The following is a 144,179-nucleotide window of genomic DNA, read 5'->3' as shown; positions in this document are numbered from 1 at the left end:
GACTGTTTCTGACCTCATGAGAGAAGGTGATATGTTCTTGGAACAAAAGCTCAGCCACCTAGCGTACCTGTGTGGAGAGGGCAACGACTGGAATGCATCAGCTTTGGGTGTTTGTTTAAAACAAAATCCACCACATACTTTATGGTCAATGTAATCCTCTAGTCCTAATACCATAGGTCGACAATCAACAGCTAAGAATAAAACTTGAGAAGTAACTCTTCAAGGCTCACTTTGTACGTGTAAGGACTGTGCATCTCCTCCTATGGACAAATGCCAGATTATTATAATGAGACCAGAAAAAGTCAACTAGATCCACAGAGACTGGAGGTAAAAGAAAGCACTTTGGGGAACACTTTCGACCAAACAATATATACACTCCTGGATGAGTGTTATGTAATTACTGATGAATGGAGAAAGAACAGGCAAAGCTGAGGCCTTACATTTTTTTTGTACCATCGATTTTACTTTTATGGAGATGTATATTGTTCTTGTATGCATAACAATCGGATGTCCTACCACCAGAAACATCAGGTGCAGCCTGATATGATAAAGGATATCTAAATGTTTCCATGTTTACAGAAGAGATACTGCATGAAGTCTACAGAAATGCCTTATTTTTAAAATGGCAGTCTTTTGCCAAACATGGTTGCACACACCCGTAATCCTAGCAATTCTGGAGGCTAAAGCAGGAGATTCACAAGTTCAAGGCCACCTTTAGTGACTTAGCGAGACCTTGTCTCAAAACAAAAATTAAAAAGAGCTGGATATGTAGCTCAGAGGTAAAGTGCCCCAGCACTACCAAAAATAATAAAATAAAAGGGTACTCTTTTACTAATCCCAATTTTGGGAGCCTACCTCAAAAAAAATGATCAGAAAACATGATCAAAAAAATGATCAGAAACACTGGGGAAAAAAAATCATGCACAAAAAGATCAATCACAATGCTATTAGTTATTTATCTTAATGGCAGTGAGAATAAGCTAAATATATACAACACTAAGAAAATGGTTAAGCAAACTCTACTATATCATTGAATTCTTGTTTCTGAAGACTTTATAATAACGGGGCGAAATAGTCATCATGCTGCATGAACTCAGTAAGATATACAGGTCTAAGCCTGATGTAATATACATAACTACATATAAAATATACAGTAGCCAAATAAGTGAAAACCAACTAGAGAGACAAACAAATGTCATCCAGCGGGGGTTGTCTTAGAGCAGCGTGGTTTCACATGGTTTCTTCCCCTTAATTCTCCTTGTCTGTGTGTGACTGATTCCTTATAAAAGTTATAAACCCCATATTATTAAAAAGGAGGTGGAAGAAAATACCACTCTGGCTTCTGAGATGATGAGAGAAAATAAATGGAGGACACACCTGAGCCATCACTGAAATCAGTCCAGGCCACGAAAGTGGACAGCAGAAAACCAGCCATATAAGAAGTGCACCTAAGAGTACTGACCTGTTCAAATCAGGATGCAGGGGTCGGCACAGGGAGAACCTGAATTAAGATCGTATTTTGAAATGTTAATCAGTGTGACGTCCTCGTATCTCTTGCCATCAGAACTTTTCTTCCTTTCAATCAGCGGTGTTTTCTAGGACACTTGTTCAGAAGATAGGGAAAATCATGAGACTGTTCTTGGCCTGGGTTCTAAAGCCCAAGACCACAGAAGGTTGGGAGAATTGAGGAGATGAAGTGAGAGCTTGACTTGTTCACTCTCAAAGAGGTGAAAACATTGCCCAGACGGAGAAAGGGAAGAGCTGGAAAGAAAGCTGAGAGAGGATGGACATGTGTGGGTCCCTGGCCATGGGTCCTGCAGCCTGGTCCCACCCTTGACCATGCAGGGATGGGAAGAAAAAAGCCACAAACCCCCAGGCCCTGAGAAGTATCCTTGTCCCAGGTAGAGTCACAGAAGCTACAGATGCCACAGTGGAAAAGATGGCATGAAGGATTCAAGCACCTCAAAGCAGCCGGCTGGATTTTCCCATTCCAAAATGATGCAGAAGAGAAGTTGGATCCTGAATGCCCCAGAGTAGCTCAGGAGGAGTGAATACTGCCAGCACCCAACACCCAGCACCATGTAGAAGCAAACAGATTTTCATGTTAGCAAGAGCCCACTGAGTGACCCAGGGGTTTAGAAGTCTCAAAGAATTCTTGTGCACTGGAAGATGCCTCCAAGAAGGACACAGAATAACAGAAAGAGCCATCCAGCTCTGAAAGGGACTCTATCATGAGAACAAAAAAATACCAGCAATGCATTAGCCTATGTGTCCTGATGACCAGGATCAGATAGAATAGTGGCCTTTTCAGGGATGACCTGTACAGAGGGAAGATGACCCCCAACAGATACACTGTCTCCAGTCCAAATGGTGGCCATATGTAAGCCCCAGAAAACACCGTGTAATCACAGGGAAGCAGGTAGCTGAGCTGACTGAAACTTAATTTCCAATACCCAAAGGAATGGGAGCTCAAGCTATTTCATTGATTCCAAGATGCCATTGATTGTAAAATGCATCATTAATTTTTGTACCACTAGGAAAGAAAGATGTCTGCAATTAATCTATGAAACAATGCTTTCTCATCACTCCAAATTTTTATTTTGTATTTGCTGAAATATCTCTTTTAGACTTGTTGGGACATAGATTTTTATTACTTGTCATTCCTGTGCACATATAAAAAGGAAAATAAATTAAGAAATTCCTGAAATGTCTTCTCATTTAGAGTCTAACTCTTCTGAATCAATTTTTCTCCACACTATGATTCTGTGTTGGTAATGAAATGTTTCTTACAATGTCTCCACTATTGGGTCTGGGTTTTCTTCCAAGATGTTCCCCATTCCAAGGGGTTTAATGTGGGTACATTCTTGCTTGGCATGTACTAAACAAGCAATACTTTTTTACATAACTCAGTAACAAAATATGTCATCGTTTCATATATTTAGACCAATCTATTTCGAATCTAACCCTGTATGACAGTTTTGCTTTGAAATGATTCCTTGAAACAAAAAGTTTGCTTTAATGCAAGTAATTTGAATAAAAATTATTAGATTATGCTCTTCAACCTAAAAAAAATTGCTTTAATAAATATCGCGTGGACAGCTCACCACTCGGCTTTTGAACTTTCCTGTTCAGAAACTATAACTTTTCATTTTGCTACTGAAACTTAGGCCTGGAAAGTCATTTCAAACAGCAACTATACTCAACCTAGGTAATAGCAACAATGTTCATAGTTCCACTGAAGGGACAACAATATAAATACCTATGGCCCAGTTTACAAATGGGCAGGCAGAGCCAGATATGTGCACTGCCACTCAACCAATAGCAATTCAAAAATGCCATCAATATGATCCTGATTTCAGAGAGGATAACATACCAAAAGAGTGTATGTTAGAATTAACAAAATATGGCAATTTGAGTGAGAGAAAACTTTAAAGCGTATTTCTTGCACACTTGAACCTGTAGAATAAAGTTGTGCCCATTACACAAGTAGAAGGCCCTCTCCATAAGGGCAGTGGAAAGGTGTCACTCACCTTTTAAAGGCGGTGAACTAAGAATTTCATGAGCAGGCTGGCCACGGGGTAAAGTCTTAGAGTCCTTCGTGCAATGTGGTCTCATGATTTCTAACAGAAATTGGTTAAATAGAAACAAAGACCCCTGAGCTGCTGATGTGACTAGAGGTTCTATGGCTTCACACAGGAAATGTCACAGAATTCTTTTTTCTTGTTCCTTCAAAGGAGCAGTAAATGTCTCATTGTTCTCTACTCAGGTAGTGAGTCCTCCTGACAGATTATGGACCACCTTCATGGTGTGGCAGCAACCCCGTACTTAAAAATAAATAAATAAATAAATAAACGGCTGGGGAAGAAGTATAGGTGCGCAGTTGAGAGCTTGGCCTTGGCCTTGGCCGTGGAGTCCACCTGCCATGGGTTTGAGTCCCAGATCTGCACTTACTTATTGTGCAAAAGGCATTTAATCTCTGTGGCAGAGACTATCTAGATATTCACCAGTATTTCCTCCCTTTCTAGGATAATGAGACCAGATTTCCTAATCACCCTTGGATTTAGGTGGAGCAATGTAACTGATTTCTGGCCAATAGAATTTGGTCAGAGGGATATAGCACCTCTGGGCCTGGACTCTACATCCTTCCGTGTGACACACACACCCCATCCTCCCTCCTTTCTTTTTCCAGCTGCCACCAGAGCAGGAATCTGAGTCCCTAGACATGGCAACACAGTCATATGGAAGGAGCCTGAATCCCTGAATAACTCTGTGGAGTACACACCCTTGACCATTCAACTACTTGGACTTGGCATGTTACAGTACTTATCACGTCCTGCTTAATGCATTCTGTATGCCTCAGATTCAATTGGCTCCTTAAAGGAGCCACCACAATAACTTCCACACAATAAAACACAATAGTGGCTATGCCGTTATTGTGGTTGATATTATCATTATTATTACTGAGGCAGATAACTCAGATGTAGATTTCAAATAGGCAGGCAGCTTTTTGCAGCATATTAGAGGGAAACCAACTTTTATAAATATCAACTGATTCAGATGATACATAAAGTGAAATTTGAGCAATCACATTTTCAGACACTGAAAACAGTCTGCAAATAAGAACTAATAAAGACTGTGAAGCAAGGAAGTCACTGATTCCTGAGCAGGCAGAGGAGGTTAAGGTCCAGATGTGGACTCAAAGGGAGGTCAGCAGAAGCTTGAAGAAGAGGAATTCAGATCTGGCCAGAACAGAAACCCGCGCCCCTGAGCCACACTGGGCAATGGTTATCAGCAGTTCCTCCGGGAAGAGGAAGTGGTTGTCGTCATCAGAATTGTATCCCCTGAAGACATAATGATTACTCTAAAATTAAACTATGCAGTTCCTTCTTAGTAGCATGGTTCAGTCGTCACTGAATTCCTTTATCATTTACATAAGTTAGGGTCTCAGTTAGTAATGCCCTTCAGAGACTATGAGAGTCAGTCCCATCTGTCATTTGGAGTTGATTCTGGTAAGGAAAATGGCTTCTCCTTATTCCTAGCTGTGCATGCAATGAAGTCTACTGGCATTTGAGACTTCCCCCAGTCAATCTTGTCATATGTCTACTCACTTATTCAAAAGAAGGTAGCCCTCCTCTGTGCCAAGCCCTGAGTTAGCTACAGGTAATACAACAGCTGCAGAACAAATGCAACTCCTGCCCTCCGCATTCTTAGAGCTTAATGAGTGGCTGAGGACACACACCAGAAATAGACAAATAAACCAATAATGGCATGTACTGAAAAGGTGCTCTGAAAGCAAAAATTAAAAAAGAAGAAAGAGGAGCGGAACCTGGGCAAAGTGCTACAAAGCCTAGAGAAAGATCGAGGGCAGGGGAGAAGGCATTTCAAAAAGTGCAAAAAGTCTGCTGTAATTGGAGTCCTTTTCCAGGCTCAGGATGAGATGGAAAGGTGCAGTGTCACAGATATAGCTCGAGTCTAAGCCAAAGACATAGCTGGGGTCCTTTCCAAGTGCAATAAAAACCACTGGAGAGCTCAAGAGGGTGCCTTGATGTGATCTGATTTATAATGTTTAAACTTCTTCAACTGAAGAACCGATTAGAGGAGACAAAAAAGAAAAAGAAAGGAAGAAGGGAAGAGAAGGGAAGGGAAGAGGCAAGGAAAACCCTCTAAGAGGCTATTTCAATTTCCAGGCAAGAGATGGTGGCTGGCTGGATTGGATTAGCAATGCTAGAAAGTGCACATGAGAGAGATTTTGTGGGTGAACTCTTCAGGGCCTGCTGGTGAGGGAGTAAGGGCAAGAAAGGGATAAATGTTGACCCTCAGAGTTCCTGCTTAAACAACTGGGCATATGAATGAGTTTCTTACTGAGATGGGAAAAGGGGTTTAGGAAATGGGAAAATCAGAAATTCCACTTTGAATTTGTTCATTTGGAGACATGACATAATCCTGGAATCCCAGCTTTTTTTTTCTGAACTTAACCTCACATTCTCTTCAACCACAACTCTCTGATAATAGATTAAAACTTTTTTTCTTGTGCTGAGTAGCTGCTAGTAATTTTTCTGTTACCCATTCCCTTATCATTTAAATCATTTTACCATATATGTGCCTTGTTTCCTCAAGAGATTTTAGGTGCCCTCAAGACATAAATTCCTGCAGCCTTTGGCAATCTGTCCCCATGCATAATAGATGCTCAATACTCTCATTGCTGGGGTGGCTGCCTTTTCCTCTTCTAGACAGCATCGGTTCAAATCTAAGTTCTTATTTCATCTTCATTCCTCCCTCCCTCACACCCTATCTATTGCCTTCAGTTTCATCAGCATTGCCAGTTTCAAGAAGGGTTTTTTTTAATGGTCTTCAAGAAGTTTTTTTTGTGGGGGGGGGGACACATAGTGGTAACCAGGGATTGAACTCAGGGGCACTGGATCACTGAGCCACATCCCCAGCCCTATTTTATATTTTATTTAGAGACAGGGTCTCACTGAGTTGCTCAGCACAGCACTTTTGCTGAGGTTGACTTTGAACTTTCAATCCTCCTTTCTCAGTCTCCGGAGCCGCTGGGATTTCGGGCGTGTGCCACTGCCCTCAGCTTATGGTCTTTTAAAATATAAAATAAATTGTGTATATATAAGATATAGAACCTGATATGATAAGATGCATACAGAAGTAAGAAGATTACTACAGTGAAGCAAATTCACATATCCACCTTACATAATTGCCTTTGTTTGCTTGTTTTGGTTTTGGTGGCAAGAACAACTAAAATCTACTCATTTTAATTTTGAATCATTAGTACAGAACAATTTTTTTTTACCAACTCATGCTGTAAGTTAGATCTCTAGAGTGTCCATTCTCTGACCTTCAACTCCCCATTTTCTCCCTTGCTCCACTTCAATATCTCAACCACTATTTGTTCTCTATCTCTGTATATTTGATTTTTTTTAATTCTGTATGTAGGTAAGATTATGCAATGAATTTTGGAGGGGTGTCTATCTTATTTCACTTAGTATAATGTCGTCCAGGCTCATCTATGTTGGAGCAAAAGGCAAGATCTCATCATTTCTCTTAGGGCTGAATAATATGCCACAGTGAATATGTGCCACAGTTTCTTTATCCATTCTTCCACTGACAGATACTTAGGTTGTTTCCTTACCTTGGCTTTTGGAAACAATGCTATAACAAACATGTGAGTGCCGATATCTTTATGAGGTAGAGATTTCATTTCTTTTGGGTATGTGCCCAGAAGAGGGATTGCTGGGTCATACGGTAGTTGTATTTTTTCCTATGGTCTTCTTCTTTGGTAGTATTTGCCCCAGTGGCCTTCAGACTAGCTTGATCTTTGTGGTTTCCAAAAATCTAGAAGATATTTGGATATAATCTCAAGAACTGCTATTTCTCACACTCCAGCCTTTGAGAGTAGCTCAGACATCCCAGGAGTAGCAGTTAGGATTTTCACCTCTTTTGAAGAGCTATCTATGGTTTATTTTTTTTCCCTAAACACTCTGTTGAATGGAGAAACACAAGACTTGGAGTCATTGCTAAAGGGAAAAGTCAAATAGTAATAATACTCCAGGGACATCCAAAGTATTATGAAAAGGAAATGTTTAAGTGGAAAATACCCACCTATGGAAATAAAACTGCCAATACCTGAACCTAAGTATGAAACCCAGTTAATGAATGTGAGAAACGGTAGAAGCTCTTCTGCCATTGACTCCACTCTCTGGCAAATGGTCCTTGATGAATCCAAATTTGCACTGGGATTTGAAACTTTCCATGCTCTTGTATTTCATCAGCTGCTTTGAGTTACTTTTAAAGAAACACATTTTTAATGACAAATTTCTGACAGAGAATGCAGTGCAGATGTAATTCTTTGAACAATTATTTCTTTTGTTGATGGCTTTTTTTTTCCTTCCATAGTATCCACTTGCAATTAAATAAAACAGTAATTAAAACTCTAAATTCACTCAAAATTACTGTCCCAATGGTCACCTCCACAGAACCTTCAAATGTCATTGTGGAAAGAATGTCTTATCAGAGAGCCAACGTACTAACACAGAAAATCTTAGCTTTTTCTGTTTTGGAGTTATATATTAATAATGTGCAGAAAACTTGTGATTAGAAAACCATCACAATGAAATAAAAATCCAAGGCTATAGGCCATAGGATAGCTTAATTTTCTTAAAATAAAAGAAAGGGTTTTTTAAAAAAAATCATACAAATTACAAACACATTGAAGAATTTAGTAACAAATATGTAGAAAGACACAGACTAACACATTTTCCAGTGTAGACATAATTGTTCAGTCTCATTTAGTCATGACAATAGAGAACCTTTCTGGGTCTTTCCCTAACCAAGACAGGATATGTTTAAATCTAATGTTAACTCATCCCAGTTGAATCTCTGGAGCTTCTTACAGTGATTTCAGAATGACCTCCTCTCCCTATTGCATCCTCCTCTTTCCCTCCCCTCCTCTGGTATTCCTGACTTTCCTAAAAGGCACCATGGTCTTGCCACAGAAGCAGTCAGCTTCCTGAGTTACCAGACTGCTTCTTCTCATGGCCCATGTGAGCCTTTCATCTAAAGTTCTTTCTCATCTTCTCCCTTCTTTTTTTTTTTCCTTTTATTCAAACTACACTATTTTCTTATTATCTTGCACCAGGTCTCTTGACTTCCATTTCCCTCTCGCTCTAATTCACATGGCAAAGCACTTCCAAGGTGATATTCCTATGGGTCCCTGATAAACCACTCTCAAGCTCCTGAAACTCAGTGGATCACTTTGCCCACCCAGGGCTCAATGCAGTCTTTAGTCCTGGATTATCGTTCTCCTTCAACATGCATCATCCCCCATCCAAGTACTCTCAGAACCCCAACCAAACTGAATCGACCTTAGTTTTCCATATATATTGTGTCCACAGTCCTCCACACCTTCAGTGACACTGTTTGCTATTCCTCTCATGCTTGTAGGTCCACATCCCATCCATCCTCCATGTCCTAATTCAAGAAAAGCTAGTATTACAGATTGAATCTTGAAGGACAGCTTCAGGTCCAGAAGAATTCTAGAGTGTTAGAAGAGCTCCTGGAGCTGATTTCTATCACTTAGAGTGTTCTCTTTCTCCACACGATTGACTCCAGAATATGCCCACTCCCTACCATAAAATCATACCTTTGGTTCTTTGTTCACCAAACAATTGAACGGAGAAGTGAGTGACACTGTCACCATGGACTGTTTGAAAGAGGAAGTGGACATGTAGGAGACAGTCTACTCAACCTCATTTGTAAATAGTTAATTGCTCATGACTTGGGAAGCACGAGAGGAAACCTGCCTGTGGTGATGGAAGATAACCCTGCCTCTAGGAGACTGAAAGTGAAGAGATCTCACCTTAAGTTCTCCAGCTCTGACATTCCTGTCCTGTACCAAGAAATTCACACGCCCGTTCTACCAGGTTTCCTAGAAAGAAGAAGGCAGATGAGAACCACTGACCAGTGATGAAGACAGTTTTAACGTCTTATTGCCTGCCTGAAGGTGGATTTCCCTGCCAATAGTTTAAGCGAGGTCTTTTGATTTCAAGAACGCCCAAGCTAACACATATAAAGAGTGGTGTAGAGACTAAGAGGGATCTCACAGAGGCCCAAAAGCAAGAAACTATAGCACACCCGGGTGCCTCATGAGATCTGGAGCTGGGAGACCACCAGGAACCAAGGTCACTTTATCTCTTAGGACTTAACTGTCTTTTCTCAGCACATCTGTTCTTCTCTTTGTCCTATTTCCTCATAGTTTTTCTTTCATCCCTTTAACTTGTACTTAGCCTCTTAAGATCTCTCTTTCCCTGACTTTACCTGTGATCTTCATGTCCATTCTCTTACTGGCTCAGTTTCATCAGTTCTCCTTTGCTGTGAGAGCACTGTGAATCAACCAGAAACACATTTTGAGCAAGGTCATTGATTAGCCTTTTGCTGAATCATCCTTTAGAAACCTGTTATATACATGTGTGTTGGGGCAGTAACAATGGGGACAAAAAACATAATAGGTAACTAGCTGTGAGAAGTTTTTCCTCTTAGAAGGGCCTTGTGCTTGGGACAGACTATGAGACTTCACTGGTCCAAATAATAAACATGCTGTAGGCTTTGAGTGTGGCAGCATAGAGGCCATATCAGAGCTCCTGAGATCTCCCTTCAGGGAGCATATTTTTGGGTAACAAGAAAACCTGATTCCTTTCACAGTTTGGGAAACTATCCTACTAGGCTCATCCCTAGGGTTAACTTTTTAAATTATTCTCCTAAACACTGTTAAGTACTGTTCTGGCTTGGATCTGGAATGTCCCCAAAGGCTCATGTGTTGAAAGCTTGGTCCCTAATACAACAATATTCAGAGGAGAGGTTTTGGAAAAGTGATTGGATCATGAGGGTTTTGAGCTCGTCAATGGGTTAATCCGTTGATGCCCTCATGGATAATGGACTATTGGGAGGTGGTGGAAGTTGTATGAGATGGGACCTAGTTAAAGGAAGTAGGTTCTTGGGGACATGTCCTTAAAGATTATACCTTCTCTCTGTCTCTTTCTCTCTCTTTCTCTCTGTGTGTGTGTGTGTGTACCATTAGCCAAATATTACTTCATTTAAGTTGACTTTCTTGAGTATTTTGTCACAACAACAAAAAGCTGACTGTTCATCCTGCTCTACAATGACAACAGAATGACAGTGACCTACCTCAACTAAGAAATGCATTTATTTCTTATTTCTTTCTTTCTTTAATTCAAAGGGACCGGCCTTTTGATTAAAGCTCAAAAAAAATCTGATAAACATTCAACATGATACCTAATTTTAAAAAAATGCTTATTAATCTAGAAATAAGGGTAACAAAGATAAAACCCCAACAAAAGAATGTAAAAAAAATCAACAAATATTATGGACATGGTGATAAGGATATACGAGATAAGGATATCTTCTCTCGCCATGAATATTAACATTGTCTTAAATTTCTTTTTCTTTCTTTCTTTTTTTTTTTTTTTTGTCTTTGTGTGTGTGTGCTGGGGATTGAACCCAGGGCCTTGTGCATGCAAGCCAAGCACTCTATCAACTGAGCTATATCCCCAGCCCATTGTTTTTTAATTTCTAGCCAGTGAAATAAAAAATGAAAAGAAAAAGGAAGATACAGCTTCATTGAAAAGAAACAAAATTGTTGTTTGCATATAATATAATTGCTTATCTAAAAACTCCAAAACAATTAATGAAAAAACGATTAATCTGAAAAGTAAAATTTAACACAACAAAAAGATATAAAACCAGAAGATTTTTTCCCCTAAATAAAACAGAAACTAGGGGGCCGGGATTTCGTGGCTCAGCGATAGAGCGCACCCCTAGCAAGGGCGGGACCCAGGTTCGATCCTCAGCACCTCATAAAAATAAAGGCATTGTGTTATGTCCATCTACACCTAAAAAAATAAATATTAAAAAAAAAAAATAAACTATATTGAAATTGGATCAAGATACTAGACTAAATGTAGATGACCTCTGATTCTCACACCCAAATTTTCTTAATATTACAAAGATAAACCAAATGAGCATTGGAAAACAGAAGAAAGTCTGCTAGGCAACAAGAAATCATGAGTAATTCTTTGAAAATAGAAATACACACAAATGAAAAACACTATGAAGAATAGAGCAGAACACAGGAAACTCACCTGAGATTGAACAAACACAAGAATAGGAGTCTTACATCAATCAATATGCGACCAGAACCTCATAAGCAAATTTCATTTATGAATTGATACACGGCATTTGAAAATTAAATCCCACAGAATATTAAGACAATAATATGTTACGAGCAAATATCATTCATTCTATGTATTCTATTTAGAGTACATTAATGTAATTCAACATAATGGATCAAAGTAAAATATATACAAATTTTAATAGAACTTAAACTGTCTTTGATGAATTTCAATAGTCATTCCAATTTTAAAAAGAAAAAGGAAAGCTTACAAAGAGATGTAAGTATATATGACAGAAACCTACAGTCAGCATCGTATCAATGCAGAAATATATTTTTAAAATATTTTTTAGTAGTAGATGGACACAATATCTTTATTTTATCTATTTATTTTATGTGGTCCCAAGGATGGAACCCAATGCCTCACACTTTCTAGGCAAGTGCTTACCACTGAGCCACAACTCCAGTCCCTCAGTGCAGAAATATTGTTTTTTAAAAATTTTCAATAAAAAAATCAGAAAACCTGCTATCTCTGAAAATATTTTACTATCAATAATAACAAACTAAATACAGAAAAACTTATAATGACATATACATATAAGAAAGAAAAAGACATATAATTATTATTTGTAGACAGTATTATTGTCAACTAATACTAATACTAATAAAATAAGGAATAAATTAGGAAATTTCTAGAACTGATGAGAATAAATATGGCTAGTACCAGATCAACACAAAATTCAACAGAATTTCTAATTATCTGTGTAAATCAGTTTGAAAGTTAAAAGAAAGAAAGATACTATTCGTAACAGCAACAAACTTTGAAAAAAATCCAATAAGAAACATTCAAGAATTACATGAACTACATAATAGAAAACCTAAATAATTGGAGATACACTATCATTTTAACTGAGAATATAGAATATTTTTTAAAGCTAATCAAACTTCTAAAAAAATTTTCTAGAATTTAAAAAACGGATTCTAAATTTCATATAAATGAAAATAAATGGGAGAATTGAAGATTTTTATTTAAATAACAGTAAGGAGGCTGGGTATGGTGGCACATGCCTATAATTTCAGTGACTTGGGAAGCTGAGACAGAGGATCTTAAGTTCAAGGCCAGTCTCAGCTACCCAGAAAGGCCCTAAGCAATTTAGTGAGACCCTGTCTCAAAATAAAAAATAAAGAGGGCTGGGGATGTGGCTCAGTGGTAAAGTGCCTGTAGGTTCAACCCCCAATACCAGGAATAAAAAATAATGGGGAACTTGATAAATACAAAAAAGTTAAAGATGCATCAAATTTAATAATGAATAGAAAGGTAGCTTACTGAAGCAAAATAAAGTGCTACAAGTACATGAGAATATGAAATATTACAAAGGCAGCATTTCAAACGAGTGAAGAAAGGATAGTCATGATAGTATGAAAATAGATATTCATTAGATCACGTCCTCATGCCCTGATAAAAATAAGTTCCAGATAGATGAAAAAATAATATATTTAAAAATAAAATGTAAGTTTAAAAGATAGAAGGTCTCTATTTATACTCTCATGAATGTTTAGTGTGGAAGAGAAAACCTAGAATAAAAGTGAAAATAATGGCCTTGACTACACAAAAATACTAAACATATATGAACTAACAAACACCATGAAAATATTAAAAGATAATTAACGTACAATCAGCAATGAATACTTATAATTCAGAAAAACTACAAATAAGTAGGAAAAAAGACAATTCGATCAAAAATACACAAAAACATGAAAACAAGCAAATCACATAAGAAAATACAAATGGATGATAAACAAAGATTTCCTCATCCAATGAGGAGTCAGAAAAATGTAACTTAAGAAAATAAAAATATGACTTCCCCTAAAATAAAAAGAATTTAAGAGATTAATAACACCCAATATCAGCAAAACTACCAAGGAAAATTTATTACCAGAAGTAAGATTTTAAAACCGTAGAAAAACCCATCTGCATAATCATTTAAAAGCAATACAACTAGCATTTCCACAATTTGTGAATATACAAAAGACTGTGTAAAGATATTAATTGAAAGCCAGGCGCAGTGGCATATGCCTATAATCCCAGCCACTTTGGAGGCTGAGGCAGGAAAATTACAAGTTCAAGGCCAGCTGCAGCAACTTGGTGAGGCCCTAAGCAACGGAGCAAGACCCTGTCTCAGAATTTTAAAAATTAAAAAGGGCTGGGGATTGGCTCACGCCTCTAGGTTCAAACCCTAGTACCAAATAAATAAATAAATATGTATGTGTGTGTGTGTGTGTGTGTGTGTGTGTGTGTGTGTGTGTATAAGTGTACCACAATTATGTGTATATATAATAAGTGTATAATAATTCATACATATATGTATGAATTGAAGTATTTTTTAAATTGTAGTACACCTATTCCATAGATTCAAGTCTACTGACATCACAACTGCTTCACTTTTCCTCCCTCACAGCTGCAAATGGATGAGGCCTATCCCAGGCCATGGATTAGTTTTACAGCCTCCATTGCTAAGAGTCAGAGTCTAAAAGGCAGAGATAATAAGAGCAAAACTCACCACACTCTCCAACACACAGACTCAGCAGCAGTTGACAACTCCAAGGGTCAGTACAGAGGGACTGTACCAACCAACAGAGCTTCAACACCAACACTACAGTTCCCAGGTGGTTAGGTAACACCTACATCCAGCATATCACCAAAACATGGAAAGTAAAATGAGGTGAACAGACCTCTGCCATGTTTGTTGAAATTCCTGACTATGAACACAACTCTGTTCCGCAAGCATGTTGACTCTACCTGGCGTTGGGTGCCCGGAGGGGTGGGGGGAGGGGGGGGAGGGGGGGGTCATGGATGAGGGAGACACGATTTACAATTTCAGGAAATTTATGTCTTTGTGTTTGTTTTTATTCCAGATGCAGTGACAATTGTTAGTTCCTGAGGAAAAGCTAGTTACTCTAAACTAGCCTTGTTTGTCAGCCTTCCCATTCGTGTGACAAGATACAGATGAAAGATATTTATTTTAGATCACAATTTGGGAAGTTTCAATCCATGGTTGCTTGGCCCTGTTGCTTTGAGCCTACAGAGACACAGTCCCTCTTGGCAGGAACACATGGCAGAGGTCTGTGCACTTCGTGACCTTTGGCACAGGGCCTTTGTGAGACATTTACAATCCAAACCATTATACTAGTGGTTTTCAAAATGAGGTCCTGGTCAGCATCTCCTAGAAATGTAATAGAAATGCTGATTCTGAGGTCCCATCCAACCTCCTGAATCAGATTCTTCGGGTGCAGGGAGTCTTCCAGGTGATTCCAAGGTACATTTGAGTTTGAGAGTCATTACCCACTACTCTGTATTAAGTAGAAGAGTAGTGCTTAAATTATTTTCCTTGTAAAAAGTTTGCCCATCCCCCAAACCCAAAGGCCAAATATTCTCTCTGATACGAGGATGCTAACATACAATAAGGTGGGGGAAGGAAGAATAGAAGTTTATTGGATCAGACAAAGGGAAATGAAGGGAGGAGGGATGGAAATGGGAAAGAGAAGAAAAATGAATCAGACATAACTTTCCTATGTTCACACAGAAATACACGACCAGGGTAACTCCCCAGCATGTACAACGACAAGAATATTTATACTTCATGTATGTATAATATGTCAAAATACATTCTACTGTCGTGTATATCTAAAAAGAACAAAAAAATTTTTTAAAAATCACATGAGAAACCGCTGTATGATTTGTATGTGCTATTTGATTATAAAATAGCAGAACACATTTTGCACATCTGACTCCTGGAAATATCCCATTACCATAGATCTACCCTATATAGAAGGTTTCTGTAGCTAAAACTTAATTCATTTACTGCTAGATCAATGCACGATTATTTCTTGATCCCCTACTATTACTGTGGATAATCCTGCAGTGAACAACTCCATACATAAAGCTTTTGTTTTCCTCAATTAATTTAATGGGATAAATTTCCAGACATGGGATAACTATGTGGGGAAAAAAAGAATAGGAACATCTTTAGAGTACTTGTTGCACATTGTCATGCTGCTTTGTTAATGATTTTGTCCTCAAATGATGCCAGCTGTCCTGTGAACGTCACAGCATCATCATCAAGTTCCCCACACAGGGCACAATCATTCAACTTTGATGTGTATAAAATGTCGCCCCCCCCCCGGACTTTTCCATTCTACTTCCTTTGTTCTCTAATAAGGTTGTAGATTTTTCCCATGTGTGTCTTTAATATTCACATCACCTGTTGTGTAACTCATGGGGTGACCCCTTGGTTAACAAAGATAGCACTTTAAAAAATACCCACTCAAGCAGCCCCTGCTTGACTCTGGATACAGAAGTGTCTTCCAGGTACGTAAAATTGTGGAATGAAGCTCCTAAAGATAAGGAATCATTTCCTCATTTGAGCCAGCAGATAGAATTCCTATAGTAGTATCTTTTTAAGTTTTTCCAGGGCTACCGCTAGCCCATGTGGAGTCTGTGAGAATTAGGAAGAAAAATCTGTCTTCCAGGTATGCAGTTCCAAGTCCTCGACATGACACTTGATGAACAAAGGGGACTGGTCCCCACTTGCTTCCTAGTCAAGATGTCCTTGAACAGCAAGCAATCTCCTTGACCTTACCTTACCACACCAAGTCTGTCACTCTGAGTTTCTATGCAGAACTCCTGATTTTCTGAAAAACAAGCCAAAGCGGGAGAAATTCTGACATGTCCCTGTTTCCATGGCTTAAACTTCCTGCACAATGACTTCAGGTTTGGATGTCAGGATTGAGGGTGAGGACACCACTTCTGGTTGTCTTTTCTGTGGTTTGGAAGAAAGCCCTGTGCTTAGACGGTTGGGTTCTAACAAGGACCCAGGCGTTGGAGGTTGGAGCTCTTGAAAGTTAGTGCTGTGTGATTCGCTGCCTCCCAGGAGTGAGAATGAAGAGGCTGCTACAAAGGTCGCTTCAGTAAGGCTGAGGAGATGCCTGCAGCTCTCCTGATCCCATCAGCTTTGGCTCCTGCCTCGCCCCTGACCAATGACCGCTGGCTATTCTCTTTATTCTAGACATAGACACACTCAAGACTTTCCCAGCTTAAAACAAATATCCTTTCAGCCCCTCTTCTAACTTCTGCCCTTTCTTCTTCTTCTGACAGCTAAACTTCTAAATGAATTCTATACAATAATCTCGGAGCATCTGTGTCCCCACCCCCACTCCAAAACTCATAAATTGAAAATTAACACCCGGTGTGATGGTCTTAAGAGATGGAGCCTTTAGGAAGTGATGAAGTTACGAGGGCTCCACCCTTTGAACGGAATTAGTGCAGGTTGAAAGGAAGTCAACTTTAACTTCCTACCGTCTGAGAACAGAGGAGACACCCTCTTTCAGACATTGAAAGGGCTGGTGCCTTGATCTTGGAATTCACAGCCTCTAGAACTGTGAGAAATAGATTTCTGTTGTTTGTAAGCTACACAGTCTAAGGCATTTTGTTACAGCAACAAAAACAGACTAAGAACTCTACTTCAATCTCCTACTCAGTGCAAGGTAATCTGACCTCCAGCACAATTCCTCTCCAACTAGTCTCACCAAGACTGTGAGCTTAACTCCTTAATTGCCAAACCCAGTAGACATTTTCCACTCCTTGTTTTAAGTGACCTACTTAAAACCGTTGATCTTCTTTCCCTCCCTGAAATTCTTTCCTCTGCAGAGTCCTTGATTCCATCACATGAGAATGTATATGCTCCATGAAGACATGAATCTGTGCGCTGTTCACTAATGCATCTCAAGTTCCTGGAACAGTGCTTGGCCCATTACAGGCTCTGAATAAATACATGTTGAACTAATTAGTTACTATTCCCTGTTTCCTCTGCTTTTCTGGACCTTCTCAGTATCCTTCTAAAAAAGTTTCAACTTTGAAAGATCAAGTAACCAAAGACTATCATTCTTACTTTTAGCATCCCTGAACTTGTGCACAACCAAAGATCATGGGATAGCATACATTTCCTTCATCTCCAACTATACCACAGTAATATAGGAAGTAATATTGTCAGCATGCAGGTCCTTGACCACCATTCAGATTTATTGTATATAAATATAAACATTCCAGACAGAGTAAAACCTTCAATGCTGCATGTACAGAAAATATCCATTAAAAAATAAATACCACTATAAAAGTAAAATTATAAAAACTACAATTGGGAAAGGGGCCAATTTCATGTAAAAAAAATTAAAGGATTTCAAACAATTAAATAAGAAAATATGTTTCAGTCCATATAAATATTAACTGATATAGCTTATAGATGTAAAGGGAATGTTATATATTTTTAGCATGAGTATTACATCCTTTAAAGGACAAATGTTTATAAAATTATATATAATAATCATATAAGTTAAAATAGTAAAAATAAGATATAAGCTTAGTCTTGTGGGGTTTCTTGGTATACTGGCATTCATAACAATAAATCAAATCATTTTAATGGCTATGTTAATTATCCATTATTTAATTGCATCAAGCCACAAATTTTTCAAGAAATAGTCCTATCTGGGATCTTTTAATGTCTTGTGAGGATAAACTGAAAGGAACATGTAAGCTTTGCTTCCTCAGTGTCAAAAGCAGGAAGCTCTCCAAAATCTAGACACAACAAGTTATCTTTAGTGTAAACATAAGAAAGAACCTCATGGATACAGAAAAGCAAATGGAAAGCAATGGGGTACCCCAAATACCTTGATCCCTCACGGACCTCAACTGAAAGCAAATAATTCAATACTGTCAGCATGCAGATCCTTGACCACACAAGACAACTGGGAAGACAGAATACCAAGGAAGGATTGATTCTATGCTGCAACAACAAAGTTCTCAAACCGACTACTTGGTTTTAATAGTAATCATAAAATAATAGTAACAATTACATTTGAAAATAAGAATTCAAATGTGTTCTTTTGTGTCAGAACTTCATTCTGTGATAATGTATTCATTCTAGACCAAATACAGATCCTAATACCAGAACATCCAGCAGAATTATCTATTTATAAATCCTTCCTTCTTGGATGACATCTTAATATTGAGAAATTAGAGAAATGATAACACCACAGTGATCCAAATGCAGACTATGGAAGAAGACAACCTAGTATCTTCAGCAAATTAATAGAATTCTGAAAAGAAAGGAAATAAAGGATGAACCCACCGACTGAGCCACAGCAAAGAGAAACAAATGTCTCTTCCTTCGGGACCTTCATGACCACTCGCTCCCCAAACAGTCTTGCCTTATGTCTCTCATCTCCCCTCGTGGGGTATGCACACAGCACCAAATGCAACACATTCCACCACCTTGGTATTCTAGATTCCCCTTCCCTCTCTATGCTTTCCCAGGGCAACCCTTTCCCCGCTTCCTGCCTCCTAACTGCCCTCCATCTACACCATATTTCCATACTGTGGTAGATCTCGGTAGAAACTTTCATTAATCCTCTTGCCAGTTCCGATGCCGATTGCTCATCCTAAGCACAAGGCTGGCCCTGATTAAGTCCCAAATTTTCTAGCCTCATCCCCGGTGCTATTCCCATTCATTGGTGCTTCAAACCCACAGAGGTGTTTAGAATTCCTTGACTATAACGTAAGCTTTTTTTCCCCTCCAAGTCTTTTACCATCTCTTTCAAAGTGATGTTCCTCCACCCTACTTTTTCCTGCCATAAATCTCCTATTCCTCATTAAGGAGCTTTTCCTGAAGTCATCTCTGACTCCCAGACGGGGGTTTGTGCACCTTGCCCACCTGACCTTGTCATGAAGAGCTACTTCATCCCTGACCACATGGCACTCACTGGTGAGGCGTTCCTCTCCCAGTGCCCTTCACCTCTCACTCATTTCTTCATCTGTTCTGTATTACAGAGGTCTGCCTTTCCCAGGTTCCCTCTCCTCTAGTTCTAGATAGGTTTGGACAATAAAAGACACTGGTGAAAGACTGAAAACTCTAGGACTCGGGTAGCCAGAGTGGCCTCCCACCCCCTCAGCTTTCTGTGATGTTCAAGAAATAGAACACGTTCCCTCTGCAGGACCAACTGCACCGGTCAGGCCCCACGGTGGTTCCTGGGCTCTGGTAATACCATCTCCTCCCGATTTAGCCCTGCCCTAGGGAAGTGGAAATTTCTTCTCTTACTAATCCCTAGATTGCCTCACCATCCTCTCTGACATCTCATAGAATCAATTCCCTATATTAAATATCTTCTGATTTAAAATGCAAAGGTAGTTTCTCTTTTACTGACCAGATCCTAACTCACATACACATGAATACATTTCTCTCTATAGTATACATGAGATATAATCTTGCCACTACATCAAAATCCTCAAAGGCAGAAACCACGTATGCAACCAGTGCTTATAATATTCATTTAATATTCATTAAGCTCTGTCTGAAGCAAAATCCATACACCTGTAATTTATATATTAGGGAAAAAAGAAAAGGGCTATGTGTCCTTTAAGAAGCAAGTGGCTCCCACTCGTATGAAATATTATAATCAGGCCAAGAAAGAAGAAAACCAAAGTCAGGGCCTTATACAGGGGCTTCTACAGGAACTGATGGATAATTTATCCAAACCAACCATGATCCCTGATCTTCTTTATTAAAATCAACCAGTAATCCATTAAAAAGTTTCAGCCACAGAACAGGATATTCTTTCCTTGTGATTCACTTTACCCAGAAGCCTCTAGCTTCCCGGAATTTGTGTTAAATAGTAGCTTTCAAAGATGATAATATTTGCCAATAATCCCTGGGACACTACTACTTTACATTTCCCTAAAACAATAAGGGGATTATTTTGCCATATTTATCTCTTCTACAGTCTTTTCCCTATATAAGTGCTTCTTCTGGAATTCAGTAGCAATATGTGCCCATTAAATTATGAGAATAACTCTATTGCCTTTTAAACATCAGTTGTCAATTAAGGTTGACAAACAGACTTCCTGACATTCTCATGAACATCTTACTCAGCATGTGGGTACTCATTTCCCACTGGTTTTGAGAAATACTGGTCACAGACAGACAGGCTGACTGATTTAAGAATCTGATTTTTAGCAATTTCTCAGAATTCCCTACTCAATTCCATATGTTTGCATCATCGTCCCAAGCAACAAGTTTAACATTATGAAGAAAGAAAAAGTGATGCTGTGACTATTATTGATCTAATCAAATCCAATGACTCTGTTGATATCTGGTTACTTTTCTTCTCTGGCCTTTTTTTTTAAAAAAAAAAAAAAAATCCTGAGTATGCTCTGTTATACTTCCTTCCTACTGCCCACAACTTGGTATGTCCAGATTCAGGCTTTCCTGCAAGATCAGTGAGAATGTCAACATCTCAACTCTTTGCAATTTCCATGATGTCTAATTTCTCTCTGTCTTTAATGTAATCCCTTCTCTATTATTTTTACACTGTACTGTAGACATAACTGTATACATGTTAACTTTCCTACTGTACTGCAGATTACTTTCTCCTTTTCTTATTTATTCTTTTTAAATACACATGACAGTAGAGTGTATTTTGACATACTATTCATTGCAGATTCCTTTTAAAAATCATATACATATATTTTTTCTTATTTTGTTATCCTTAAAAGGCCTTTCAGAGTCTTGAAGATTACCATAAAGTGTTCATTGAATAAATACATTTTTTCTTGATATAAATTGCAGTACTAGGTAAATGAGTACTTTAAAGGGACAAGGTTTTATACTTGTTCATACAGTATTTGATACATATTGACAACTTCCGTTATTTTCTAGCTCAGGAAAAAGCCTACAAAATTCCTATCACAGAATTGTAAGCTTCTCTATCGTTTCTTTCTATGTCCCCTCTGCCTGGTCCACAGTAAGTTCTCAATACATATGGACTAAATAAATCAAGCCAGGTATAGTGGTGCATGCCTGTAACTCCAGTGGCTCAAGAGGCTGACACAGGAGGATCAAAAGTTCAAGGCCAGTCTCTGCATTTAGTGAGACCCTATCTCAAAATAAAAATACAGAAGGGTTGGAGGAGTAGCTCCATGGTAGAGTGCCCCTGGGTTAAACCCCTAGTACCGCAAAAAAAAAGAGAAAAGATCCAGCTCAATTTCTTTGAAATTTTTTTCCTAATGTCCTCAAAATTCTTTTACGCTAATGTTAGATGTATGTGTGTATGGATACATATATTCATACATATATGTGTATATATGATTAATAATGATTATTAATCATCCAAAGAAACAATTTAGTTTCCATTTTATAGATGAGGAAAGTGAGGATCAGAAGATTTTCATTAATTGGGTTATAAGCTGGTTAAGTGGCAAAACTTGAATTCTGACTCAAGTAGGCCAATTCCGGCCAGGCCCTGTGGCGCATGCCTGTAATCCCAGTGACTCGGGAGGCTGAGGCAGGAGGATTGCAAGTTCAAAGCCAGCCTCAGCAATCTAGTGAGGCCCTGAGCAAATCAGTAAGACCCTGCATCTAAATAAAATACAAAAAGGGCTGAGGATGTGGCTTAGTTGTTAAGTACCCCTAGGTTCAATCCCAGGTACCAAAAAAAAAAAAAAGTATGCCAATTCCACAGGGTTCTTAATACACCACTGTCTTTTATCATTTCCAGAAGCTTCAAATTTTGCTCGCTTTCCAATATCAACAGCAGAATAAAATATTCCTTCCAGGGTTAGCATTAATTTTAATACCTACATTCCGGTTCTCGTTCTATTCTTTACTGGGTGATATGCTCTGCTTGGAAACACATTCTGCCAATAATGAGAGTTTTCATTCTAGTTTTGGAGTGCTTTGGCTTCCTTTTCCATATATGAACTCATAATGTATTAGTCTTGGAGTTCTCTCAATTCTCATAGTTTACTAAATTCTCCCAGAACACACTGAAGTTGTTCTCTGTTCACACTTCCTGCTTCTTACTGATCGCCTCTCTCTTATGATGGACCATCTCTTTTCTAGTAATGTTGCATTTAGCATAGATTAACTAGCTCTCCTTAACTTTTAAAAATTATGCAAGTACGCATGTATGAAGAAGTAACAACAAATCCCATCAATATATACAACCATAATTCACCAATTTAAAAATGTGGAAAAAGATTTTAAAAAATAAAAATTATGCTAGCAATATATCTTCATTGCAGGAATATTAGAAAGCACTTATAAATAAAAGAAAGTATTAAAAACTAGAAATATCAACAGCCAGAAAAAAAAACTATTTATACTGTAGTTTTCATTTTGCTCTATTTTTATCTATAAAGATATATCTGTATACCGTATATGAGTACAATTTTTAGATAAAATTATATTTTTCATACAAGCAATTTTTGTTAATAGTTTGTCATTCAAATAATTAATTTCATTATTAACTTCATGGACATTAAAAATAAGGGCTTTTTGCAAATAATAAGACTTGTCATATGTTCTAATAAACCTCATTAATTATATTATTCAATTACCTTTACAGTAGCCCCCCATTATCCATGGAGAATATGTTCCAAGACCTCCAATTGATGCTGAAAACTGTGATAGTTCCAACTATCTATCTATCTATCTATCTATCTATATGTATATATATATATATATAGAGAGAGAGAGAGAGAGAGAGAGAGAAAGAGATGAGTACACTTTTTTTCTACATATATGTTAAAGTTTAATTTATAAATTAAGCAAACTAAGAGATAATAGTAATAACTAATAATAAAATTGAACAATAACAATATACTGTAATAAAATTGCTAGCATCGTTATTCTTGCACTTTGGGTTCCTAATTAAATAAAATTGATCATAAGCACTATAATACTGTGGTAACTGAGATGATAATCAAAATGTTTACTAAATTACGAATGGGAGGGTAACATATACAGCATGGCTAAACTGGCCAATATGGTGATCCTAGACAGATTGGAGTGGTAGCAGTATGGTGGGAGATTTTATTACAGTATTCAGAACAGCATGCCATTCAAAACTTGTGAATTGTTCATTTCTGGAATTTCCCAATTAATTGTCTCAGACTAGAGTTGACTGTGGATAACTGAAACAGTGAAAGAGAAAATTACATATAAGGAAGGCCTACTGCAATCATACATACTTTTGTCTCTTTGGTTGGTTAATGACTCAAGGGAATATTCTAACATCCTCCATCACTATGGTTTGGGTCTTTTCCTTCACACATCACTAATGATATTTCATTATTTTATAGTTATACTGTTTGGTCCATATAATGTCATTAGGTGTTTATTGAGGTTTGTATATGTTACTAACAACAACAAAAAAAAAAAACACTAATCTTCTTTGTTCTATTTGTTGATTCTTTAGGATGTTTTTGTTTTTCTTTTTTTGTTGTTGTTTGTTTGTTTGCTTAATACTAGGAATTGAACCCAAGAACATGAATTACCACGGGGCTACATCTGCAGACCTTTTTATTTTATATTTTGAGACAGGGTCTCGCCAAGTTGCTGAGAGTCTCCCCAATGTGCTGAGACTGGCCTTGAACTTGTGATCCTCCCACCTCAGCCTGCCAAGTACCTGGATTATAGGTATGTGCTATTGCATTTATTGATTCTCATAAAAAACATAAAACATTCTTCTGTTAAAATTGAGACTCCCATTTTATTTTTGCTTATATTTGTATGTGTGTTTCTGCTAATTCTTACATTTTTAACCCAGGGTCTAGAACAGTGCCTGACACATTGGGGATCCTCAATAATTTGATCATCAGTCTCTGATATTTTTTTCTTCTAGAGAAATTTGAAATGTTTTAGTTCTACTACTGCTTATATTTGAAAAAGAAAATAAAACTACTTAAATCTATGCTTCTCTTTAATATTTCCACCCTCTATCTCAAATGAGCAGTATCTTTTGTCATCTCCTATACATTGTATTCCCTATTATTGCCTCCTTTTTACCTGCTAGCTAGCCAATTTGTGGGTAGTAAGATTTCAATTTTTTTTTTCCAATACCAGGGATCGAACCCAGGGGGCTTAACCACTGAGCAACATCCCCAGCCCATTTTTGTTTGTCTATTTTTGAGACAGAGTCTCTCTAAGTTGCCTAGGGCCTTGCTAAATTGTTGAGGTTGGCTTTGAACTTTCAAACCTCCTGCCTCAGCCTCCAAGTTGCTGGGATTACAAGCATGTGCCACCACATCTGACGAAGATTTAGGATTTTTATCCCAGTTGCATTATTGTTATATGTTTATAGTATGTTTTATTATTTACACATTTAGACATTTTTTTCAGTAATGTGGTTTTTGTAATCTTTTTTGTGACCATATTTATCATACTCTTATGTGCCCTATTCTAAATTAATTGATTTGATGGATCATTATCATCACCAACCCTTCCATACCCTGATTTGCTCTTTCAAGAGGCTTTATGTATTTATATTTAAAATTTTGGTTGACTGTAGTTACTTTTTTCAGAATGGATGTATGGTGTAGCATATATTTTGAATCTTTGAGTGTCCAAAACTAACATACCATTGTTTTGTGAATGACAAATTAACTGAATGTAGAATTATTTGGTCATAAATATTTGCAGATTCTTCCCTACTAACTTTCTGCAGTCAGGTATAGGGAGTATAAGTTTGAAGGCAACCAAACATAATAATCAACAAAAAAAAGTATGTGTGTGTGTATGTGTGTGTGTGTATGTGTGTGTGTGTGCGCGCGCATGTGAAAGAGAGAGAGATCAGGCACAAGTGAATCCTAAGAAAGTTAGAGAAAGCTTTTGAGAGAAGTTGCTCTAGATCTTGAGATATTAAGTTGAAATGTAGGTATTGAGTACTTACCATGTGCCAGGTACAAAAGGCATATTTGAAAATGATAGAGACACAACCCCTACCCTCCTGAAGCTTACATTCTAGTGATGAATTCGAATTTTCCAACTCAAGTATAGGTAATTAATTCCACAAAACTTTAAATTTAAGAAAGTCACCAAGATATTTCTGCATGTTGTTAACATTGTCTTTGATGTTACATCATGAGCAGCATAATCTGGATCATTCTTTTATTCATTTTTGCTCTCTTTTATTGTCACCAATTACCCACAGATTTTGCCATTCATATTTATCTTCTGAGTCTCTTTTATTCCTTCTAATTCTCTAATCTCTTTGTCTTCTGTTGTACTTAAAGAGCTTATTATACTCATCTTTCACTGAACCGATTTGATTCTCTGCTGTGTTAATTCTGCTCTTGATTGATTCTATGTCATTGTTATGTCTGTTATGGTCTTACTTGTTCTCTTACATTTCAGACTTACATTTTCCTTTTATTCTGAATCTACTGTCTTACCACAGTATCTTTTATCTCTTATTGAAAGAATTCACAATTTAAGTGCCCTGAAAATGCTAAGCAAAGACACCCTAAAATATCATTGTCCTTCCAGAAGTATGCTCATCTTTGGTTCTGAGACGCTAAAATACTTCATTGTATGCGGCAGAATTTTGTCATCTATCTCATTTGGGTTTGGCTTTATTTTGTTGTTGTTTGCTTATTTTTGACCTCATTCATTTGATTTAAAAAACATGTTTATTGAGGATCTTCACAGGGCAGGCACTGGAAGGATAATGGTGAATAGAAAGTATCTTGGCACTAGCTTGCATTTTAGTCTTCTAATATGAAAGAACTTTAAGCAAGTAAGCTAACAAATATCCAATATGAACTGGGGAAAGTTAATGAAGAAAAAGATGAAGTCATCCGAGAAAATACTTTGGTAACCAGCTTTAGATTGGTGGATTCAGTAGACCACTTGAGAAGTAGCATTTAAGGTGAGATTTAAAGGATGAAACTGAGTGCTCATTGTGAAGACAGTGTGAAGGATTGGAAAAGGTTAAAAAAAATATCACAAAGGGGCTGGGGCTATAGCTCAGTTGGTAGTATGCTTGCCTCACATGTACAAGGCCCTGGGTTCAATCCCCAGCACCACATACAGACTAAAGGTATTGTGTCCACCTAAAAAAAATGTTTAAAAACATCACAGGAGGGGGGAAAAAATCCCTGAGGCCAGAAACACTATTGTTTCTCTCTACTCTAACCACTCTGAGGGAGACAAAGTTAAATAAACCCAGCACATCCCCAGTCTTATGTGAGCTTGGATGTTCTTGGCAAGGCAATACTAAGTTATTAGGAGAATACGTTATACTCCATGTATGTATAATATGTCAAAATACACTCTATTGTCATGTATATCAAAAAAGTAAAAAGAAAATTGTAAAACTCTTAAACAACCACAAAAAAAGAAGTTACTAGGGTTATCAGAAAAAAAAATCAACACATGGTTTGAGTGATGCTTCAAGTTCATTTAGGACTGCTGTGTGAAGAACAGGATGGAAAGATAAAAGCAGATGTAGAGGGCTAGTCAAAAATTCAAAAGAAAAATTATAATAGTTTGCATTAAGGCAGAAAGACTTGGGTAATACTTTGACATTAGAATGTTAAATTAAATTGACTGGGTTAAATTAGGGGGGTCATTAAACAAGAGAAAGAAATTACCAGACTTTTGGCTTGGACAGCTGGATAGGTAGTGGTTGCTATTTGCCAAAATGTGAAAAACTAGATCGAGAACAGGTTTAGGGCAGGAAATCAAGAGTTCAGTTTTGACATGTTGATTTTGAAACACATGGGGAAAAACAAATGAGATTGAGACTCTAGGGAGAAATAGGGATGGAAATATGAATTAGGGATTCATCAGGATACAGAAGGTATTCGGTATCCTATGGTTGGACTGAAGCACCTTGTGTAAAAGCACAGAGGGAGATGGGAAGGCACACAAACACCACAGCCAGAGGGACCCCCAGGTGTAGAGATATTACTGAGGACAAGGAGATGAGAGGAGAACCCAAAGACTGGAGTCCCAGAAGCCAAACAGGGCTGGGGGAGCCTTCTGCAAGGCATGGATGATGACCATTTTCAAGGGCAAAATCAAGATACTTCTTCACATATTTCCTCCCCAAATCTCCTCCAAATAACAAGCAGAATGACAACCAAAACACACTTCCCAGTTTTAATGAATTGAACACATCTGTAAAGCACAAAAACATGAAGATTGAAAGGGATGGTAGAATATTTATGACTAATCAGAACAGTAGGATGTGAGATTTAAGTGCATGCAGGAAGAGGTACTGATGAAAAAGTCCATTTATGCTGCCAAACCTTGGAAATGCTCAGAAAGTGAAGTTGTCTGCTTTTCAAAGGGGGCAGAAAACCAAAAACAGAGCTTTGGGAGTTTAGATCTCTTACTTCATAACATGAGTGGACAATGAAGCATCTCCAAACATTTCTACTGAGGTGAAAAAAGAGATCCAAACAAACTCAGAAAAGAAAATTGAAGAGGAAAAAAAAAGTGAAAAAGCAGAAGAAATTGTGAAATTAAAACAAAAAACTGAAATTTCCTCTCAAAATGATGCTGTCTATAAATTAACAATAGTAATAACATAAAAAGGAAAATTCAGAGAACAAGAATAAGACCCTAGAAATGCAAATATAACAAAAAGGGCTTTTTTAAAAAAAAAAAATCAGTAGAAGGATTGGAAGATAAAATCAAGAAAATCCCTCCAGAAAGTAAAACAAAGGGAGAAACTTGTTTTTTTTTTTGTTTTTGTTATTTTTTTTCTTAATTTTTTTTGTAGTTGTAGATGTAAACAGCATGCCTTTATTTTATATGTTTACTTTTATGTGGTGCTGAGGATCGAACCTAGTGCCTCACACATGCGAGGCAAGCACTGTACCACTAAACTACAGACCCAGCCCCAACTTTCTTTGTTTTTAATTAAAGTAGCGATCCGATGAGGCTGCTCTAATAATAATAATAATAAATAATAATAATAAAAAATAAAGTACTGATCCAGAAAAGGATATCTACAAAGGAAGAACAGATGAAATAAATGGGGAGGAAATTATTTCATACACACACACACACATACTTGATTCCAAGAATTAAAGAATACCTAAGACATGAGCCTAAAAACTCCCATAGAAAACAAATCCCATAAAAGGAAGAGACATCCAAATGTCACTTTACTTTACACCAGCCATTTCAAAGGCAGTGCACAGAGCAAAGGTGGGGGACTGGCTGCCTGGGTTTGAATCCTGACTCTACTTGCAACCTGCCCTTGCTCAGTTAATTCCTCATGTGAAAACATCCATTATGATAACCATCTCAAGAGTGTTGTTATGAGTAATAGATGAGTTCATATTTTTGAAGTGCTCAGAATAGTATCTGGCACCTAATATTTGCTATTTAACTCTTTTCCAAATGAATTTAAAGAAGATAAATTGAACAAGTGTTTTCAAGTTATGAAGGTCAATGAGTTACCACTCAAAGTCAACAGGTAGTTAAAATTCTTCAACAGGTACGTGATCAGGAAAAAAAAAAAAAAAGGAAGTCTTTTCAGGCATGCAGAATTTAGTTTTAAAATTCACTTTCTCTATGCCTTTCCTTGGGGAGCTCCAGAATCATGAGCATCACTAAAATAGGAGTCAACCTAAGAGGAAGATACAGTAACCAGGAAATGAAATATAATACAGAAGAAAAGCCAAGAAATGGACCAGGGTGAAAGCAGGATGGCAGGCATAAAGAGGAACCTATGAAAATCAAAGGAATGCTTTCAAGGAAATAAATGAAGTGGGCGATTTCATGCCAAATTTGACCATGAGGAATATTATACTGAGAGGAGAGAGAAAAGATAGCAAAGGTTACAAGGAAATGAAATAAACATAAATCAGGCAATGACTATAGGAAAAAAACAAAAATGTGATATAAGAAAGGAAACAATCATTATGCTACTTGGCAAAGAAGGGGAATATTGATTTAGTCCAGTGATGCAAATCCTTAACTAAAAATGGTGACTGTAGAGAGGAAAGCTGCATTTCCAGTTGCTCCGTGGCTAAGGATTCAAGCAGCGGGAGATCACTGCTTCTCAGCAAAGTGGGCAACACTCTTTTTTTTCCATATCAGGTAAGCCAGTGGTGGCAGCTGCGCTGGTTCACCCCAAAAGGGAGGGATACCCCAGAGAGAATGGTGATGGACAATTGTCATGGAAAAATCTGTAGATCAGAAAAGCAGACTGAACACAGCTGATCCAGAGGCTACACAGCAAACTGGTATTTGAAAAGTGCTGTTTCTCAACTGGTCACAGAGAGCAGAGGTGAGAGCCATCCTGAGGTGGCCTTGCAGCAGCTGCTGCTAAAAAAGCCAGAAGATCACAGCAAACATTGACATGGTGCCCCAACCAGTGCCTAACAAGTGGCTTAGCGTATACCTAGAAGAATGTGAGTGGAACAGGCTCAGAGAAAAATTATACCCAGGGTGATTCAAGTCAGAAATAGAGAGGGGAGTCCGACTTGCTTTCTTTTTGAGTATAGTGCTTATGTGACCCGTGGAAGCAGGTTGGGAATCTGGACAGACGAGTGTGAATACAGTCAGGACCCAAGCCTAGGAAGTCGGTATTGATGGACAGCGAAGAGTGAGAGACCTGGGGAGGGTCAGCTCCCCTGCCTGTGAGTCGAAATCTCAGGATCCAGACTCTGAGATCCAGACTCTCAGCAAAGATCCGCATCTGCCAGCCCTAGATGTTATGTTGATCTAATCTCTCCAGAGCAGATACCACCCAACAAAGTCCCTAAGGCCTGATTAGACTAAAGCCCTACCAGCCAGAACTCCCCTCTTAGAACACTGCAAGCGCCTCAGCCTGGGAGTTATTTGATCTAATCTGTGCAGATAAAACTCCAACAACAGTACTTCCCATTCCGTCATACCTTATGCTGGTGAAGAAGGAAAGCTGAGACCATTTCAACCAGCTTCACTATTAGAACATTCCAACTGGCAGCTTGGTGAGCAACACAAAAAAGAGGAAGGGGCTTGCTCTCTCAGGACATAGCCCAAGAAGAAATGAAAAGAAGGACGGTTGGGCATAGGCAGTCACCACTCATCCTAGCCAACAGTTTCGATGACCTCGTGGAGAAAATTCTTTAATTTTTCATTAAGATTCTTTTTATCCATGTGTGTGTGTGTGTGTGTGTGTGTGTGTGTGTGTGTGTGTTTTCTTGCTGTGATGCTTGGTTTGTGGACATATATATACATATAGATACTTGTTTCTTTCTTCTCATTTTTAGCATTTTTTATGATAGTTACTTTTCTTTGTCTTCTGAGGGTTAGGAAATATTTGCTCATTTATTTTTGTTTTGTTTAGTTTTGATTTTCTTTTTCCTTTCTTATCCTACCAAAGTCTCTAATCCTCTCTTTCTTTTTCCCTTTACTTTTTCTATTTTGTGTCTTCCTTCTTTATAGTCATCATTTGCTGTATCTCATCTACTTTTTCTCTTTTCACATCTTGAACATTCTAAACTGTCTTTTAATTTCCTATCAAATTTTCTTTTCCTTTAATGAGATCATTTTCTTTTCTCTTGTTTTCTGTATTTTTACCATCTTTAAGAATTATTAAGTTTATATAACTCCTGCCCCCACCATTCATGTTGTGGCAGTTATTAGTACCGTGCATGGCATGGTTTATACCACTTGTTTACTTTAATGCCAGATCTAGTTCACACTATTTATTGTTTTTTGGGTTTGGCAACTGCTAATTCCACCACTTCTGTTTTTGTGGTAATTAGTGTTATAGAGGCCATAATAGGCACTGGGTATTGATTTTAATGCTGTATATTGTTGGCTTCAGTTGTTGCTATCATTTGCTTCCTCCTTTTCTGGGAGGTACTAGGAATCTACAGGAACACTGCAAATTCATACGATAGAGACTAATCTGATGACCTAAACCGAGCCAAGAGACAGTATACCTTGCTCACACACAAAATAACTACACTCGAACATCAGCAATAGTTTAATACAAAGAACAGAAGGGATAAAATCTCCAAACTAGTGGATTCTAAGTAGAAATGGCTGTGTTGGGGTTCGTTTCCTCTCATGTGACAGCTACTCCCATGGCAAAAAAATAGAAAATTAACACAAAGGCTGTGGATACCACACCTATGAGGGGTCTTGATCTAGATCACTCTAGGACACTATGGCAAGAGGAGGCTCTATCTTTAAAAGGCCCATGCATAAGAGTGAAGAAAAATCCCTCATAACACATGCATAAAATCCAACACAGCAAATACAATATGAAAACACTAAGTAACATAACGTATCTTAAAGTTTATAATTCACCAGCAATTGACTCCAAAGATATCAAAGTGAGTAAAGTATCAGATAAATAATTCAAACGAATGATAATAAAAATGATCCAGGAATTCTCGGAGAACATAGGGAAAAAACTGATTGAATAATGGAAGTCAGTACAGAATATGAATGAGGAATTCACTAAGGAGAGATATGGAAAAAGAACAGAAATCTTGGAAAAGGAAGTCAACAACTCAAATAAAAATTTCAGTTGAAGGTCTCTGCTGCAGTATATTAGACCATGCTGTAGGCAGCATCTCAGAGCTGGAAGAAAATGTGATCAACTTTCGATATTCAGACAGTACTAAAGAAAAGAAAGTAATCATGACCATAACATACAAGAATTCTGGGACAACATTAAGACAACTTAAGAATCATTGGAATTCAGGAGGATTGTGAGATGTATGCTAATGGCATGGAAAAATCTCTTCAAGGAAATAATAACAGAAATTTTTCCACAGGAGAACAACATCATGTTACATTTAGAGTCAATCAGAATCACTTCTAATTTCTCAGCACATACTCTAAAAATCAGGACACCTGGGAATAATGTGTTCCAAGCCCCAAGAGAAACTGTCAACCAAGATTTCTATGTCCAGCAAAACTATCTCTCAAAACTGAGATAGAAATAAAAATCTTCCAAGATAAGCAGAAAATAAAAGAATTCATGACTACTAAGTCAGCACTACAGAAAACAGTTAAAGAAATACTTTACACATAAGAAATCGAAAACAAACCCCAGAACTCAAAAATAAACAAATCTTATTTGAAGAGTAGCTAAACAAATCTAAATTAAGCATTAGAAATAAATCAAAATGGCAGGAATTAATAATCATCTTTTTATGATAACGTTCAATGTAAATGGTGTCAACTGTCCAATTAAATGACATAGGCTGGAAGAATGGATTAAAAAACAAGAACCAAGTATATGTTGTTTGCAAAAGACTCATCTCACAGGCAAAGAAAGCCACAGGTTAAAAGTGAAATTATGGGAATTAATATACCTTGCAAGTGGAGTCTGAAAACAAGCAGGGATAGCTATTCTGATATTCAGCTAAGTAAATTCCAAGCCAAAATTAATCAGAAGATAAAAAGAAAATCAATTCCTACTGATGAAGGGAAAAATCAAGCAAAAAGATATAATGATAGTAAATATTTATACCACAATCATTGGTGTAACTAATTACATAAAACACACTCCAGTGCCATCTTCCCAAGATTTGTCATACCATGAACACTTGAATATAAGAGTCCAGAAAGTTATACCTAAAGTTTGAAGACCTAAAGTATACTTAATCTAGACATTTATGTACCAATGATGGAACCAAAAATTATTAAATTATTAAATAAATTTCCAAAATGTATGTAGTGTGCTATTATTTGTACAAAAAGAAAAAGAAAAAGAAGAATTTATATAAATGTCTTTAAGTGATGCATACGAATTGGTGTCAGCAACAGAGTTGCCTCTTGAATGTGTTATAAGATGATCTTTCTGATTTTAAACAATGTGAAGATAATGCTCATTCAAAATATATTGAAATTAAATTTATTTTGTCTAATTATGTCTTGTTTCATGTTTACAAAGGGGGATTTGTCTGCTTTTCCTCTAAGTTCCATTAGCTTTAACTCCATAGATTTGAAGCTCTGTTAATAAATACATGTACATTTAAAGAAGCTTTGGCCTAGAGTGGTTTCTCACCCCTGTAATCACAACAACTTTGTGGCTGAGGTAGGAATATCACAAGTTCAAGGCCAGCCTCAGCAACTGAGTGAGATCCTGTCTCAAAATAAAATAAAAAGATCTGGGATACAGCCCAGTGGTAGAGCACCCCTAGGTTCAATCCCCAGTGCTACAATAAATAAATAAAATAGCTATGGTTTCATATTATTTATTTACTCTTTATTACTAGAATATATCACTCTTTTACTTTTGTAATATGTCTTCTTCTTGTTTCATTGATACCAATGTAACCACTCCAGCTTTCTTTTAATTAGTAGTTGCATCATATTTATTTTCTTATTCTTTCACCTAAAATCTGTGTTTTTATATAAAAAAATGAGTAGCAGCACGGAGTTTAGTATGGTTTTTCTTTTTATCCCAGCAAACAATCTGTCTCTTAATTGAAGTACTTAGATCATTTATGTTTAATGAATTATTGATATGGTTGAATTTTAAATTATCTTATTGTTATTTGTTTCATCTGGTTTTTGTTCTCTTTTCCACTTTCCCTGTTTTCTTTTAGATTGTTTGGATATATTTTTATGATTGCATTTATCTTCATGAATGGCTTAATTAACTAGATCTTTTTGTGTTTGTTGCAGTGTGATTATTCTAGGATTTACAACATACTTTTTTTTTTACAAATTAGTCTAATTAAAGACATACCACTTCAAGTGTAGTGTAAGAACTTTATAATATATATTTACATTTCCTCCCTACCGTTTTTATATTGTCACTTTAATTCAAAATATGCTAGAAATACTATAGTACTTTGATATTATTATTATTAAATAGTGAATAATAGCCATGGTTCATTTTATGTGTCAACATAGCTATGCCATAGTGCCCAGATATTTGGATCCTTTGACAAAGATGTGTTTTAGATGAGAGTAACATTTAAGTAATTGAAATTTAAATAAGCAGATTACCCACCACAAAGTGAGTGTGTCTCATCTGAAAATTATTTGCATGTCAGAATAGAGCCAGGATTGACATCCCTTAAATGAGAAGGAATTCTGTCAGCAAACTGCCTGTGATGGTAATTTTATGTGTCAACTTGACTGGGCCATGGGATGCTAGATGTTTCGTTAAGCACTATTCTGAGTGTGTCTGTGAAAGTACTTCTAAATGAGATTGACATCTGATTGGTGAACTGATGTAGCAGATGGCCCTCCCCAATGTGTTGGAGGCCTAAATAGAATAAAAGAAAGAATTCTCTAATAATGGAGAATTTACTCTGTTTCCAAGCTGGGACAATGGCCTTCTGCATTTGGACTGAAATTTATGCCATTGGCTGTCTTGCTTCTTAGATCATCAGACTGAAAACAGCACCACAGCTCTCCTGAGACTCCAGCTCCCAGCTTGGATTGAAATTGCAACTTTTCCTTGGGTCCCTACCTGCTGGCATATCCTGAGACTTACCACACATGTACAAATGCATGAACCAATTCTTTACAATACATCCCAAACTGTCTGTCTGTCTCTCTTTCTATCTGTCTCAACACAGACACAGACACACAGATAAAGACATACAGATGAATCCCACTGGGTCTTTTTCTTTGGAAAACTTTTGATGTTACATGGAAAACTCAATCATGTTTTAAGGAAGCTAAAAAATTGAAAAGATTATTCATATTCCTTTAATTTCTTTCTTTTGTCTAATTGCACTGGCTAGGGGTTTCAGGGACTATGTTGAATAGAAGTGGTGAAAGAGGGTATCCCTGCCTTTTTCCAGTTTTTAAAGGGAACGCTTCCAATTTTTCTCTATTTAGAACAATGTTGGCCTTGGGTTTAGCATATATAGCTTTTACAATGTTGAAGTATGTTCCTACTATTCCTAGTTTTTCTAGTGTCTTGAACATGAATGGATGCTGAATTTTGTCAAATTTTTTTCTGCATCTATTGAGATAATCATGTGGTTCTTGTCTTTAAGTCTGTTGATGTGATGAATTACATTTACTGGTTTCTATATATGAAACCAAACTTTCATCCCTGGGATGAACTCCACTTGTATTTACATATATTCTTTTATTTCTAATGTTCTTTATTTCTTTGTATAGAGAGGAAGAAGGTATAAAAGTTATCTTCAAGAATAGGAATGTAAAAATATTAAGAAAACATAGAAGAACAGTTAGGTGTTGGTAAAGTATATTTTTCATTTATGAGACCAGGAAGCACAGTTGTATTTTACCTTGCAATGTTTAGCTGTTATGGTACAGGCACCTTGGATGAGCATAAGTAATTAAATTAATATAATAAATATTAGAAATAGAAAAATGAGTGAATGAGATGTGAAGAAGTAGGGACAAGAGTAGATTTTCCTTTTCAATTTGATTTTTAAAAGAGAAGGGAGAGTGATAACCAAATGGAATAGAAAATAGAGAAGATTCTTTTTTATTTTTCCTCCTTTTATTTTAAAAAAGAAAAGTTTTTGTTGTTATTGTTTTGTTTTGTTTTTGTACCAGGGATTGAACTCAAGGGCACTCAACCACTGAGCCACATCCCCAGCCCTATTTTATTACTGTTGTTGTTGTTTTGATAGACAGGGTCTCACTGAGTTGCTTAGCACCTCACTGTTGCTGAGGCTGGCTTTGAACTCGTGTTCCTTCTGCCTCAGCCTCTCAAGCCACTGGGATTACAGGCATGTGCCACAGCACCTGGCAGAAAGGAATTTCAGAATATTTATATACCCCAAAAATTATCCTAAAGAGAGTTGAATGTTGAAAATAATACAAGAAAGTCAGAATCCAATTAAATATTATCTTTGTTCTGGGCAAGAGAGGAATAAGAGTACTGGAGAAAATTTCTTAAGAAAGAGATTTTTTTTTTTTCTCTAAAATTAGAGGGAGACAGGCTGAGGGAGACTGAAAGTTGTCAATGGCAGAGATAAGAAGGATAGGAAAGCAGTACGATTGCCTTAACTTTCTCAATTGGTAGAAGGAAGGGGGAGGGGAGAGAGAGAGAGAGAGAGAGAGAGAGAGATGAGGAAGAGGGTGGTATGAACTGAGAATAACAATGAACGTCAGGGGGATGGAAGAGAGGTGGCCAGAGGAATATGATAGGATGCCCAGCAGTGCTGTTTATAAAAGGAATTGCTACTCACCCCCCATGCCTAAGTTCTAAAATCCTAAGTGTGAGAAGGCAAGTGTACCGGATAAACACCTTCCCTGCCCATGCTGTCAGATGGTCAAGGTCATGTTGGATGAGAAAGGCAGAAATAGAGACAGCACCCTGGGTCACTTTGCACATTACAGGTCCTCACTGAATATGAAGTTTCCATTTCTCCACAAATGACTCTCCCGCCACAGGATCAAGTTGCTAAGAGTGTCCAAGCAGTGTACAAATCTGCTTTAATCACAAGCAATATGGAATTGCTTTGAAAAAAAAAATGCTGCATAGGTGGTGTCAGAAGGTAAGGAAGTGAGAATATGTTTAATAACCTGTTTAAAGGTAAAATTTTTATAAAGGGTTTTTTTGTTGTTGTGTGTAGTCTGTCTCACAATACGCGATGTTCACAGTCACATTGCTAAACATGCCTAGTAGCAAGCCATGTTTTACTATACTGTTTTACTCAGTTTTTTCGCTACTGTGACTAAAAGATCTGACCAGAACAATTTTAGAGGAAGAAAGGTTTATCTGGGGGCTCATGGTTTCCGAGATCTCAATCCTTAGATAACAGAGTCCAATTCTGAGGGCTCAGGTGAGGCTGAACAGCATGGCAGAAGAGTGTGGCAGAGGGAAGCAGCTCACATGATGATCAGGAAGCAAAGAAAGGGACTCCACTCACCAGATACCAAATATATACCCCAAAGCCACAGACCCAAAGAACCACTTCCACCAGCCACACCCTACCAGCATTCAGTTACCACTTAGTTATTCCCTATGGGTTAAGGCTCTCACAACTCAATCATTTCTTCTCTGAACCTGCTTCATTGTCCCACATGCAAGATTTTGAGGGATACCTCAAATGCAAAGCATAACACTATACTGTATTCAAAATTATACACACATACATCATATTTTACAGATGAAGAAACTAAGGTATTAAGTGTGTAAGACCACAGAGTTAGTAAGTAGTGGCACTGAGAATCAACTGAGTGGCTTGATCCATTGTCCAAATCTTGAGCCTCAGACCATTTACTTGAAATACATACATACATTTTTGTACACTTATTCATTCATTCATTTTATTAACGCATATTGATCAGTTTTCCACTGGAATAGAGAAAGAAGGAAGAGTGAATTCTTCACACTAGCAACCTTCTTAATCCTCCCCCACCTGTTCACCCTGTGCTGGTGGACCTCTAGCCAGCATCTGAGGGTAGATTGAGAACACAAATGTAGAACAATGCCTATCACATGGAGTCTTTGGTGAGGTTCTCTTATCCGAATAATAATACATCTTCTGCTTTCTTACCTCAAAAGGTTAAAATCAAGTTCCTCTTCTAGTTGTTTTTTTTTTTTTTTTTTGGAAACAATTAGATAGAATATATCTAATAGAAATATAATGCAAACCATATGTGTCATTTTAAATTTTTCAGTAGGCACACATTTTAAAAGAATCTGGTGAAAATAATCTTAAAATGTATTAATTTAACCAAATAAATCATAAATATTATCATTTAAATATGTAATCAATATAAAATTATTGATGAGCTATTTTACATTCTGTTTTTCATACCAAGTCTTCAAAACTTGGTGTAAAATTTATAGTTGCAAAAATCCTCCCTTTGGACTGGTCACATTTCAAGTGCTCCATAGTGACACATGGCTATCGGCTATAGAATCAGATAGACTGCAGTTAGAAAAGTATTCATTATGAAACAAACCCAATATAAATTTTGGGCCTCTCCAAAAATTCCATTCATAAGTTCTAGTAATGTTCCTTGGAGTGAAAGCGCACAAGGGGCACTTAACCATTGAGCCACATCCCAACCTTTTTATTGTTTTGACACTGGGTCTTGCTAAGTTGCTGAAGCTGGCTTTCAACTTGTGATCCTCCTGTCTCAGCCTCCAAAGCTGCTGGAATTACAGGAGTGTGCCACTGGGCCCAGCTATATTTGAGATGATTTTAAGACACCTACCATCCCTCAGTGACATCTAGTAATCATACTAATTATTTTCTAATGTTGTTTAAACTGCCTGCTACCAAATATATTTAAGTCTTTTCTGGGAATCATCGTTAAACACTATGGCCTTTGATTCCCAGAATCCTTCCCTCTGGAGAGTGAAGGTAGTCAATCCTTACTCACTTCTGTGGGTCTGGAGTCTCTTCTATTTCCCTTAAATCATCAGAGATTACTAATAGTGATTTTGAAACTTTATTTACAAATCTTTGGCACCCTGAAGATTAATTTGTTTGGCCATGTGATTTCAAGATTTGTTCAGTAAACATCTAACTATATTGGTTGTCAGTAATAAAATTCACTTTTTTTTCCTTTTTTTTTTTGGTACCAAGCATTGAACTCAGGGGGCACTTAACCACTAAGCCACATCCCAGCTCTTTTTATACTTTATTTAAAGACAGAGTCTCACTGAGTTGCTCGCAGCCTCACTAAATTGCTGAGGCTGGGTTGATACTAACAATCCTCCTGCCTCAGCCTCCAGAGAAACTGGAAGTACAGGCATGTAACTTGGTGCCTGGCTTAAAATTCACTGTTAATATTTTACAAATCTTGTACCCACCACCATAAACTTGATAGCTTCCCAATATTTAAATGCTTTTCTGGTACGCTTAATAGTAATGTTAACAAATGTGATTTTTATGTTGTATAATAAAATGTACCCATATTGGGAAGATCTGGAAAACTCAACGGAACTTTTTCCAAATAACCACTGGATAATATTATAAAATCAACCATGGGTAAAGGTCAGAGACAAGATAATGGAACACTACAAAAAATTCATTGTGGGTTTTAAATTCTACATTGCAACTAATCTTTAAGAAATCACAACTTGGGGTTGGGGATGTAGCTCAGCTGGTAGAGTGCATGCCTACCACACACAAGACCCTGGTTCAATCCCCAGCACCAAAAAAATAAATAAATAAATAAATAAATCACAACTTGACAAGTTTAGTAGTATCAAATAAGTATATCTACAATTACCTGAAAAGGCTTTTAAAATAGCTTTCTTTTCTAACTACATGCTTGTTTGAGGTCATATTTTCTTCATATATTGCAAATAAAACTGTACCATATCAAATATAGAAGCCTATGAAAACTCAGTGGTTTTCAAGCATTCAAAAGACATGAATGTTTTTTAAATGCTTATCACTAAAATTTTTGGTTTGAAAAATATAGCTATTTTTATTAAAATACATTACATGCCAAAATGTAATAGGTTTATTGTTATTTTTAAATTAACAAATATTTATCAGATAATGTCTGTTTCCATATCAAATATGGTAAATATAACAAAAGCTATTTGAGGTTTTCAATAAAATTCAAGAGTATAAAGGAGTCCTGAGACCTAATAGCTTGAGATCTTCTTTTTATACCACGGTTCTACCTATATCAGTTCAAAGATGATATCTTCAAAAGAAAAAAATGAAAGGTCTCAATTTTTATGGAAAGTAACACATATAACATAGTACTTAATGGCCCAGGCTTGGCAATCAAATTGACCTGGCATAATTGTTAGCTTTCCGTCACTGTGACAAAACACCTGAGATACTAAATTTAAAAGGACAGGTTTACTTTAGTTCACAGTGTTGGAAGTTTCAGCCCATGGTCAGTTGACACTGTTGTTTTGGGCCTTTGAGGACACAGCATATCATGACAGGAGCACATGATAGAAGAGGCCTTTTCATCTCATTGCAGCAGGGGAGCCGAGAGAGATACAAACAGAAAGGGGTCTGGGGTTCTACTATCCCCTTTGAAGGAACACCCCTAATGTGTTTTTTTCCTCTATGCCCTACCTTTCAAAGTCCACCACCTCCCAGTAGCACCTGAGGCTGGGGATCAGATGATCAGCACTCAACATACTGGTCTTTGGGATATTCAAGTCCAAACTATAACACTTGCATTTAAGTCCTGGATCTGCCATTTAGGATCTTCTATGTTCAACAAGGGCTTGAGTTTTCCATTCCTCAGCTCCTCATGTGTAAGATGTATAGAATTAGATTTCCTACTTTATGAGAATTAAATGCAACAGTTGTTAAACTTTTAAACCAAGAATTGTCATTGCCATTACAAGAATTTTTACTACCTTTCAAGGGTAATATGGTTCTAATATAATAGTGGGAGGTATCCAAATCCTTGGAGTTCTCCTCCTTTATCAGGAAGCTGTTTCTGCAAATGCAAAACAGCTACATTTTTCTCCAAACTCAATGTTTTTTTTTAAATTGATTTCTCAGTACAAGCAGCATTAAACATTGCATTTTTTTTTTCTATTACAGTCTTTTTCTGCTGGAAAAAAAAATGTATGACATCTGTATAAAAACTATCGCGAGAGAGGATCCAAGATGGCGGGCTAGAGGGAGGCTGCATTCTATGTCACTCTGTGACCTGGGAGTCAAGTAGTGAGAATACTGTTTCTCCTTGAGTCATTAGAGGACTCACGACAGCTGTTTCCATGAAGGAGTCATGGCCACGGTCCCCACACAAGTCTCCAGGCCTCAGCGTCAGCACAGGACTCCCAACCACTTGCCCACACAGGACCTCTTGGTGCCTGAGCAGGAACACTAGCAACAGCACCAGCACTGGACTCTTGGCCACCTAACCTCCCAGGAATCCTGGCTTCTGCTCATATGCAGGACACCCAGCCACTGCACATGGGAAGCACAGGAACTCCAGCTGCCACTCCTGTGTGGACCCCCATTTACCAACGTGAGGCCCCCCCTGGTTGCCTCCATCTTGGGACACTGTAACCATTGCCATAGTCCCCTACATGCAGTAGCCTGCACCCGGGGACACTGCACAGGGTGTGGAGACAGCCGCCAGCCACAACACTATATTCCACAGAACTGCATCTCAGAACATGCTGCACACCGCCACTACCCAGCCCCACCCAGTGCCACACCCATCACTGAAAATAACTGTCTTCATCTAGGGACACCTTTATCGCCATCTTTAGTTGGGGCAACTCCCAGGTTGGGACACAGGCTGGGGCTTGGAAGCAATATCAAGGTACCGAATGTCCCCAACTCCCCCCTCTCCCCAGAAGCCACTAATCTGGCACAGTGCTTATGGCTATGCCTGGGTCTATAGCTTGCAAAACCTGGTCCTGAACTGCCCAATACAAAACAGCTCTCTGCAACAGGTGCAGAGCACCCAGAGCACAGCCCACAAGACATCGGGAGAGAAAGGTTCCTGAATGGGAAGTAGAAAGGGAGGGGGTGAGTGATATACAGCTTAGAGACTAAATTAGAGGCCAGGAATTATAAGGTTTACAGTGATATAAAGAGATAAGACCAGGTGCCCACATCACAGGAGCAGGCCCCAAAGGAGATCCTTGGGATGCTATGTCCCAATGGGGACCAGCAAGTGTTATACCCCACCTCCAGAAGCAAACACTCCCCCAGACAAAACTTCCCACCCTAATAACCTTCATCGTCATGAGGGTAGAGATAGCAGCAAACAACAGACAACCCCACCTATTGGATGAGAAGGGACGCAGGAAAGATACTGATCTTAAACAAAAACAATCCTTGTATCATCCTTCGAGATTCTCTCTCTCTCTCTCTCTCTCTCCTCCCACCCTCACATCCCCAACATTTTCATTAATTAGGCTACTGAAGACTGGGATGTCTGAATAGTTTATTATGGTTGTGTTGTATATTCTTTTTTATATTCTTCTATTTTTACATTTTTTTCTTTTTCTTAATGTTTATGTTTGTTTTTTGTAATCTATTATCTTCCCACTTACTTGTCTTCCCAAAATCACTTTCTCTGTCTTCTCCTGCTACTAACAAACTTCTTTAGATTCCTCTTTTATGCTTTCTAAGATCAAATAACTGTATATCCCTACCTCCTACTCCCTCAACATCTCAACCTACACCTCACCCCAAGTTCTTTGTTCACCATCAGAAAACGCAGATCCTTTTGCAAACTTACTGTTTATATTATAGATAATAATTGAACTTACCATTTCTAAATATTGTGACAAAACTGTAAACATCTTAATAGCAACTATTTGTTTTTAGGTTGTATATTGTTTGTATTGAGATGGGTTAATATTGATCTCCCCCTTAAAGGAGAGGTATTGGAACCCTCTAAGGACACTATAAGCCTATAGGATAAAAACTGTAATGCCTTGGATCCACACTACTAGAAGGGAAGACATATGAACAGCATGAATAAACAAGGGAAGAAAATGCCCCAAACCAACCAAGATACTATATTATTGGAATCCATAGCCAGCACAACAGAAGAAAATACGGAGAAGTGTGGGAGACCAAGCTTATACGTGACTGAGTCACACTCCCCGGCTGGGTGCTGAGGCACTCAGTCGCAGAAATGTGGCAGAGCTTTCCTCACCTTCTTGGGTTTGAGGGTCGGTGTCTTGTGCATGGGTGTGTCTTACTACAGCTCCATGGGTGGAGCTATGCTCACCTGTTCCTTTGTAATATAACCCCTTGCCCTGTTTATGATAGAATCTTCCATGATAGTGGCTTGTGCATGTCCCCATCTCTTACTGTGCCCTTGGGTGTGGCCTACCCAGGTGTCAATCAACCTGCTGACAGTGAACACATCATGAAAATAGACTCAGCCCCCTGAAACCTGACCCCTTGCCTCATTTAAATAACTTCTCAATAAAAGGGGTCAGCACGTGCTCTTGCTCTCTCTCTTTCTGTGGACCCTTAAGATCAGAGGAACTGTCACAGCGACCCCAAAGAAAAAGGTATTTGTGTCTCTTGTGTGGTTATTTTGCCCAGCCCAGTTAGCCCAGTTCAACTAGAGTGACCCCTGAACTTTTAGTAGAGAAAACAGAAACCCCGCAGAGAAGGAGTTCAGGATGTACATAATTAAAGTGTTCTGCGAATTAAAGGATGATATAAGAGAGCAAATACAAGCAGCAAAAGATCGTTTCAATAAAGAGCTACATAAGCAAATATAGGAAGCAAAAAATTACTTCAATAAGAAGACACAGGTTCTGAAAAAAAAATACAGAAATTCTTGAAATGAAAGAAATAATAAACCAAACTAAAAATTCAATAGAAAGCACCACCAATAGATTAGGTCACTTGGAAGACAGGACCTCAGGCAATGAAGACAAAATATATAATCTTGAAAAGAATGTTGATCTCACAGTAAAGATGGTAAGAAACCATGAGCAGAATATTCAAGAATTATGGGATAACATAAAAAGAACAAATTTAAGAATTATTGGAATAGAGGAAGGCATAGAGATCCAAACCAAAGGAATGAACAATCTATTCAATGAAATAATATCAGAAAATTTTCCAAACATGAAGAATGAATTGGAAAATCAAATACAAGAGGCTTACAGATGCCAAATGTACAAAGTCACAAAAGATCCACACCAAGGCATATTATAATGAAAATGCATAGCATATAGAATAAGGAAAGAATTTTAAAAGCCTTAAGAGAAAGGAATCAGATTACATATAGGGGGAAACCAATTAGGATAGCTGCAGATTTTTCAACCTAGACCCTGAAAGCTAGATGATCCTGGAACAACATATATCAAACTCTGAAAAAAAAAAAAATGGATGCCAATCAAGAATTTTATATCCAGAAAAATTAAGCTTTAGATTTAATGATGAAATTAAAACCTTCCATGATAAGCAAAAGTTAAAAGAATTTATAGCTAGAAAGCCTACACTGCAGAACATCCTTGGAAAAATATTCTATGAGGAGGAAATGAAAAACAACAATGAAAATCAGCAAAAGGAGGTATTACACTAAAGGAAAAACTAATCAAAGGAGAAACCAAGTCAAGTTAAATACCAAAAATAAACAAAAATGACCAGGAAAACAAATCATGTCTCAGTAATAACCCTGAATGTTAATGGCCTAAACTCACCAATCAAAAGACATAGACTGGTAGATTGTGTTTTTAAAAAAAGACCCAACAATATGATGCCTTCAACAGATTAATAGGAAAAGATATCCACAGACTGAAGGTAAAGGTTGGGAAAAAAACATACCACTCACATGGACTGTGGAAACAAGCAAGGGTTTCCATCCTCATATCAAATAAAGTAGACTTCAAGCCAAAGTTAATCAAAAGGAATAAAGAAAGACACTTCATACTGCTCAAAGGAATCATTCATCAACAAGACATAACAATTATAAATACATATGCCCCAAGCAATGGAGCATCTACATTCATCAACCAAACTGTTGTCAAGTTCAAGAGTCAAACAGACAACACAACACAATAATTCTGGGAGACTTTAATACATCTCTTTCACCACTGGATAGATCTTCCAAAAAAAAGCTGAACAACGAAAATATAGAACTCAATAATACAATCAATAACTTAGACTTAACAGATATATATAGAATATTTCATCCATCAACAGTGAATACACTTTCTTCTCAGCATTACACGGATCCTTCTCTAAAACAGACCATATATTATGCCATAAAGCAACTCTTAGCAAATATAAAAAAGTAGAGATACTACCCTGCACTCTATCAGATCATAATGGATTGAAATTAGAAATCAATGATAAAATAAAAAATAGAAGCTACTCCCATACTTGGAAACTAAATAATATGCTATTGAATGAATGAACAATGGGTGCAAAAGACATCAAAGAGGAGATTTAAAAATTCTTAGAAGTAAATGAGAATGCTTATACAACATTTCAAAATCTCTGGGACACTATTATGGCGGTACTAAGAGGAAAGTTCATTGCATGGAATTCATTCCTTCAAAGAAGAAAAAGTCAACAAATAAATGACCTAACATTGTATCTCAAAGCCCTAGAAAAAGAACAAATCAACACCAAAAGCAGAGACAGAAAATGATTAAAATCAGAGCTTAAATCAATGAAATTGAAGCAAAAGAAACAACTGAAAAAAACAAAATGTTGGTTCTTCAAAAAAGTAAGTAAAATCGATAAACCCTTAGCTAATGAAGAGAAAGAGAGAGAAGACCCAAATTACTAACATCCGTGATAAAAAAAGGAAATATCACGATGGACACTACAGAAATACAGAAGATAATTAGAAATTATTTTGAAAATTTGTACTCCAGTAAAATAGAAAATATCAAAGGTACTAACAAATTTTTAGAGTCATTTGGTTTGCCCAAATCAGGATAATATACACAAGTTAAACAGCTCAATTTCAAGCAATGAAATAGAAGACACCATCAGAAGCCTACCAACCAAGAAAAGCCCAGGACCAGATGGATACACAATTGAGTTCTACAAGACCTTTAAGGAACTAACACAATACTCCTCAAATTATTTCATGAAACAGAAAAAGAGGGAACGATTCCAAACTCATTCTATGTGGCCAATATTATCTGATTCCAAAACCAGACAAAGACACATCAAAGAAAGGAAACTTCAGACCAATATCTTTAATGAACATAGATGCAAAAATTCTTAATAAAAGTCTGGCAAATTGAATACAAAAACATATAAAAATTATAGTGCACTATGATCAAGTGGGGTCATCCCCAAGGATACAAGGTTGGTTCAACATACAGAAATCAATAAATGTAATTCATCACATCAACAGACTTAAGGAATCCTTTGATCATCTCAATAGATGTAGAAAAAGCATTTGACAAAATATAGCACACCTTCATGTTCAAAACACTACAAAAACTAGGGACAACAGGTACATATCTCAATATTGTAAAAACTATCTATGCTAAGCCTCAGGCCAACATCATTCTAAATGAAGAAAAATTGAAAGCATTCCCTCTAAAAACTGGAACAAGACAGGGATGCTCTTTTTCACCACTTCTATTTAACATAGTTCTTGAAACACTGGCCAGAGCAATTAGACAGAGGAAAGATACTAAAGGGATATGTATAGGAAAAGAAGAACGCAAACTATCACTATTTGCCAATGACATGATTCTATACCTATAGGATCCAAAAAAATTCCACCAGATAATTTCTAGAACTAATGAATGAATTCAGCAAAGTAGCAGGATATAAAATCAACACTCATAAATCAAAGACATTCTGTACATCAGTGACAAATCCTCTGAAAAAGAAACTAGGAAAACTACCCCATTTACAATCATCTCAAAAAATCAAATATTTGGAAATCAACTTAATGAAAGATGTGAAAGACCTCTACAATGAAAACTACAGAATGCTAAAGAAAAAAATTAAAGAAGACCTTAGAAGATGGAAAGATCTCCCTTGCTCTTGTATAGGCAGAATTAATATTGTCACAATGACCATAGTACAAAAGCACTACACAGATTTAATGCAATTCCAATCAAAATCCCAATGACATTCCTCATAGAACTAGGAAAAGCAGTCATGAAATTCATCTGGAAAAATAAGAGATCCAAAATAACTAAAGCAATCCTTAACAAGAAGAGTGAAGCAGGTGGCATCACTATACCAGACCTTAAACTATACTACAGAGCAATAGTAACAAAAACAGCATGGTATTGGAACCAAAATAGACTTGTAGACCAATGTTACAAAATAGAGGACACAGACACAAACCCACATAAATACAGTTATCTCATATTAGACAAAGTTGCCAAAAACATACATTGGAGAAAAGAGAGCCTCTTCAACAAATGGTGCTGGGAAAACTGGAAATCCATATGTAGCAAAATGAAATTAAACCTCTATCTCTCACCATGCACAAATCCAAACTCAAAGTGGATCAAGGACCTAAGAATTAGACCAGAGACCCTATGCCTAATAGAAGAAGAAAAAGTAGGCCCAAATCTTCATCATGTCAGATTAGGCCATGAATTCCTCAACAAGACTCCTATAGCACAAGAAATAAAATTAAGAATCAATAAATGGGATGGACTCAAACTAAAAAGCTTCTCAGCAAAAGAAACAATCAGTGAGATGAATAGAGAGCATAGCAAATTGGAGTAAATTTTTACCACATCCACATCAGATAGAGCACTAATTCTTTAGGATATAAAACAATTCAAAAATCTTAACACTAAAAAAATAAAAATAAAAAAATAACCCAATCAATAAATGGGCCAAGGACATGAACAGACACTTCTCAGAAGTAGCAATCACTTCTCAATCAACAAATATATGAAAAAATGTTCATCATCTCTAGAAATTAGAGAAATGAATCAAAACTAAGATATCATCTCACTCCAGTCAGAATAGCAGCTATTATGAAGATAAACAACAATAAGTGTTGGCAAGGATATGGGGGAAAAGGCACATTGCTGGTGGGACTACAAATTGGTGCAGCCAATATGGAAAGCAGTATGGAGATTCCTTGGACTTAAAAACAGCATACTGCAGAGATGCAACCACATTAATGTTCATAGCAGCACAATTCATAATAGCTAAATTGTGGAACCAACCTAGATACCGTTCAATAGATGAATGGATAAAGAAAATGTGGTATATGTACACACCATGGACTATTACTCATCATTAAAATAGAATAAAATCAGGGCATTTGCAGGTAAATTGATGGAATTGTAGAATATTATGCTAAGTGAAGTTAACCAAAAAACCAAATGCCAAATGTTTTCTTTGATATGTGGATGCTGATCCATTATGGGGATTGGGGAGAGCATGTAAGAAATGGAGGAACTTTAGATAGGGCAAAGGGGAGGGAGGGGGCATGGGGGTAAGAAAGATGGTGGAATGAGATGGACATCATTACCCTAGGTACATGTATGAAGACACAAATGGTGTGACTCTACTTCATGTACAGAGACATGAAAAATTGTACTCTGTATGTGTAATAAGAATTGAAACGCATTCTGCTGTCACAAATTATAATAAATAAATTTTTAAAAAATCACAAGTGGAAAAACATCCTATTGCAAACACTGCATCAAAGAGTTAATATAAGCAGACAAACAATTACCAAGTGCCAACTCTGGAGATGAACTTGACAGTTAGCTAATGATGACTGTACTATGTTTCCAAATTACTTTTACTGCAGATATACAACTTAATGGACTCAATCAGAAAACTTTTCTATGTCAATGCATATAGTATCTTGGACCTTTGTAATCCACAGATAGAACTTTCAAAACATGTTTTAATCCTATTTAACACTGTAACAGAAAATTCTCATAATTATTACAGTTGGACCTGCAATAATGGTGATTCCTTGATATAATTGACAAACAGCAGGAACTTCATATTTATCTGTGAAAGCCTTAAAAAAGCACTTGAATTAATATTTTAGTAAGGCTTCCTGTAGCTAATTACAGTCAAATACATTTTCTTTTCAAAGCTTCATCTACCTTTAAGACTCTAAAGCCATAATTAAAATTGAATATTTATCCAGTTATCTTCAAATGTACTGTCCCTTCTTTTTGTCATTTCCATTCTTCAAGTGCCCATTACGTGTGTTCTTTTTATTTTAGATAATGAAAATTTTAGTCGTAAAATTTCCATGTGATTCTTTTTGTAAGTTTATTTCTCTGCTGAGACCATCTATCTTTCCATTCGAGTGCTTATTTTTATCTCAGTGTATAATTATAATAGTTGTTTTTACATCTGATAATTCCAACATCTGGGTTATCCTGCAGTTGGCATCTTCTTGATTACCTTTCTCCTTGGGAATTTGTCACATTTTCCTGGTTCTTCCTATTTAAGTAATATTGGATACTGAGTCATACAGACTCTGGGTTCTGTTAGAATTTTCTGGAAAAGGTTGATTTTTTTTTTTTTTTTAAGAGAGTGAGAGAGAGAGAGAGAATTTTTTTAATATTTATTTTTTAGTTTTCGGCAGACACAACATCTTTGTTTGTATGTGGTGCTGAGGATCGAACCCTGGCCACACGCATGCCAGGCGAGCACGCAACCACTTGAGCCACATCCCCAGCCCAAGGTTGATTGATTGATACAGTCAATCAACCATTAGGCTCAAGATTGTAATTTCTACTCACACGTGTGAGTAGAAATTCCAATCTCAGTTTCATCTCTGAAAGCTTTGTTATGCTCCTTTTGGTCTGTTCTGTACATGCCAGCTCAGGGGTGAACCTAGAACTTGTGTAACAAAGAGTTAGAGGATCCCTTTTTCCAAACTCACTTCTCACCAAGATTTTCCCAATCCCTCACCCATATCTCCCATGCCCTCTGGACCCTAACTCTTTGGGCCAGAAAACTGTATTTCTCTGTTTTAGCTACTCATGGCACTGTGTAGCTCCCCAAGTGGGGCTCATCTTAAAAGAGAAAAAAAGTAAAAAACAAAACAAAACAAACAAAAAACAACAACAAAAGTAAGGAAACGACAAAACTCCAGCAAATATCCCTATATAGATTGCTTTTCTGTTTTGATCCTTCAGTTTACCTATTTTTGTTTATTTTCAAATTCTCAGATAGTTACTTTTTGTCTTTGGTACATTTTTGTCTTTAGCTGTCATTAGCAGGAGAGATAAATTTTAGTTGTTTTATTCTGCCTTAGGGGAAACCACTAGTTCCTCTTCCTACTTCCCCAAAATTTATCTTTCACCCGTCTCACGACAGTACTCTGCTGTAGCCTTTCTCTTCCCAGTTTCGTAAATGGCCAAGTTGGTTTTTACATCAAGCCATTGTATCTGCTCCTCTCCCTGTTTAAAATGTATGACATTTTCTGACTTCTGCACTATTATAATCTCAATGGACTTGTTGGATGGCTGATAAGCCTGCTAAACTGAGAATTGATCACTTTTTTTAAACAGTCTGGGTATTCCAATTCAAGCAAAAATAAGCTTCTTAGGTGGACTCAACACCAAACTGGCAAATCAAGAAGTTCTCATTCAGAGTCTTGAGAGCAAAATGTGTGTCAATATCTTCCCATCTTACCTTTTAAGAACTTCACAAGTTGGATACTTTCTTTTTTATAGCTTGAACAATTTTAAAATGATTATTATCTTTGATGTTCATTTTTCAAAATTTGTACCTTTCATTGAAGTTTGCTTTTTTTTTCTGTCAGTAATAAAGAGTATTGGCATGACTCCACAGCCTGTAAGTTCCAGGTTTCTCTTTTCTGTGTGCTTTGTAAATTTGGTTCTGCTTAAGAAATAGCATGTATAGTATTGTTGGAATAATACACTGTCCTGGGTTCACTTCCACTTCCCAACTTCCTGGTTGTAAAACTTGAGTAACTTAAGCACCTTGACTTCAAGTTTTTCTTTATGGGATAAAATCATAAAGGGTGAAGCTGTGTATGTACTGCAGGTTCAAAATCATGAAACAGTTATTTATTATTTTCCTAATACTCTAGCAGCATTCCATGGATAAAAAGGTAGTTTGAGCTCTGCAGAAGCTTCTTTTCCTCCTGCTTCTGCTTTTTTGCTCTCTCTGCCCCTTTATTTTAGCTGATACATAGTGAGCTGAACTCACAGAATTTCTATGAATTTTAAATAGGAGTCTTCAGGTTTTCTGATGTAGAACTGTGTTTAACTTTCTGGAGAAAGATTCCATTGCTTGTCACTTTAACATACCCCCTAGCCAAGAGTTTGCCTAATTAATGTTCATAGTGATATTTTTATTTTATCTTTATTGGATTTTTATAGAAACGTTATTTTCCTGTTTGAAAGTTCATTTAAAATACAATACTACTAATCATAAGAAGCCTATGCATTATTCATTATTAATGATGACTACACACAGTAAACAAGCTATTAGATAATTACGTAAAGAGCCACTCGTGGTTCCCTTGTTAAAGATAACCAAATAAAAATTTTGGCCTTTCCTGCCAATAACGCATTTGTGGAAATATTAAACTAAAAATTTAAGTGATTTTCATATGCCTTTTGGGAAAATTAAATATACTTGTCTTCCTTAAAGATAATAGCGATTTATAAATGGGGAGATCTCATTTCAAAAACTTGATCATAATTGAAAAAAGTATTAATATGACTCTAATTTGCTGATAATTTAACCTCATCTTACTTTAGCTTTCTAAGTATTGGCACACTTAGTACTTTTTATAGATTATAATTTTGCTAAATTTCATGCTATCTATGAATCACGTTGAAGTTATTGTCATTGTTTTTATTGTTATTATTTTGGCACTAGGGATTGAACCGAGGGATGTTCTACCATTGGGCTACATCCCCAGTCCTTTTCTGAGACAGGGTCTCACTAAACTGCTGAGTCTGACCTTGAATTTGGAATCCTCTTGCCTCAGTCTCCAGTCATTGGGATTACAGGTGTGTGCCACTGTGCCCAGCTGAACTGTGTATATTACTTAATAGAAATAGATTACTAAATTTGTTCCACCTTCAGGTTTTTCAAAAAGAATATTACAGTATTCTTCCTTAAAAATTAGGTGTTGGGCCTATTTATGGATATTTAAAAGAGCAACTGAAATTACCAAGAATATGAGTTCAGGAGACATCCTAAGTAAATTTTAACCTTCCAACCAAAACCAAAGGATATATACAATTTTTTTTCCCTAAATTTATATGATGATTTTTCTCACACAAGGTTAAATCCATTTCTCACACTAGGGAAATCCATTCAGCTACCTTAATTTTTTTTTAAAAAAAATGAAATGTCAAAAAAAAATTGTCCAAGAACATGTCTTCTAAATTGCTTAAAATCTATTTTTAAATTAGAATTGAAAGAGGAAAAGCTAATAGTCAACAATTTTCTTTAGAGGGTTTATGCCCAATTGTATATATCTGACTTCATTAGAAACTGATGATTAGCAAAAAGTAAATAATTTTCTGATGAATAAATAGTTGCAAATTTCCATAAAGTTAAAGTTCTTGGGTCCTTGAGGTTGGGTGAACCCTTTTTGTGAAACAAACAAACAAAAACACTCTTTTGCAAATTGGTTATTTTTCCAGATTTTTGGTTATGGGTTAAGAATTAAAACATATAACATTGGGTTATAAATCTCATCTGTTTTCTTAACTCAAAATTTATAACATTTCCTATAAGTAAATCATAAATGACATTTCCTTTCAGCCTTACAGAAATATTTAAGTCATAACAGAGCTTAAACTTCTTAAAGTAGTGTTTTCAAAATGCACACACATACACACACAAAACTAAAAAACTAAATTCTGAGAATCAAGAGGAAGAGTGTTTGCACAGGTTTTAGCAAACCAATTTAGAAAACAAAATGGTTTAGAACATTGTGGCTATTTGGGTGTATTCTTAAAAATTCTCCCTTGGCATACCATTAATAATTTTGAAACCCAGAAATTAATAAACAGAGTTGTACAACATTAGAATAAAATTTTATAGAGGACTCTGGGTGCATCTTGTTGATTGAAAGGGTGAAAGAAAATTCTAATGTCACTGTTTCAGTAGTCTATCCAAATGTCACTCTCCCAGTGAGGCCTATCCTGGATTGCCCTATTCAATAATGCAATCTCTCTACTCTGCAATCCTGATCTCCCTTAACTGATCACATTTCCCCAATTGCACTTATTACCTGACATATGGCATGCTTCCTCTATTTTCTCTTGCTAGAATGGAAGCTCCACAAGGGAAAGGATCTTCTGTTCATGCAACTGTACACCAAAGTTATGTAGAACAATGCTTCAGTAACCTATTTCAGGAACTATCATTCAATAACTTCTGGCAGTCTTGCAATTTAGTTTATAGCATCAAGTTGTTTAAAAGATATTTCACTTTGCTTCATTCTTAACTCCCTCTTTGTTGTTGAAGAAAACCGTCCCTGATTTTCTCAAAACACTACTTTAGTCAGAATGCTATATATGCTGTAGTAACAAGTTGTCCCAAAGTATGTATAAACTAATTGTGAGTTTCTTGCTTGTGCTAATGTCATACAAGTTTAGTGTGGGTGGGGAAAATTTGAAGGAATTCTGCTCCATATATTAACTCAAGACTCAGGCTGACAGCTGTACCACCTTGAACATGTCAAATCCTTGGTCACGCAGTAGGCAAAGAGAAAAACTGGATGGTACAGGGGATTTTTTTTTTCATGCCTTTATTTAACTTGTATTTCATTGGAATGAACTAGTTTCATGCACCCCATTTAACTCCAAGTGGGGTGGAAATTTAGGGATGTGTTGAATGTTTGGCGATCATCACTGTATCATATGCATCTCATATCTCATGGCATGTATCACAGCATATCATTATTTCAGAAAAGTCTGTTTCTTCTACTGGAGTATAAACTCTTCCAGGGCAAGGACCGGGTATGTTTCTTTTGCTTACTAATATGTTCCAAATACCTGTTATATATAGCAGGCACTTGATAAATATTTGTTGAAAGAATAAAAAGCTAAAAAACAAATAGTCAAAATAATTAACCTTTTTAATTTTTAAAGGAAAAATACTCTCCATAGGAAGGCATTTCTATTCTTATGTCCATCAGTAGCCAAATGGAACTTAATATAAACATTTTCAAAACACCAACTTTGGTTTAATGCACAACTTTTAAAATAACTCATTAATGCATATATCAAGATGCTACTAACAATTCATTTATATTCAAGATTCGTTACCGTATGTCAAAGGTCATCTATGGTTAACATTTTCATTACAATGAACTGTGAAATTCCAGTGAGAAATGTTCGCCTGAACCAAACTATTTAAAGTTGGAGTTTAGCATTCTTGAAAATCTAATTCACTCATACACACACCACAAACATACACATGCACACACTTACAAACTGCTCATTAGGGCACGAGGGCAATTTAATGGACACAGAAATTAGATGTTGAAAGGACATTTGTAAATGTGGGATACTGTTTGGACAATTCTATAGAATACGCAGAAAATCCTAAAGGCGCATATAAATAATAGCCAGTGATAGCTACAGAAAACCACACCTAAACATTAAGAATTTCACTAAACAAATTTGGCAAACTGAATCACTAGAGCCATGACTACAAGCCTTGCTCCATTCCACACAAACAAATCTCTACATTATAAGAATCCACATGCAACAGAGAAAATATAAATTATTTTTAATCTTAAAAAATGAGAAATATAAATCCTTGTTAAACACTTCATTTAAAAATAGGCAGCTTTATTTTAAAATGTGGTAATGCTCAAAGATGGCAGTTAACTTCACTCATATATGTAAAAAGTTTTTTAAAGTATCAATACATTGGTTTATAAGTTATATACTGCCCTCAGTTAAAATGTTTTTTCCACCAAAATTCTCAAATAATTGTCAAAAAGAATTGTATGTTCTAAACCCACCTTAGTACTAAACATGGTTTCAGAGGAAAAAGGGGTAAGTATTCATGAAACTTCAAGTTTTTGATATAAGTCACATGAGCACAGATTTGAAGACAACTGAGTGATAAACCAGTGATAAAAGCAGTTTTACTTTTGTGTGTGTGTATAGGAGTGTGTGTGTGATTAAACTAATTTGCTCGAAATTGAGCAACTATTTGGGAACTATAAAAACCAAAGTTATTTTTTCCAATCTAAAAGAGGAATACTCTGTAAGTATAATATGAATTGTAATGCATTCTGCTGTCATATATATATATAACAAATTAGAATTTAAAAAATTAAAAAAAAGAGGAATAGAAAGGTGATGAAATTAACAGTGTTTCACGCATTCTGCTTTGTTTAAAATGGCTCTTGAAGTTAAGCTTGAATATGCTAAATAAATGTAACTTTTACTTAGACATGTATTTAATGCCAACAATATTTAAACATTCATGATTAACCGACTGAATTGGAAAGGACTCTCAGTGACCACACAAAATCTGCTTCTGTAGCATTAGAAAGTGAACAACTTACTGTTCACTTTCTGAGGCAATGGAACATTCTACAAATTCATGATGGAAACACTAAGTTAAAAGGCTTTGAGAATATGCAGTATAAATTCCATTTTTAAAGAAAATATATACATGAATATACAGAAAAAACGATTGTATAGTCACTAAAATATTAATAATGGCTATGTCTCCAGGTGGTGGGATTATAATTATTTTGTTGTTATGCTGGGAAAGTGTTCTAAAAATAGACAATTTAAGAACCAGAGTACTACCAGTGAAAACTATTTTGTCCTTTCCTTTCTTCACATTACAAACATTTAAAGCTACCAACCAACATCAAATTTGTCACAGTGGCTACCTACATTCTAACACACTTAACAGATCTTGAAAGATGGAAGAACAGGCTGGGTGCAGTGGCACATGCCTGTAATCCCAGTGACTCAGGTAACTGAAGCTAAAGGATCACCTGAAGCTAGAGGATTGCAAATTTGAGGCCAGTCTCAGAAAATTGGTGAGGCTCTGTCTCAAAAATAATAAATAAAATGGGCTGGGAATGTAGCTCAGTGGTAATGTACCTCTGGGATCAATCCCCAGTACTGGAAAGAAAGAAAAAAAAAGTTAGATTAAAGTAACTTTATCTGACCACCAATCTACCTATCGTTACAAAATTCTATAGGAAAATCAGTGTCTACTTCTCATCTTAAAATTTTTTCTCCATTATCTTATTTACTAGTTTTTAGGTTCTGTCCCTATATCAGTTTGGACTATTACTGTTCTCTTCAAAAATATTTCTCTCTACACTAGCAGCTGCTAATTAAAAATTACATGTTAAGCCATTTTTAAGAGTAAATTTTGGATGTATTGCTAATTATCTGGCAAAAATAAAAGAACCAAGAGAGTTTCATGTTAACAGCAAATTAAACATTAAGGGTCTTGATTTTTTGGAAGCCTGCATGTTAAACACTGGTGATTTTTAAGTTCTCAATGGAAATGGTGATGGCATTCACTTGAACCAAGCTAGCTCAGATTACAGCATATTGAGGACATGATATAAAACAAAATGCCAGTAAACTCCTATTTTTCAAACATCACCAAAATATCTTCTTATAAATCAAAATACTTTGACTCCAGTATTATCTCCAACCATAGTAATTAGTACTCCTATAAGAAGTGTGTAAATACACACATGCCTTCATACTTCTTTACATTATTACACATCATTCACATTACTTTTAAAAAGTCACACAGAGAACATGTAAAACTTGAAATAACATTAAATTCCACTGTTACATTAGTGGTCTGTCTACTTTTGTAGAACATTTGTACAAGCTATACTTTTACTTATTACCTTATAATGTTTTGTTGAAAGGATATGCCTTAGTCTTTAATCTTTCAAGAATATTAACAAATAACAAGATTAAATTCAAGTACACAAGTCCTTTATAGACTATTCTGGAATATCAATTTTTATATGGCACAAGTCACACTGAGTAGATGACGCTTCCCATATGTTGATGGCAGAATACAGAATTATAAAGAAAAGCCACATGAGTAGACATATACTCTACTCCGAAACTGACAAAGGCTATTCTTTTAAAATAAATAGTAGGTTTTAAAGGACAGCAGAGGGGAAAAAAAAGATACAGAAAACTTCTTAATCATATTTGGCTGCCCATTATTTAAAATTTCAATGGATTTAAACAATTGAAATTATACTCTCATTTAATAAAACACCCACACAATGACAAGAATGAGACTTTAATCAGTTTTAAGTGGAGTTTATAACACTAAGAGATAAAGGGTTGTTAACAAACACAATAACAAATGGACATCTGATTGGTATGAGGCATTATCCTGTACACATTTTTTTTTTTTTTTTTTTGTGTATCCTCAGTGCATAGCATTTACACACAGAGCCACTGCTGCACAGCACAAGAGTATCTGAAGAGGCTGAATCAGAGTAAGGCTGTTTAACAGACTGAAATTTTTTAGTATATATATTCTATATGAAAACAGATTGAACTTTTGAACTGGCAGGTAGAAGGCAACTCTGCCAAGTACTACAGTTAAAGCCCCCACTTTAGTGCACAGTTCCACCCCTTCCATCTGCATGCATGACACATTAACAGTATTTAAAGGTAAACGAGGCACTTTGTGGCAACCACAGCCATCGTTATGAACATATTGCACAAATTTTCTATAACTAAACATGTAACTTGTACCCTACTCATATTTTTAAAGCTGAAACATTTGATGCTGCCGGTAAACTCCACTTACGTGTTTATAACCTGTGCCACAGCAAAGAATGGTGATGCTGTTTATTCAACTACCCTTTCATAATTATGGCAAAAATGTTCAAGAGGAGTTACAGAGGACTTGGTATGGTACAGGGCCCAAATGTAAGCTTTCTTAAGTGATGTCTTCAAGTAACTTCAGACATGTAAGCTGCTGCACATCCAAAAAGTCTAAGAAAACATTCCAGAAACTTGGGAGAGATTACCTACAGAATGTATTTCAGGCTAATTATGAATACTGACATAAATAAAGTTTAGGACTTGAAAACCTTTCAGTCATAACAATTCTTGTCAAATTCTAGGGGTATGGTAACTGAAATAAAGGAAGGAGAGTATGTATAATATATATTTTTATATATATATATAATATATATAATGCCATTTTTCCATTTCCAATGACTACACCATAAAATGTAAGCAAGGCTTCTCAAAAACACTGAAACATTCAAAATCAAAACCCTCATTCAGACCTTCACATTCCAAAGGAAAAATAATAACAGTGCAAAAGCCCATTATAATATCATTATTTATGACCTGGCCCTCCATGTTACATATTGGAACAATACAAGTTATGTTTTAATATGCTGTGCCCAAAACTATAATAAAAAACAATATTAATAACTAATTTCAAAACAGGAAAATAGATATCTCATTTTAGTCAATTATTTTCAGCATTTATGAAACATAAGGTGTCATAAATTTCAATGATGAGATTTTAGGAATAGATGTCTCTGGCTTTACCAATTTAACTTATGAGCCATCAATACTCTATATATCAGTGTTTAATTATAAATGTGTAAATCCTAGGAGCTTTGTTAAAAATTTAAAAACTTTGTTGAGTGAAATTGATGAGGTATGGAAAACATCATTATTTACCAAGAAAACTTTAGATGAAGTTCTGCCTAATCTATTTACCATTAAAGTCAATAAATGCTGCTGTAGTAGGTCCTATGCAATCTGTATTTGTAAATTATAACTAGTTAGACCACAGCTAGTGGACAATTTCAGCACCAATAAGTTATTGAAAATGGGATTCTACACCATTAAGAAATATAATGGCTAGGTATTCAAATGTCAAGGTCAAGGTAATTTGAAAGATACCAAGTTTCTGGGGGGAAATCCTTTTTAATAGTATCTTCACATTAGCTTTACAATAGTCATTGTACTCTGCTAAAAATCATATGCAGTCTGGGCATATCAAATATATGATGTTTAAGAAGTGAAATTGAAGCCCTAGTCCCAATTCTAACACTATGAAATGACTTAACACTGCACGTTAAAAAAAAAAAAAAAAACTATTCAATAGCAAATCAATAAAGCCTATGTAGAACAATTTCTACTGAAAAATTAAATGCCTTATTTGTGCAGTGTTGAAAATTTACTGCAACTCTAATTTCCTTTTTAACACAATTTTAATATACACATATATGTATTCAGTATTCAAGTAAAATTCCCTAACAGTTAATGACATTTAAAAAATGTGCAAAACTGCAAAACTCATTGTAATAGAATGTGTAAGGTCAAAAGGGTGGAACAGTTGACAGCTACTAGATTGAATAAGTGCATCATAAATCTTTGAAGAAAAGAAAAAACACTTACTGTAGAATCTGAAATTGAAATTTCCTGTGCAGCATTACAAAATATTTTATATTTAATGAGAAAAAGGAAGTTTGCAGGCAGCACATAGAAGCATCCACAGCAGGTATATGATTGAAAACTAATAAAGTAAGTGTAAGTTGTTGACTGATGTAGGTACTAATAGCTTCCGACTTTTAGCACTGGCCTTGATTACACAGGAGATGGAGCAGTCATTATAATTGAGAAAACATATTTAATAAATCATTGTCAATTTTTATAATGTTTCAAGCCCATTCTTTGTTGATAGCCTCCACATTTATATGGTTAAGTCATTGTTGCTGTGTTTCTTATCTATGCCCACATTGTTTTTATATCCCTTCATTTGTGGATTCTTAAGATGTTTCGAAAGGTTCATTCCTGTACCCCAATACAAATTCATCCTTCTAGCTGCCTTTTCTAGCACCAATATGCTTTAAAAAAAAAAAAATGCACAAACAACAAGCAGTGACAGCGGCCAATTCCTCAAATGTCCAGATTAATAATGATAGCATGCTAAAGAAAGGTGCGTGTAAATAGCTGGAGATGGTATATGGTCCAGAGTCCAGCATAAAATATATTCCTTTCTGAGCATTCCCTCCATTCCCCCAACCCAAATACATGCATTAGAAGGTAGCAAAACCCTTTAGAAACTTCTCTTAGCCAACTGTGAACTTATCTGTTGCCACAAGTGCAAAGGGGTAGGATGTGAACCTGTAATTCACAAAGCTCTTTAGACCACTTAGGTTGGTGACAGAACACAAAAGGAAAAATTCCTACGTATACACATCAGTCTGCCTCCACTTTTTATAAAACTGAAATAAAATGGGAAAGTGCCATCTTTATTTATCCTAATTGAATTTTAAATGTCCTTTTGACACAAAAAGGTATATACATGACACAGCTACACAACCTCTTTTTTCAACTGGACAACAAGTGTCAAAACCCTGTGGATGTATAGGGTAAAACAAGATTGGTCAGGAAAAGAGAATTGTTCCTATAACTGGTAATCTGACACAATGTCCTATTGCCATTTAAAAAAAAAAAAAAAAGGTCCATTTTCAGTTTATTCAAGTTTGTTTTCATGGTATTTTTATCCCTCTTGATAAAAAAAAAATCAGACTTTTGTAATTTGTGTATGCTGATCTTCATCAAAAGGTTCATTCTCTGGATCAGAGTCAGTGGTGTCAGAATATCTATAATGATCAGGTTCATTGTCACTAACATCCGGTGTTACAGAAGTTGAACTGCTAGCCTCTGGATTTGATGGCTCTTCTACTGTTTTTGTAAAATACAGTTTCACCTAGAAAAAGAAAATTAAAAATGAAAATCCATTATTATGACTAATTTTAAGTTACTTATAAAGACATATATTTTAATAGATTCATTTTAAAATACTGTAACAAACATATCTTTAAAGAGCAATTGCCTTTCAAATAACCCTCTTCTTATTTAGAGTTCCTACATATTCTTTCCTGCTAAATACTGAAAAGACAAACTTGGATGTTAATAAAATATTTTTTAAGATACATAAGCTATAAGCACTAACTAAATAATCCTACAAAGAAATGCAGATTGAAGATCATCCAGTATTCACATAATGTAATTTTTCAGTCAAAGTTCAATTCACAAATGGCTCAATTCTGAAAGAATGTTTCTCTCATTACCTGTCTAAAACTCAATATATTTTCTGATACTAACCATACTATACAAACATATATAGTGATTCAATGATGCATACAGCCCTAAAAACTTCGCCTAAATTGAGAAGGAAGTTAACATAGATCATATAGTGGCCTCAACAGTGGGTCAATGGCCTTTATATGCGTAGTTAAAATAATTGTTCAAAAACCGCTGATATATTAGGTATTTCCATTTTAATGGGAAACATATCTGGTAGACAATAGATGTGGGATCTTAATCCCCTGCTTATTCTGTGGTATCTATAGCCTCTCCTCTATTATTCAAGAGTCATTATCAATTCTTCTTTTTTTAACAACCAACATCCATTTCATCAGTAAATCCTTTAAGTTCTATCTTTAAAATACCACATATACCCAATCTGACAGTTTCATTACCCCTCCCTGCCACTATTCTCATCCAAGCAACCATCTTTCACCTGAATGTTTTAAACCACTGCCAACAGCCTCTTAACTGATTTCTTAGCTTCCACTCAAAGACAAAATTCAGATTATATCTTTCTTATGCTGAAAACAATGTCTCCACACTAGGACTACTTCCTTTGGTCAAAATGACTAATGTTACTCAAATATACTAAACTTATTCCTATCTCAGGGCTTTTGCATTGATCTATACTTCCCTTTTTTCCCAGATATTTGTATAACTCACTCATCTCATTTCCGCCTCTACTTAAATGTCATTCACTTGATCAGGCATTCTCTAGCTATCATAGGTTTAAAAAAAAATGACAAGATTACTCCTGTCTCTATTTTTCATAGCACTTACCATGTATAACATTGTTAACTATGCAGTGACAACTAAAATAGTTTTTATTTGCAATCGCAAATATAAAACTTTTGGTAATGTTAAAAGAGAAAACAATAAAAGCAGAAAGATATTTTAAAGTCTAATTGTTGAGGAAAATTCAGATTTAGAGAAAAGAAAGAAGATGGAAACCTGTGAATTCTAAAGGAAACTTTTAAACACAAATTTAAGACCCAAAGGTGTTTAATGTTAGATCTCTTTTCACTTATGAACATGTAGATCTCCCTCTCCATTTTAAGTATTACTAGTAATGTGTTTATAAGCTATTGTTAGATTTGTTACAATGAAAAATACATAAAAGAAAACAAGATATGCTAAAAGATAAAAAAAATAGAATAAGAAATGGAAGAAAATGGCAAACAACCATTCAATGTTCACAAATCAATTTTCTTAATCTGAAGAATTCTTGTCTATAAATAGAAATACATGCACACCCAACCACATACACCCCTATCTCATATAGACAAAAAATAAAATGAAGCCAAACAATTGCAAGACACATGTGGAAATAGAAATAATTTTAAAAAGGGAATAACAAGGGAGGACAAATCAGAAAGGGCTTTACAGAGCAGATGAGACTGAAATTAAAGCTGGAAACATGAGAAGTCAGGAGACATATAAGGGCCGGGGGAAAGGGTAGGGAAGAGAGGTAGAGGAAGAAAGAATAAAACTGTAAATAGTAGAGGCAGAAGTGTTGCATTCTGCAGAACTGAAGCAAGACAAGTATGGCTAAATTTGGGGGAACAAACAGAGAACGTAGCTAGAACTGAGATGGGAGGTAGGTCTGTGCTAAATCATATGGGTCTTTATAGTACCTACAAGGTCTTTAAAAAACGTTAATAATAGTGAAACAAATCTATTCTGAAGACTTGAAAATAAATTGAAGGGGAGACAAGAGTGGAAGTGGTGAAAACATTCCACACAATTTATTTTCTAAATTGACCAAATTATGTGCATGTATGAATATGTCACAATGAATCCCACTATTATATATAATTACGATGCACCAATAAAAATTATCTAAAAATCATTCCCAAATGCCTGAGCTTCTATTCATTTCTTTATTCCTCAATTCTTACTTCATATCCCACTCACCTAACTCTTCTTCTACACGTCTACCTCAGATTTCATCAAATAACAATGAAAAAGAATATGCTAAGGAAAAACGCAGCTTTTTTTAGTCTGTGTGCATAATAGTATTTCATTATAAACTTGTAGGTTATTGCTACGTAAACACTACTTCTTTTTTTTAATTTGTTTTAATTAGTTACACATGACAGTACAATGACCTTGACATATCATACATTTGAATCAGATGGGATATACTTCTAAGTAATGAATAATTTAGTTTAAAAATGAGTCAAGATAAATTCTTCAGTTCTTTACCCTAGAGGACAAACACACACACACACACACACACACACACACACACACACACACACACACGGATGCATGCATGTCTTCACCAATACATCCCAATGCTTTTAACTGACCTTAAAATTTGGAGAAAAATATCGGTTGGCCTTGTCTTTATTTGCTTTGTCAAGATCATTTTTTGTTAAAGTAAGTACTAGATATTCCTTGTCATTATCTGCACGTTCTATACTGCAAATACTATCGATTTCTTGATCACATAGACTTCCATTTTCTACTCTTTCTGAGGTTTCCTCTGGTCCTGGTATGAAGAACGTATTTACCCAAAAATGAAACATTTTATCCTATGAAAATAAAAGAAAGAAATTACTAATTTTTTTAAATGTCACCTGTAAATACTTGTCCCAAGAAGTCAACAAATTAAACTATATACATTCGATATTTCAAATAAAGGTAAATACAATCTGTGGGTTATCTGCCGCATTTACATTTATGAGAATTCTTCTTTCAAAATTTTAGTTCAAAAATACAATCTCATAAGATCAGAGATAACTTACTTTTGTCTTAAAATTATAAGTAAAATATTCCTTTTTAGTCCAATACTAGCTTTAACCCATTAAATCACAAATTTTCAATTCTGCATCGACACAGGTACATTAAAATAAGTTGGAAATCAGGGGCTGGGGATATAGCTCAGTTGGTAGAGTGCATGCCTCACTAGGCCCTGGGTTCAATCCCCAGCACCGCCCCCAAAATAAATAAATAAATAAGTTTGAAATCACAATCTAGAAATTATATATGTGTTAACTAATATCAGTTAATATAATTATAATTCTATTATAATTACCTAAGTCTGCTATACATTATATAATTCTATTATATATTACATATAATACAGAATATATATGCAAGTTTTATAGGTATTCTGCATCTGGGATGATGGGACAAAATGGGTTAAAAATGTTCTTGAGTTTATGCATTTGTAGGTATAAACAAAACTCAGATATTTTTCATAAAAGTTCTTGTGAGGTACTTCCCTCATGAAGCATGGCAAATACATTTTTACTTCTAAATCAATATTTAAATCTAACTGACTCCATTTTCTTCTATGAAAATGTATGCCTGAAAACTTTCATAATAAAATGGGAGTGGGGGAGGTTACCAACATAAAAGTTAAGCTTGTATGGTCATTTGACAGTTAATGATGTAAAAGCCTTGTGGCATCTTATCTGGTGCCTCACACTGCCATATAAACTTTCTATTTTAATTTACCTTGAAATTTTTGTTTTTCCTCAAGAAGATGCTAAGACTCTTTAAGGATCTTAAATTTCTTTCTAACTCATAATATACCTACCTAGCAAGATAATCTTATACATGACAAGTCCTTTTAAAAATTGTTAATTACAGGGCTGGGATTGTGGCTTAGCGGTAGAGCACTCGGCTCACACATATGGGACCCTGGGTTCAATCCTCAGCACCACATAAAAACAAATAAGTTAAATAAAGGTATTGTGTCCAACTACAACTAAAAAATAAATATTTAAAAAAACTTGTTAATTACAATTATTTTAGCAAAGTCACAAGTTAGGAATTATATTTTACTTAGAAGAAAATAAGCTAATTAATAATATTTAAATTTCCAAAAATGTGGATTTCTAATATGTACTGATTATACTAAAACTGTTTTTTGTTTAAATCAGAGCAGACAGTTAAATAAGACGGGGAAAATCATGTAGAATTTGAAACTAATGTAAAGTAATCCAAGACATACAAAAATATAAATATTTAATCTTCGATTTTATGTGCTAAGTGTGAAGTACAGAAGAACTAAAATTAAAATTAACATCTTCCTACAAGTTCAAAGAAATGGTGAAGCAGGTGTGTGTTTTTAAGAGCAAAATATAAAATTTTATGTGTATTATGTATGTCAGAGTCTTATAAAGTACAAGAGAGGGAAAAAAAAAAAACCACAAAAACCCATAGCTTACTAATTATCTTGATTTTGAAGCATTTGCTAACACTTTCTGGATTCCCAAAAATTATTATTTCAAAGCTACTGAGATATATTTAATTTTTATTTAAACACAGGAGTAAAAAATGTATTTCTGGTGAAAAATATCACTTTAATATTCAGTGATTTTTTTTCTAACTACTTGAATTCTGAATAAAGGAAATAACACTTCTGATAAGTCAGAACAGTGTTAAAATTTTTAGTAATAAATGAAACTTCCTCTTATTTTCTTTCAAAAGAAAAACTAAAAATTGAGAAAACTAAATCAATCTGACATGTCTAAAAAATAGTACTGTTTATATATCTAGTATGATTAATGAGGCAGCAACACCACACAAAATCAGTGCTTTTTTCCCATTACTACCTAAAAATTTTGCACTTTAAGCTCACTTTTAATGTCCACACTTAATATTTTAAACCAAGATAGTTTATTTTATAATCGAACTCTTGCCTTCTCTGCCTTCTCTAAATACAGCTTAGTAAAACACAAACCTCACTTTCTAAACCTGCATATTTAAATACCACATTTTTTTCATTCCTTATTATTTCCTCTCCATAACTATTTCTCTCCTAGTTAAAAGGCTAAATATTTAGTGAATCTGGGAAAACTGAAAATAAAGCAACCAATTCTCAAGAAACATAAAATGGGGAAAAGTGGCTTGTGTCAGTACACAAGACCACAGAAAAGATCTTATTTGCTGTCTATAAGTCTAGCATTTTTTAAACCTATGGTCCCATGCTAATTTCTTTTCAGTTAATTCACCATCTTTTAAAAGGGGATTATAAGTGACTGAATGGGAGTATGTATACAGTCTAACACTTTTACAAAACTTCTTTGCATAAACCAAGTTAAGAAAAATTAATTTCATGTTACAATGTCATATAGTTTTCCTTTTAACAAGATTATTTACCATTGTGATGGTCCATTGACACCAAAAGAAAGTAAAGCATCTGCATATTTAACTATGTTTAAGAAAGCTAACCACAGTTAATTAAATGTTCATCATAAAATAAAATACAGCTTTTAATCAATCTCTCTTTATAGAATGACTTCTGCCTAACTAAAGGCTTTAAATAAAAGATCCAGGGCTACTCTTACAGGTATGGCTATTTTGATAATTTCCCCCAAAAAAGTAAAGTGCAAACCTTTTTTAGCATCTTGTTCTGTTTGTGGAAGAACTCTACTTTGATGTCACCACACACAGGCAATGGCTGAGGGAACTCAAAGTACATGAACTTGTCTTCCCGTCGTGTGGGTCCTGAATTGGAGGAATATATCTTCACCTTTAGCTGGCAGACCACAAACTGAGGATCTGCATGGTTAAATACATACTATTTTACTTCACAGGAAATGCCTTCAACTGCCAAAAGCTATTTTAATGATCAATTATCAGCAATATAATCAAAATGGTAACTATGCATCTGTAATCCTGACTAAAACGAAATAGTGGAAATAAATGAAGTCAATGACATAATCAAGGTATGGTTTTCTACGATTTGAATATATAAAATAAGGTTCCACTGGTAGGACAGTCAATTCCTGTCTCATGAACCAGTCCCAAAAATAGATATCTAGCAATATATTAACATCAAGACTTGACTTTTAAATTATGCTAAAAATCTTAATATAAAGTAGAAAATTAATTTTAATAGTTTTCTGGAATATTTGTGAATTACATAAATGGTAACTTTTAAAACATTTCCTTTGGTGTTGTGAAGGCTCTAGCCTGTGCCAAAAATCACAAAATAAAAATTATTACATGTTCGCAAGAGGAAAGAATATATAACCTATAACAAAGTCATAATAAATTCCTCAAGCATAAGACCTAGTATTTATGAAAATATTACCCATCATTCTTTTTTTAATTTAACCTCTAGCCCACATTTCATTTTAAAAGTATATAAAGTCACCACCATGAGAAAGAGGAAATGATTTGAGATGTCTGCTAAGAAATGATCTCAAGTGTAAATTGCAGCATAAACCTCCTTTCCCTCCAAAACACAATTAATAACCATTTTGACTTTGGGCTGTATCTGTTTTTAAATAGTTGGTAAAGTATAACTTCTCAAAATTCATCCTACTTTTATGTTAGTAATTTAACTAAAAAGGTGATACAGTGTGGAAGAGATTTTTGTTTTATTTTAAAATTCTACTCAAAAGTTCATTTATATCTAATAACTTCAGTGACAGAAATGAAAGATTCATTAATGTTAAGATTCTACAACTTTAAAAATTTCAAATTAAATAACTTGCCAATTCATTTGAGGCATAATTTATTTGTAGTATACTGAATAATTTTTTTTAAAGTCCGTTGATTAATCTTAGGAGATAATAAAGTCTCAAAGGAAATATGACAAGACAATAAACAGAAAAAAGAGCTTGCATTTAGCATATGAGAAATATATAAATGTTGTATATGTGTATGTATGTGTATATGTGTACATATATACGTATATATCAGTTAAAATCCTCAGCACCTCAAAAGGCACTATTATCCTTCAAGGAAAAAAAAAGTTTCAGATTTATCAATGTGACCCAAGACTGCAAATGAGGCAAAAAGTCAAACGAAGCTGAATGAAATTTCCATTTAATTTATACTCACAAATGTTTGCTAAAAGTGTATGGGGTTATTCTAACATGGATTTGTTAAGACACAAATCATGAGGAAAGGTCACCCCAAAAAGGGGAAATGCTACACCAATAACCTGTCAATAAATTCCACTCCCTTGACTAAGGTTCAAAGTACAGGGAACCATTTTACAAGTCTTTATGTGATACTGAAATTTTCATAGGAAATCTAGCTTGAATAAAGCAAAAGACCAAGTTATGACTTCAAAGCTGTGATAAATTAGTCAAGATGAAAATATTTTATAATCTTATTAATTTAAATCCTACTAATTCAGAATCTGGTAATACTGATTTTAGGATTTGAAAAAGAAAACTGACAGTATAAGCCAGATTTCAAAGAAACTACATCTGAAATGCACATTTTCAAGAACTTGAGAATTGTTACAAACAATTTACAAGCTAGTTACAAATTGGCATTATGCAGAATTTCTTCTAAAAGCTAGGCTTAAAATGTTTCACTAAAAATTAATAAATTGGTGTTGGAGGCAGTGGTGCACTCCTATAATCCCAGCAGCTCAGGAGGCTGAGGTAGGAGGATCATGAAAAAAAGCAAGGTGCTAAGCAACTCAGTGAGACCCTGTCTCTAAATAATATACAAAATAGGGCTGGCTATGTGGCTCAGTGGTTGAGTGACCCTGTGTTCAATCTCAGATATCAAAACAAAACAAAAATTAATAAGTTTGCCAGGTACGGTGGTACATGCTTAAAGAGCTGGAGATGTAGCTCAGAGGTGAAGTACCCTAGGTTCAATTTCAGTACCAAAAATTAGTAAGTTTCCTCAAATCATTAAGGAAAATACAATATGAATTTCACATTTTAGATAAAGCCTAATTTATCATTAGTCTAACATTAGTGTGGTCTTTTAAGACACCATTTTGATACATATTCTTTGATATGATTGACTGTTCTAAGGAAATGATAAGAGCCATACCTAGAGTAAATAAAAATCAAACTTAAAATTTCCTAGATTTATAGGTATAGATATGTGTATGTGCAGAGACAGAAACCCACATCGGCCAACTTTATTAACATACTTAACCCTTTTAGAAAATAAAACAGTAACTTTCCCTTCATTTCAAAATATTAAAATAAGTAAGAAAATGGTTGCTAACCCCTGACAACTTTGCAGATTACTTTTCACCACCAGCTTTCTTCACTGATTCCCTTCTTCTTCCTGCACCCAAGCTGCCATTCATCATCTCAGTCCTCATCCTTTGCTTTACTCCAAGTCTTCCTATTCCTAACTCCACAACATATTTACATGAAAACGTTTCAGAAGTCTTATCTTTATGCATCCCAAAATACCAGATATCTCTCGCCTCCATTTGAACCTAAATCCCAGTAGTCACTGAATATCTCCATGTGAAAAATTCACTTTCATCAGATTTAAAACATGTTTGAAACCAAAAATTAATATCAGACTCACTTTTCTTTCTTCTCCTTCCTGTGAATCATCTACCTGAGCAGGACTGAAACTTTGATGAAAATCTTTGTATATCAATAGCAAAGAAAAAAATAAACACCCATTTGCTTACTCTAGCACATCTGGCATAAGACTTTTGCCTTCTTCAATCACAACTTTCTATACAACTGTCCGAAAAACATGGTTTAAATCTCTCATACTATTGTAATACTATATCAAACCAAGCCTGAAATCCCCTTCAAGACTCTCTAACTCAGACATTCCATTCCTATTCTATGCTCTTTACACTTCTCATCCAGTTCACTTCCTTCTGATGTGCTTTAGTTTCAAGGCTATTTCCTATTACCTGCAATACTTTCTTCAGATTTAATGCCAACCTAAACTACATGCTTTCCCCAATATTCAATAAAGCTGGTGAACTGCCAGGCACAGTAGCACACACCTATATAATCCCAGCAACTCTGGAGGCTAAAACAGGAGGATATCAAGTTTGAGGTTAGTCTCAGTAACTTATACAGGCCTGTTCAAAATTAAAAAAAATAAAAGACTGGGGATGTAGCTCATTGGTAAAGTGCTCCTGAGTTTAAGCACCAGTAACTAAAAAAAATAAAAGAGACCAAAAAAAAAAAAGTTTGCCCACACGCAGGCTGAAGGACTGCTTTCATGAAAATGTGTTGACAGTTTCCAAACTTTCTTTTTGTGAGAAATACATTAATAATTTATAAATAAAGCCTCCAATTTAACACTATATTAACTGTATTTTAATACACAGAATTAAATCAGTATATAAATAAGAAACCAGAGTATCACAAAAAAATTTAGAAATATTTCAGTAGTTAATAATTTTAAGTCCAGAAATGTAATGCTGTGAGAGGGTTTAAATATGGGCAGGCAAAGTAGAAATGAAAAAAAAATTTGCTAGAGAGGTCAATGTAAAAAAATTATACTAATGATTACTGAACTGAATGTTCTCTCTTTTTCTCATTATCTCCATAAAACCTTTCATTTGGCTCTTAAAATCTACCCTATAGGAAGTTTATTTTCTTCCTTTTCCTTTCCTCTGATTCTGCTAAGTCCCTACATTAATCACCTCAAACACCCCAGTGCCTTGCACTCAACAGTTTTAAAAATTGTACTGAGACTTAAAAAAAAAAAAAAAATCAATGCAGTTCTTAAGAAGCCTATCTGTGATCTTTGATAAAGTTGCCTTGCTCTTAAAGAGGAAAGATCTGGTAGATAATCCCATCTATTTGTCAAACATTAAAAAAGAAAAAAAATTAAGGAAGTAATTTTCTAAGTACAAATTAATTTAGGGACAAAATATGTTTAATTTAAACAAATATTTTCAAGAAACAAAGCTTAAAGCTAGAAACCTAGCCAGGCGTAGTAGCGTACACCTGTAGTTCCAGTAGCTCAGAAGACTGTGGTAAGGGATCTCAAGTTGAAAGCCAGACTCAGCAACTTAGAGACAGCAAGACCCTGTCTCTGAATAAAATATTTTAAAAAGACTGTGGATACAGCTCAGTGGTTAAATGCCCCTGGGTTCAATCCCAGGTACCAAAAAAAAAAAAAAAGCTAAAACCACTAACATTGCAAAATATCACTGAAATAATATGAGTTGTTAAAAAAAATAATAAAGTGGTATATTATCTAGAAACCACATAATTGTCCTCTAAATACTAATAAAATATATTTTTGAACATGAAAACATGACTGACCACTTCCAGGTTGTATTTAAGTTCCAGGATTAAAAACCGTTATGAGTCTCTTGATCCAGGTAGTAAGCTTCCCATCAGTCTAGCTAAGAACTCTAGCCAAGAGTAGCAGAGAAGCAGAATAGGATAGGGATGGATGAGGTAGGCTTACAAAGGTTAAGATAAAAGGTAAATAAACTAGAAGCAGACATCAGGACATTATTTATACTTAGTATTTATTTAGGAGTTCCAGATTTTAAAATCTCTGTATTTTATTTGATGAGAAAACTCAAAGAAGGGTAGATGGTATGACCAGGGTTGTATAGTACATTAATGACTGAGCTACAATTAGAACTCACATCTGAATCCAGGTATTCTTCCTCACTTTACATACTCTGACTTAGTCTTCCCCACTCCACCCCTACTCATTATACTTGAGCTTGTTGCCAAGTCCTATCACTTTCCTTTCCTTTTCATTGTTCTGTCACCATAAATGTAAATATCTAAAATTCTTAAGATGAAAGAATTAGTCCCTGCCCCAAGACCATAAACTGATGAATCTCATTGTCACCCTTATGTTGAACCTCTATGAGATAGGTTTTTCAGTCATCTGCTCAGAATTTAAGCTCCATTTGGTGGTTGTAACACAAAATACTTCCTTAATAAAATACAATTTGACTTCAAAAACATTAAAACCCACTGTTCTTGGCTACTCAGTCCAAGGAGATGAACAACAGAGCCAATTAATTAATTTGGATACTTCAGAAATAAACTCATTTGCATAAAATGTTCAATGTGGTAAATTTCTTTCTAGATTTTTATATACACTTCTGCATGTGTTAAGAAAAGTATTCCAAAACATAAAAGGATGAGAGAATTTAGAGCACTTACTGCAAGTTCCGCCACTGAACATTGGAATAGTTTCAAACATCATCTTGTGAAACAACAGTGCCACTGGTCTATAATCCAGATGATTCTTTAACAGGTAGCTATAATAATACACATAGCGCCTCTGACTGGGAATAGTTACTCCCTGGTGGATAGAAAAAAAAAAATAGAGAAACAGAGAAAAAAGAAAGAGAAAAGCCAAATTCAAATGGAAAGTTCCATTATAGTTATTCTACTAAGTTGCTATGGTAACTGGGTTGTACCCATTAGAAAACATATACATATAAAAAATTGACCTTAAATAATTAATACTTAAATCCAGTTCAATAACAGAGTAAATCAGAACAACATCAATACAAAGAAAAATATCTGAATAACTTTACTTCCTTCAAATACAATAACACCTCATTTATTCAAAACTCACAAATATGCTCTGACCCTGATCCAATTAGCAAAGGTCACTGCATATCCAAAAATAATTGTCAAAGCCCTCTCAGCATTATAGCTATGTTCTTTATACCAATATATCCCACAAGGATTTATGGAGTCTTATTAAACACACAATTCCTCCCAAATTTTTCCAAGCAAAAGTATATCAGAATCAGCAGATTAGATAATGCAAACTGCCTTTTAAGAGGCAGACAAAGCAGTAGGAAAAAGAAACATTGGCTTTAGAGCAGGAAAAAAAATAGGAGTATTCAGTTTACATAAACGAATCCAATAGTCCACTAACAAAGTTACTTAAAGATGTCTCTGTCCCATACATCTCTTTGTTGGAGAAGCAAGGAGAGTATAAAATGTTTTAGAAAATACCAAGTATTAAAGATGCTTTAAATATAATTAACATATTTAAAAGGAGAACCTGAATTTCTAAAATAATTGATATATACAATAATATGTTCACTAATGAAGCTGAATAAATGAGGTATTAAAGTGCTTATCTAAGGTTTTTTTTACTACAAATGTGACTTAAGAAAAATTCAACTTAGAAATATAAGGAAAATAATAAACAACATTAAGTATAATAGTTAGAAGAAACTTATTGAAAAATCATTCTTTAAAGTATATTCAAGAAGAAAAATTCTTACAGTATTTCTCTTTTAAGCTATCATTAGCACCTAAACTTCCCCAATGTGTTAAAAATTCTGTACACAAATTTCCCTTTTTCAATGAAAAATATAAAGCACATTTTTATGAATTTAAAAACACACATGCTGAATGTCACACTAGTATAATACAATCAGTATTTTTTAAGAAGATACTTACTATAATAGAATCAGTGTTTTTTTTAAAGGTTAGTATGATTTTATTATAAACACACATACACACAGTTGAAAAATGGATATAAACCATTTGAAATCAGAACAAGTGATTTAAGATTTTGGTCACAGTAAAGAACAAACATTTTATAGTCAGAAGACTTCTATTTGAATGCTCATAGTCAAAACACAAACCCCAATTTGTTTCCTCAGGAAACTGAGGACAATATCGTGTACCCTTCCTTCGTAACAGGATTTTTGTGAAGAATAAACACCAAAGCAGTTAAACAAAAGCAAGCTAAAAACTACAAATGATATATAGTTAACAGTCTTAAAGTTTAATAAAGTCTACCTGTGTTAAGATATAATTCTGGGATAGCTGGAATTTTATTTGTATGTATTCTTACAGGAACAGTAGTAAAGTAGCACTATTTTGAAAAAGTGTTAAAAAAAATTAACAGTAAAAAAGTGTCCTTAGCACTTAAAAATGTTTAGGCTCCAGATGGTTTATCAATACATTATTTTATGCAACTTCATTAGACAACCTGTCATTCATTTTTTAAAATATCTTTTTAGTTATAGATGAACACAATATCTTAATTTTTATGTAGTGCTGAGGATTGAACCCAGTGCCTCACACCACTGAGCTATAATCCCAGCCCCTGTCATTCATGTTTATCAAAATAAACAAGAGAAAATAACAGATGGAATATAGATGGGAATGATAGTTTTAACTATCTAGCCAAAAAATTAAATAAATGTAAAAAAAAGTCAGTACAAGTCTATAAGAAACCAAGTTGTAAAGTTATCATTTGTTGGGACTTAATGGATGGTAGATATTTTTTTTCTTTATCTCCATCTTTGGCACAGGTTTGCATGCGATAATAAAAGGTTTTCAGAGCTTTAAAGTTTTCTCAAGTAGCAAGTGACTGTACATCTATAATGTAGGTGTTTCAAGATTCAGTTAATCCTTAACAAAAGGAGGTAGGCAAACGTGAAGAATATATGAATTTACTAGTTGTCATCACTGATCGAATAATTTATGTGTGAATACCAGCTGAATCTAAATTACAAACTTCATAACATCCATTTAATCCCTATAGTTCTTCCTGCTATGGAAGGAAACAAAGCTCAGAGTCAGTAGTGATATACACAGAGTTATAGAGAAGTTAAGGAACCTCGGCAATATGGCAAAGGTCTAGGCAGAAGAAAGGAGGTCAATTTATCTTTCATACCACTATTGAACTAATTTTATAAAATTATAAGATAAACACATTGCTGATTAATTCAAATTAAATTAATTCACATTAAATGGTATCTTGGTGTCCACCCAAACAAGGACTTATCACATAGTATAATTCAATCACATAAATATAGAGCCCCAACCTCTTTTTCCACTTTCACCTCTCACAATTCTCTTGTGCCAACAATTGCTCCTACTTTTGGTCAAACTATTTGATTTCTCCTAAATTGTACTTTCTGGTTTGCTCTTTCTTTAAAAAAAAAAAAAAAATCTTTTATCAGATTAAGATGTAACAGTAAGGAGGCAGTCACCTATTGAGTTTTACGTATTTCCTAACATCAGAAACCTTTCTAATGTCACCTCCACACTATAATTCTACCTCCTTTTTAATACTTAAAAAGCTTATGTTTCTTTTCTGTCTTCCCTTGATTGGCTTTAAGAGAGATACAATGATTTTATTGGCATTTTCATATTGTCAGTGTTTAGATTTATTAGTTCAAATAGTTTACTGTTTCCCAATTCATTATATTATCTTTGTTAATTCTTGTTATTAATCTTAAAAACTCTAAAATGAATCTGGGTTTCCTCACTGACTCAAAAATTGTTTAAGAACATGGTTTTAAATTTCCATATAAACTTCAACTAAACTTAAAAAAAACTAAATTATAATCAAGAAATGGGGCTTGTATTATTTCTATTTGGGAATTTTGTTTTTTGTTTCTTGCAGAGGGACTAATGAATTATTAATCTTGGTAACTATTTAGTGAATGACAGAAAAATAAATACATTCTTTGGGCTAATTTTATCACATTATTCAAACCACCCACATATCTTATTGTGTGCCTTCTTGAAGTATATTAAAGGCTTCTGCTGTCATTAATTTTTTAATAATTTTTCCATTTCATTCACCTTTTGCTTGATACATTTTAATGTTAGTATAGCACCCATTAAGTTCATAACTGCTAATATGTGGAGTATATCCTGTGTTAATATAAAATAACATGATTGATCCAATTATACACTTTTTGCTTTAAAGTCTACTCAGATACTGAGATATCATCATCCTCCTTTGAGACTTACATTTTCTGATTTATCTTTAATCAACCATTTATTTTTAAGCCTTATTTTATGTAAATCTCTTTTATGTGATTACTCTTAGGAAAGAGACTTTAAAGCATAGATTACACACCTTTTAAATCTATAAATACTGCCACAATACTGTCAGACTAAACTATCACCTTAATACCACAACACACGATGTGTAATATTTGTTCATATTCTATGTGTCAATACTCTCAGATCACCTTCCCTAAGATAAATTCACAATCTGACTCAAGTTTAAAGAGTGATTTTCTAGCCAATCATGGTGGTACACGCCTGTAATCCCAGCAACTCAGGAAGTGGAGGCAGAAGGATCACAAGTTCAATGCCAATCTCAGCAACTTAACAATGCCCTAAACAACTAAGCAAGAGTTGTCTCAAGATAAAAACTAAATCAGTGATAAAGCACCCCGGGATTTAATTCTAGTGTCCGTCCCTCAAAGTGAGTTTCTACTTCAGTACTTTTCTGTCACTTAGAAATAATGTAGATGTTTCAACATATCAGTGTTTGCTTGAAGCCTACAAAGCTGTATTTCAGAATGATCACAATAAAATTATTATATGGATTTAGAAATGGCTGTTATTGTAATGACAACATGTAACAGTACTGTTATTATTTGCCAATATTCTACGTATTCTCCTAACTCTAACTCAACAAGATGTTATCACCTCTATTTTAAGGATAAGAAAACAGTCTAACTGCATGTAATTACCTCACTCAAAACCAGGATTTGAATCTAAATGTGAATGAGTTTGAATCTCTTACTCAGGAGTCCTTACTTACAGCAGGTGTATTAACTATGTGATTTGAATGAGGTCATACCCTCGTTAAGCTCTTATTTTTCACATCTATGAAGAATCTTCAAAGTTTAGAGCATTATTATGCTCAGTTCTATGAAAGTAATTATGAGTTCCATATTAAAATAGTGCTGCATTATCCACAGAATCCTTCACAATTAATTGTGAAGCAGACATCTCTGCCCAGCATCTTTTCTTCCTGCTTTTTGGGAAGTTATCATTCTCCCTGTAGTTTAGGGATGCTGAATTTTTTCGTAACCTTCAGATACTTGTCCTAATCAGAGAATTGCATTTTCTGGTCAGAATATTTGGTTCAGAAATGGGTACATGCAAAGTCCAGGAAAATCATAACTTAACTGAGAAATTTTCGCTCAAGTTGTAGTCTCTTCCTGTTGCAGTTGACGAAGTAGTTAGAATGAAAGCCTAAAGCTGCAAGGAACAATACCTTGCCATTACTTACAGAGAGAGCCTATATGAAAATATGAAGTATATACAGAAGAGAGAAGAGGAGGGAGCAAGGAAGGGAAAGAAACTCCTGATAACTGTTTAGCATATAGATCTAGGCCAAAGCTTTTAAGTTATATAAATTAATAAATGTCTTCTTTTGTTTAAGCTTACTTGGAGAGTTGGGTTTCTTCAAGTTGAAACTGAAAAAGTCCTCATACATTGTAAGGTAACTACTTTATTTTTTTCTTTTTTAAGTTTCAGTTTCTACTTTTGCAATAGAAATAACTAAGAAAAAAATTAGACAACAGAAAGAACACTGGGTTTGAGGTTAACTAAAAGATATAGTTTTGAGTTATTTGATAAAAAGATTATGACTAAGGGCAGACTACTCTGCAGATCTGTTTATTATTTATATTAGAATAGTTTTGAATTAAATAATCAGATCCTTCAAGGTATAAAAATTCTATGGTTCCCTGAATCTACAGAATGGATAACAGATTTAAATAGCATGTATCACAGGAACACAGTTTAGCCCAGCAGAATTAATGTTAGGAAAAATAAGAATGTTACATTAGGGGGTGGTGCTGTGGCTCAGAGGTACATGACTCACCTTACACATACAGGGCCCTGGATTCAATCCTCGGCATCACATAAAAATAAATAAATAAAATAAATATATAGTGTCCAACTACAACTAAAAAATAAATATCTTTTAAAAAATAATGTCACATTAGGAGTTTTTAAAAAACAATATACCTTATGTGTTTCAAATGAAGAAATATAAAAAGTTCATTAGGTTACAATATAGGAAAATTTAGTAAACCAATTAGAAAAAAGTAACTTGATTATGATATTAAGTCATAAAAATTCATCCCCCAGGAAAACTAAAAAATTTCTTCTTTAAATTTTCATTAAAGGTAGGATCGATGAACTCATGTACAGAGTTCATGATATATAGGAACTTTTTCTCTAATAACTGATTTGGAAACAAAGAAAATGAAAGCTGCCCGATTCCCTCCCAAAAAAAGTTTAATGAAAGAAAACAAATATTAATGCTTACTTGCCACTATTCTGGAAGTGGGAGAGGGTGGTAAGGGAAAAGAGGAAAATAGCAGTGATTCTATGTAGGTTTGTCATAAAATGGAAATTAACCTCTTTGAAGTTGGAAATTTTAGGAATCATTCCAAACTATATACTTACCAGCATTCTTAACATGCTTTAACTCTTTTTTCATAGTTGACAATAAATGAGACTTATCTTTTATAATACTATAAATTAAGTGTAGATGCACACAGTGTTGGGCACAGGAGAGATGGGAACCCTGAAACATGCTTTCTTAGAGGGGGAGGGGAAAAAACATAAATGGCTTGTTTTTGGATAATTTAGCATACTCATAAAGTCAAATATCAAATATACAAATGAATAACCCCAAAGGAAGCCTAACATTCTTCATTCTTAAAAGGTATTGAATAAAAGGGGTCGCCCTTCCCTTGAGCAGTTACCTCAAGCTCAGAAATTTTTTCTTTATAGAAGGTATCAATTGCTTGACTTCCCTGCAACAAGTCACAGCCTCAAGTACTAATTAGACACTCCTAACATAATGCTACATTTTGTGGTCAGCTTGCACCCAAGACCCTGCCATGTAATTTACATCACTGCATGCTGCAGATATGTCATAACTGGGTTAGATTGTAATAGGTCAGAATATTTTGAGAGTCTCTGCAAAGTCTACAAATTTTCATGAAAACTACCTCCTTTCTCTTCAAAACAAATTGAAAAAAGATTCTGCTCCCATACGAATGTCACAAGAACACAACTTTCTTCAGCTTCTTATGTTTCTCTATAATTAAGGATATAAGTAAAATAACATTTAAGACAGTTTTAATGAAATTAATTCTATACAAACTGTAAAATAGATAACATGTATTCATCTCCTGTAATAGTGGTTCACAGTTTTAAAAAGATGTGAATGCACAAGCTCAACTTAAAAGGAAATATTATCAGATGTTTTAAGAAAATTACTTTAGATAATCATATTTATGATTATCTGTGTATTGTGACACACTCCTATAATTCCAGAGATTCAGGAGGCTGAAGCAGGAGGATGTCAAGTTCAAAGCTAACTTCAGCAATTTAAAAGGTTCTAAGCAATTTAGGGAGATCCAGCCTCAAAGAATAAACCAGGCATGGTGGTACATGCCTGTAATCCAGCCTCTAATCCCAGTGGCTCAGGAGGCTGAGGCAGGAGGATAGAGAATTCAAAATCAGTCTCAGCAACTTAGCAAGGCCCTAAGCAACTCAGCAAGACCCTGACTCTAAATAAAAGATATTTAAAAAGAGTTGGGGTTATGGCTTAGTGGTTAAGGACACTGGGTTCAATCCCTGGTACAAAAAAAAAAAAAAAAAGAGGAGGAAGAAGAAAAAGGAGAAGGAGAAAGAGGGAGGAAGAGAGGAAGAAAAAGGGCTGGGGATTTAGCTTAGTGGTAAAGCATCCTGGGTTCAATTCCCAGCAATCCCCCATATACGTGTGTGTATATAAAATATAAATATATATAAACAAACTACACACATATACTTATGTATATATATATAATATACATATATGTTGTTATGTACGTTAAATATGTATACATACATATATAATTTCACTAGAACTCTAACCATCAAACAAGTGATATCACTGAAAGCTTTAAGACAACTAAATTGAAGAGATTTTGAGAAAGTGTACAGCCTTAAGTTTATAAGACCAATACCCTCAACTTGTTCTCTTTCTCCTTAAATCAGGAGTCTTTAAATGTTCTAGCATCTGTAAAGAATATAAACCAAGGGGGATAAGGTTGTGGCTCAGTGATAGAGCGCTCACCTAGCTGGGTTCAATCCTCAGCACCACATAATAATAAATAAATTAAATAAAAAGGTATTGTATCCACCTACAACTAAAAAATATTTTTTTAAAAATAAACATTTAATCCAGGCATGGTGGTGTACACCTGTAATCCCAGCAGCTCGGGAGGCTGAGACAGGAGAATCAAGAGTTTAAAGCCAGCCTCAGCACTTGTGAGGCGCTAAGCAACTCTATTAGACCCTGTCTCTAAATAAAATACAAAATAGGACTGGAGATGTAGTTCAGTGGCCGAGTGCCCCTGAGTTCTGTCCCCAGTATGCTCCCCTAAATAAATAAATAGATATAGATAAACAAACAAATAAATAACATTTAAAAAATAAGAATATAAAACGAGGAACCTTCAAAATAGACTTATTTCATCAGTATTATCTAAACTTTCAGGAGTCTATATAAATTATTCTGAAGAATCTCAAAATTCTTTTTCAGTTCAAATATTTGTGAACTTGATAATGTAGAAAGAAATTTAACAATGCAGCAAGGGACTCAACTTTTACTCTCAATGGAGTCATTGACATATAGATAATACTGATGACAATACTTTACCTTTCTGGACCCATTTTATCATCTATAAAATAAGAAACTTTAGAGGGGGTAGGGAACCCAATAATCTTAAGGGTTTTATCCATTATTCCTAGTTTTCTAATGCTGTTTCAAACTAAAATGTAAATGCAAACATTAAGTAAAACACAATTTAGTCAACATCATCTGCTCACAAATTTATTTTTTGCCTTTTAATATATACACAGGGATAAAAGGTAGGAATACATTTCTTCAGGACCTGTGAATAATTCATCCAAAACATGGTCTAGGTATATGAACTAAGCATGAGCTAAGAACAGTAAATCTCAATGATTCATTTTATTCTGACACTAAAAGTAATCAACTTAGCTAAAGTGATCAACTTAGCTAAAACCATTTAACTGTGCTTTAATACCTTGTAACAAATAAACTTGACAATTTTATCAAATACATTCCTGGCAGTCCACACAGATCTACATTTTCTACTTCCTACTAGCCCATCACATTCACTTGGGGGAGATGCCAACAGAGAGTAGTTCTACTAATGAAGTATTACTACTTTTTATCACATGACACTGTAGGATTTATGTTTTATTTTCATAAATACTTCTCTAGCAATCTTTTTACTCTGGCCCTATCTCACAATATTCCATGGGGCTTCTTGCCATTTCATTAAACACCCCTTCCTCACCTCTAGAGAGAAACAGAACTGACAATGTTACCAGATTGTGATGACTAAATATGATCTGACAAATTAAATATGTCTTCACTTTTTGATTATGAAAACTTCTCTTGGATTTAACTTGAACTGGATAGACACAGAGAAAGTTTGAGCATCCTTAGATTTTACCTTTATCTTGAACATGATGAGACAGATTATCCCAAATGCTTCTTACATGGCAAATTATCACCATCAGCAGCCTATAGCCAACTATTCAGAAGAAGCACTTATTATCAGACAGAGTATATATGCACATATGGAAGGGAAGGTGTGCTTAAGAGGAAGGGAACAGGGAGAAGACGACAGTACGTTTGAGAGCACAACTTAGAAAAGCCCAGACCATTACAAAACTCTTGTTTGACCCAACTCAAAATTTTGAATAAAGCAACCTACCAGGCTACTGGTTAATATCAAACTAACAAAAAGCTACACAGTTGAACATGATGAAAGCAAACATCTCAGAAAGAGTCAAGCACGTCTGTAGCTTGCAGCAGAAAAATATTTCAAAACCTCTATAATTTTTTTCCAGGTGGATACATTTTTATTTCATGAAGGGAGACACAATTCAATCTACTACAGGCTGACTGATTCACCCAATAAAATGCATAGGACATGATATTCATTTGTATCACAATGAGATGTCAAAACCTCTATCACTGACATTTTTTTTTCTTTCTGAGACTATAAAACAGGTCATGAAATGACTGGAAATTCCACCTCCCTTCAGCATATGACTTCTTAGTGCACCCAGCTAGTAGTTTTCATCAAATACATACATGGTCACACAATGAATGATGCCTATCTTTGAAAATTTTGGGAAACATTGATAACATTTTCAAAATGGCGAAGTTTCTTTGCCAAGAAGAAACCTCAGTATTCCATAAAAAACAGTACACCTCAATGTCGGGCAGCACATCTGCTTTTGCTGCACTAGCGAAGACAGAAGCTCTCCATGCCATCATCACTCACTGCTTTATTCATCCATGTGCTTCAGAGTGGCAAAACTCACATTAATCCTGAAAGAAACCTTATCTGTTGTTGTGAAAGTATTCTACTGCTTTGTAAGTGCCAAGCTTTGAATCATAGCCTGTGCAAGAACTGTCATGAAAAAATCTGTTGTAAACAGGGATGAGAGGTGGGAGGGAAAGGGAGTGGGAAGGGAAATCGCATGGAAATGGAAGGCGATCCTCAGGGTTATACAAAATGATATATAAGAGGAAAGGAGGGGTAAGACAAGATAATACAAATGGAAGAAATGATTTACAGTAGAAGGGGTAGAGAGAGAAAAGGGGAGGGGAGGGGAAGGGAGGGAGGATAGTAGAGAATAGGACAGACAGCAGAATACATCAGACACTAGAAAGGCAATATGTCAATCAATGGAAGGGTAACTGATGTGATACAGCAATCTGTATACGGGGTAAAGTTGGGAGTTCATAACCCGCTTGAATCAAACTGTGAAATATGATGTATTAAGAACTATGTAATGTTTTGAACGACCAACAATAAAAAAAAAAATCTGTTGTAAAAGTTGCCAAATTCATAAAAGCCAAGACTTTAAATCAAACTCTTTTAAGGAGTTTAACTCTTCAACTTTAAAACTGAAATGTGAAATCATAATGCTTTCCTTCATAACACAGGACTAATGATGCAGATACTGCCAAAAAATTATTTCATTAACTTGAAGGCAAGGAAAATGATGCAACATGAATTTATCTAAGAGTCTTGACATACTCTTATTTCTTGACACAAGCTTACTTTCATTGGGCAAAGGAATCTACATTTTCCATTTGGTTCTTTTATTTGTGAGATAGGCAAAGTCGAAATTGAATAGATATCAAAGATGGCAGGTAAGTTGCAAAGTCAAACAAAATGGCACAATTTTTACTTTTTACTTTAAAAAGTTAAATAACATTAGCCTATTCCTTAAAATTTACTACTAAGAAAACTGAAGTTTAATTTTGGTTAACTTATACCACTTGTGACTTTCTGAGTTATATGTAAGGACGTCAAAGTACCATTTATTGGAAATAGTTCACAAAATTGGGTATTAAAAGTCGGGTTTATTCATCATTCTCATATACTGTGGCCATTGATATTTGTATGGAAAAAAACTCACAAATAAATTGAAGGTTTCTTTTATGATCTGTTGTTAAATAAGTTTCAGTGCAATTAAAAACCATAAGTAAATTTTTTTTATGTATCCATGCCTATGTTTAATGGGAAAACACTTAAAATTTTTCATCAGATTTGGTACCAGGGATTAAATTCAGGGGCACTTAACAACTGAGTTACATCCCCAGCATTTTTTGTATTTTATTGAGAGAGTGTGTCTCATTGAGTTGCTAAAATGAGGCTGGCTATGAATTCAAGATCATCCTTCCTCAGCCTCCCAAGCCGCTGGGATTACAGGTGTTCGTCATGTCTGGTTTTCATCAGACTTTTTAAAGCTATATAACATGAACAGGTTTTTTTTAAGCTCCTAGCTTACTAAATCTAGCGTTCTGCTCATCACACAACTTTTATACTTTACCAAAACAAAATTTTTTTACCCGACTTTTAATACCCAATTTTGTGAACTATTTCCAATAAATGGTACTTTGACGTCCTTACATATAACTCAGAAAGTCACAAAGACAAACAAATGGTTAAAAAACAAGAGGTGAAAAAGAAACTGATACAACTACTCAGCTTAAAATGATGAATATGATAACCTCTATTTGTTTTGAAGATGAATGAAGAAGAAATTGACTTATCCTGGAGAAGAATCTGCCTAGTTATAAAATTATTAAAACTACAACAAATTTTTGATTAATGTCTCTCTCCCTAAATGAGTTTTCTCCATCTGGAGAGGTTTGGGTTTTGTTCTACTTAAAGAAATGTACAAAAACTCTTTTTAATACAAAGGTAATATGTTTTATTATACTTACCATCCAAATAAATTGACCCTTTGAAAAATCATTGTAAAAACCTTTCAAGAGTTTGCTTTTTGCCCTCAAATGCAGTTAAATTTGTTGCTGATTTTTAAGGTCTTTAGCTTTCTAAAAGACTGAAGAATCTGATTAATTGTAACTCCATTTTACAATTATTCACATGAAAGAATGAATTTTATTATAAATGATCACACTTTATTAGGTAATAATCATATTCAGGTAATTATCCCAAAACATTTTATTCTCAAGCAAGCTTCAGCAACAGTAAACTTACTTTTGATTGATATGCAGGGGTGTTTTTGATTGGTTTGTGTGTTTTTTGTACACTGGGGATTTAACCCAGGGATGCTTCACCACTGAGCTACACTTCCAGCCTATTTTATTTTTTCTTGTGAGATAAGGAAAGTTCCTTAGGGCCTTGCTAAATTGCTAAGGCTGGACTCAAATTTGTGATGCCCCTGCCACAGCCTCCCAAGTTTGTGATTGTAGGCATGTACCACCATGGCCAGCAATATGTTGTTTTTAAAATGCTATTTTATAAGGATTTTTGTAAGATCCAATATGTAATAAGGTTAATGGGTAAGATTTGCTATCATGATATAAAAACAGCAGCATGATCTGAATAATTAAATGAATTAGATACCTATTCATACAGAAGTTGGGGCAGTACTTGATTAAAATTTTTGAAAGAAATTAGGCATTAACAACTATCTTTTTAAAATCTCTTTTCTAGAGGATGGGAGTAGATGGGAATAGGGGGATATTACTCAAACTATACAAAGTTTCGGTTAGGCTAGATAAATAAGATCTGGAGACTAAAAAAACAGCATGATGACTACAGTTAATAATAATGTACTACAAACTTGAGAATTGCTAGTTAATAATAATGTACTACAAACTTGAAAATTGCTTAGAGAAATCCTAGCAGCTCGGGAGGCTGAAGTAAAGAGGATCATGAGTTCAAGCAACTCAGCAAGACCCTGTCTCAAAATAAAATATATGTGGGTGGTGGGGTCACATGGCTAGAGATATGGCTCAGTGGTTAGGCGCCCCTGGGTTCAATCCCCAGTACCAAAAAAAAGAAAGAAAGAAAGAAAAGAAATCGATACAAAAGTATATCTCAAATGCTCTCCCCACAATAGGGAGAAAACAATAATTATATGAGGTGATATGATGAGTAGACTAATTGTAGTAATCATTTCACAATACATACATGTATCAAAATATCACATTATATCTCAAGAAAGGTGAAGGGGAAAAAAAAGAAAAAGAAAAAAGTCTGTCTTGCAATAAATTCTTGGATCTAGAAGAAGAAAGGGAGAAGAGAATATAAAACTTACCTTTTTGTCTCTGGTCCTTACTTCCCCATAGAAATCTAGGGCCTCTTGTGCCTTTAAAAATTTGCCCCGATGTAATAAATATGCACAAATCATTACACCAGTCCGTCCCTTTCCAGCTTTACAGTGAATTGCTGCAACATGATTGTCATCTTCACTTAGCCATTGGTCAAGATCTTCACAAAAGGGTTTGATAAGTTCTAGCTGTGGTGGATTATGGTCTTCAAAAGGATACTGTGCAACTGTGGTAAAAAGATAACCTCAGAGTAAGAAAAAACTCTCTCCTGAATTTTTAATTAAAAGTAGGTAAACTTTAGAAATGTTGTATTATAAACTTAAGTGTTTGAAAGAAAAACTAAATACAAATTCCTTATTGCTCATTAACTTTCTAATTTTTGAAGAGAGAATACTCTATTGCTAACTTCTAAAAGTACCCAAGAATTATGTTTCTCGATTCATGAAGGAGGAAATTGCTGTAACACTGGGAGCAGAGGTCACAATACACCAGAGGTATACCTGAATCCAAAATGAAATGTCACCTGGGTCTCTCAATGCATTTTCTAACAAAAAAAATGAATAACAATATTTATAATACTGCATCATAACAAAAAATATTTCAAAGAAAGTATAGATTACTAATAGAATCAACTGTGGAAAGGACTGTATTTTAACTTCATAAAAGAAAAATGCTGTGGGAAAAAAATGTGCTCTATATGTGTAATAAGAATTATAATGCATTCCACTGTCATATATAAATATAAATAAATAAATAAATGAAACCGAAGCAGGAGGATGGCAAGTTCGAAGCCCACCTCAGCAACTTAGCAAGGCCCTAAGCTATTTAGTGAGACTCTGTCTCAAAAAATAAAAAATAAAAAGGCTAGGGATGTGCCTCAGTAGTAATGTAATTCTGGGTTCAATCCCCAGTGCCAAAGGAAAAGAAAAAGAGAGAGAGATGGTTTTACAAATCTTAGTGTTATTATACATGACTTGAAAAGCATTTACAAAAGAAACTGAAAAAAAAATTACTTACAAAAGATTACAATTGTAGTAAAGTTATAAAATGAAGTTTCAGGTTTTTTCACATAAATTATTAAAAATCCAAGACTTCTCTGATCCCTAAGTTAGAGTTGAGGTTTTTTAAAATTTGCCTAGAAACAGGACTTTAGATATATCACTATTAAATTTTTATCATTTAGTATATGCATTGGTTTCAATCTATTAAGAAGATCCTTAAACATCCTGACACCAATGTACTAATTATTCTATGTCATCTAAATATGTGAACACTATGTCTTGAATCTTCAAGTCATCATAACATAGTAGAGACTACAATCAATTAAATCCTTTGGTATGACAGGAAAGCTCTTCTGATAGATAATGACTACTGTTACATTCAGTTAATGGGACAGTTTTCACGTAGTCATTTGCATAACTAGACCATTATTTCATCTTCATTTCCTAAATGGCACACAAAAACATTCAGGAAAATCTGTTAAATATCTCTTTAGAGATAAACCTTGCCAGACATGGTAGTACACTCCTGTAATCCAATGACTCAGGAAGCTAAGCCAGGAGGATCGTAAGTTCAAAGCCAGCCTCAGCACCTTAGTAAGGCCCTGAACAACTTAGGAAGAAGACCCTGTCTCAAACTGAAGAATAAAAGGGCCTGAGGATGTGGCTCAGAGATCAAGTGCCCATGGGTTCAATCCCTGGTACAGAGAGAGAGAGAGAGAGAGAGAGAGAGAGAAAACAAGAAACCGCAACCAATGGCATGCTTTGTCTAGTAAGCAAAAACCTAACTCTACCTACCTACCTTCCTATACACACACATACAAAACCATTTTTAGTGAAATTAAACTGACTCTTGGTAATTAATGCTTCAGAATTCTCAGACCATCTATTTAAAAATCCACTCTAGATTTTCAGGAGGGATCAATAGCAAATATGCCTATCTGAGGCTTACATCTGCAAGCTTCTCAAACTCTCTAGTTCTCTCATGGTTTAAGAGATTCTACAAATAAAGTGGAAATTTCTGTGGGCTCTGAGACAGAATTTACCTATGCCTGGAATAAAATTCAGTTAAAAAACAGTTCCCGAAGCAGTATGGAGATTCCTTAGAAAATTTGGCATGGGACCACCATTTGACCCAGATATCTTACTCCTTGGTCTGTCTATACCCAAAGGACTTAAAATCAACACACTAGGGGCTGTGATCGTGGCTCATTGGTAAAGCACTTGCTTAGCACATGTAAGGCACTGGGTTCAATCCTCAGAACCACATTATAAAAATAAATAAAATTAAATGTTCATAACAGCTGAATTCACAACAGCTAAATTGTGGAACCAACCTAGATACCCTTCAATAGATTAGTGGATAAAAAAACTGTGGTATACACATATAATGGAATATTACTCAGCACTAAAAGAGAATAAAATTATGGCATTTGCAGGTAAATGGAGTTGGAGAATATCATGCTAAGTGAAGTAAACCAATCCCCAAAAAACCAAAGTCCAAATGTTCTCTCTGATATGTGGATGCTAATGTAAAATGGGGGGTGGGGGAGTGGAGGAACTTTGGATTGCGCAGAGGGTAGGGAGGGGAAAAGAAGGGAGAGAAGGGAAGAGGAGGGGAGAGGAGAGAAAGGGAGGAGAGGGGAGGGGACGGGCAGGGAGGGGAGGAAAGAGGAAGAAAGGGGAGGAGAGGCAGGAGAGGGGCAGGGACAGAAGGAGAGGGAAGGAAAGGAGAAGGGAGGAAAGGGAAGGAAAGGGGAGGGGAGGGAGATTGGGGGGTAGGAAAGATGGTGGAATAAGACAGACATCATTACTCTAGGTACATGTATGATTGCATGAACGGTGTGCTTCTATATTGTGCATAATCAGAGAAATTAGCAAGAAGACCCTGTCTCAAACTAAATAATAAAAAGGCCTGAGGATGCGGCTCAGAGATCAAGTGCCCATTCATGTACAATGAATTCGGCTGTCATGTATAACTAATTGAAACAAATAAAAAATAGTTCCATGCTTTCACCTAAATGGCTCCTCTTTATCCATGTAATTTTATCCTTCCTATCTTTAAGTCATTCCCCAAAGCAGAAAAGTAGTTCTGCTGTCTCTCTGAAACTGCATACTGACATCAAATGCTTTAAACAGTAGGGAAACCCCCTCCTTATGATACAAACACAGTCTAGTATTTCTCCTGTCTATTCTACACTTTATAGTCTTCCAGGCAATAGAGAGGTTTATATGATACTTTTTTTCTAAAGTACAACAGCAAAATTAGTTTTTCCAAGTTGTCTAAGATTATCCTTAAGATAAATATTTATATCCAATCATGATAACTCATTATTGTTATGACAGTACAATATAGTCTATTGGTTTTAAGTTATACAACATACTACAGTACATTTATACATACCTCTGCAGTTAAATTTGGCGGTGTCATAATGTCTTTCAGCACATCTAAAAGAAAAATTTAAAGTGGCATAAATTACCTTTTGTACTTGGGCATAACAACAAAAAGTTTCTTGAATCGGGCATTGTGCTGAGTATTTTATATTCACTCTTTCATTTAATCCCAAGAATTCTGTGAGGTAGGTACTAAAACTATCCCCATTTTATGATTAAGGAGGTGAAGGTTTAAGATGTGAAATATATGCAAACAGAGCTTATACATTTGCTTATCAAATTTGTGATGCCCTCATCATACAACCCTACAAATTAAATTGCATCTATAATTTTCAAATTTACAGAAATTCTACATGTTATTAGAATGTACTTTTTTATTTCACAAGTACCTGTAAACAAGTAAATAATTTCATTGTTGTCTTTATCTCACCAGATGAGCACATACAATTCTTAAACTATTATTTAAAAACATGTTAAAAATATTAAAAGCAAAAGAACAAAAGAAAACTGAATGATGCTAATCTATTTGGACACGATGCTTACTAATTTTTTTTAAACCAGACCTTTCTCCCTTTAGATAAACCAAAGTCATTTTTAGTAAATCCACTCTAGATTTTCAGGAGGGATCAATGGCAAATATGCCTATCTGAGAATACATCTGCAAACTTCTCAAACTCTCCAGTTCTCTCATGGTTTAAAGGGTTCTACAAATAAACTGGAAATTTCTGTGGGCTCTGAGACAGAATTTACCTATGCCTGGAATAAAATTCAGTTAAATAATCTCTCAGATTATAAATTTTAATATCTGAAAGCAATGAAAGAATAAGTAAAATCAATACAGGATAGTAAAATTCTAACATTGCATTCATAGAGCATACAAATATTTGTCTTTTTAATGGTAGTGATGTCTTTGTTATTATGTACTGGTTTATTCATAATTGACAGTGTGGTCAGCAGCATCATAGTAAATCCAACTACCACCAAACCAGATTTTTAAAACTATTTAAAATAAAAATCAATATTTTAGAACAAATTAAGATCTACTGTTCCTTAACCTACAATTCCAAAATCCTAAACTTACAAAACAGCTAAAATTTTCTTTTAATTTATGGCAATCTCAATTGTAGAATCTGATTTGAGGTTTTAAGATTGTATGTAGTCCTTAATTAATATACTTAAAGAGTATATGCTTCTGTATTGCCTTTCTGAAAACCAAAAAATTCAGAATATTAAAACATAACTAGCTCCAAAATTTTTAAATAAGCTATTGTGAACCTGTATTATACATTTAGAAATATGGAAAACATTTATAATTCCTTTAAAGTTTCAAATTCACAAGAAAATTGAACTCATTATAAATTAAAACTGTTAAAAAACTGGTCATACCTATAATAAATCAACTTTCACATTACCACTCAAAACAAAGTTTTTTTTCTTTTTAGTATATTGTAATTTAGAATACTGAGTTTTGCTAAAAAGAAAATGTATTTAGTAATGTCATATGTATCCCTGTTAAATAATTCCATACAAATGTGAAAAACATGATAAACAGAAGAGAAATGACCAATAAAATAGTTAAATTTTATACTTTCTTTAGCAGACTGATCAGTAGTGGACAATCCATGGTGCAGTATTTTAAAAGGAATTCTGTAAAGTCTTAGGAAGTGGGATATAAGGCTATAAAATAATTCTAAGAAGCTAGTTTCATAACAGCTCAAAAGAAAATAAATGTCAGGGGCTGGGGTGGTAGCTCAGTGGTACAGTGCTTGCCTAGCATGTGTGAGGCACTGGGTTTGATTCTCAGCACTGTGGAGGGAGGAAAGGAGGGAAGGAAGGGTCCATTGACACTAAAAAATAATAAGAAAAAAAGAAAATAAGTGTCAGTTTCATGTAGATTCAGTTCTCTAAACTTCCCATACTTTTTTCAGGATATCAAATGTTTGGTTTGGGAACTGAAGGTTGTAGCTCAATGGTGCAGCACTTTCCTAGCACACATGAAGCCCTAGGTTTGATCCCCAGCATAGTACTCTAAGATGAATATATGGAGGGAAAGAGAAATAACAAGTACTAAATGCTATGAGATGTGCAAACCTTCTAAGAATTTTTATGTTTTTTTTCATCCTCACAAACATGTAATAATGACTAATATTAGCCTCATATTTTTATGAGAAAGCAGAACCTTGCCCCAAATCACAATATATAAATGAAAAATCAGAACAAGCTTAGTATCACTGATTACAAAACATTTTCTATTACTGCATCATACTTCTACTTAGAATAAAAAATATTAAAAGTTTTAAATATGAAAGCAATTACAAAGTTTATTTAAATTTTAATCAAAGCCACCTTCCTACTCAAGCAATATTTGTCACAAAATACAAAGCCAACCAACAGTGATGATAAAAAACAAAAACATTATGATGATCTTTACAGGTAAGTATGGGGGTCTGAAAAGTATAAGCTAGGGCTGGTGGTGGTGCAAATGCTCAGGGAAAGGGCTAGAAGGGTAAAGACAAAGACTCTGCTCTTCCTAAACACATGTATGTACACACACAACACCCTGCCCCAACAAAATTTATTTTATATTTTTTGTGATATATTAGTGATAAATCTCAACATATTAAAATCAAAGATACTTAGAAAACAATTGGGATTTAATCATTTCAATATCTTTATAATTAAAACTCAAAAGATATAATTTTTTATTATTACCCTTTATACTACTTATATGAGACAAGAAAAATGAAGAAGTACTGAGGGGTTTGTTTTTTGTTTTGTTGTAGTAGGCAGAGTGAAGAAAGGGATAAGAATAGGAAAAATTTCCAAAGAAGTGATACTTGTCATATAGTTAGCTAAGCAGGTGAGTCTCTTCTTTACTCTCTACAACATAGCTACGTTTATCTTACATAGGAGGAGGGCCAGGGTTGTGGCTCAGTGGTAGAGCACTTGCCCAGCAAGTGTGAGGCACTGGGTTCGATCCCTGGCACCACATAAAAATAAAACAAAAGTATTATGTCCATCTACAATTTAAAAAATATTTTTTTAAAAAAAATCAATACGAGGGGCTAGAGATATAGCTCAGTTGGTAGGGTATTTGCCTCACATGTACAATGCCCCGGGTTCAATCCCCAGCACCTCCACCAAAAAAAAAAAAAAAAAAAAAAAATCAATACTAGCTAAAGTTTTACTACAAAAGGATTAAGTACATCAGCAAAATATGCAATGAAATATATAAATCTTTTGAAAATTAGCATTTGGTGAATACTAAGGTTAACTATATATGACTTTATTCCTATCTCCCTTCCTTTCCTATCATTACCAGTGTATAGATTATAAAGAGGGAAAAACAAAAATAAAAAGTACTTGTACCCTAAAATATACTGATTAATTTAACAAGCATCAGTATACTTAAATTTTGATAATTCTATAAGGCTAATTTTACCTAATTATTAAAAATAATTTAGTGAAAGCCTGAAGAAACTATAGAGACATAAATATTTAATTATTACAAAGTTCACATTAAGAATTCTTCTTCACCCATGTATGCCATAATTGCAATTGCTATAAAAGACTTAATATATTATTAAATGTGGGTATACCTAGTGTAAATATTTTAAGATCTTCCTATCTGTATGTTTCCAAAGAAAAAGATATCACATGTAATAACTATTCTAAAAATTAAAGAAATAAAAGAGAAACAACTGTTAATGATGCTAGACTCACTTACCCAGAACCAGATATATAATAAGCAGGGGTGGAAAGAAGGTAAAGGTTGGAAAGAAACATCAGAAACATATTACAGACTGATAGCTCTAGAAACATTTCAAGAGAACAAAATTGGGGGAGGTTAAAACAAAAAATAAAGGGAACACTGGCATCAACAGTGGATGGATTGCTACTATGACTGTTAACTCTCTTAACTTCTGTAGGCTTCATATTCCCCATTTGTAAAATGAGAATGTTATACTAAAAGATTTCTTTCAGTACTTTCCAGCTCTGAAAGTCCACAATTCCATGCGAGGAGGGGGAGTTAATATGCATTAAAAGCTATTCTAGACTAATAAAGAGTTATTTCATTATCTTGGGATTCCAATGTTTGGAAATACAAATCAGGCATTCCCATTCCCAGGCTATCCCCAAAAGCCAATTTTAACCATAATAATGTAGTAAGTGTCCCACAATATCAATAGTACAAGCCTAAATCCTAAGTTCCAGAAAGCAGGAAGCCACTACATACAGGAATGAAAACAATTTCCTTCCCTTTAGATATGCTAAACTAGAATAAAATTATGACAATTGCAGAATTTGTCTTTTTGACCTCCCTTTTAAGATTCCAAATCCCCAATTCTGAGAGTCTAAGACTGACAAGATCTATTTAATGGATTTCAGCTTTTGACAATTATTTTTTGTTGTTGTTAATTCAACTTCTGAATAGAGATGTTCAAAAAGCACAAAGCTATGTGGTTTTTATTTTTCTACAAAAGAACAACAAGGCAGTATAAGAAAGGTTAATCTAGAATAGATGACCCCTAAATGCACAGATCATTTATAAACTGGGCTCACCTAAACTTAAGCATGTTTTATCACTGAAACTCCCCAGGCACACATACACACATCACAATCTGACAAAAATAAATGATCTGCCACATTCCAAACACTATTATGCCAACAATCTTCTTACTTGCCATTCACTCTGCTATGCCATTTTCCTTCTTCCTTGGCCTGAGAGTCAGTCCCTACTGATTCTGTTCACTATAACTCAAATATCCTTCCTTTATGAAAACTGTCATATGGAACACAATTACTATTTCTACTGTTCTCTTCAATGCCTTCTTGTATTCAAGAATTACATCTTCTATAATACTTTCTCTAATTTTCACATTAGACTACAAGCTACCTCAGGACTGAACTGGTATCTTATCCTTTCTGTACCCACGTCCCAATGTTTTATAATGTCTAATATGTGGCAAGCACTAAATGTTTGCACCTTTGTGAATCTGAAGAAGTCACTGAAAACTCATTAGACAACAACATTGGTGTCTACTCCACACCCAGTACCTATGAAGGTTTTATTATTATAAAAGAACAAGGCATAAAAAATCTTTCTTTCTTTTTGGTAAAAGATTTAAATGTCCACCAGAGGCACAAGAGAATCTTGTTATAACATTTGATAAATAACTCTACAAAAACAATTGTGACCAAGTATATAACTTTATATATTTTTTCTATTGTAATCATTTATAAATAGAAAAAAAATAAAGGCCAGGTACCAGTCTTTAAAATGTAATGGTTTTCCAATTTTTCAAAAATTAGAAAATGGTTAGTACTTTGAGAAGAAAAAATAGTCTTCAAGGGCAAAATCATTTAAGAATTTTTTTCCCTTCCTTCCCTTCTTTTTTTCCTTTCACGTCTCTATTCCCAGAGTCAAAAGAAAAAGCAGAAAATTAAAGATAAGGTCAACTAGCTCTATCAGGTAGGCAACCCTTAAAACCCTGCCCAAGACAATAGAAACTATCTAATTCAACAATTTTAGATAACATATCTTATGTTACAAACCAAATACTCTAATACCTTCTTCAATCAATTGATCAAGAGACTGAATAAACAAAATCATATCCACTCTGGAGAATGCCTCCATGGAAGACATCTTAACAGAAGCTCTCCTACGGATTACACTTCAAATAACCACATGGTTAGGGGCTCAAAAGTGGGCTAGATGCCAAGTCATTTAAAGCAGATCAAGTAACGTGAATCTGTGCCAACATTGTTTTATCTCATCACTACACTTTCTAAATGATCTAACAGTGTTCTCAGTCTTCTTCAACTAATTGTTTTAGGAATACAATTCTAGTAAAATATATATCTTTAACTCTACCTTACTCTAACAAAAAAATAACTTTCACTTATTAGTTATGTAGAAGATATTTGCAAGCGTACAAATAAGAAAACATACTTACAGATTGTATATCTTGTAATGGTTTTTATGCTTTGAATCCAAAAACCTTAAAACAAAACAAACAAACAAAAAGCCACCATTAACAAAAATGAGCTAACATTTGAAATTACATTAAAAACTATTGAGAAGAACCAAAAGACAGATTCTATTTTTCCTAATCTCGAATACCTTTAAGTAAAAATAAATAAATAACCCAAATAAATAATCATGTCATTCTTAAATAATTACTACATTACATAGAGTTATACAATCTGAAGTAAAGCCAGAGCTTTTCACAGAATATTTTCCTTATCTTCTCTTTTTGGAATAACAAAACAAGATTGAGCAGTAAGAAATAATTTATTGAAAAAGGCATCATTAGTATTTAACTCAAGTTCACCTAGCTCACACAAATTTGCAAGGTACAAGAAATCTAGTACTCTTAAAATTCAGCCATAGTTTTCTTTCAAACAAAGAGCTTGACATTAAGATTCAAGTAGCAACTATTAACTCTGTAAAAGTTATTGTTAGCATTTTCACATATATACTCTTATTAACCTCTCACAAACTTCTGAGAGGATAGCTTATTCACATTTTACAGAGGAAAGAGAGAGATCTCAAAACTAGTAAGTAAAAGAATCAAAACCAAAGACTATGCCCTCAAGACAATTATGAAACTAAACAGTAACAATTAGAGGTACCACAAGTCTTTACTACATGTCAGACACTTATTTAAAGTATTCTATGTATGTAAATTTGTTAATCCTCAACCTTATGAGGTAGGTAATTGAAGAGTTATAAGAATATATACTGAAGAACTATCAGAAAAAAATATAGAAGACAAATGATAAACAGAAAGCTTTATTTAAAAAGTGAGTTTTCAAACAAAAAGAGACATGAATACCCAGTAAAATTTTGAAATTTTTGAATGCTGAAGAGACAAAAAGAAGACCCTATAACACTGCCGGAAACATCTGCATAAGAAGAATGTGGAATCAAAATGACAGTGCCCCTTTTTCCTGCCAACAGTAGAGATTCAACACAGAGGCACTTTACCATATCCATGGCCTTTCTTTTTTTTTTTTTTTTTTTTTTTTTTGAAACAGGGTCTCACGAAGTAGCTGAAGCTGGCCTCAAACTTAAGATCCTCTTGCCTCAGCCTCCTGAGTCACTGGGATTAGACACATACCACTGTATCTAATATCTTTAAAAAAAAAATTAGGCAAAATATTCTGATTTTCATGAAAAATATTTTCGGCCTAGAATTCTAGGCCAAGACAGAGTCTATAAATCAAATGAGTATAAAATAAAAGTTTCTTAAAATAAGCAAACTCTAAAATAATTTTACTTTCCTATAGTTTCCCAGGAAGTTACAAAGATATGCCAAAACCAGAGATGAAAACTGATGACAGGTTCCAGGAACTGAAGAATCCAACTCACAGAAGAGGACAGGTGAATCCCCAGAATGATGGTGAAGAGGCATCAAAGACTTCCATATAACAAGTCTAGAGAGCAATTAATCCAGTTTAGGGCTGATAAGAAAGATCCTTGAGACGATAAAACTGACAGGACACCAACTGTGCTCAGAATTGGGGTGAATTTGTGAATTAATTAAAATTAAGAACATAGAAAACTAAACAAGTAAAAGAAAAAAAATGAGACCTTTGTAATTCCAGGGAAAACTAAATATGTAGGAAAAAATATTAGTCACAATATACTATATTGCTAGCCAGCAATGCCATTTATCTAGTAATAACCACATAAAAAGCTCAATATAACCAAAACTACAATATAACTATTAGAAGGAGGGAAAATGGAGAGGAAGTCTAAAAATATGTGTGTGATGGGGAGGAGAAAAAGAGTCCATGAACTTGAATGTGGAAAAAAAACATGTTATGGTAGTACAAGCAGTACTTCAAACTATCACTAATAAAAGTTACATATTTCATTCACATTACAATTCTTACAGATAAGTTATAAAAGGTTTAGCTGAGGTGAAAAGGCAGAGATTAGAGAATTAGAAATCTGAGTTGGTAAAACAGCTAGCTAGAGTCTGTAAAGCAGGGTGCCAAAGATGTGGTAGGTAATGTATAGGAAAAAGGAAAAACAAGTTTGCATAGATTTCACCTCTGGTTTTTGGCAAAGCGCTGGGCTGCATATATGCAGAATCTGAAATTATAATGAGAAGACACCAGAGGCAGTGCAATACTAAAAGAAGCTGGAATTCTGGCCCAACCAGAGAGGAAAGACCTAAGTACCCCTGATATTCAGCTGAGACCACAGAAGTCCCACTTTAGAAGAAGGGACCATAAGACTGTACAAAAGATAAATCTGAAATAGGCCTACCTTAACAAAGAAAACCAAGCCTAACAATATCAAATCAACCATTAATTTAAATGCCTGTTAAAATGAATCTCAGTACCCTCAGAGAAAATAACAATCTGAATCCCTTCACATTCAAGAACCAATTAAAATTTACTAGACAGGCAGAGCAGAAAAATATGACCCATAACCAAGGAGGGAAAAAAAAAAAAGTCAACAGAACCAGTTCCAAAATACGTACAAGAATGTAAAGGAAAATGATTAAAATGAGTGAAAAGATGAAAAGTTTAAAAAAAAAAGATATAGACAATCTAAAAGAAGATGCAGTCTTCAAAAGTCTAATACCTAAGAAGAAAAGTCTATTGGACAGCCTCAACTGAAGACAGCAGAAGAAAGGTGTGGCAGATTGTATTTCCCAAAATTTCACTGAACAAATATTTGTCAAGCACTTGCCAGAACTACTACAGAAACAATAGTAACGTAACTTCAAGTACTGACAATTGCAATTATGAAGGCTCCTTGAGAAACCCAGTGGAGAACCTTTTTAAGATATCCCATTCAAAAAAACAGCCTAAGGACATTGGATATCTCCCAATAATCCTAAATAGATGAATCAGAAAAAATAGCATCTGGAAAAGCAAAATTATTTGCTACATCCTTCTGTAGTTATTTGGGAACCATATATATTTCCCCTGCTATATTCACATTTAATCTACACTTGCTTAGAATCTGAGTATAATTACAATTGTTATAGCTATTACTAATACATGGAACCATTTTTAAAACACATAAATAATTCCTGCTTTAACCCCATTTAAATAGGTTAGCTCCAAACATCCTAGACCTTAACTACTATCTCCCATATATCCAATGACAAAGTAAAATGATGGTGAAACTTAACTCTTACCTTCACAGTAGTTTTCTCATACATAACAAAAGAACCAAAATAACAGCTTCATATAATCCCACTGAAAAAATAGTGATTCCCAGTACTCAAGAAAATCTACTCTCTCTAAAGAGGTATAAAACTAAAGGGTGAAGAAATAAGCCATAGCAGAAGTGACCTATAACTCGACAAAGAAATTCTGGCCATCAAAAGTAATATAAGAGGGCTGGGGCTGGGGCTCAGGCTCAGTGGTAGAGCACTTGCCTGGAATGTGTGAGGCACTGGATTTGATTCTCAGCACCACATTTAAATAAATAAAATAAAGGTCTATCAACAACTAAAAAAAATTTTTAATTAATATAAGAAATGTCGCCAGGCATGGTAGCACACATCTGTGATCCCAGCAGCTCAGGAAGCTGAGGCAGGCGGATCAAGAGTTCAGAGCCAGCCTCAGAAAAAAAGGGAGGTGCCAAGTCAAACACTGTTCCAAAGAAGTTGAATCATTTTGTGCTTTTACCAATAGGCCTGAGCTTTCCAATTGATCTACATCCCTGCCAACCCTTGTTAATCCTGTGAAATTTTAGCCATTCCAGTAAACATCAAACAGCATTTCATGTTTTAATTTTCATTTCCCTCAAGACTGATTTGAAACATCTTTTCAAATGTTTATTGACCATATATTTATCTCTTTTGTAAACTTTGTATCTTTTCCTCTTTTTGTCCATGGCCCTTTCATTTCCTTAATTGTGCTCTTCAAAGAGCATAAATTTTTAATGCTGATGAAGTCAAATTTGTCCACTTTTTCTTATAAAGTAATTTTCTATGTCTAAGAAATAGAAATATAAGATTTCTATTTCTAAGAGATCTTCAACTAAAGATTTTCTTCCATATTGCTATCTGTAAGTTTTATACTTTAAAACTTCACTTTTATGTTTTGATGAGAGTTATACATCAAGGTTTATTTCGTTTTCTGTGTTGTTTGTTAAAAGACTCTCCTTCCCTTAGCAAGACCCTGTCTCTAAATAAAATGTATAAAAAAGGCTGGGGATGTGGCTCAGTGGTTAAGTGCCTCTGGATACACTCCCTGGTACCAAAAAAAAAAAAATCCCTTCTTACCACTCTGAATTCTGCTGACCATACCTCTCAAACATACTTATGATAATCTGCACATTATGGGAAAAGGTGAATTTTATATAAGTTTATGCTCTGCTACTTACAGATATTTATTACTCTATGAGTCATCTATTTTTATAACCACCTGTGGTCCGTCATTTATTTTAATTCACACTTCTTACTAATGATGGTGATAGGGAGGGAGACACTGAGATTAGGAAGTTCATTTGTACTATTTCAGCCAATCTGTGAATGTAAAAACTACCCTGTGGCCTTGCTGTGGTCCACCCTGCCTGGTATGGAACAGATGCCTGTCTTTTGACACCTACCCTCAGGATGGAGTGGAGCTCACTCTCTGGTTCTTTCATCTCACCCTTAACTCCAGCACAGCCCTGTGCTGTTGGCCTGCGGAGGGTGTTCTGGTGAGGTGCCAGTGTGCAAAGGGAACTTTAGTTTTTCCACTGGTTCTAATTTGCTGCCCATTTACTTACATGTGTACTGTATTTGTTTACAGACTGTAAGTGGATGTATAATTTAAAGCTTGGTTTAATAAACATTTAACCCATCCAAAAAAAACCTTAATCTCCGCATCTTTGTCAAAAATTTTTTTGTGGAATCTCTATTCTATGCCATTAAGTATTTAACCAACAGAAACAAAAATATGTTCCTGAAGTCTTGTACATGAATGCTCATACCAACTTTGCTCATGATAAACTCTGAGAACAATACAAGTGTTCACCACAGGTGAATGGATAAATAAATTATGCCATGTCCATACAATATAAATTAGCAATAAAAACAAATCACAGAAGCCTGGACTGGTGGCCCACACCTGTAATCCCAGCAGTTTGGGAGGCTAAGGAAGAATGGCCAGTTCAAAGCTAGCTTCTGTTTAAACAGAGACATGAGATGGGAGGGAAAGGGAGAGAAAAGGGAAATTGCATGGAAATGGAAGGAGACCCTCATTGTTATACAAAATTACATATAAGAGGTTGTGAGGGGAATGGGATAATAAATAAGGAGGGAAATGAATTACAGTAGATGGGGTAGAGAGAAGATGGGAGGGGAGGGAGGATAGTAGAGGATAGGAAAGGTAGCAGAATATAACACTTACTAATATGGCATTATGTAAAAATGTGGATGTGTAACCGATGTGATTCTGCAATCTGTATTTGGGGTAAATGTGGGAGTTCATAACCCACTTGAATCTAATGTATGAAATATGATATGTCAAGAGCTTTGTAATGTTTTGAACAACCAATTTAAAAAAAAAAGCTAGCTTCTGGCAACTTAGCAAGGCCCTAAGTAACCCAGCAAGACCTTGTTTCTAAATAAAAATTTAAAAGAGGGCTGGGGTGGGCTGGGGTTGTAGCTCAGTGATAGAGTCCTTGCTAGCATGTGTGAGTACCACACATAAATAAATAAAGGTCCATTTACAACTAAAATAAATATATATTTTTAAAAAGGGCTGGGGATGCAGCTCGGTGGATAAGTGCCCCAGGGCTCAATCCCAGATACAAAAAAAAAAAATGACAGTCAACAACTTTCCATGTCTTGGGTTTCACATCAGTAGATTCAACCAATGGCAGATGAAGAGGGAGGGTTACATGTATTTCATTTTCCTTGTCATTATTTCCTAAACAATACAGTATCACAACTATTTATATAGCACTTACATTGTGTTGTAAATATCTAGAGATGATTTAAAATATACAAAAGAGCTGGGTGAGGAGGCACATGCCTGTAATCCCAGCTACTTGGGAAGCTGAGGCAGGAGGACTGCAGGTTCGAGACCAGCCATAGCAACTTAATGAGACCCTGTCTCAAAAGAAAACAGCTGGAGATGTAGCTCAGTACTAGAGTGCTCCTGAGTTCCATTCCTAGTACTGTTTAAAATATATGTGTGTGTGTGTGTGTGTGTGTGTGTGTGTGTGTGTGTGTGTGTGTAGGGAGAGAGAGAACATATATGCATATACTACACTATTTTATATAAGGGACTTGAGAATTTTGGTATAAGCAGGAGGGTCCTGGAACCAATGCTATGGAAACCAAAGGAAGACTATACTGTTAACAAGCAACAAAGAAAAAAAATTGTTTTAATATTTTTTTAGTTGTAGATGGACACAATGCCTTTATTTTGTTTATTTATTTTTATGTGGTGCTGAGGATCGAACCCAGTGCCTCGTACTTTCCAGACAAGCGCTCTGCCACTGAGCCACAATCGCAGCCCAAAGAAAATTTTTAAAATACTACTCTAAGAGAAAGAAACCAGCTAAAAAATGAGTGCAAACCATATGACAATATTTATAAAAAATTCTAGAATAGGCAAAATTTATCTACAATGATAGAAAGCAGGTGACACAGATGGGTACAAGGAAACTTCTTGTAATAGAAATGTGCTAAATCTTGATAGTGGTGATATTTACATGGGTGGATGGGTAGGTACGGTTACATGACAATTCATTGAACAGTATACTTTTTAGGGTACATTTTACTCCTCAATAAAACTGAGCAATAAAAAAGTAAGACGAATAGCCTGATTTATAAATATGTTGGTAAAATGCAACCTACTTTTTAAAAAATTCTCAAATTTATTTTAATACTAGGGACAGCAATAGAAGGAATTCATCATCTTAAGAACTTTTAAGAATAAGCAGCAGAACAGCACTGATTATCTAGAAATATATATCCAATATGACTTTCCACAATGATGAAAATGTTGTAGAACTGTGCTATCCAATACATATGTAGCCCCATGTAGCTACTGCACACTTGAAATGTAGCTAGTGCAAATGAATGAGTCACTTAATTCTTGTAAGTTCAAACATAAATAGCTACATGTGTCTACTGGGTTCAGAGATCTTTAAAAATTCACTGAACACCATACCCATGCCTCCTACTCATGTATAGAAATGGTATATTCTTGAAATAAAGCATAAAATTGGAAAACAGGAATACACTAATAATTAGGGACTTCACAATTTTTAACAAAATGCAGTTTTCTGTCAAGTTGTCTTGATATGCTTGGTTAATTTTATCATTTGATTAATGAAAATAAAGAAGGAAACTACAACTTTGAATATATTTTCAACAAAGAATGAGGAACAAGTTTGAGTGGAAATGCCAGGAAACAGAGAGAAAGTGTTCATATAATTTTAGAGTTCACGTCAGACAAGGAAGGAAATACTGGCATAGTTAGATATGATACAGATCAGTAAAACAGATTTCAAAAGCTTCATTTAAGTAACAGGCTATGAATTCATAAGCAACATAAAAGGAAAGGCTATGAAGAGGATTTAACAACTAAAATTTTGTACAAACAACTACAAATAATTCTAGTTTTTAAAAAGACAAACTTTTTAGAAGACCAACCAATTTAGCTATGAAGACTTACTTACAGAGCTTAGATTTAAAAGATAACATTTATAATGGCCAAAAATAGGAGAAAATAATCATAGATGAATACAAAATAGTAGTATTTATAAAGAACATAGAAATGGTATTAAAATAAAAGGCTGAGGAAGGGGAAAGTAAACCCAACAGAACCATAAAGAAATTAAAATAAATTAGAATTCCAAAAGTTGACAGCTATATACTACTAGAAATCTCTCACTACTTGAAGGGGGGGTGGGAGGCGCGGTTTACAGGGGATTGAACTCGGGGGCACTCAACCACTGAGCCACATCCCCATCCCTATTTTGTATTTTATTTACTGACAGGGTCTCATTGAGTTACTTAGCACCTAACTTTTGCTGGGACTGGCTTTGAACTCACAATCCTCCTGCCTCAGCCTCCCGAACTGCTAAGATTATAGGTGTGCTGGGATTACAGGCATGCACCACTGCATCCAACTCACTGCTTATTTTTGTAGTCACAGAATTCAAATGGACAAGAGACGCAAGACATTATAAGACTGCTTGCACAAAGATTTTTCCTTATTTTTAAGAGAATTCGTTTAAAAAAATCATTAAGAAAAAAATATCTGGAAAAAAAAAAGTTGAAGACAGGGTCAGTATACACATAAACATACCCCAACAAAAATATATAATATATACTGCCAATAAAACAGCAAAAAGTCACTTAACCTCACAAGAAATTTAATCAAATCACACTTTTTGCCAACAAACTACAAAAAGTTAAATGTCTATAGAGGTTGTAAAGAAGGGAGGAAGCACTCAAACATTTTGGCACTAATATACAATGCCATTTTTAAGGCAAAAGTTTAAACCATGGACTCAATTGACCTAGCAACTCCACAGCTTTTCCTTTAAGAATACATTTGCAAAATAACACCAAGATACTCATGTGAAGATATTTATTAGAGCACTGTTTTCATGGCAAAAAAAAAAGGAAACAAATATTTTATGGCAATGTTAATTATGGTATAATAATAAAATGAAATTAAAGGTAGTCAAAAAAAAAAATAACAGCTGATGTCCACGCCAATATAAAAGATATATTGATTAAATGTAAAAAGGAGGTGTAGAATTGTGTGCAATATTTTTGCATTTGCTCTTTAAAAAGTTTATGAACAATAAAATCATTTTTTAAAAAAATTTTAATAAATGTTTGGGAATAGGGTCTGAAAGTCAAGAATATAAAGTAGGAGAAATTTGTAGGAGACACTTATCATCTCTTTAGGCACCGCTGCAATCTGGAGAGAAGTTCAAGAGATCAGAAGAAGGTATTTCTTTCTTCATCTTTCATCACATGTACAGGCCTGAGGCCAATTAGGCCCTTCTGCTTTGGACACTGAATTTTAGTGCGTGAGGGCAACAGGCAGGCGTTAGGGATTCTTCATAGACATGACTGGTATTGCTGAGAGTTCTTGAGCACAGTCACCAATATATAGTCATGGCAGCAGTACCTGCGCTTTAGCAAGTATCCAAGCAGCAACAGTCTAAGCAGACTGATCTTGTTACAACCTCCTGGACATATTTTGCTTCCCTGACCTTCTGTCCAACTTCTAAACCAGGTTCTCAAGCTATAAGCTGCCTAGTACTTTTCAAAAAAATTCCTTTCTAATTAAGTTTAATTAGTCCCTTTCTATCCTTTTCAACCAAGAACTCAAACTACCTTTTTTGCCCCCATTACTTTCCTATAGCTTGAGTGAGCATTATAGAAATCATATGCCTCTCTAAAAACTGAACTTCATGATTTCTTAGCTAATACTGTGAGCAACAGTCAGGCTGATAGCAGAATAAACAATCTGGGTAAAAGAAAATAGTACAACATTTTAAAAAGTGGGGGGGGTGGTGGTGAGGGTTTACATTCTTTCAAGGAACTTGAATATTACTTAGGGAAACATTCATCATGGCTGTCCCTCCCACTTCCTCCTCTCTCCTCCCAAAGATTTCACACCCACAGTTGGCTCATTGTCTTGAAGGTCTGACACAATAGAAAGGCTAAAAAGGCAAAAAAACAGCACTTTCCAAAGGGAAATGGGAAATTTTGCCTATAGATACTTGGAAAGTAGAGACTAAAAACAGAAAGGCAATATTCCCAAAACCTGGGTTATCTAAAATACATCTTTCTAATGAAACTATATTTTATTTCAAATAATTTCCATATACAAAAATCTTTTTACTTACACATGAGAACAAACACTGTCTTCATTTTTAAACATACATACATATCTATGTGAAGTTTAATTTATAAGTTAGGCACAGTAAAATATTAATAAAATACAATTATAAAATATACTATAATAAAAGTTATATAAATATGGTCCCTCTCCTGAAAAAGTAAAGATGAATATTGATTATTTCCAGACCATGGTTGACCCAATTAACTAAAACCTCTGAAAGCAAAACCACAAATAAGAAGAGTAACTTGCAGCCACATTAAAAAATAAAGAGCCAGGCATGCTAGTGCATGCTTGTAATCCCAGTAATTCCAGTGAAGGCAAGAAGATGACAAGTTAGAGGCCAGTCTCAGCAAACTTGGCAAAACCCAGAGCAACTTAGACCCTATCTCAAAATTAAAAATAAAAAATAAGACTAGGGATGCATGTAGCTCAGTGATTAAGGAAAGTATCCCTGGGTTCAATTCCCAGTACAGGAGGAAAAAAAAAAAGAAAGAAAGAAAGATCTCTGCTAAATGGTTAAGTATATGAACAATTATCAAAGCTAGTATTATTATAACTAGTTTTGTAACTCCATTGTTTGTTTTCTATATGACTTAAGACACTAATGCACTAAAAATTATTAATCTTGATACATAATGTATAAGGATGTAATTCTGTGATATCAAAGGCTGAAAGAAAAGGAGAAATGGAGCTGAATAGGAAATAAATTTTTATATGCTACAGAAAGCAATCTAATACTAATTGAAATTAGTATTGTAACTTTTGGATGCTAAATGTAATCCACCAAGAAAATAGCTATACAACATATACAAAAAGGAAACGATAAAAAATGTAAAACATTTCATTACAAACTATTAAAAGAACACAAAAGACAGGCAGAAAATGAGGGATAGAAAAGTCATAAAACATACAGGAGAAAAATGCTAAAATAGCAAAAGTTAATCCCTCTATATCAGTAATAAAATTACGTCTAAACATAAGTGTACCCTGAACAGCCAAAAACAACCAACCAACCAAAAATCTCTTTAAATATCACAACAGAGATGGAGGAAGGAAACTCTGATTTCAAAAATTTACAACAGTAATGGAAATAAAAATTTACAATGGTAATGGAAATAATGTAATCTTGGCAAAAAGACAAAGAGACCAATGAAATACAACAGAGAGTAGGTCCTTCATTAATTGACAAAGACGTCAAACCCATTCAATGAGAAGAATGGCAACATATAGTGCTGGGAAAACTAGATATCCATATGCAAAACTATGAAACTGGACCATACACAATATTTAATTAAATGTAAGAGCTAAAACTATAGAACTCTTAAGACAAAAACAGGAGTATTCATGGTTCATGATATGAATTTGGAAATGATTTCGTGGATATGACACTTGAAAGCGCATCCAAGAAAACAAATTATACTTTAACAAACTGAAAAGTTTCTGCACAGCAAAGGATATAATAAACAAAGCAAAAAAGCAACTCAGAGAATGGAAGAATCTAATAAGGGATTCATATCCAGAACATATACAGAGCTCCTAAAATTAAAAACAAAAAAACCCAAACCTCCCAATTTATAAATAGGTTAAGGACTTGAACAGACATTTCTCCAAAGATGATATACAACAGTTAAGTACATAAAAATGTTCAACATCACCAATTATTAAGGAAATGCAAATCAAAACCGTAGTGATGCCACTTCACATCTGCTAGGATGGCTATTACTTTTAAAATAAAATAAGAGTTAGTGAGGATATTAAGAAATTGGAATCATTGTAAACCACAGGTGGAAGTGTAAAATGGTGGGTTGGGGATGTAGCTCAGTGGTAAAGCGCTTGCCCTGTCATATGCAAGGCCTAGGATTCTATCACCAGAAAAAAGAAAGAAGCATAAAACGGTGCAGTCACTATAAGAAACAATATGGCAGTTTCTCAAAAATTTTATCAAATTACTGTATTATCTAGCAATTTCATTTTGGGGGGTATATACCCAAAAGAACTCAAAGCAACACATTCAGAATTACTCACAACAACCAAAAGGAACCCAAGTGTCCATCAATGGATGAATGGACAAACAAAATGTGGCATACACATACAATGAAATATTTATTGTTCAGCTTTTAAAAGTTAATTCTAATACATGCTACAAAACGGATGAACCTTGGACACATGTTAAGTAAAATAAGTCAGTCACAAAAAGACAAATATTGCATGATTCCATTTGTAGAAAAGTCAAAAAACACATAGAGTCAGAAAGTAGAACAATGGTTACTAGTAACTGAGTGGAGAGGAGATAGTTACTATTTAATAAACTTGGTGTTTCAGTATGGGATGATGAAAATATTCTAGAAATGGATAGTGGTAACAGTTACAAAACAATGTGAATGTGCTTAATGTCACATGTACACTCAAAAACATCTAAATGGCAAATTTTATCTTTATATATATATATGAAAATATATATTACTATAATAAAAAAATTATTCTCCTCTGTCCCTATTCATAATCATATTCTTATTTCTGCTTCTCCCCAGAGATACTTAATTCAGTATTTCTAAATATTATTCATTATATTGTTTGCTATGGATTTATTACCTACGTCTTTCCTATCATGGTAGGGCTGGCTTGCACAATTAGTTGTACCCTCGTACCTTCCTTTTTTAAAATCCGACTAATAGTAATATCACAATTTGGGGTTAAATCAAGGAACGCTAATTGGTTTGGGAGTTTTGGTTTTGTTTGGTGCTAAATTGCTGAGGGTGCCTTTGAACTGCAATGCTCCTGCTTCAGCCTCCAAGCTGCTAGGATTACAGGTGTACACCACCACCCCCAGCTAACTAGTACATTTTTCTAAATTTGTTCAGTTTTCTAAGAATCTACTTCATTTTCCCCCCAAATATTTCAACATTCACCTATCAGTTCAATTTTCTTTCCTGAAGTCTTCTGGCCCCCTGTTCCAAATAGAGCTGGTAGCTCTTTAGCTTGTAGCTCAGTTGTCGTGTATGGGCTTACCTTTATTGCTTCTGACCCTTCTCCTTTCCTCAGTTTATTCCTTTGTTTCCTGAAAGCATGTCTTCTAAAACACTCCTAAGAAATGTTTGTTATGGTTTGGAAATGAGGATGTCCCCAAAAGTTCAGGTGTGAGACAATGCAGAAATGTTCAGAGGTAAAGTGAGTGAATTATCAAAGCTGCACTTGATCAATAAATTAATGTCATATGGATTGATAGACTCTAGGCAAGTAGGGTGTGACTGGAGGAGGGGGGTCACTGGTGGAATGCCTTTGGGATTTAGATTTTGTGCTTTGCAAGCATTACTCACTGCTTTCTGTCTTGCTGCCATGTCCTAAGCTGCTTTCCTCTGCCACACCCCTCTGCCATGAAGTTCTGTCTCACAGCTATGGAATCAGTTATGGACTTAGACCTCTCAAACCAGGAGCCCTCACAATGTTGTTCTTGTCAGATTTCTTGATCCCATCGTTTTGAATTCAAGAGCATTTCCTCCCATTCTGGAAGGTTTTGCCTAGAGAATTCTAGGCTACAAACAGAAGTTCTGAGGTAGTGTGCCACCATCTTCATCCTTTAATTCTCCTACCAGGAAGATAGATGTCAGTCATGTTCCTAATCTCTCCTATAAAAAATCCTAAAAAACTTTTAAGATAGTCTCTTTATTTCTAGTGTTTTAAAGCAAATTTCATAATAACTTGCCTAGCATGGGTCCTTTTTCCATTTATTCTGCTTGATACTATACAGGTAGCTTCTATCTAGAAACTTGAATCCTAAAAATTTTTTCCAGTATTAATTCTTTCATGATCTCCCCTCCTAGATTGTTGTTGTTCTGGTTTTTTGTTTGTTTTGTATTGGAGATTGAACCCAGGGGCATTTTGCCACTGAAGTATATCCCTAGTCCTTCTTTGTTTGAGACAGGGTCTCACTAAGTTGTTGAGAGCCTCACTAATAATCTACTGAGGCTATCCTCCAATTTGTGATCCTCCTGTCTCAACCTCTCAAATTGTTGGGATTACTGTGTGTGCCATCCTGTCTGGCTCTCCTTTTTTTCTCTTTATGAAGCCTGTTGACTAAAAGTAGACCTCTACACAATGATTCTACAGTACATTCTTAAATAATACAATTCACAAATACTATTCTACAATACTGAGTATCTAAAGGAGGCTATATGGGTATTAACAAAGCAAAAGCTCATACACATAGACTTAATTTTGATTTTATGAATTTATACAGAATCAACATTACAATCTCAAATGCCAAGTGAACAGAGTTTTGGCAGATCCTTCAACTTTTTAAAAGAAATTAGAAATACAGCCTGATTATTTTTAAGTATAGACAATAAATCCCAATTTTAAACACTATGTGTAGACCAACACTGTATTAAGCCAAGGGAAATGAACAGGCTAGACTAGCCCAGGAGTTTATAGGTTTTGTCCTCAGGTATATGAAATAATATAATTATTTTAAAAATCAGCTTTAGAATCTAATAGACCCAGACTCAAACTTTCAACCTCACTATTTACCAGCTGTGGTTATTAAAAGGAAATACTTGGGGGCTGGGGATGTGGCTCAAGGGGTAGCGCGCTTGCCTGGCATGCGTGCGGCCCGGGTTCGATCCTCAGCACCACATACAAACAAAGATGTTGCGTCCGCCGATAACTAAAAAATAAATATTAAAAATTCTCTCTCTCTCTCCCCTCTCTCAAAAAAAATAAAAGAAAAGAAAAGAAAAGAAAATACTTGGAGCTCAGTCTTGCAATAATTAAAAAAAGACTTATCCATTGTTTTATATGCTGAGCTTCTTTACCCATTGTAAGTATTTGTGTTACAGGTTTAAGAATCTATGTTCTTCCTTAATGGCCTTTTATATACATTTTTATTTCTAAAGAAACTTTTCAAATGTTTTATTAATTCTATGTTCATCTCTCAGAAATGAACACATTATCAGCTTTGGAATCTAACAGACCCAGTTAAACTTCCTTTAATAGGGATAAATTTATTGTAGAGATTTAATATAACAGCACATGTAAACAACTTATACAAGTTATACATGTAATTAGTATGTAAATAAATCCATGAAAAATGTTATCTACTATTAAAATACCAAAAGTAAATTGGTTCCCAAAATAAATATAAACATTGTTATAAACACTGTCTAATCCATTGAGGGTCCTTATTGAGAGCAGGGGGCGGTGGAGGAGAGAGTAGAGAAGGGTTAGGGGAGGAGAAAACCAAGGCAGACAATGGAAAAAAGAATTTTCTTTTGGAGTGACCAAAAAATGTTCTGCCATTTGACAAAGGTGGTAGTTGTATTGTGAAGGTACTAAATGTCACAGAAATCATACACTGTAAAATAAGTATTTCGTTATGTGAATTTCACTGCAATGAAGGAAAAAAGTGGGAAACAGGGAGACAATATAAGGGGGGGGGAGTAAGAAACTGTTAAAAAGGTTAAATGGACCTGATATTCCTTTCTCTAAATTATTTTTAAGTCTGCTTCTAATCTCTTTTCAAATTCTCTTTTTAACAGAATAATGATAATGGTTAGGGCAAAACATTTCCTTGTTAATGAAAATCCACTTATGGGCTACAAGTATAGCTCAGTAGTATAGAACTTGCCTGCACAAACCCCTGGGTTTGATCCCCACCAAATAAATTGAGAGAGAGAGAGAGAGAGAGAGAGAGAGAGAGAGATAGAGATACACACACACACACACACACACACACACACACACACACACACACACAGAGGAAGAGAAGGAAGAAAGAAGAGAAAACCAACATAAGATTCGGTGTGACTGAGAGATGAACATAGAATTAATAAAACATTTGAAAAGTTTCTTTAGAAAGAAAATGTATATAACAGGCCATTAAGGAAGAACACAGATTCTTAAACCTGTAATACAAATACTTAGAATGGGTAAAGAAGCTCAGCATATAAAACAATGGTAAGTCTTTTTCTTTTTAATTATTACATGTCACAAGACTGAGCTCCAAGTATTTCCTTTTAATAACTTTAAGAATCTTCCCACAAAAAAACTTTCCAATAAAAAAGGAAGTGAATAATTTCCTATAGATCCAGAAAAGAGGAAAGCATTTTTTTCATTTTCAACATTTCCCAAGTTATGCTCCAGGATACACTGTTTTGAAAAAATATTTAATATACCACAAAAAAAGAAAAGGGATGTGGAAGGAAAAGAAATGAAAAGGAAAAAAGAAAAGTTACATACTACAATCTTACTCTTGGAAGATTCACAATGCATTGCAAAAGTTCTACAGTAGGAAAGCCAGTTCATCATTATTAAACTTATATTTTGATTTATTAGGGACTGAACAGTTCTCAAACTACGCCTCTTAAACACATGAAGCACCAATTTATTAAACTCTTTAGATTTATACCAGATCACATATAAATTAGATAATTAAAATATTAGCCCAAGGAACAACATTAAGATACATATAAAAAATAATCAATTATCTGAAGAAAACTTTCATATTACCACCAAGCAAATGCAAGAACTTAGTGGCAAGAAATAAGGAGGAGAAAAGATAGTAGTTAAGAGGAAAAGGGAACTTTGGAAGAGTTAGCTCTTTAATTCCCCTTCTATGAGATGTCTCTGTCCTACTCTTTCAGTTCTGATTGCTTATGAAGCAAAACATTTGCAGTTAAGATGTTTAAAAAAAAAATTCAGTTTGGTTCACTTTCCCCCTTTCCTTTGACTTTTTTTTACATTAATTCCTGATTCTTGATGGTTATCTCAAATGGAAAAGTTAAATATCGGTAAATATTTGCCTCAAAAATACTTTGAGTATCTCAAATGTAAATTCTCACATTGCCATAACAAAATATGCACCCTTATCAATAATAATACTGGATCATTACAAATATATAATTAAATAATAATGGATAGTTTAAGCATGAATATATTTGAAATTTAAGTTTATTTTACTCAAGGAAATGATGTAATGATGACCACAAAGACCAGACTCTGCACAACATTTCCTGTTGGGTGGGAAAATCACAGGGAAAATATGGAATTAGAGAAAAGGGAATAATTTTAAATGCCCTTTGGATATCCTGACACAAAGGGAAGGCAAAGAAAAAATCTAACTGAAAATGATTTTAACACAAAAACAAAGGTATGTGAAAATGAAACATTTCCACTGAGACGTTATCAACTTTGAACCAAAAATAAAGTCACTAGTGATTATTACAAATGTGGCTGATACAGTGTGAAGCAACCAAAAACAGCTATTTAGGCACTGAATACATCAACTGATCCCTTGGAGAACTCAATCCTAATAAGAATATTACTAGAAATTATGCTTTCATTTTAGTTTATAGAAAACACTACATCTTCCTTCCTGGTTACTGTTCATCCTTTTGGTTATAAAAGGGGAGGAGACTGAGTAACAGAAACTATCAATGTCTTACTGGCCATTTACTCACCAATCAAAAAAACAAAACAAAGGCTGGGTGTAATCCCAGTGACTTGAGAGGCTGAGACAGGAGGATCAGAAATTCAAAGACAGCCTCAGCAACTTAGCCAGCAACTTAGCCTAAGCAAACTTAGCCAGACCCTAAGCAACTTGGCAAGACCCTGTCTCAAAATAAAAAATTAAAAAGGGCAAGGAATATGGCTCCATGGTTAAGTGTGTTCCTGGGTTCAATCCCTGGTATAAAAAAATAAAAAACAAAAACAAAGACAGCATATGCTTTATTATTCAGCTGTTAATTCTTTATTGTTGTTATACTAATACCAGTATTATAATGGGTGACAAGATCAGGTGGCTAAAGGAACCACTGGCTAAGTAATAATCCAGATACAAAACATTTTTTAGGAAAAACAGTTCAGGAAAAAAAAAAACATAAGCCTAAATAAAACAACTACACAGACTAAAGATACACAGAATAAATTTCAACTTTGGTTACTTTACTTTGTAAAGTAAATATGTGAATCTTTTAATTCAAAGGCATAAAGATAGGAGTTATGAAATTAGAACATGAGGGACAAAAATAGTTTCCAACATTATTTTTTGAAGTTATTATAATCTAAAGGTGTAAGCTCTAAAAACTAGACTTCATCGGTAACCTAAAAGATTATCAGTCACCCTTGGTGACTTAATCACACTAAATATAATATAAAAATTATCGTGCCAGATTAATTTATCATGAGAACCTTATACACATTAGAAAACTTGCCCTCTATTCAGAATACTCATACTTTTTCAGTGTGACTACAGGAATAATCTGGTTTGACTGACTTAATACTCGATTGAGTATAGGATTATAGTAATGTCAAGTAAATCATCTTTTTTTTTAAACTGGGAATTGAACCCAGGGGCACTGAGCTACATTCCCAGACCTTTTTACTTTCAAACAGGGTATCACTAAGTTGTTGAGAGCCTTACTAAGTTGCTGAGGCTAACCTGAAACTTTCCACCCTCCTGTCTCAGCCTCTAGAATCACTGGCACTTGAGGGTTGCACCACAAAGCCAATGAATTAAGTCATCATGAGATATCTCATTCAGACCATAAAGAGTCTGATAAACATTTCCACATCACAACTGAAAATACATGTCTAGTGAATCAATGGTACTATTCATGTCCCAGACTTGCCACCTCTCATGATTCAAAATTTACCTTCCTCATTTTTTTTTCTTATGGCCTACTCCATTTTCTTTAGGTGTGTTAGTATCACTGACAGCTATATCCCTGCACTGTATCTTACCTAACTATGAGAAGGCAAATTCATTTTCCTATTTTCAAGTGCTTAACAGTACCTCTGACATTCCCATGTACCACCTAGAAATTTAATAGAAGGTACAAAGAGATGATAATGATATCTAATTCTGAACACAATAAATGCCAAAAAAATTGAACAGAACGCAACTCAGTACTGCAAAAATGTAAATAGACTATAGTTCCAATCAAGTTGCTAAAAATTAACCACTTAAAAAAGCAACTTATACGCAGCTCATAAAAGGGCTTAATAGTCATATACTTATGCAAATATTATAAAAGGATTCTACATCTGTATGATGTTTTATAAATTACAAAGTACTTTCCCACCGTTCCAAAACTTAATTCCCACAATCACCAACTATTTAAATTAAAAGGCTACACAAAGACATTTATGAGAGTATATGAAATCCAGAATTTAAACTTTTAAAGTCATTAAAGTTTGTATTGACAATTTAGTGTTAATTTAGTCATGAATATATATTTTTGTTCTGAAATCAGAAAAAAAATTAAGATTATGCACAGCAAACAAATTCCCATGTAGTCTTGGGTCATAAATGTTTTAAAAAGTAATATTTAAGGGGCTGGGGATGTGGCTCAAGTGGTAGCGCACTCTCCTGGCATACGTGAAATCTAGGTTTGATCCTCAGCACCACATAAAAATGAAATAAAGATACCGTGTCCACCTAAAACTAAAAAATAAATATTAAAAAAAGTAATATTTAAGTGGGTCTTGAGAAAGACACTGTTATGAAATGAATAATAATTATACTTAGAAAATTATGCAAAAGTATTCAATGATTAATCTAGGCTTCGAATGCCAAGCAATTCCTTTCTTTAACCATTGTGCCAAACACTTTTCAGATTCTTGGTACAGGTGTGCCCCATTAAAAGCTATTCTACAAAAAACTACATAGTATTTAATCTACCCAAGGATTTTCAGCCTAATCCCCAACTGTGGAAAAACAAAAAGACAAAAATCATATTGTAATGGAATCCAGGCACTAACCTAGTGAGAGGCATTTTACAGAATCTAAAAAATCACATCATCTAAGTACTTAATTAGGTTCTCATCAATAAGCTGTATTCCACTGAGTTAACATTAAGTTAAAAATAGTAAGTTAAAAAAAGGAGTTACAGAACATAATAAAGCCTACACCACAATGTTTTTCTTTTTTGTGTTTTGGAAATTTTTTCTAAGTGATAATATAAATATAATACATCAATATTTGAAATAAAAAAAATCAAGAGAGTTCTTACCTTACTACATCATCAATATTGTTCCTGTATACGCCTTCAAGTCTTTCTGCAGGAAATCCCATAGCAATAATGTTTGGATAAATATCTGAGTACTTAAATTAAGGAAATATCTGAAATATGCAAAATGCAAATATGCACAATTTTAAAACATTGGCTAATAAATAAAAAGGGTGTCCCCACTACAGCAAGTTATAAAACTATGTGAAATATATCTGTAACCTCTGATGCATAATTAAGAAATATTGGTAAATACATTATTTACAAAAAGATCCTCAAAACAATTTTATAGCAAAATAATGTTTAAACCCCTCTACTTAGTACACTGAAAATGCACCTAAAGTAAAAGGTAATTTCCACATTTTTTTAAATTTTTTTTTTTTTTTTTTTTTTTTAGTTTTCGGCAGACACAACATCTTTGTATGTGGTGCTGAGGGTCGAACCTGGGCCGCACGCATGTCAGGTGAGCGTGCTACCGCTTGAGCCAAATCCCCAGCCCAATTTCCACATTTATAGTATCTATGTATTAAAAAAAGAGCAAAACCCTAAGATTTTGTAAATTATAAAACTAATATATGGGGGAATAAAAACAAAAAAATCTGCACTTGCCTGAAAAGACTTAACTGTAAGCTTCTAATTTTTCATGTTAAAAAAGGCACTGTGGTATAAAAAGTGGATGAGTCTCAGGAGGTTATATTTAAGAACTGGCTATACCTCTAACTAGTTATATAATTTGAAGAAGTCATTTAAACTTTCTAAACTTCAATTTCCCATTTACATAATGATTATGTTCGAAGAGATAAACTCTTAAAAGTCCCTTCTAGTCCTGGCTATGACTCGATACATCAAACTGAGGTTGAAATTTTATTATTGTCACTTCTAACCAATGTAGTCAATATTTAGCATGCCCATTATATTCAATTATGCTATACATTACATGAAAACAAACTTCTATACTCAAAGTATTCCCAACTACCTACAAAAATCACCAACAATCTAGATTCCTGATTCTTGTCCAGCACACCTGCTTTCATTTGCTCTTATTCTATCAACCTTCTCTAATCTCATGATTTTCCAATACAGATCTTTCATACCAACCAAGTTAATTTGTGTAAAGACTCCCATCACTAAAGATTTCTGCCTACCTACTTTTGAATCCATTTACCTTCCAAATACAATTCAAAATTCACCTTATCCAGTGCCCTTCTCTATATCTTTTGAATTTAGTCCTGGAAGACCTTATATTATCAATTTCAATGTTATTATGTTCTCCTCTTCTTCTTCTTTGTTTTGTATTGTTTTTCTTCCATGTTGGGAATAAAGCTAGGGCCTCAAAAATGCTAGGCAAGCATTCCACCGAGTCATGTCCCCAAGCCACATCCCTGGTTCTCAACATTATTTTCAATCCAAAAATAATTTACCAAACTACCAAGAGGTTTCATTTTAATGTCATAAGAAAAGGTTATCTGAGAATTATATGTTCTATAAGATAACTACTAGAGAAATTTATAAATACTTTAAGCAAAAAATACACAAGTCAAACTATACCATCTTTGGTATACATCTTTTGGTTACATATTTTCTTGAACACCATTCACACACACATTTACTTAAATCTGAATTTACACACACAAATAAATGAAAACTAATAAAAATGGTTGCTTAAAAGAAAATGGAAAGGGAAGAGAGAAGCCTAGAAGAACAGATAGAAGCAAGACCGCTGTCTATATCTTTGAATAATTTTGAACTTTTTGTTTTATTGTGTGTGTGAGAGCAGTGCTAGGATGAACTCGGGGTCTTGCACATACTAAGCATGTGTTCCACCACTGAGTTAAAAACCCAGTCCAAATTTTGATCTTTAAACCATTAACAATTTTTTAAAACATCCCACAGGGGTTGGGGGCATAGCTCTGTGGCACAGTAGTACTTGCCTAGCACATGAGATTGTGAGTTCAATCCACAGTACTGTTTAAAAAAAAAAAAAAAAAAAGATTTGTGTTTATAAAAGCCTGTATTTTCTAGGTCTTTTCACTGAAATGGCTTAGAAGCAATGTCACACAAACACTCCCAGAGCTCAGATTTTGCCTCTACTAATAGATTAAAAGGTACTAACTTCTTGGGAAGAGATGATGCCAGATCTGGGGCACGAAAGTTCATGTGAGCATACTCTTCTGTGGCTGAGAGCAAGGAAGGAAAATAGAAATGAATAGTAAATATTAAATGGCATATGAGTTGACATAAAGGAGGTCTCAATGGCTATAATAATCTGAGCATCACAGAAAAAATTTAAATGAGTAAATTAAAACAACCTGAGAGCTGGGAATATAGCTCAGATGGTAGAGTGCTTTCCTAGCATGACAAAGCCCTGGGTTCAATCCCCAGCACCACCATTAAAAAAAAAAAAAAAGAAAGAATAAAATGAAAATTCCTAAACCTATAAAGATACTCAAAACAATTAAAAAGTTAAAACAACAACAAAAACCCTTTCATCTGTCACCTTTTGAGATGGTGAAGTGAAGAATACTTCTTTACTTTGAAAACTGGCAACAGTAGGGGATTCAAGTATTTAACTTGCTTTTTCTATAGGAAATACCTAGGACAACAAAACAATCCACTTCATAAATTCTGCTTGAGGGAAAACCAGAAACTAGTAGATGTGAAAAGGACAGAAACAGAAGTCATTATTTTATTGGGTGTAGTGGCGCAGCAACTCCAAAGACTGAGTTAGGAGGATTGCAAATTCAAGACCAGCCTTAGCAACTTAGTGAGGCCCTAAGCAACTAAGCAAGACCCTGTCTTAAAAAATAAAAAGAGCTAGGAATGTGGCTCAGTGGTTAAGCACCCCTGGGTTCTAGCCACAGTACTAAAAAATAAAATAAAAATAAAAATACCAAAAAAGGACTGGGGGTGTGGTTCAGTGGTAGAGCAACTTGCCTAGAATGTGAAGAGCCCAGGATTTGGTCTCCAGTACCACCCCCCCAACACACACACACAAAACAGTCACATTTTGCAAGCCTTATTGATATAGGTAAAGATAAATAATAATCAACCCAAGCAAGAGGCTGAGGGGGAAATAGGTTTTCTTAAGAGTCAAAATGATACTACAGAAAATACTTTCTAAAGTAAGGAGACAAACATAGATGAACAATGGAAGAAAAAATTGTCATTGCCCAATCTCAGTGGCCAATCTCAGCATTACCAAGAATCAGAGATCAAATAACTTGATATAATACAATATAAAGGACTGAGAATCATCTCTGATTACCAAGTATCTTGTACTTAAATTCACTTTTTAGATAAAAAGTTTAATTTACAGAAAAACACAGAACAAGCTAAAAAACATTGAGAAAGTAAATCATACATATTAAAAGGTCTATAGGGCATGACCCAGTCTCTCAACAAGTCAGTACCATTTTTTTTTTTTTTAAGAAACAGGTGGCTGCCCTTGATTTATAAAATCTTTAGGTTCCTAACGGCCAATATCACCAGTGCAATGGTAGCCCACATTTTATTTTAGACAAACCAATCATAAAAAAAAAAACCCAAACATTTTAAAGCCAAGTAGAGAAACCTTTAATATAATCTGGGAATTAGATGAAATGAAAATTTATTGAAGTGAAAAAGTAGACATTAAGACCATGAAGGGCAGGTTTCAAAATAGAATGTAGTGTGATACCACTTTGATAAAAGAATATGTATACATAGCCATGCAGATAGATATAGACAAAAAGACTACAAACTAAGGTACTAAAAGTAATTATCTCTAGGTAGTAGGAATTTTTATGATGTAGTATCAGTTCTGTATATTATTTTTTTAAAAAGCTTAATTTCTAGGGGCTGGGATTGTGGCTCAGAGATAGAGTGCTTGCCTACCATGCTTGGGGCCCTGAATTCGATCCTCAGTACTGCATAAAAATAAATGAATGAAATAAAGGTACTGGGTCCAACTACAACTAAAAATAAATAAACAAAGCTTAATTTCTATTTAAAAAGTTTTGGCCAGGCTTGGTGGTGCATGCCTGTAATCCCAGCAGCTCGGGAGGCTGAGGCAGGAGGATCATGAGTTTAAAGAGCCTCAGCAAAAGCGAGAACTGCTGAGCAACTCAGTAAGACCTTGTCTCTTAAATAAAATACAAAATAGGTCTGGGGATGTGGCTCAGTAGTTGAGTGCCCCTGAGTTCAATCCTGGTACCCCCCCAAAAAAGGTTTTAACAAAAATATCAGAAACTTGAATAACATTTACTTTATTTAAATGTTCACCTCCAGCCTTAAAGAGTTCTTATTAGAAAGAATCCAAAAGAAAACCATTAGGATTACCATTGCTAACATCACGAATATTAGCTATATGTTCCATTATTCTAAAATAACAAAGTCGTTTCTTCTAAAATTGTAGCTTTTTTAATTATGAAAATGTTTTGGTATATTATATTCACTAATGATGGAAATACACAGAAGAGAGCAGAGGTTCAATCAAGCCTAAAGCAATATAATTCTTGAACTGAAGAATCTTTACTTTTTAACTTTCCCTTGAAGCACAAAAACATAAGACGGGAAACGGAAAAAATGAGGCCCCCAAGAGCAGCAGAAGAAAACCTAAAACAGTGGCAGCTATCCAGTCTGGAATTATGATCTAAAAAGTTATAAATACATTTTGGTCAAAAATAAAAATTGAAATTATTTAAGATTCCCTGAACATTAGAACAAAAATTGTTTTACTAAAGGAAGGAATTCTTGCCATTAACAAAGTTAACTGAAACTAACTTTTTCCTAGAAAAGTATAAAAGTCTATATAGCCCCTTAAAATGTGGTCAAACTAGGACTAAGCTCAAATGTATCCCTGCACTATAAATACTAATTAATGAAGCAAATAAACTGGCAAAGGATTTGGTTAACTTGCCAATTAAATACACATAAATGGATGTTAAATACTCATTAAACTCAGCTGGCCCCCTTCTTCACATAATTATTCAAATAAAAATTGAACATTCTGTGCAAGGGGCACAGGAAAACCCAAGGCTAAGCAAGCAAAACTTTCTGCCTTCAAAAATTCCTATTCTCTCAAAGACACACACAGAGACCCAAAATGGTACCAAAGGTCTTATTTTATAAAAGATCAAGACATTTTAAGAGCTAAAGAGAGAGGGACTTATTCTGCAGAGGTACAAATAAAGCTTCACCAAGTAGGTCATATATATCCTAAGTGGTGTCACAAACCTGTAATCCCAGTAATTTAGGAGGCTGAGACAGGAGGATCTTAAATTCTAAACCAGTTTAGACAACTATGTGAGATCTTGTCTCAAAATAAAAAACTAAAATCGGGTGGGGATATAGCAATGGTAGAGCACTCTTGGGTTCCATCCCTAAAACTACATAGACAGAAATAAATAAAAAGAGGAGGTTAAGTTAGACATCAGTAGATAAAGAAAGAAAAGCAATCAGAACATTCCAGAGGGTAGGAATATGAAAATGCACAATGAAAATGCAAGAAATACTCAGGAAAAAGAAGCCCAATGGAGCTCATACACAAAGATGCAAAAACATCCATTGCATCACTTTTAAGGATACTAGGGCAGGGAGTTCAATTTAGTCAGATTTAAGGAGTCCAAGACTAGGATTAACATGGGAGCTCTTTGCAAAGCAAAGACTTTGATTGTGGCCCTGTTTCTTCCTTTAAAAAGGAGTTCAAAGAGCTGAAAATGTAACTCAGTGGAAAAGAGCTTACATAGCAGATACAAAGCCCTGGGTTCAAACCCCAGTACCCCACCCCACCCCCAAAAAAATTCAGGAATGCAGACTTTTTACAGTTTCATTTTCTTTAGATTCCTACCTTTCTTACTTTACAGTTGAGATTTTACTAAAGACTTTAACAGCCATGACAAGTTTGAAGGATGTACAAAACTAGTCAACTAGTATCTGTCCAATATCCCATATCAGTATGCCAAATACATTCTCATTTAATCCTAACAAGTAACATTACTATTTCATAGGTGAAGAAATTAAGGGTCAAAAAGAATGAGTAATCTTCTCAAGATCCCAAAGACAATAAGAAGTATATTATAATTCAAACCCAAATTAAATACATAACTACAAAGTCCAAACTCTCTATACAATACTGCCTCAAAGAAGACAAAAGAATTTTGTATTTCCAAATAAAGGAAATAAGTTCAAATAAAAGTGATTAATATTAAAACTGAAAAATTTATAAGAGCTGATACATTATAAAAAAGTATACTTTTATTTCCAAAACTGATTACTACCTAAATGAGTACTGAATCTTGAAGCAAATAGTTCTTAGGACAATAATTATACCAACAAACAAAATGTTTCTAATGTGTTTTTGCTTCCCCACACAATATACTTTTGATATTTAATTATTTAACCACAAAAGAACTAATATACACAAACACATATTTGCCTGTACACACACTCAGCCCTCTCTATCTTTGGGTTCTATATCTGCCAAGTTAACAATCCATAAATTGAAAATATAAAAAAGAAATGGTGTCTAAATATATACACTTTTCTCATCCCTATTCCCTAAACTACACAGTATAACATATCATTTACATTGTATTAGATATTATAAAATATCTAGAAATGATTTTAAATACATAGGAGAACGCATAAGTTATATGCAAACACTACACCCTTTTATATGAAGGACTTAAGCATTCGTGAATTTTGGTATGGGGGGTTTCTAGAATACACTCCCACAAATACCAACTCTTATGTTTGGATTTCTAATACAAAACAGCTTTAACCTAACACAGTGGACAATCTTCTAAATAAGTGATAAAAAATATGAAATAAAGACTTTAAGTAGTAAGCATAAAGAATTATACTAACTAGGTCTCTAAAAGAAATCAAGTATTTCTGGATCTAGAGATCGACTTGCAGGCGGTGTGGAATAATGGTTAAGAACAAGCTCCAGCTAGGTGCAGTGGCACATCTATAATCCCAGCAGTTTAGGAGGCTCAGACTGGAGGAGGGAGTTCAAAGCCAGCCTCAGCAACAAGTGAGGTGCTAAGCAACTCAATGAGACTCTGTCTCTAAATAAAATACAAAATAGGGCTGGAGATATATATGGCTCAGTGGTTCAGTGCCCCTGAGTTCAATCGCGGTGGGGGGGGGGGGGGCGCCGACACACGAACATGCTCCAAAGTGAAGTTGCCTGAACATGTCCTCCAGTTTCACCTTCTGTCTAACCCTGAGCATGCTACAAACTCTCTGTCAGTTTCCTAAGTAAAACAGGGCTAATAATGATACTTAGCATATATGGTTTGACAGGAAGATTACATGACTATATGAACACTATACTTAGAACATAGTTACAGTTATCTATCACCTGAACAAAATGATATAGATTTATTCCATAAGTTGTCTACCATAACTACTTTTTTTCAATGATGATTTATGGAATAATCTAAATCCTTCCAAAGAACATTAAAGCCTAACAAACTTAAACTCTTCAAAATTGTTCCTGTATCAATTTGCATTTTAAGTATTTTCTATAACTTAAGAACATATGTAAAATATTCCAAAAGAAGTCCTTTTCTCACAGTATCAGTAGCTACCATACATACAAAAAAAAAGATGAAAAAAAATGCATACATGGTACTTCCTATTCTACGTAGGTTGGATGGCTACCACAAACAGGGGAAGATCTGAGATTCACTGGACAGTCTTTTCCCCCATTGCTGGGCTAACAAGTACAATTTGTTTTGTTTTGATAGATATATAATTTATACACAATACATTATCTTAAGTGAACAGTTCAATGAGTTTTGGGGTTTTTTGTTTGTTTGTTTTTTGTTTTTTGGTACTGGGGATTGAACCCAAGAAGAGATTAACCACTGAGCAACATTCTCAGATCTTTTTCATATTTTATTTAGAGACAGGATATCGTTGAGTTGCTTAGGGCCTCACTAAGATGCCCCTGAGCTCAATTAAAAAAAAAAAAAAAAAAGGATCACACAGCTAAACTGATAGAAGTGAAGAAACAGACTAATAACAGAATAGGAATGGAAAAAAAGATTTCATTATATTTCCTGGGAATTTCTGGAGTTTTTTCCCTGCTTTCTGCCAGTGCTTTCAACCAGAAGACAGCAGAGGTTCATGTGAGGGAAAACAAAAAATTGAGCCACTGATTCACAAGTTCTATCAGGTTTACATTTCTTTCAATAAATTTTAACAATTTAAATTCAACAAATACTTTCCAAGTATGTCACAGTTATGCCATATTATCAACCTCTCTAATAAAATTATGCTTTAAATACCATTCTCATGGATTTCTATGACTTTCTTACTTGGTGATAAATTTTTTATTTCTTAATAGATTTAACTTTTTCCTATTAAGTTTGCTGAATGTTCATAATGGGCTCTTGTTTATAAATTTAAGATTCATACTGAGAGGAAAGCAGAAAGAGCAGTTAACTTGATTTTTCCAGTTGATAAAGTGCTAACTGTTCATTATTTAAGAAAACTCTTGTCATATATAAAGCACATAATCATTCCTACACAGACCAAATCAATACTGCCCAAAACCTTATTTTCCAAAGGAAACAGACACAAGAAGCTTATTTAAAAAAAAAAAAAAAAAAAGTTAAGAGGAGGAGTACTCCAAAATGGGGTTTCAAGAAACATGAAGGAACATATAAATATTTACTAGATGACAGGCCCTGTGCTAAGCACTTAAAGAATGTTGTCATTTAATACAGAAGACTCCAATCCCAACTTTCAATTTAAATCCTATCACTTCATAAATCACTTACTCAATCTCTGGGCCTCAAATATTTTTGTTTTGTTCTTCTGTAAAAAAAAATAATAATAATAATATTGGTTGTTTCAAAGACCAAATAAGATATGCAAAAGTATTTTTAAATTTGTAAGACTGCAAAGGGCTCTGTAATTGTAAATAAGTTTATTAATATTAAAAGTTGCATGAGTTTAAAACGTCCTGTTATTTAGATAAAGGATCAATACAAAGAACTCAATGTGGTGTTTTTATAAACAAACAATAAAAAGAATTCTGATAAACTAATTAATTTAAATTTACTTTAGCATAAATTTAAGGTTCATTTTCATACTTTTTAGATATCTGCTAGCAATGCCAAACCAGAAAGGAAAACAGACTGCCAAATAATCTAAGAACTCTACTAAAGTTTTCTACTTCTCCAAACAAACCTGACCTCATATTTTTCTTTCATGTTTTTATAGCATATAACTTATGATGACTAATAAGTCTGCATGTATTTTTGCTTTGAAGTAGAAGTTTAGACCTCACTTTTAACTCTTCAAAAGTTAATATTAAGAATTGCTAGTTATTGGAGCTGGGGTTGTGGCTCAGTGGTAGAGCCATCACTAGCATGCATGAGGCACTGGGTTCGATCCTCAGCATCACACAGAAATAAAATAAATGTATTGTGTCCACCTACAACTATATGTATATATATATACACACATATATATTTTAAAAAAGAATTGCTAGTTATTATTCTACTTAATAACAGTATTATAAATTAGCTCATTTGGTAAAAAAAATCTGCAACCTGTAAAAAATAATTATGAAACTATTAATGCTATTTCATCTAGAATTCTCACTCTAGCAATATAAAAAAATAACCCCCCACCGTGGAAATAATCCTAACAAGGTACAGTGAGTAAACCACAATATTTAGCACTGTCTGATGAAATTGTACCTACACAGCTTTAAAAAATAAGTATGCTGACAAAAATTATATCTGTGAAAACAGATCGACAGTACAAAAAAACACTGATTATAACTATGTAATAATATGCATATATACACTAACAGGAAGATAATTTCCAATTACAAACATCTGAAATAATTAACTTTTTTCCCAAAGGAACTCCTTAAAGAATAATTCCTTAAGCAATTCAAAGCCAGTAAGAAAGAAATTAATTTTTAAAGGAACAAAATACCCAGTACTTCAGTTATTTAAATTTAAGCAAATTAAACTTCACAAAATACCTTATCAAGACACTAACAATGTTAGTAACTCTAAAATCCAAACATAATTTCCTTAATGTATTAATTAGAGGCTTATTAATTCTCAACTAATTTAATCCACTTTTTCCATAGCAGTTGTTAATTATGAAATAATGTATCTATAATGCTCAAGCCTACATCTGTAAACCTCTAAAAAGTTAAGTTGCCCAACTAACTGGTTTTAACGAGTCCACCAAACAATTACCTTCTTCCTAGGTCTCTGGATGAATATGATAAGAATAGGTTCCTGTTTCAGAACTCTGCTGCTGTACATACACATACACATACACACACACACACACACACACACACACACACACACACACACCTCTTTCTATGGTTCTGTTCCCACTAAAATACATTCATGACTAATAAATCAAACTAAATATGGTTATATCATTATCATCATCGTAAGAGTTTTCAAAAAGATTATCATTTTAATAACATGTATTAGACATACTTCAAGAGCATTGTACATATGACCTAAGCTAAATGATCTTACTTTTCTACAGCAAAAAAAAAAAAATGGCCAAAACATTTTTTTCTTTAGCAAAATCATACTAACACATGTAAAAGACTGTAAACGTTAACAATGATCCCATGTTAGCATAAAGTTCATAGCTTTAATGCTCTAATATTTATATTCAATGCTACATCTCTAAGTAGTTTCCATACCATTTTGCTTATAAAAGGTATGTATTTATCATTTTACCAAAAATGATTACCCCCAAATACTAGGTTTTGACTACTATATGCAACAAGATATAAGACTTGTTATTCAAGCAGGTTCAAATTGTTATTCAAATAGGTAAAAAGCCAAAGGATGCATCAATAATTTGAGAATAAAGACCTAGCAACAGCCACCTTTAATCCCTCTGACTGAGAAGTCTGAGGCAAGAGGACTGCTGCAGAGTACAAGGACAGCCTCAGCAACTTAGTGAGACTCTGTCTCAAAATAAATAAATAAAAATGGCCAGGCATGGTAGGGCCTGTAATTCCAGCAACTCACAGGCAAAGGCAGGAAAATGGCAAGTATAAGGCCCTCAGCAACTTAGTGAGACCCTAAGCAAACTCAGCAAGACCTTGTCTCAAAATAAGAAAGACTTGAGATGTGGCTCAGTGGTTAAGCATTCCTGGCTTCAATCCCTGATACCAAAATATAAAATTAAATTAAATTAAAAAAATAAAAAGGATTAAGGTAAAGTGCCTCCAGGTTCAACCCCCAGTACCAAAAAAGAATAGAAAAAAAAATAAAAGACCTAGTAATATTCAGTGCCAATTCACTCAATATTAGCTGCATTCTGACAAAAAATAATAAATCACAAAATTACCATCTGTAAAGATCTTGCAGATGAAATCATGAACAAATTTACCAATATTTGAAACCTACTATACACAAGGAATTAAGAAAACACATTCTGGGCTAGGGATGTGGCTCAAGCAGTAACGTGCTCGCCTGGCATGCACGCAGCGCTGGGTTCGATCCTCAGCACCACATAAATGTAAAATAAAGATGTTGTGTCCACCGAAAACTGAAAAATAAAAAAAAAATAAAAATGAAAAAAAAACAGACTCTAATACAAACATGTCTCTAGCTAGGAGTTTTTCTTTTTCCTAATAATTTAGCCAAAACTTTTTAAAATTGATTCTTACAATCAAAATTTATCTTTCAAAGATAAAATATGTTAATTTAAAAGCATTTTCAAAGCCAAGTGCCATGGCACATGCCTATAATTCCAGCAGCTCGGGAGGCTGAGGCAGGAAGATCATGAGTTCAAAGCCAGCCTCAGCAAAAGCAAAGTGCTTGAGAGTGAGACCCTGTCTCTAAATAAAATACAACAGGGCTGGGGCTGGGCTCAGAGGTTGAGTGCCCCAGAGTTCAATCCCTGGTAACACCCCCGCCCCGCCCTATACACACACAAAAGTATTTGAAAAAGAAAAAAACCTAAAAAAGTTACACTAGGCTATTTTATTTTATACTTGACTTTAATATAATAAATCAAATTTCTTTAACCTATACTACAAGAATATCATTTGGAAATGACTCATTTTTTTGTCAACTGGCAATTACAAGTTTGCTTAATTGTAGTATTTTAGTCTTGTGTAAAATAATATGAACTAGAAAAAATAATGTGTATTTTGAGATACGATGGCATATGTGGACATTTATTACTATACTAAAAAGAATATTACTGATTTTATAATTGCCTGTTCTAATATAGTAAAATGATTCTTACTCCCACTAAAGGTAGTTGAATCATTAAACTAACTTTATACTCACTTGTGTAATGAATTATCAAAAAAAATTGAAATCACATATTCTAAAATGTTAGTCAAAATTCATACTTTAGAATGTAATAATATGCAATTTTAATATAAATCTTAAAATATACTAATAGATCCTGATTTAAACAGATAACGCTCTTAATTTTAGCACTAAATGGATACCATTTTGGTAAGAATTCGAGGAGGTGTGGAGGTAGAAAGGATAGTAGAATGAATCAGGCATTAATACCACATGTGTGTATTTGGCTATACAAGTGGTGTGATCCTACATCATGTACAACCAGAAGAATGAGAAGTTATTCTCTATTTATTATGATGTGTCAAAAAGCATTCTACTTCATGTATAACTAATTAGGAAAAAAGAATTCAATTATTGCAGGTGGAGGGGGAGCACGATTACTGATCAAAGATCAGATGCAAAATTTTCACATTCAAAAAACATACAAAAAAAGCTTACAAAATAGTTCAGCTAAAATTTAAAAGAAAAAAACTAAAGGAAATAAACTTTTCAACTAGTAAATAAAATTTAAAAATTTAAAGCATATACAAGTTTAACACACATGAAGACAAAAATACCAACAGCTGAAAGGGAAGAAAAGGAATGAAAACAAGGGTCAGGAACTCATTTTAACACTTGGCACCATTTAAATTACTATTAAGTAAACATAAACAGAATGCTAAAGACTTTTAAACTTTTAGTGCTTGGATAAAAAAATCTCACCAATTTATGTCTCTCTCTTAATATACAAGATACCACTTATGAACACATTATCTATTCAAAACGGTCCAAAAGAGAGCTGGGGATACAGCTCAGTTGGTAGAGTGCTTGCCTTGCATGCACAAGGCCCTGGGTTCAATCCCCAGCACCACAAAAACAAAACAAAAAGGTCCCAAAAAGTACCATTTTCACATGGCCTTGACAAAACTGATTCTAATAAAACAACCTACTTTCCTCATAGACGTTAATCTAAAAAATGGGCAAAACTTTTCTTCTACAAAAAATATAGGCATCAAACACAAAGCTGCATTTGAGAGTTAAAATTCAAAATATCTAAACTTAAATGTTTCAATCATATTAATCATGTGGCATGAGAAAAAACTCAAGAAAATAAAAATGTCAATATAATAAAGAGATTAAAATTAATCCAATTTGCCAGTACACTGGCACAAACCTGTTACCCCAGTAGCTTGGGAGATTGAAGCAGGAGGATCACAAGTTCAAAGCCAGCTCAACAATGGCGAGGCGCTAAGCAACTCAGTGAGATCTTGTCTTTAAATACAATACAAAATAAGGCTGAGGATGTGGCTCAGTGATTGAGTGCCCCTGAGTTCAATCCCCAGTACCAAAAAAAAAAAAAATTAATCCAATTTTATTAAACCAAGTAGACCATTATTTTAATTTTTTTTAAAAGTTGTAGATGGACAGAACAACTTTTTAAAAATTTACTTATTTTTAAATGGTGCTGAGGATTGAACCCAGTGCCCTAACACATGACAGGCAAGTACTCTACCACTGAGCAACAACCCCACCCGCACCAAGAAGACAATTTTTAAAGGCTTTTTTTTTTCCTGTGGTGCTGGGGGTCAAACCCAGGGCTGTGTGCATGTGAAGCAAGCGCTCTACCAAATGAGCTATCACCAGCCCTTTTAAAGGCAATTTTTACTACAACATGTTAAGACTAAGTTCTTGGGGGTAAAAAGGAAATAAAATCAGAAACTGTTTCTATAGTGGCATAAGATGCAACAGCAAAATTTTAAATGGGGAAGCTCATATGTAGAGGAAACAAGAGAATAAAAAAAATACTTAAAGTGGGCTGCGGCTATACCTCAGTAGAAGAGCACTTGCCTAGAATGTGTGAGGCACTGGGTTCGATTCTAGCATCACATATAAATAAATAAAATAAAGGTCCATCAACAACTAAAAAGTATTTTAAAAATACTTCAATTAAATCTTTGAGGAATACTTATTAAATCAATTTCCTGGTTGAGTTCTATAAAAATGAATTCCTGCATATCTCAACTTCTTTGGTAAACTACAGTTTAAAAATATCAAAATCTTGTATAATTTAATATCTCAAGTTAAAACATAATGCATCCACGTACGTATCCAAACAATCTAGTAAAAGCAAATGACTAAAAGCCAGGCTGTCATTACATAATCTTTAGTTCTTAATCAGAATCTTTGTACTTTAGTAGAAAAATATAAACACTGGCATAACTATTGTTTCATTTTTGCAAAAGCCTAAAAGTTGGCCTTAAGTCTTAAAATATTCTAAATAGTAGAGAATTCCAAAAACAGATGTCAAAACTACTTATATCACTAAATTATCTTAACTTGTTTCTACGTTTAAGTAACAGATGGCAGGCCTTAGTTCTTGGACACTATGCAATAATCACAATCTGTGTGACCTTTTCAGTACTAAAAAGAATCTAGTCTTAATAACCAGCACCTAAGCATATTTTATAGTATTACTCATGATCTTGACCACATCCTAGGCATGAAAAACTGTATCATACCTTTTAGTATACTTCCATTTAATATATTTCCTCCAAACTTGTCCAAGTAGGTTACTCAGATGCTAGACTGCTTCGCCATGTTGTCAAAAAAGTATAAATGCATACACATATAAAATATTCTGCCATCACTACATTTTCATTAGCACCCAAGAGGGTATACACCATATCTACACCAAAATTGCCTTAAGAGTTGAAAAAATTGTCTCATTTAAAAATACTATTTTAGCAAGTAATTTTGTTTTTAAAAAGAGACAATTTTATTTCTACCTCAATTTTTTTTTAGTTTTAACTATATCAATGATAAATTTCATTGAAAAAAATTAAAATAAGGTTAAGATTATTTCCATTTGAAATCAGCTGATAGATTCCAGATCCTTTTTGTATATATAACCTTTATTCTTTTTCTTTTTTAAAAAATAATTTTGTTTCATATTTAAAGCCCTGGTATTAATCAATGATTCATGTTCAGCATTATTTTAACCATTTGCCATTATAGAAAGAGAAATTCTTATTTGTGCTTTAAATAAAACTGGTGTAGGAAAGTAAAAAAAAAAAAAAGATTATTTCCAGGGACTGAGGTGTGGCTAGCATGCGTGAGGCACTGGGTTGAATCCTCAGCACCACATAAATATAAAATAAAGATATTGTGTCTACCTATAATTAAAAAAAATAAATAGATTATTCCCATTTAAATATCCTGACAAAATGTAACAAACTAATTTTTGACCACAAGTGATATAAGTGATAAATTAATAAACTTTGATCAATTAATACCATACCAATTACTTAGGTAACTAGGCAAATATAAACCATATTGTTGAAACAATGCTTCAGGGAATAATAACATCACTGCAAACCAATATCCCTTCTGATTAACAAAATGGAAACAATAGGGTTATAATCAATTCAAATTTTTAAAAAATAACATGATAATTTATTCAAATTCTATTTCACTTTAATTTCAACACAATATTCTTATAATCAGATCAAGGTATTTTTTTATGCATTTTAGATCAAAAAGTAGCTAAATTTTATTTTGATTCACTTAAGTAAAATATGCATTAAGTATTTAATATATAAAAATAGATTTCCTAGAAGTTAGGAAAAAAAGTTTGAAGACTCCAATACTTACAGATGGAGATTTTTAAAAATGAAAATCTTTTCTAGTATGTGTTATCTTAAATCTACTCTAAAGAAATATCAAAAACGGGGCTGGGGGCGTGGCTCAAGCGGTAGCGCGCTTGCCTGGTGTGAGTGCGGCCAGGGTTCGATCCTCAGCACCACATACAAACAAAGATGTTGTGTCCGCCGAAAACTAAAAAATAAATATTAAAAATTTAAAAAAAAAAGAAATATCAAAAAAAAGCCAAAAATGGAAACAAACCGAGAGCACAACAATAGGTAAATAAATATTTGACTGTTTCATGATTTAAAATAACTGTAGCAATTATGAAGTGCTATGGAAATTGTATAAAATTTTTTTTAAAATTACACTCTTTAAAACTTACTATGAATTAGATTTTTAAAAATACATGAAAACATGAAGTTTTAAGAATATAAGACAATGGCTGATAAGATTTCTTTTATAAAAATATGACTAAGTATAGAAGCAAATGGAGTTTATATGTGAAAAACACAATAAACCTTATTCAATTAAATTAAAGCAATAAGTATTATTATTTTTCATAGTAAATCTGAAGCTATCATATAAATAGTCATTCTGGTTTCAAAATATGAGTATCTCGAAACATTCTCCCATTAAAAAAGATGTTAAAAAATAAGGCCTTGAGAAAGCAAGAACAAATCTAGACTTATATGTAGGAAATGCACAAAGTGATCGTAACGTAAGACACTTCTTGTTAAAAAGTTATTATTAAATTGTAGTATAGAGGTATATTAAGAATTGTAATGCAAAAAATTATGAATGTAATGCACTCCACTATCGTCATATATGTAAGAAACAATAAAAAATTTTAAAAATAGAATAGAGGTTAAACTGCAAAAAAAATTAAAAATAAGGTCTTGATATTTTAACCTATGTATATAAAATAGAAGGCAAACTAAACTAAATCAAGCAAACAAAAAATAATAAGAGCAAACAATCTATTCCTAGAATCCTTTCATAATTATGTGTATGTGCCCTAAAAACAAAACAAAACCAAAAAATTCAGAATCCACTAAAGCTACTCCATTGGCATCTTTCCATCTCTAGACTAACCTAAAACATCATCCTACTTTCTTCTAAAAACTTCACTTCAATGCAAACTTCACTTTAATTCAACAGTCTGACAGCAAATTTAGGGCCCAGGAAAGAATGCAAAATATGCATCAGAGAACCTTAGAGTCAAGTCAGCTCTCTTTTCTTTATCTGGGGAGATCTGAGTTGACAAGTTTTTAGAACTTGTCAAGAAATTTACCATTATATATGAGTACAATTTAACGTTATTTTACATCTGAATATAAGAAAAGTAGCTCTAGAATAAAAAAGTATAAAACTAAACGAAAGTTTACTTAAAAACTACTGGGATATTTTTTAGAATTTTTACTTGCTTTCTTCTGATAAGTATATGCACCCTGTTGCAGTTCTATTAACAATCTTCTGAATACTACATACAGTGCATCACACTTACAAATGTTAACTAAAAACAACTCCAACCTTTTCTAGCAGAGGTTCAAAACTTTCACATCAAACAAAGAAAACATGAGCCCTCTTCAAATAAATCTTTTTTGGTTACTTAGGGATGCCTTTTGTGGACAAAGCAGTTATAAAGAATATGGGCCTAGCCAGGGGCAGCGGCACACACCTGGAATCCCAGAAGCTTGAGAAAGCTAAGGCAAAAGGATTACAAATTGAAAGCCAGCTTCAGCAACTTAGTGAGGCCTTCAGCAACTCATCGAGATCCTGTCTTGAAATAAAAAATAAAAAGGACTAGGGATGTAGCTCAGTAGTTAACCATTCAATCCCTGATACCAAAAAAAAAAAAAAAAAAGTACATACGGGCTTACCAGCAATCAGGAAATCTAGATGTCAGGCCTTGCTCCATCATTTATTAGCAACTTGACCCTCTTAAATACAACTTAAAGGCAAAGGTACTTTAATAAAATGCCATATTTACTATATTCCAGACACTTTATACCACATTTGGGTCTAGATAATTCTGTGCTGGAGATGAAAAGAAGGGGGTCCTACGAATTCTAGGCCTCAAACCACTAGCAGCCACTAATTAACAACTTCTCACCCTAATTGTGACCACCTAAATGTCTGTGACTGCCAAAACTCCCAGATGAGGTAGGAAGGGATCATCCTTAGTTGACACCAATACTCTGAAAATACCTTATATTTCTAACATACCTAAAAATTAAAAAAAAAAAAAAACTGTGGAAATTGGGTTCACTAAGGTTAAGTAGCCTGTCTTTTAATACACAACTGAAAGTGGCTAAACAGAAATTTAAGGTAGAATTTGGGTCTAACTGACTCCAAACCTATAGTCCTGGCATTACATCATGCAGCATTTCATTTTGCCTCATCTATAAAATTAGGATATTTTCTATTTCAAGCTATTTAGGGTTCACAGATCAAATGAGATGATGCATGTGTAAATTTTATTGAAGAGATTAAAGGTTAACATATTAAGGGTCTGCTTGGTGGAAGATAATGTAACATAACATTCTCACAAGTGTGATTCCCAGACTATCAACCCAGACCCAGTATTACTTGGGAACTTAGAAATTTCCCGAACTCAATCAAAACCTACTGAATCAGAACATCTAGGGTTGAAGCAAGAAACCTGTGGTTTGGCACACCATCTAGGTTATTCTGACAGACACTAAAGTTTGAAAACCACTGATATAATGGTAAATATACTATAACAGGTGCCCAAAACACCCTGCATCCTTCTCTGGACTCAATATTCCACTATCCCTTAACAAGTTACTGATTCAATTGAAGCTATAATTCTTAAATGTAAATGAGTAAAATAATGCCGACTTTTGTCTGTCTCTTAGGTTGCATCTGTTTTTCTTCACAAAATCAAATGAGCTAATGTTTTAAAAAGGGCTTTGAGCCAGGGAGGGTGGCATTTGCCTGTAATCCCAGCAGCCCAGGAGGCTGAGACAGGAGGATTTCAAGTGTAAAGCCAGCAGCCTCAGCAATCCTGAGGGTCTAAGCACCTCAGTGAGACCCTGTCTCTAAATAAAATACAAAAATCAGGCTGGGGATGTGGCTCAGTCGTCCAGTGTCCCTGAGTTCAACCCCCAGTACCAGGGGGAAAAAAAAAAAAGAAAGGGCTTTGCTAATCAAAAAGTATTAAATAAGACATTGTAACAGTATATGCTAGCTAATTCTATGACATTAATGAGAAGAAAAATCTTTTAACTCAAGTCCACAATCTTTCATAATTGATTTGATCAAAATGTCGAAAAAAAATGTATAACATGGCCAAATTAAATCTACTAAAACAGTTTTCACATTGTTAAGGGAGGAGAGAAGCTCAGATTCCACTTTATCTGACAGACTAAGACTAAATTCATAATTACACATTAAAAAAATGAAACAACTCAAAATCAAGCTGAATGCCTATCATGTATAAGGCCCTGGGTTCAATCCCCAGCACTGTAAAAACAAATGATAACATCCCCAAATGTTGGTCTAAAAACAGAAACAACCAAAACCCTTAAAAAGAATTATCTCCTGTGTGAGGTGGTACAGGCCTATAATCCCAGCTGCAGGGAGGCTGAGGCAGGAAAAATCACAAAATCAAGGTCATCTTGGCAACCTAGCAAAACCCTGTCTCAAAATAAAAAGACTGGGGATATAGCAGCGGTAGAAAATCTCACTAGTTCAAGATAGTGAGAACTTTAAATGAGGGAAAATACTGCATTTAATAAAAGCAAAAATTGTTCCTTACTTTATAAGAGTATACTATATTTATGAATAATTTCAAGACTACATTTCATTTAAAGATACCAAACTCAAACCACAGGGCATTTCCTATTACCTTAAATAATTACATGCTCTTCAAAAGATTGAAAAATATTAACTATAAATTAGCAGAATGTAATCTCTGCAATCACTAATAAATCACTTCAGCTTGAAAAAAACCTATAAAAATCAAAAGAAATAAAAGTCAAAATTATTCTGAACAGCTTTTATGATGCTAAAGAGTAAGTTCTAGGAAGTTATATAATGCAAAAAATAGGTATACTCGAGAAAAGACATTTACACAACTCAGCTTTGCTCAAATGTCAGAATGCACAATTCAATTCTACAACCTAGACTTATACCAAAAATACAGCTGTATTACGAAACTGTTAACAAAATATGTTTTTAAAAAATCACAGAGTCAGATAGTGAATAATTAGTGTCATTCATTCTGCAATACAAAATTAACAAGCAAAAAACTCACTGGAATTGAAGTACTTTTTTTTTTTTTTTCGTTCTCGGGACTGAACCTGGGGTGCTTTAGCACTGAGCTTCATCCCCAGTCCTTTTTGTATTCTTTATTTTGAGATATGGTCTCACTAAGTTGCTAAGGCTGGCCTCCAACTTGGGTTCCTCCTGCCTCAGCCTCCCAAATTGCTGTGATTACAGGTGTGCATCCCCATGCCTGGCTGTGAAGTGCTTCACAACTGAGAATGCTATGAGAGAGATGGAAACAGTATAGGCAACGGAAAAAACTACTTATCCCTATGCACATGTAATGGCTTTACTGGGAAGATCTGAAACTTATCCATTCATCCTTATACTTGATAAAAAGAGTAAACAAAGGAAAAAAACTTTTGGCTCTTTCTTCCCATTTCTAAGGCCTAAAGTATACTGAAAATTTTGGCCAAAAGTAAAAATAGGACACAATAATACAGAGGCTCAACACTAAATTAAAATTCCTATATTATCTTAATACATTGAAGATTTATTGTGTAAATTTTATTGTAATATATATAAGCTGGCATTCAGAGATGCATGATTCCCTTACAAGGCTGAATTTAAAAGGAAATGTAAAGCCAAGCACGGTGGCACACATCTTTAATTCCAGCAGCTAAGAAAGCTAGGGCAGGAGAATCACCAGTGCAAAACCAGCCTCGCCAATTTAGCAAGGTCCTAAACAACTTAGTGAGATCCTTCTCAAATAAAAAATACAAAGGGCTGGGGATGTGACTCAGTGGTTAAGCACCCCTGGGTTCAATTCCCAGAAACAGATAGATAGATAAATGGAAATCTAAGAAATATATGTTTACTGACAAACAGTTTACTATCTCTTGTATTATACATTCAAAGTTTTATTTCATTTGAGGCATGAGATTACTTTTTGTGATTAAAGACATGAATAAAGCCAACCTGTCTTTAACACTAAAAATTTAACTTTGTAACTAATTATTTTTAAAATTCTACTTCATTATGCTATAAAGTAAGTTTTCATGGTTTTTTAAATATTTTTTTAGTTGTACATGGACACAATATCTTTATTTTATTTATTTATTTATTTTTATGTAGTGCTGAGGCTTAAACCTAGTGCCTCACATGTACCAGGCAAGCACTCTGCCACTGAGCCACAACTCCAGCCCAGTTTTCATCTTAACTTAGTATTTTAAAACAAATGCTTTTTGATTAGCATGTCTAACTTTTCTTTAGTCAACAGCATGAGTGAGCAGAGTTTTACCCTGTGGTAAAGAGCAAAATCACAGATATACTACACTGTCAGCTCCTAAAAGAATTTACTTATTTTTAAAAAAAAAAAATTGTTATAGATGGATACAATATCTTTTTCTTTCTTTCTTTCTTTCTTTCTTTCTTTCTTTCTTTCTTTCTTTCTTTATTAATTATGTGGTACTGAGGATCAAACCCATTGCCTCATACTTATAAGGCAAGAACTCCGCCACTGAGCTACAACCCCAACCCAGGAATTTACCTATTTTGTTGTTCTGTTTTTATGGTGCTGGGGTTAGAACCCAGGGCCTTGCACATGACAGACTAGAGCTTTACCACAAAGCTATATCCCCAGCCCAAATTCCCCTATTTTTGGTACTGGGGATCAGACACAGAGATGTTTAACCACTGAGCTACATCCTCAGCCCTCCTTTTATTTTTTACCCAGGCTAACCTAGAACTTGTAATCCTCCTGCCTCAACCTCCCAAGTACTGAAATATAAATATATATCAGCTACTATTTAAGTATTTACAATGAGGCAGGGCAGGTATAATATATGTTCAATGAATTACTTACATTACCTCATTTACTCAAGATATACTTTATATGGTTGGTACCATCACCATTGTACAGATAAAATAGACTGAAATAAGTTAAATAACTTACTCAAAGTTATCCAGCTACTAAATAATGAGCCAGAATTACAACATAGGCAGTCTAGCTCCAGAGTCCACACCAGCCTAAAATCTAAAATGAAGCAATATAAACACTTAAAGAGTAGATAAAATGGGCACTATTTTAATGTAATTTGAACAGACTTGACTTGTTTGAAAATTATAAAAATAATATTCTCCAAGGTAATTTCTTCTTTAAAGAAAACTCATTTTTTAGAAATATTAAGAAGAGTTTCCTAACTTTATATATATTTTTTCAAAGAATTCAAACATCAATACATTTGATTCACTGTTCATATTCGAAGTGATGACTACTGATGATAACCATATGCATAATTGTTTAAAAAATAATTCACAGTCTTCTTTTCTATGCTATATACAAGAACATTGTTTTTTTTTTGAGAGAGAGAAAGAGAGAGAGAATTTTTTAATATTTATTTTTTTAGTTCTCGGCAGACACAACATCTTTGTTTGTATGTGGTGCTGAGGATCGAACCGGGACCGCATGCATGCTAGGTGAACGTGCTACCGCTTGAGCCACATCCCCAGCCCTACAAAAACATTCTTTTGCTAGCAGGTTAGCCACAATGCCATCTCTCCATAGTTTAACCACTATCAACAGGTGTATACCTAATATCTTGATAACTCCATCCATGCCCTAATGTCAACCCTGGCAAATACAGAGTCTGCCTTAATTATTCTGAACTAAATTAAGACACTCCAGCCAAAATAAATTCATCCTTCAATTACCTCCACTCAAGATTATTCCACTGAAAATTACTTTAAAAGAATGAAATTACTAATACCTCTTCTTCAACTAATGAAAAATATCTGAAATTAAAGGCAAGGTGAAGAGTCAAATCCAATATACTAATTTCACCTTTCATGACAAATATATTCGCAGTAATGAATGCATATATCCTCAATCCTTAAAAAGACAACCATTATTCACCGACCAAAACACTTCCAACCACACCTAGCAAGAAATATATGTGGAAGTAATATGGCCTATGAAAAAGAATTAAGGGTAAAAGTTTGCTCCACAAATCCTTAGAAATTTAAGAAGCTATCAGGTAATTTCAAAGCTGTCAGACAGAAAGCAACTGTAAAACAGAACTAAATATTTGCAAAATCTTTTTTTTTTTGGGGGGGGGGGTGGAGTTCCAGGAAGTGAAGCTAGGGGCGCTTAAAAACTGAGCCTCATTCCCCGCCCTTTTTATTTTGAGACAAGGTCTCACTGAGTTGCTTAGGGCCTCACTAAATTGCTGAGGCTGGCTGTGAACTTTTGATCCTCCTGCCTCTGCCTCCTGAGTCTCTGGAATTACAGACATAGGCAGTCAGTACGAAAATCATTTCTGATCATAATCTCAAAAACTGATAAACTTATCCTAATTCACTGTCTTTAGAACCAACCCTAAAACCTTTTATTAATGAATTCAGGGCACAAATGAACTCTCCAATGCTGACTCTGAAAATCCAGTTTGTCTAAGGAGGAAAAAAAGGAAACAAAGGTGAAGAGTAATGAGTTCTACACATATAAGTTCAAACTGTGTTTTGAAGCCAATGGTTTCTATAGAAAAGGAAGCAGTAACAAATACATTTCTTAAACAACATTAATAACGTACCTTCTGAAAGGTAAATCCTTACAGTATGGCAGCGGCCTAACATTTCAAGCATATAAAAAACTGTCATATGCATACACACACTTCTAAATTTCTCTTTACAAACTGAATTCACACACATTATCAATATAAAAACATATCCTACACTTTTGCCTTGGATACTGAGATAAAAATTTAAAAACTAAACGTTTACTCAAAACTGAATTAATGTTGAAACTTTGTGAATTGATTTCCTATAATAAATAATTCTTCAATTAAAAATCACTGCAGTGATTACTTTAGAAGTAGCTTTAAAATTCTTTAAAGGTATTAAGCTATTACCAAAAGAAAAAATAGCAAGAGGGGGCAAATTCCAAAATGAAACATTTGAAAATAAGAATTAAAAGACTTCACTTCCAAAAAGCCACTTCATAACAGTAAGAAGTTTATACATTTTATATAGTTATGAGAAAGCAGATAAACTATTCTGCACAAAAGTAATACTAGCTGCCTTTCTCATTTATTAAAATTTTAAGATAATACTATGCATCTTTCTCCTTTTTCTAAAAAAAAGTCTACAAATAAGTGGCTATATCTCAACATATCTTTAATCATTTAGTAAGTAATATAAGTAACATAAATCTACATAGATGACTATATTCTTGTGCAACTGACAATAATAAAATTCCTTTTTTCTTATATCGAGTTATTTAAGTTGTAAATTACTCCTTTCAGATGCACTTTCTTCTTGAATAAGCTTTACAAAATGAAGCTTGTAAATTATATAGCAATTAGGTCATCCAGTTGTGTTTTTCAGGAAATACAGTTTGGTAGCTACATAAAGATAGTGAAAAAGATATATTTTTTTTAAATTTCAATAATGACTTACCTTAAAAAAATAGCTAACTTTAATAATTACTATACTCCCTTTAATTTAAAAATACTTCCCATGAACATGAGCATTTGAAAATATGCAAATCTATCAAAGGACAAAAATCCAAGAGGCACCTAAAGTTTCCATGCATTCTAAATTCTAAAGACACTAAATCTTTTAGTCTCCCATTGGTCACTACTTTCCAGACTAACGTTAAGAATAAAACCCTACTAAAAAATTCTTAGAATAATTTGAAAAAATATCTTAAAACTGAATTACCATTTTAAACTTTCCTCTGAGAAATCAATTATTAACCTTTCTTTAGCAAATACAATTACTCCATTCATTACTTTTATAAAGGAATTTAACTTTTACCAGGCTAACTGCTGAAATAGACACTACAACCTGCCAGTCTTCAATGACCATTTTAATTCCAGTTCCCAGCACAAAACATTAAAAGTGAAACCAAGGAAATCAAATTGCTTTGGTATATCAAAATTATTGGGAGTGCAACTAACAAAAGAGCAAGAACTTCATTAACATTTCCTTTCTGGCTTTTTCTCATATCAACATTGGCTCAATAAAACCACAATTATAGAAATTAAGAGTTATTATTCATTTGAAGCAATATTTGATATTGCTTTGTACACATACCATAACCAAAAGTAGTTTTAGAGAGAGTTCTTTAATTCACATAAATTTTCATGTGCAGAGGCCCACGAACTGTGAAATCAAGGAGAAATTGCCCATCACCTCACTACTCACATAAGAAATTGGCAAAATTTTAAGATCTTATAACCCTGACAATTTTGAATCAAGTGGAAAAAGCAAAAACAGCATAATTATACTGTGAAAGCTAAATCTGTCTACCAGACAGCATTTTAATAATTTCTCAGCATGAGTTTTTAAAAGTTAAATAGAAATTTAATTTGATCTTATATATCTAGATGACTGTTAATTCAAATCAGTAATAAACTGCTTTTGAAGTAAGTCACAAATCAGAATTTTTCCCCAATAATCTTTTGGGCAAGATGGTCAAGTTCAGCCTTAGCAGTTTTTCAATTAATGCAGACTCCAAATTTTCCAAATACTCTCTTAAACTTAAATTTTGTTCAGTACACTTCATTTCAAAACAAAAACTTGGGCAAAATTATCTGTGCACCCTTTTATGCAGCTTAATTATAATTATTAATTATAATTTAATTAATTATAATTAATCCAAAAGAATAAAACTTCTTTCAAAATAAAACATTTTTTAAAAAATAATATTCCCCTCAATTATTAGCAGGACATATAAACACCTTGTGCCATTCTACTTTTGAACAAAATGCTTACTAATATCTGCTAAGAAGTAATTTTTATTCTGAATAAAAGTCATGCTTTTTAATGTGCATACATAGCTTAGTGGTTGAGTATTTGCCCCAGGTTCTATTCCCAGCAATTAAATATATATATATATATATATATATAAATATATATATATATATATTTATGCAATTACATAATTTTAACTAAATATTGTCCACTGCTGCAATTTACAGCACTAAATTTTAGATCTTAACAGAGGCCTTGAGAAATCTTAGATTCAGTCACTTTGGACCAATAACAATTCTGTTTTCACACATCTTATATACTGCCCTACCAAAAGCTCTCAATTCCGTTCTGCAAAAAGGAGGGCTCTATCCCCATTCCTAATCAAAACCAATTAGCTATACCTGAAACTGCAAAGATTAATGCTTTTCCATGACCACTAACTTTTGAAGTACAAAGGCTTAACTTTTAGACAAAACTAGACACCTTTAAATTATTGGGTTTGTGTCTTATTCAACAAGCTGACTCAGTAAATTTAATCCACTGCATGCAAAAAAAAACCTAACAAACCTACAACCTGAAGCTGGAGTAAGACTCTTGACAGCATTTCTGGATATAAGCTGGTAATTTATAAAAGTCATTAGATCAAATCCGAATAAGACTAAGATATACCCAAAAGGTGTCAGAGCACCTGAAATCTAAAAAGCACCCCCCAAAAAAGTAGCAATTTCAGTTTACAATACTTCAAGTAGGAGCTGAAGTTTAACCTCTACAATCACCATTTGCAACATTCAATACCCTTGAACATATACATTATCATCCGGGATCAAAAACTGCTCAATCTCCATTCTATTAGGTATGCCAAGACCACTGAACATAAAATGCTACAGAAATGTACATTTCATGGCCCAGCCTACATCATCCCATCATCACCTCATTAGAAAAGAAAAAGTCCAATTTAACAAAGGTCTAATAAGAGTTCCCTATAAATCATATTATGGCTCTATTGATTTCAAACTACAAAACTTCTAAATACAGTTCAAAGTTGTTGTTAACTTAGTTTAAACACACAAACCTACTTTGTCCTCAGATGCGCACCATATATGTGGAAAATGATTCTGCTTCTAAAGTTATGCAAATCAGTCCACACTCCACATTTTAAAAGAATCTATCAATGCAACCCAGGAAACTAAAAACAATCACTGCAAGATTCTGATGCAATATGCGTACGTGCAACACTAATTTTCATTTTAATCTAATCTATACCCTTGATCTAGGGCCTAAGCCAAGATTTAATCGAAATATGCTCAACCTCAAAGCGTGTACATTTTTTTTTTCATTTAGGAGACCGGATTACCGAGCTCACTAATCCACTAACAGCGTACAGTATTCTGTATTAACGGACAATAGCCCTTCGAAAGACCACATAGACTGAGAAACCAATTTGCCTTGACACTTGCAACCAGGCAAGAGTTCCATCTAGCCGAACACACCCTAGGTTGAATGCATTCACACAAAATATATGATACAGAAATATGATCATGGTAAACGTTACAGTCACCCAAACTACGGAAATTTTTCGCATCCGTCTACTCCCACGTTATAAAACAGTGACAGAAAAGCAACGAGTAGCAGCCTCAGAAATGGATACAGGTCAAGTCTAAGTCGAACCCATCCTCTTGATATCTCCTTTTGTTTCTGCTAACGATCTCTTTGATGATGGCTGTCATGTCTGGGAGCCTGTGGCTGAAGAAAAAGGAGGAGAGAGATGGCAGAAGCTGCTGGTGGCGGGGCTTCTTCTGCAGGATGGAAATGGCTCTGGACTTGGCGGTCGCTGATGCCCCTCGCTCTGCTGCCGCTTGGCTCTGGACCGCAGCCGGGTAATGGCTGCTGCGGCGGCTGCTGGATGGTTGCAGAGACTGGGCCTGCCTCTCCTCAGCAGCCAGGGGCCTGGCAGCGGCGGCAGCGGAATGGGGAGAAGACGAATAATCCTCGGAACGGCTGCCTCCTGCAGCGGCCTCCGGAGCCCGGGCCAGGGAGGGTGCGGCGGCGGCGGAGGGAAGGTTTAAAACCGGCCCGGGTCCCTGGATGTGCCGCCGCCGCCGCCGCCGTGTTGGAGGCAGTAGAAGGGGAGAGACCAACTCTCCGGCGTTCCCAGCCCTGGAAATGGTGACAGGCGACTCCGACCCCCTCCCCGGAGCTGCGGCCGCAGCCGCTGCCGCTTCTCCCCCCCGCTCCAGGAGCGGGAGGTACCGCCGCCGAGCCTCAGCCGGCTCCTGCCCGAGCCCACGGCTTCCACCTTCCCTTTCAGGAGAAGCCGAGGAAGAGGCTGCACGGTTAGAAAAGACCAAGAGGAGGCGAGGAACGCCGCCGCTGCCGCCGCCGCAGGCCGGCCGGCTCCCGGAGGGCACTGCCCCCGCGGCTGCTCACAGGCGCTGAGAGGGGCTCTGAGCCGCGGCCGCCGCCGTCTCTCATCTCCCTCGCCTGAGCCGGGCCTAGCCTCACAGCGGCTCAACTCTCAAACTTCCATCATGGCTGCAGCTTCCGAGAGGAGAGAACTGAGCGCAGCCGCGTCCCAGCGTCCGAACGCGTATCCTGCCGCAGTGCACAAAGAGTCCCGCCACATCACCGTCCGCCGGCCTGCCCGCCCCCTCCGCCGCCCGCCGGGAGCCCGTGCGCCTCGGGAACCCGAGGGGAGGGGGAGGCGAACGAGGGGAAGCCGAGGCGGCGCAGGGGCTGGAAGAGGGAGCAGCTCCAGGGGCGAGCGCGGAGCCCCCAACCTGCTGGCGCTACTGAGCATGCCCAGTGTGACTGCCGGGGGCTCGCTCGGGCTTGTTCCGAGACGCCCGCTAAGAACTGCACTTGCCACGGCCGTCTCTGCAGCAGCGCGGCGGGAAGGTGGGAATGAGCTGAACCTCCAGCTCTGCCCAGAAACCTAGCCCAGGCAGGGTAGGCTGTGGCGGAGTGAGGGTAGCCGCGGGGGAGAGATGGTGAAGGACGAGCTGATTTCTTTGAGAAGTGTCACCGACTCTCGGGTTGAGGTTACCTGTACTCACAGGTGACAATGACCAGGTGACCGCTCTGGTCAGTGTATAAGAAAATGCAGCAGACACCCGTCCCCTACGTTTCTCTGACAAGGCCTGGATTCTCACTCTGTTTGCACTATAGTCTGATCAGTCATTGGCAGTAATTTAACCGTATCAGCCTTTATATCCCTTCACTCCCCGCTCCGTGTCCTCAAGGTGTCAGTCTTAGCACAAAGAACAACCCCCTATTGTGTCTCCAGCCGTGTATCACCTCATCCGGCTCCCATTCATTGCCCCACCTTTCTCTTCCCAGGCAACTTGATTCATTAGCCCTAAAACGAAAGCTACCAACCGAACGCGCTCATTGTGCGCGCTAATATGGACACAAACACATCTCCCCAAAATTTCCAGAATACAAAAGACAGCTGTCTAAGTGAACTGAAGAATCTCGGTGAGTGGGATGCACCCCACTCCCCTCTATCGCCTCCCGGAGACAAGCATCTCTCCCCTCCAGGTCAGGTCACCGCACTGAACTCAAGCTCAGTCCTCACAGGCCACCTCGCCCCGCCCCTTTTCGGCCGCCGAGAAAATCTGGTAAGCCGGATCGCCCGGGGCTAGGTTCGGCGCTCCCGCAGCCGGACCGTGCACGCTCAAGGACCGGGTTACGGGGTCCAAGTGTAAAGTACAGAACGGTAGGAAGCTACAGCCCTGCGAGTAGGCGGAGCGAGAAGGCCTAGGAGGGTTCAAAAGGGGGTGGAAGGATACACGAGCGACAGTCGGAACTACTTTCAGGAGGGGATCACGTGTGTTCCTAGTTGGGGAACTTTCCAAATTCCCACTCCCCTCTAGTAGCTCCAGAGGCAAGTGCTATGCTTCCTTTGCTTTAGGTGCTCCCGCCCCGTATGAGCATCAAACCGCGAATTCCCCCAGGGTTATACCGGAAAAGG

The 144,179-nt window shown here is 34.9% G+C and overlaps 2 protein-coding genes across 3 annotated transcripts; both read right to left on the bottom strand.

Annotated features, from left to right (window-relative positions):
* Positions 1-53,901: 53,901 nt before the first annotated feature.
* Pten (phosphatase and tensin homolog) lies at positions 53,902-141,991 on the bottom strand. Of its 2 annotated transcripts, none has more exons than XM_021735875.3 (8): positions 141,858-141,991; positions 114,294-114,378; positions 88,454-88,497; positions 85,039-85,277; positions 71,779-71,920; positions 66,288-66,454; positions 63,250-63,474; positions 53,902-60,554 (listed from the first exon to the last, which is right to left on the bottom strand). In XM_021735875.3, exons 1-8 carry the CDS (start codon positions 141,934-141,936, stop codon positions 60,369-60,371), a joined length of 1,167 nt encoding a protein of 388 aa, XP_021591550.1. In that variant the 5' UTR covers positions 141,937-141,991; the 3' UTR covers positions 53,902-60,368. The 2 variants fall into 2 exon arrangements, with proteins under 2 accessions (XP_021591550.1, XP_005339247.2); XM_005339190.4 differs by lacking the exon at positions 141,858-141,991 and adding an exon at positions 94,401-94,445 and having other exon boundaries at positions 114,294-114,396.
* A 744-nt stretch (positions 141,992-142,735) lies between these two features.
* Mldhr (mitochondrial lactate dehydrogenase regulator) lies at positions 142,736-143,006 on the bottom strand. Its single transcript, XM_078042140.1, is given in 2 exon segments — positions 142,736-142,786; positions 142,788-143,006. Coding segments are annotated over 2 exon segments (270 nt in total).
* Between the last annotated feature and the right edge of the window lie 1,173 nt (positions 143,007-144,179).

Source organism: Ictidomys tridecemlineatus, chromosome 1 (genome assembly GCF_052094955.1).
Source record: "Ictidomys tridecemlineatus isolate mIctTri1 chromosome 1, mIctTri1.hap1, whole genome shotgun sequence".
NCBI lineage: Eukaryota > Metazoa > Chordata > Mammalia > Rodentia > Sciuridae > Ictidomys > Ictidomys tridecemlineatus.
This window is presented reverse-complemented; position numbering and strand designations above follow the sequence as displayed.

Bases quoted from the DNA above. Each gene is read 5' to 3' on its own strand.
- Pten (XM_021735875.3), bottom strand. From the start codon at position 141,936: ATGACAGCCATCATCAAAGAGATCGTTAGCAGAAACAAAAGGAGATAT. The intron at 66,455-71,778 runs GTAAGTGCTCTA...TTAACCATGCAG, and splicing joins GTTCAGTGGCGGAACTTGCA to ATCCTCAGTTTGTGGTCTGC. The intron at 63,475-66,287 runs GTTTGCACTTTA...TTATTTTCATAG, and splicing joins AGAACAAGATGCTAAAAAAG to GATAAAATGTTTCATTTTTG.